We start from the raw sequence: 142,917 nt of genomic DNA, 5'->3' as shown, positions 1-142,917 counted from the left end.
GATCTGTATCTCAGTTGGGATATTCATAGCATTGGCTTTGTCTATTTTGGCTATGTGGTTGGCCTCTCAAAAGAAAGCCACAAGAACACTGGATAAATTCCCACTATCTCAAATCCCCAGTGTATCCAAGGAGATAAAAGTTGACAGAGTGGCTGCTCATAATCTGAATACAGCTTTCCGAAATCATGATGGTGTTGCCTTCAATTTGCATGATCAGTCTAGCACAAATGACTCAGAGAAGATGTCAGTGCATTTGGGCAGGGGCAGATCAAGTGATGCCGATAATCTCAGTCAGTGCAGTTCAGTTTATCAGCGGGAGAGAGCTGGCAGTTCACAGTCAGGTGATGATGGAAGCTCGGGGCATGTCCATAACCCATCTTCATCACTTGGTTACAGGACAGCTTCTCCAATGACAGGTTTACCCGAAGTATCAGATCTTCATCATATGGTTACAGGACAGCTTCTCCATTGACATGTTAGAAAATGATTTTAACCAGAGTTTTATAAACATAGTACTGCGTCAAAATTTCATCTCATTTAAAGCTAGCTATACATGTAAATGCACCCGACATGAGGTTTCGTAGGCCCTACGATAATGTATCACTAGAAAAAGGGCAAGGCCAAACTGGTGGGATAATACAGTGTATATATATATACTGTCAGGCCCAGACAGTTTGTTGTTTCAAATTAAAGACAAAAATACCCTATTAATAGGTAAAATTTCGATTGAAAGGCCCAAGCTCCTTCACGTCGCTGGTTTTTGAAGGAGCGGGAGAGGAAGAGGGATGCAGGCGGCCTCACGTGTGCAAGCTGTCTGCCCACTGACTCAGTTCGACAACCGAGTCTGGCATGTCGAACCGAATCTGCTCAAAAAAACTCGCCTGGTTTTTAGTAGACCTGGTTTAATCGACCGATACACAAAAAATGGATCCGGGTTCTGCCCCAGATCGCCCAAAGATGATCCAATACCCAACCTGTGCGTTCTCACCCCGGGTTGGGTTTTCAATATTGGAGGGGCCATCCCACATTCACAAATTCGGATCCGCGTCCAGCCACCTCATGTCACCCCGTTGTTGGACGTGTCCCGCTCGGTAATCTCCTCGTCGTGTCCCAAGCGTGTATCGCCAAGATCAAACACAACCTAAAGGGAAAAAACAAGACGAGTGGCATGAAAGAACCACAGAAAAAGTATTCATATAAAAGAAGAATAAGAGAAATGATAGAAAACGGTATGAGGTATCTCTCTCTCTCTCTCCCAATGTCCTTGGATTGGTCAAAGCAATTACTTGAGCCTCTATATATCCTTGCGATCTCTGTCACTGCACCTTGGGGTGAAGATGCCTTTCCTTTTTAGGTTGTATTTTTCAATAAATTATATTATGCCAAAGAGAAAATATTGCCTCTATTGCTGTATTATTTCTAAGAAAATGTGAGATTTTGAAACATAATTATATCCATAAAAGATGCCACTTGATGATATTTTAGGATATTGTGGATGTGACAGTTCATTTTAAATAATAATAATAATAATGTACATAGAAACACATGATCAGCATTGGGACGTGGGCTTGAGTCATGCCCATGTCATCATCATGGAGTAGGCTTCCTCTAATCCATGATGATGTTAAAAGGGTTCATTCATCCTTTATAATAGCTGTTGGAAAGATCTCCTGTCAATACTTAGAAATTAGAATAGACGATAGAAGATTAAAATGTCACTAAATTTAAAAAGAAAAAAACTTTTGGAAAAGTGAAAGGAAATTACTTTTAGCTGTTGTAGTGGTAGTCATAACCCTAGATTAGTGACTAGACTACCTAAACAAGTAGTTTCTCAAATAACTATCTAGTGAAAAACCTAGCTAACATACAGATAACCAGAAGGAGTAACCAAAGAGTTGGAAATGAATACAATATATAATTTGTGATAACTATTCTTTAGACATTAGACTAAAGCCTCCTTTACATCATATTCAAACTTGAGCTTATATTGTTAACATGACGTCATTGACAGTCTTATCTGTATTATCCCCAAAAGTTTTACTTGCATCCAGATATCGACTCCATCATAGATTGCGGATGTCTATTTTATAGATTTTCCAAACCTTTTCCTTTTTTTTTTTTGGTCTGACGACCTGGCACTAGGTATAACATCATATTGAGCCCAAAAGGTACACTCCAAATATTGGACTCTAAACCTCCTTCAACCAGCTAGACCTTATGCTCAATCTCTAGCTCATTAGATGGAACCAATATATCATCCCTCACCCGTGGAGTTCCCTTTGTGATCGAAGAAGAGAGGAGAACTCGAGAAGAAGAAACCTGCAATCGAGAGCTGTGAACAATAGAAGAGAAGAGAAGAAGCGTGAAAATGAAGTCTGTGAACTCCTTGGTTCAAGCAAAGCCCTCCCTCTGTCCCTCTCTTTCTCTCGATCAATGATGGATTGATTCTCTTTCTCTCTCTATGGGCTCAAATATGCGCGTGGGTGAATATCTATTGAAAAACTTTGCTCCCTTTTATCTCTCAAATGGTGGGGGCCACTCGCTTGTTCGCCACGGAAATGAACCGTGGCTGATTTTGCGGCATTCAAATGTCTTTTATTTTTTTTAGTAAATGCAGAGAACTTCTAATATAAAGAAATAGAATCATTGGACGTCAACTAATTAGATTTGGATCGGATATAACATCAGCATAATTGAGTAATCTGGTGTTGTTTATTAGTATCAGAGTTCAGATTCAGATTTGGGATTACAAATATATCCAATTTTTTCCAGGTAGTCTGATTCAGTTGTCCACTGAAATTGGGTATGAAATACGATAACAAACTTGCATCCAGTTTTCCTAATTAGATCTGAATTTTCTTATGGAATCCAACCAGTCAAATCTGCATATGAATCAAACGTTAGATTATATCTCCGGGTGGACATCGCTAGCGATACCTAAAGATAGGGATTTGTGTCACTAGTTGGAAAAAAATCCAATCCACTAGCACCTTAGGCAGATTATGCAGGACGTTATGAATGTACTATGAGAGAGCTACCCGAGCCCAACCCGACACACAAAACCCGAACACAGACCGATTAAATTAAAATATATACTTTTTTTAATATAAAATATCATATAAAATATAATTAATTGTAATAAAATATTATAAGTGAAAATCAATATAATTAATATTAAAAAAATTTATTGAGTCAAACTAGGCTTAGTAGGGCCGACCCGATGCCTTTTTTTCGAGCCCGAGTCAGGCCGGGTACCGGGTACCCTACCCAATGCCTAGGCTTCGCTCCACCCTGGGTCTAATGGGACTATTGGTTGGGGCCCTGATATTGATATTGGCCCAAGCATGTTGAGGGGTCTGCTGTCCTACAAATGATTTAGCCACGATCTAGTTCTTCTTTCGATGCCGTTGACTTAAACTAAACAAACCCTTGTTTCTTGAATTTGAACATGAAAATATGTTTGAAAGACTGTTTCTCAGCTTCAATTCTAGATGCATTTTTAATGATATTTTCATAAGAAAATATCATGGAAAATGTTTTATTATGAACCTTAACCAACTAACTAAATTATAATGTGGAACTAATTAGCTTAAGACAAAATGGATTTGACATTTCATACCACCATAGGGGAAATTAAATGAAATAAGATGATTGCAATCTCTTAAATGTGTCACAGGGGCCAAATTAAAGTTTTTAAATTTTGATAGAGGCTGAAATATCATTTTTTAAAATTTTTATGTAAGACAAAATAAATTTTCTAAAATTTACATGTAAATTAAAAAAAATTAAGGTGGTCTCAGGGCCCATGTGGGCATAGCATGTAATTTTTGAGTCATGACAATGTGATCTTGAGATGCTATAATAAAAGTTTTGTTCGGCTGATGTAGGCAATTGCCCACACCAGCTAGCAAGTGGCTCCACCACTGCTTGCTACCTCAAATCCCATTGAGAAGTTCTTACTTTGGCACAATCAAGATGGCGTATCCTTGTGCGCCACTAAACTGTCGATTGAACATGACAACCGGCAACGTAGACGGGTATAGAGTAGGTTGGAAAGTGCATCTGAAGGCAGAAGCAACCGAAGGATCGAAGCTCCCCCCCTTCTCCTCGCCTACTATTTCAGGACAAGAGTGGACTTAGAAGAGCAGTTCCTACGTGAAATGTACAGAGACAGGCTCTCACCAGACTAGCTATGCTACACCATTGAGACTGAAAATTGCTCGCCTTGACTTGCTATTCATAAAAAGGGGATACTTCTTTTACTTTAATTTTTAGAACATAAGTTCAAAAAGGAAGTCTATCTGGAATGGGGATGTGAATCAATCAAATTTGGACAACCGTTTTCAAATAACCTTGATATAGTGAAAAAGAATTAACATATGATTAATGAATCATATCAAATTCAGATGTAAGAAAAAAATTGATTGGATGTGGATACAACTTTAAAAAATATCCAATCAGGCTTAGATCTGGATCTGGATTCAGTTTCAAACAAATATCTTATATCCATTATCCATACATTTTGAAAGTTAATTTTTAATTTGCAAATTTAAAAGTCGGATTTGGATTTGGATGGGAAAAATAAAAGTGGGTTTTGAATCGGACTCGGATTATGAATTTAAAAATTGGATTATGATATAGTAGAATATTCGTCTTAAAATTTGAACAGGTCAATACCCAATAAATCAAATATGGAAAAATATACATCCAATTCAAATTCGATATATTGACATCCCTGGGCTTGACCTTCTTAATAGGAATGTTAAATCCCTTTGTATCAGTCAATTTCAGACAAATTTCCCAAACTTGATCACTTAACAAGTCTTGTTTGAGCTGAGTCCATTGAGCTTAGATGACCTGGAGTAGGCTCCTTGACCACCACAATGTCTGGTCTTTGGCAGATGATTATGTGCTTTTCAATACAAGCTGGTTTCCAATCACATGTTACTTAATTTTGACTTAATTAATTAAATCTTCTCCTATTGTTCTCTCCCCTCGATCGCTACTCTTTTTTCTAGCATTGAGATCAAGCATATAATGTGGTACCTACCAGACCACTTGGGTAAGGGATGTTTTGCTTTCAAAATTTGATGCTTATCTTTGCCATTAAGCACGACATAGACCTACTTCGTAGCAAAGAAGGGCAGCTGTTGTTACTTCAAATTTTTCCAAAAAATTACACTCCATCTTTTTAAACACTATTTCAGTGATTTCAATGATTTTTATGGCAATTCGGTTCAAATTGTAGACTTTGGACCCAATTTTGCCCCAAAACGGACCTCTAGACCCATATTTGAATCCAAAAGCACTTTTAAATCCAAAATCCAACTTCAAACACAAATTTAGATCAAAAACCAAGTCCTTGATTCAATATTGACACTTCAAGCTGAAATACATATCCAAGATCCATAATCGAGCCCGGCCAGTCAAAATTGAGTCCATATTAAGAAATGGATCCACAACAATTTTTGATACTTTTTAACGTCGCATGTGTCCTTGCAAACCTCCATTTTGTTTTTTGTCCCAACCTTATGCCAAAAGCTTTTAAGTATATGTTCTGAGCTCAAAACACACATCTAACCCTTGATCTGAGCCTTGGGCATCGATTAGAACGCATTTGCGATCGAGCGAACCAGATCCGAGTCTAAAACGTACCCAAAACCTCCCAAATTGAAACTGGACCCATTTTAACAAAAGGACCATTTTGCCTTTTCAAATGTGCATTTAAAATAAAAATTAAATTTTTTTAGTGAACCCTACCCGAGGGGGCCAAGGAGCTTTAAACTCCCCTCGTTGGCCCAAAAAATGAGCCGATATGGGAAAACCGCACCTTAGCCTCGCGTCTGGCCAATCCTGGCCATGTGCACCCTGGCATGGTCAAGGTAGGGCCCGCACCCAATGCAAGCCCTGTTTTGGGCTAAAATTTTGGGTCTGTTGGGTGGGCACTAGCCCTGCTAACACCCCCAAGTGAGTGTTTGCAGGACTAAGGGTCAATTCCCTTTAGTGGCCCATTAAAAAAAATGGCTAAATCCACTCATTTGAGGGTGATTTTGGGTTTGTTGGGTGGGCACTAGCCCTGCCAACACCCTCAAATGGATGTTTACAGGACTAAGGGCCTATCTCCTTTGGTCAAGACCTATTAAAATGATTAAAAATAATTAAAAGAATACTTGTAATTGGCATAAAAATCTTGTTAAATTAAAAAAAAATTAAATATTGAATTCTGGCTATTAAATTATGTATAAATACCCTTCAAATGTTTTCTCTTGGGTATGATCTAACCCTAAGAGAATTTATAGAGTTTTTCCATACGAGATTTTGAAGTTATTCCCTTGGCTCTCCCCAACTCTCTTCTTCTCATTCCTCTTCTTCTTAAACCTTGGGAACAAGTTTTTTCTTCAACTTTCATTCTTCAAGAGAGCACAAAAAGACCTCTTGGGGAGATATTCTCAACACTTTCAAAATTCACTTGGGAAGGCTTTGGAATCATCTAGATAAGAAGCTTAGTTCTCTAACCAGTTACTTAGAGGTATGTAGTCAATACCTCAATCATTTTTTCTTTTTTTTTTCTCTTATTTTCGTCTCCCCTTGGCCATATAAGGTAGCTCTAAAATCCTCTATCCAGAGTCATGAAATGTTCTTGAGTGCACAGAAAGTATGAGCAAGGTGAAATAGAACATCATTTTTCTTTCTAAGATTGACATGAGTTCTTTTCTTTGCTCATTAAATGTGTGCATTGTTTAATCTTAAAATGATCTCCATGCATAGTTTACTGATTTTTCAAATTAATATGTGAAAGAATGAGTGATTGGGTTGAGATTTCTTTGTTATTATGTTGATTTTTGAAATTGAGACTTGTTCACCACAAGAAAACCCTTACAAATGTGAGCCCTAATGAATGTGAACATGTTAAATTGTGTTTTCATGCGATTCTTACATTTATCATTTTTTTTAGTCATCTGACTAGGGATCCCAATGACAACTTTTGTATATTATTAACTTTCTATTTTATGTATGCTTGTTTTTCTCCAATACCCAATGTCGGAGATATAATTTTCCTTACAATAGATGAAATATTTGTTCTTAAAAATATTCATGACAATTATAAAACAAAAATCTTAGAGGTATGTAATAGAAGAACTGATCTTAATTGAATGTTATGGTCGGAATGAATGATTCCATTTTAGTCATGTAGGATCAATGCATTCATACATTCACATTCACTTAACATCACAAACGATCGCAAACACATTTCTAAAACAACTTAAGCAAGATGTGATAAAGCTCTAATTAGGTAGTAACCAAATTCGAAGAAAACATCAAACCTACTTGAAGTCTTAAGAGAATACCAAAGTGATTTTCAAATGATGATCTTCAAATGTTTCCAAACAATATTTGTAAAGATCTTTCAATTCAAGTTTTTCCAAATGATACAACCTCAAATGATTCTTTTTAACATCCTCAAAATTTTGAAATATCAAATCTTAAATATTTTCTCAAAACACTGCACGATATTTAGAATGAAAAAAATGTTTAAGCAAAAGTGAAATGCATAACAAATAAGCATAGCTCTTGGATTGATTATCCCCGGCAAAGGCTCTCAAAAAACAAAAAATTTATGGAGTTGTAAATAGATGACGACCGTGATGGGACTCGTCATTGTTGGGCTATAATTATCATTGATGCATTTTGACAAACTTGAACATCTCATATATTGCCGATGATAAAGCATATTTCTTTCTTTGGCCTTGACTGCATCAGTATTTCATTACATTCCTTACTGTTTGCTCAATTGCATTTAGGTCTAATTGAGGAAGATTAATCATATTTACATAGATGTAAGATGAATTATAATCCTCCTCAATTTAAGACTTGATTGAAAATAATCTTTGCTCTTCTATTTATTTTAATCATTATCATAGAAAACATTATATTAGGGACAACCGGTTTTGCACGCTTGCTCATATTTCAAAAACTTCCAATACCTATTTCTCTCAGTTATCATGTTGCCAAGATTGGTCTTAGGTGGTAGCACAAGACTAAACCTTACAACTGGACCATACATTGGGCGGGGAAGTTCCCTCGTTCATACTATGAGTGGTAACTTATAGTATATTGATGAGTGACCAAGGAGACATAAGAAACCCAGATCTTAGTTGGTTAATGGTAGAGTCTATGCTCGTACTAGGCCCACTGTTGAAGGTATATTGGCATATTTTATATGGAATATTCATAATTGATCAAACTAAGCTGCATGATGGATGGTAAATGTGACTTTAGAAAATATTGGTTGTTAATCATTATATGATGAGTGCATGTGTGTCTTCCAAGCACTCCTTGATCAATTCAACAATTTTACATTTCATCTTCATCATTTGAATTAATGTCTTGTCTTCTTTGATAATCTCTATAGTCTTCAACAAGACCACGTTATAAAATCGTGCTTCAACCCTACTACCTAAGTGACATTGATTATCCAAATACTACCATTCAAAAAGTCCATTTTTTTCTAAATTGCTTCAAAATCTATATTTTATCATACCTTGGGAATCCCCCACTTATTCATCTGTCTAACATTCTATTAGTGAACATGAGAGTTATCTATTGGTTCAATTACCAACTTTGCTTGACCGAAGTCATTCATTTTTTCCCCTCATTTATACTTAGCCAAATATTTTTTAGCTTCAATACGTATAGTGTGACTTCCCTCCAATTTTACTACTTTCATAATTTTAGTAGGTCATCAATTATTCCTTGGCAAGTCCCTTTTCTAGAATGACTTCAAAATCTACATTTTATCATATCTTGTCAATCTCTCATTTATTTATTTGTTAAACCTTCTATTCTTGAACATGATACCCATCTATTGGCTCAATTACCAACTTTGCTTGACTCAGGTCACACATTTTTCTTCATTTAATTTTAGCCAAATAATTTTCTAGGTTCAATACCCATAATATGTCTTTCCTCCTATTTTATTACTTCTGTTATTGATTGGGTCATCATTTATTTCAAGTTGAATGCCAATCTTTGCTTTACTCCAGTATATTCTATTTTCAATTGTCGAACACTTGAGGTTGACTTATTCATTCACACCTATTGAGTCAATATCTTCATGAATCAAACCTCATATATTTACACTCTGCTTAAAATTTAATCCTTTCAAAATTAAAATTCTTCACAAGTAATAAATCACTCGTATTTTTTTCTGTTTTTCTATATTATTTTGAAATATTATCAACTTGATATCTCGCTATGAAAATCACTATTTACCAATCATATTCTTACAACAAATTCCTTTTCTACAGGCTTTATCCCAATTGCTTGTCATTAAATAGAAATCGAAAATTCTTTCATATCTGAGTTTGTACACATGTTATTACCTTTCATTCTCATTTCCTTATTAGCAAGAAATATATAAAGTTTCTTTATATAGCTGTGTCCACACCTTCTTTGAAAGGGGCATTTTTCTTTTTTTTTTGTCTCAGTCTCAATCCAAGATATCAACCATTTATCTTTTACCTAGTACTTATCACATTCTGTTTTGAATCTGTTGAAGCTGATGGAAGGTGTCAGCCTTCCGTTGCAATTGCAGAAAGGGTAAAAGGAAGGGGCGGCTGGTTTCAGGCCGTCTAGGCGTGCGTCTACCGGCCGTTAGGCAACGGCCGACCTCCGGCCGTCCTGGCGCGACCCGCTGGGGGCCACCCACGTTGTTGGGTGGCGTCCCGGTGGCTCTCTTGCCACCATTGTAGCCACCCAAAGGATTGAAGGAGCAGGCAGATGAGCAGTAGAAAAGAGCTTCCACCGCCTCCATCCGGCCACGCCAGCGAGTCCCCCGTCGCCGGACGGCGCCCACCCAAGGTCTCTGCTGCCTGCGAACCGTCGAGCACGGCAAGAGGGTCGGACTTGGGTCGGGTCATGGCAGACCCGACCCGGATCCATAAGGATTTCAAAAAAAAATTCCTTTTTGCCGCCCGCATGCGCTTAAGTTATTTTGGATCCGGATCAGGTCATGTTGGCCCGATCCATATCCATACAGTTCCTTCGGATCCGGGTCAGGTCATGTCAAACCCGACCCAGATCCATTTGGTTTACATTTTTGGATTTCGGGTTCGGATCGGGTCGTGCTGACCTAACCCGAATCCATACAATTATTTCGGATCCAGGTCAGGTCATGTCAAACCCGACGCGTATCCATTCAGTTTACATTTTGGATTTCGGGTTCGAGTCGGGTTGCATTGGCCAGACCCGTATTCATAAGGTTTAAATTTTGAAAATATGGTTTCTCGAATCCGGGTCAGTCATTTTGTACCCGACCCGTATCCATTCCGTTTAAACTTTGTAAAACGGTTCCTTTTCTTTTAAACCGGTTCTGAAGAGATTTGAACTCGTTCATTCGGTTTCAGACCGATTCAACTCGATTCAGAACTGGTTCGTACTTTTTGGAACTGATTCGGACCCTTTTCAAACCGGTTATTTGATTTTCAGACCGGTTCAGTTGCTTTTTTAAAACGATTCAGTTGTTTTTAGACCGATTTAGTTGATTTTTTGAACAGTTCAGTTGATTTTTTGACCGGTTCAGTTGATTTTTCAGACCAGTTCAAGGCTTTTTAGTCTAGTTCATTCAGTTTTGGAACCGATTTTAGCCATTTTTCAACATGTTGAGTGGGTTTTGGAGCCGATTTGGCATATTTTTGACTGATCGTGCAATTTTTAAATCATTTCAGCCCTATTTAGGGCCATGTGGGTGTTTTAGTTGCGGTTTAAGAATGATACGGGCTATTTTAAGGCTGATTTAGTGGTTCTAGATCTACTTAAGTGCAATTATGGTACCGGTTTATAAAATTTTTGACTCTTTTGGGCTTATTTCATTAAATCATTTCGTTTTGGATTCAATGTAGGGCAAAAATTTGTATGTAAAATTTACTTCATGTATCATGTTTTGCATGTTATTAAGATTGTGGATGTACTTTAGATGAATGTTTGGACCATGAATTTGATCTTTTGTCATGTCTATTGTTTGAAATGAGTAGGTTTGTACTTCATGTCGCAAAAGTGACATTTGTTGTATGAATTCGCCAGTTTTGAACCTTAGATGATGGTATACTAAATCCATGCGGGTAATGATCAACCCAAAGGAAGATTGTTGCTTGGTCAGGTTTAAGCATACAGGGCAATGAATATGTGATAATTTTTAGGTTTTCATGTGAATAGTGAGTCAATCCAAAGATGAGCTCGTAATTTGACAGAACTAATTATCTATATTCATTGATGACCAAGAATACCACTTGCAGTTAATATTTCAATCCAAAGATTTGATATTAACGTTGCACTGGTACCTTGTGATGGGATTTAGGCCATTGTATTTAAATTTGTTTATATTTGTTATTTCATCTTTGTACATGTATTGATTATGAGTATATTTTGGTAATTTTGTTCTTTGTACAATGCATTTTGCTTCTATGATATCTGCAAATTTGAGTACTATTCATAAGTTAAATGATCAAATCTAAGGAAATGGAAATGATTCCTTATTCGTCTGTTGTGGGAAGCTTTATGTATGCTCAGGTTTATACTCATCTAGATATTGCATTTATCGAGGGAATGTTAGGCATGTACTTAGGTATTCCTAGTATGGATCATTGAAAAACAGCCAAAAGAGTATTGCGGTACTTACAAAGAACAAAAGATTTTATGCTCACATACGGGAAGTCAGACTAGTTGGAGATCATTGGGTATTCAGATTCTAACTTTGTCGGGTGTCAAAACAGTCGCGAGTCGGATTCAGGCGATGTATTTCTATTGGCTGGAGGAGCTATACCCTAGAAAAGTGTCAAACAGACACTTGTAGCCATTGGGGATTCCTGATTTTTGCTGAACTCACCATAGCGCAAAGTCGTATTTCTTTGGTTAATAAGATCCCCTTCAACCATGGCAGCGGAATTCATAGCATGTTATGAGGCATCCAATCATGTTTTGTGGTTACGAAATTTTGTGACGGGGTTGCGCATTGTGAATGGTGTAGAAAGACCACTAAGGTTATTGTGTGACAATAATTCAGTAGCCATGTATTCCAATAACAGCTGCAGTTCGTCAAAGTCGAAGCACATGTCTATGATGGGCCGGCATATGTCTATGAGAAATTTCAGACATTGTGGCTGTCTTAATATAAATATCTGCTTAAATGATTGCGTTTTGGGATATTACGTCATTTTATATGATATGGGGTAATTTTGTAATGTATAAATACCTATACGCAATTACAGACTTTTTGATGGGTTGAATCCATAATTGCCCATAATATAAAATCGAAGTCCCTGTGATCGTGTGAATGGTTGCCAGAAACAATGGTTTCTAGCGTTGTCTTTTTCCCATCTGAGAGTGACTGCACGTGCGCAGCACAAACCCTGGAAGATCCTACTGTGATCTACCGTTTGTGCGCTTCAAATGGATTCAGGTACACTTCCTCTACAATTATGGTTTGGATTCAATAATTTAGCATGAACATGATCCTGTTTAGGGCATATTCGTTTTGTGTATGCATGAGGGAAATCTCCCATCAGTCCTTTGGTTTTCTTTTGTCCTTCATTTTTTACTGTTTCTCTTGAATTACATTTGCTTGGCTTTGTCTCTTTGTTTAGCCTGCTTTTGCCATGAGATTGGTTCGTTGCAAGTAGTCTATTTTATTCATAAAGTCACTAGACTTGGCCTCTGCTTCACTTTAATTTTTTGTTTCCAAGCTCGCATGTTCTGCGACCTTGGTAGGAATTCCTTCATGGTATTTGTTTCCTTGGGAAGAAGCCCATTCGATGATTCTTTGTATCATGGCTCTTTTCTTGTTACATTTTAGGAAAACCATGGTAAAAGGGCTAGTGTTTTTTGGCTTTCGCTGGCAAACACATTTGCAAGGGGGGTGCTCTCTTTTTTTCTGCATGCTTCTAATTTTGTATATTACTTGAATTATTATGACTACTAGACTGATCATTTTCACACTATCTATTCGGTTTAAATTTTGAAAAACGGTTCCTTTTCTTTTAAACCGGTTCTGAAGAGATTTGAACCGGTTCATTCAGTTTCAGACCACTCAACTCGATTCAGAACTTTTTGGAACTGGTTCGTACTTTTTGGATCTGATTCGGACCCTTTTCAAACCGGTCATTTGATTTTCAGACCGGTTCAGTTGATTTTTAGACCGGTTCAGTTGCTTTTCAAACCAATTCAGTTGTTTTCAAACCGATTCAGTTGAATTTTTGACCGGTTCAGTTGATTTTTCTAACCAGTTCAGAGCTTTTTAGGTTGGTTCATTCAGTTTTGAAACCGATTTTAGCCATTTTTCAACATGTTAAGTGGGTTTTGGGGCCGATTCGGTCTATTTTTTACTGGTTCATGCAATTTTTAAACTAGTTCAGCCCTATTTAGGGCCATGTGGGTGTTTTAGTTGTGGTTTAAGAACAATATGGGCTATTTTAAGGCTGATTTAGTGGTTCTTGACCTACTTAAGGACAATTATGGTACCGTTTTATAAAATTTTGGACTATTTTGGGCTTATTTCATTAAATCATTTGGTTTTGGATTCAATGTAGGGCAAAATTTTGTATGTGAATTTTAATTCATGTATCATGTTTTGCATGTTATTAAGATTGTGGATATACTTTAGATGAATGTTTGGACCATGAATTTGATCTTTCGTCATGTCTATTGTTTGAAATGAGTAGGTTTGTACTTCATATCGCAAAACGGACCTCTATGGTACGAATTTGCCAGTTTTGAACCATAGATGATGGTGTACTAAATCCAAGCAGGTAATGATCAACTCAAAGGAGGATTGTTGTTTGGTCAGGTTCAAGCATATAGGGCAATAAATTTGTGATAGTTTTCAGGTTTCCATGTGAATAGTGAGTCAATCCAAAGATGGGCTCGTTATTTGACAGAGCTAATTATCTATATTCATTGTTGACCAAGAATACCACTTTCAGTTAATATTTCAATCCAAAGATTTGATATTAACGTTGCACCGGTACCTTGTGATGGGATTTAGGCCATTGTATTTAAATTCATTTATATTTGTTATTTCATCTTTGTACATGTATTGATTATGAGCATGTTTTGGTAATTTTGTTCTTTGTACGATGCATTTTGCTTCCATGATATATGCAAATTTGAGTACTATTCCTAAGTTAAATGATCGAATCTAAGGAAATAGAAATGATTCCTTATTCGTCTGTTGTGGGAAGCTTTATGTATGCTCAGGTTTGTACTCGTTTGAATATTGCAGTTATCGAGGAAATGTTAGGCAGATACTTACGTAATCCTGATATGGATCATTGGAAAGCAGCCAAAAGAGTATTGCGGTACTTACAAAGAACAAAAGATTTTATGCTCACATACAGGAAGTCAAACCAGTTGGAGATCATTGGGTATTCAGATTCTGACTTTGCAGGGTGCCAAAACAGTTGCAAGTCTGCTCCAGGCTATGTATTTCTATTGGATGGAGGAGCTATATCCTAGAGGAGTGTCAAACAGACACTTGTAGCTATTGGGGATTCCTGATTGGTGCTGAACTCACCATAGCGCAAAGTCGTATTTCTTTGGTTAATAAGATCCCCTTCAACCATGACATCGAAATTCATAGCATGTTACGAGATATCCAATCATGCTTTGTGGTTACGGAATTTTGTGACGGGGCTGCGTATTGTAAATGATGTAGAAAGACCACTAAAGTTATTGTGTGACAATAATTCAGTAGTCATATACTCTAATAACAGCCGCAGTTTGTCAAAGTCGAAGCACATCGACATTAAGTTTTTGGCTATTAAAGAGATGATACAGAATGATCAAGTGTCTTTAGAGCATATTAGGACAAACTCTATGATTGCGGTTCCATTTACTAAGGGTTTAACACCTAAAGTCTTTTACGAACATGTTGTTCATATGGTGGTGTTATCCTTGGATAATGTGCTGGTTTAGTGAGAGTTTGTTTTTTGTTTGCATGAATACATATTAAGTTTTCTGCACAATACAGTTTAAAGTTCTTTGGTTCCATTCTGTGTTTATGTTTTTGATCTCCATAAGATTTTTTATTGTGCTAACATTTGTGATCATTGAACGTTTAACTAATTTTTATATAGCTAAAGTCGCTTTGGTTCTGTGTTGATATGATCATGCACGAGATTGGTGAAAATGATGTTTAATAAGATAGCAGTTATGAGCTCCTAAGGTTTTATGTAATGTCTGAATGTATAAAGACATATTTGGCCAATGTGGGAGATTGTAAGGACCATTTGGTGGGCCGGCATATGTCTATGAGAAATTTCAGACATTGTGGCTGTTTTAATGTAAATATTTGCTTAAGTGATTGCGTTTTGGGATATGACGTCATTTTATATGGTATGGGGTAATTTTGTAATGTATAAATACCTATACGCAATTACGGACTCTTTGATGGGTTGAATCCATAATTGCCCATAATATAAAATGGTAGTCCCTGTGATCGTGCAAATGGTTACCAGAAACATTGGTTTCTAGGGTTGTCTTCCCCATCTGAGAGCGACTGCACGTGCGCCGCACAAACCCTGGAAGATCCTATTGCGATCTACCGTTTGTGCCCTTCAAATGGATTCAGGTACGCTTCCGTTACAATTAAGGTTTGGATTCAATAATTTAGCATGAACATGATCCTGTTTGGGGCATATTCGTTTGTGTATGCATGAGGGAAATTTTCCATCTGTCCTTTGCTTTCCTTTTGTCTTTCATTTTTTATTGTTTTTCTTTAATTACATTTGCTTGGCTTTGTCTCTTTGTTTAGGCTGCTTTTGCCATGAGATTGGTTCTTTGCAAGTGGTCTATTTTATTCATAAAGTCACTAGACTTGGCCTCTGCTTCACTTTACTTTTTTGTTTCCAAGCTCGCATGTTCTGCTAAATTGGTAGGAATTCCTTCCTGGTCTTTGTTTCCTTGGGAAGAAGCCCATTCGATGATTCTTTGTATCCTGGCTCTTTTCTTGTTACATTTTAGGAAAATCATGGTAAAAGGTATGGGGTTTTTTGGCTTTCGCTGACAAATACATTTGCAGGGGGGTGCTCTCTCTTTTTCTGCGTGCTTCTAATTTTGTATATTACTTGAATTATTATGACTACTAGACTTATAATTTTCACGCTTTCTTTCAAGTGGTAAATTTTTAGTGTCTAATAGTATTATAACTAGGCATGTTCCTGGTGGGTTATCTGATCCTTGCTTCTTCTTTGTGTTGTTTTCCCCTCAGATTTTATTGATCAAGGTCGGTTGCTGCAAAATCAAGGTACATCTTTTTTATAGTTGTAGAGGCTTTTCTTAGGCTACAAGAATTTCGGTTCTGTACTGTTTCTGGAATCTGCTGCGTTATGATCTCCGTTGACTGCATAATATTTTCCGTGGTATGAGTTCTCTGTTTTGTTGTTCTGCAAACAAAGCAAGTAGAATTGACCTTCGCTTTCCGTTTGGTTTCTTTTGTTTCTAATACCTGCATTCTGTAGCTAAAAACCGTGGCCAATACTAATTCATGACTGCTTAGATGTGATTAAAAACATCATCTAATCATGCAATGGGCATTTCGCCGGACGGAAAAAAAAAAAAGAGAAAAGGATTAAACCATGTATTCTCCCCCACTCCTCTCTTCTCTCTCTAATGAAACCAAGCCAATCTTCATCTCTCTTTTGATCTTGATCACTCTCTCTCCTTCTCTGTTAGCTCAGATGGAGAAGGATGGATGTCGCAGGAATCTGGCAAAAAACAACAAGAAAAGCCACGAACAGTTTTTTTGCACGGCAACCATTCTTCAACCTAAAAAATCAGACATGTTAACTTTAAAATCATGATTTCTCATTGTGATAAATTGCCAAAGGTGCCTAAAATGGGAACGAAGTGTTTGACAGGACAAGAATCACACAGGGACATGGCCTTTATCTCTGCAGGTAACTTGTTAGAATGCAGACATATAATTAAGGCATCACTTGTGGTGCTTATCTCACCGTGGGAAACATGCCTCTTACTGCTTCAACCATATCCCAGTCTTGACTGACCCAGAACCTGGTTATATGGGTCATACTAGTGCACTATTTTTCGTGTGCCCGTGTTGTTAATGACTAAAATATCCTGAGTTCAAACTGAAAAAACTGAAAAAGAAAACTTTTTGTAAAAGTCAAAATTGAAAATGAACAAAGTAAAAGGACTATGGAGGACTTTTTAATAAATTACCAAAATGTCCTCCCCTCCTTTACTGTGCATGGTGCACCCAGGCTCACATAACTTTCTTTCTGCACAACGAGCCAAACTTGAACATGCATGAAAAAACACAACTTGATAACTTGAAATTTTAACTGAGTTGAGTTCAAGTTGTAAGAACTTGACCTATTTGAACTCAACTCAGTTTGACTACAGAAAACCGCTTCAGCATAGCTTGAATTAGTTAAATGAGTGAACAAGTTAAACAAGAAATGTCACAGGTGACATGAATACGTACAAGATCCAGCCTGATCTGAACACCATGTATGCGAACGAGCTAACTGAACCAAGTCAATTGCTGAGCTGCTCGATACCAGTCTGTTTCCGGCCACGGCATACCTTTCTCTAGTGGCGGAGCCAGAAAAGTTGGGTGGAAATGCCCATTTAAAAATAAACAAATTTTAAAGAGACTAGTGTGGGCAACTGCCCAAACCAATCATCATATAGCTCCGCCACTGGCATTATCCAAAATATTCTCACAAAAAAAAGCCTTCTTATGTTCATTGGTCAAGACATCAACTTCTCATACATAATTAATCACTTTTAGGTCTCACAGAAGTTAAGACCAGCAATCCACCAACCAAATGGTGTTCATTCATGATAAAAGGACAGACCTAGTGGTTATCATATATTCCATTCAACGGGAACGGCTGGACGTGCACCGCATGAACCGGTCGTCCGGTCTAAAGCTGATCCAGTACAATAAAAAATGACAAAGCCCTTCTTACCAATTCTTATCATTTACAATTCCCAATTGCCAGACCTCTATATGGGGATATGTTATATACAAAAGTTTGAATCCGGTGGATGAATACCCAATTCCACACGCTTTCAGATACGTTAAAAAAATCTCAAAAGCCGCTGGTAGAATAATACTTTTTTCTCTTTTCTTTTTGAAATATTTTTATTTGAACAAACTTCCTCTTTCTTGGTCTAAGAAAATTTTAGATCAATATTGACAAAATGTCCTAAAAAAACTTAATTTAGACTTCTTGGATCTATTCTTGGTGGCATATCAACATTGACATTCTTAATTTAATTTTATTTTTTCGGTTGGAGTTAGGCAGATCCGTACCAGTTTATTTGCTAGAAAAAGGTTGAAACTTTGTCGCGAACAATGAATATGATATCACAAACTAAGATTGTTTGACGGCTTATGTTTTTGGTGTGGATAACCTTTGTGAACTTTGAAGATCAAATATGTTGCAGTCAGCAGCAGAGCCAGAATTTTTTCGCTAAGGGACACTTGAGTTGGCAACACAAGTTTGGTGTCCGCATAACATGTAATTTGTGAGTCATGACAATGTGATCTTGATACGCTATAATAAGATTTTTGTTTGGCTGATGCGGGCAATTGCCCACACCAGCCTACAAGTAGCACCGCCACTGGTAGTAGTGTAGTTAGTCGGGCTGGCGGTTGGCAAGAGTTGGATCATCAATTTTATTTCTATGGTTGTTACGTAGCTCAACAGCAAACAATGACAATACGATCCTCTAATTGATGGGTATACCATGGGTTCACACAAACTTTAAAGCGGCCTTAAACCATATAAAGTGGCAGAGCAGAAAAATTTTATTAAATGGGCACTAACTTTAGAAGGTTTGGTGCTTATGGGGCATTGACGTGAGTCTAGAGTGGACATTACATCCAACTACCTCGTAGTAAACTTTTTCAAGAACTTGTGTTGGTTGGCGTTGGCAATTAGTTACACCAGCCTGCACCCAGCTCCGCTACTGACCATATGTGTTGGTTGGCGTTGGCAATTACTTACACCAGCCTGCACCCAGCTCTGCTACTGACCATATGTGTTGGTTGGCGTTGGCAATTACTTACACCAGCCTGCACCCATCTCCGCTACTGACCATATTGACAAGGGAAAGGGGATCAGGGCTTCAGAACTTTTTCGTAAATGAGTTGTAGCATTGCTAGCAAAAAAAATTATTACTTCTTGACTAGGATCTTAATGGGTGGATAAGATCCTATTTCAGTCCAAAACCACATCCATTTAGTAGCATCCCGTAAGAGAAACTGATTTGGATCCTAATTCGATTCATTAATTGTAGAGTTTGTATGACCGATGTGATCAATAACTCAGTGAATGCGGATCTGAACCTGTTGTCTTATCATTGACAGATTCGGGTTCGGCTTCAAAAATTCAACTCCAGTTCTGAGCCCAAGCACGGATTCAATTAAGAAATATCTGATTAATTCAAAAATTGTGATCAGTAGATTAAATCCCAACCCTAACCACTTACTTCCCTTTCAATGACACATTCAGTGGCCTATTTCATGTGGGTTGCGTTTAGTCTCAGATCTTAAACCTAAGGCTATATAAAAATGAGTACGTTTTCAGAGATCTTCAGTTCATTAGCTTGGCTTTCAAAATTCATGCTGCATGTTAAACAATTATGGATCAAGTTCTGATCTTAAATCCATGGAGCGTTACGGATCTCAGATCCCTGTTGAAACAAACACAACCTTGATCACTTTTTAAAATTCATGCTATGTGTTAAAAAACCATGGATTTATGGTCGGATTGCAGGGTGGGGTCTGACCTTAAATCCATGAAAAGCTGCAGATCTCAGATCCGTTCTTGAGATCCGTCAATAGCCTTAGATTCGGAGTCGTCTCCATCCTGATCTTCTTCGCCAGCCTCTGGTTCTAGACTCAAATCCGTCTTTGGAATTTCATTTCTGTTCAAACAAACAGGATTTTAAGCACTTTAAAAACCCATTGATCCATCGATTTTTTTTTTTGGTTCAACTGGTTTTTACTTTGTACCGTTATTTGGCAGTGTTTTATGAAGTGTGATTGCAATTATAAGAAAAACATAAGCTCGAAAAACAAAATTCCCATAGTTTTTAGGGTGATTGGAAATTTGAAAGCAACATTTACCGCCAAATACGAATATATATAGACTATTAGGAATTGATTCAGATATCAAATACAAATTTATGTTTGGATATTTCAGAAATCCAGGGTCTGATTAATAATCAGCCTTGATTAATAATCAGCCTTTCACGTACGTATGAGTAACCTGGTTTAGTTTTTAAGCATTTTTCTATGTGAATCTTAGCCGGGTTTTGGATTTGTTTCACCAATGTCCAATTAGTCAGATGCCATAATGGCTAGTAGAACACAGATTCAAACAAATCCATGCATAATATCGTAATAACCGTTTGATGAATTGACCATAGGTTAGTCCGATTCTTTTGATGATATAAAGGTGAAACCAGGTGTGGAGTCGGTTTAAATGGCGTTCTTTAGTTAGAGATCCAATATGTTAAAATGCATGCCCAGATCCAAAACAACATTCCATGAGATCATCAGGGATCTTTAGTTGGTGTATTTTAAAAGGTTCATTTCCCAATCATGGAATTATTATAGAATAACCACCAAAAAACAAAATATGTAAGAAAAATTTAAACCATGTGATGTGATACTTCGGGTAAGCCTGTCAATGGAGAAGCTGTCCTGTAACCATGTGATGAAGATGGACTATGGACATGCCCCGAGCTTCCATCATCACCTGACTGTGAACTGCCAGCTCTCTCCAGCTGATGAACTGCACTGACTGAGATTATCGGCATCACTTGATCTGCTCCTGCCCAAATGCACTGACATCTTCTCTGAGTCTTTTGTGCTAGACTGATCATGCAAATTGAAGGCAACACCATCATGATTTCGGAAAGCTGTATTCAGATTATGAGCAGCCACTCTGTCAACTTTTATCTCCTTGGAAACACTGGGGATTTGAGAGAGAGGGAATTTATCCAGTGTTCTTTTGGATTTCTTTTGAGAGGCCAACCACAATGCCAAAATAGACAAAGCCGATACTATGAATATCCCAACAGAGATACAGCTTTCAGAGACTAACAGACTAACAGAGACAGACTTAAGAGTCGCATCTCGGATTGTCTTGTAAGAGACAGCTCTCTTTGGTCTCAAATTATGGGTCGTGATCTGTATCTCAGTTGGGATATTCATAGCATTGGCTTTGTCTATTTTGGCTATGTGGTTGGCCTCTCAAAAGAAAGCCACAAGAACACTGGATAAATTCCCACTATCTCAAATCCCCAGTGTATCCAAGGAGATAAAAGTTGACAGAGTGGCTGCTCATAATCTGAATACAGCTTTCCGAAATCATGATGGTGTTGCCTTCAATTTGCATGATCAGTCTAGCACAAATGACTCAGAGAAGATGTCAGTGCATTTGGGCAGGGGCAGATCAAGTGATGCCGATAATATCAGTCAGTGCAGTTCAGTTTATCAGCGGGAGAGAGCTGGCAGTTCACAGTCAGGTGATGATGGAAGCTCGGGGCATGTCCATAACCCATCTTCATCACTTGGTTACAGGACAGCTTCTCCAATGACAGGTTTACCCGATGTATCAGATCTTCATCATATGGTTACAGGACAGCTTCTCCATTGACATGTTAGAAAATGATTTTAACCAGAGTTTTATAAACATAGTACTGCGTCAAAATTTCATCTCATTTAAAGCTAGCTATACATGTAAATGCACCCGACATGAGGTTTCGTAGGCCCTACGATAATGTATCACTAGAAAAAGGGCAAGGCCAAACTGGTGGGATAATACAGTGTATATATATATACTGTCAGGCCCAGACAGTTTGTTGTTTCAAATTAAAGACAAAAATACCCTATTAATAGGTAAAATTTCGATTGAAAGGCCCAAGCTCCTTCACGTCGCTGGTTTTTGAAGGAGCGGGAGAGGAAGAGGGATGCAGGCGGCCTCACGTGTGCAAGCTGTCTGCCCACTGACTCAGTTCGACAACCGAGTCTGGCATGTCGAACCGAATCTGCTCAAAAAAACTCGCCTGGTTTTTAGTAGACCTGGTTTAATCGACCGATACACAAAAAATGGATCCGGGTTCTGCCCCAGATCGCCCAAAGATGATCCAATACCCAACCTGTGCGTTCTCACCCCGGGTTGGGTTTTCAATATTGGAGGGGCCATCCCACATTCACAAATTCGGATCCGCGTCCAGCCACCTCATGTCACCCCGTTGTTGGACGTGTCCCGCTCGGTAATCTCCTCGTCGTGTCCCAAGCGTGTATCGCCAAGATCAAACACAACCTAAAGGGAAAAAACAAGACGAGTGGCATGAAAGAACCACAGAAAAAGTATTCATATAAAAGAAGAATAAGAGAAATGATAGAAAACGGTATGAGGTATCTCTCTCTCTCTCTCCCAATGTCCTTGGATTGGTCAAAGCAATTACTTGAGCCTCTATATATCCTTGCGATCTCTGTCACTGCACCTTGGGGTGAAGATGCCTTTCCTTTTTAGGTTGTATTTTTCAATAAATTATATTATGCCAAAGAGAAAATATTGCCTCTATTGCTGTATTATTTCTAAGAAAATGTGAGATTTTGAAACATAATTATATCCATAAAAGATGCCACTTGATGATATTTTAGGATATTGTGGATGTGACAGTTCATTTTAAATAATAATAATAATAATGTACATAGAAACACATGATCAGCATTGGGACGTGGGCTTGAGTCATGCCCATGTCATCATCATGGAGTAGGCTTCCTCTAATCCATGATGATGTTAAAAGGGTTCATTCATCCTTTATAATAGCTGTTGGAAAGATCTCCTGTCAATACTTAGAAATTAGAATAGACGATAGAAGATTAAAATGTCACTAAATTTAAAAAGAAAAAAACTTTTGGAAAAGTGAAAGGAAATTACTTTTAGCTGTTGTAGTGGTAGTCATAACCCTAGATTAGTGACTAGACTACCTAAACAAGTAGTTTCTCAAATAACTATCTAGTGAAAAACCTAGCTAACATACAGATAACCAGAAGGAGTAACCAAAGAGTTGGAAATGAATACAATATATAATTTGTGATAACTATTCTTTAGACATTAGACTAAAGCCTCCTTTACATCATATTCAAACTTGAGCTTATATTGTTAACATGACGTCATTGACAGTCTTATCTGTATTATCCCCAAAAGTTTTACTTGCATCCAGATATCGACTCCATCATAGATTGCGGATGTCTATTTTATAGATTTTCCAAACCTTTTCCTTTTTTTTTTTGGTCTGACGACCTGGCACTAGGTATAACATCATATTGAGCCCAAAAGGTACACTCCAAATATTGGACTCTAAACCTCCTTCAACCAGCTAGACCTTATGCTCAATCTCTAGCTCATTAGATGGAACCAATATATCATCCCTCACCCGTGGAGTTCCCTTTGTGATCGAAGAAGAGAGGAGAACTCGAGAAGAAGAAACCTGCAATCGAGAGCTGTGAACAATAGAAGAGAAGAGAAGAAGCGTGAAAATGAAGTCTGTGAACTCCTTGGTTCAAGCAAAGCCCTCCCTCTGTCCCTCTCTTTCTCTCGATCAATGATGGATTGATTCTCTTTCTCTCTCTATGGGCTCAAATATGCGCGTGGGTGAATATCTATTGAAAAACTTTGCTCCCTTTTATCTCTCAAATGGTGGGGGCCACTCGCTTGTTCGCCACGGAAATGAACCGTGGCTGATTTTGCGGCATTCAAATGTCTTTTATTTTTTTTAGTAAATGCAGAGAACTTCTAATATAAAGAAATAGAATCATTGGACGTCAACTAATTAGATTTGGATCGGATATAACATCAGCATAATTGAGTAATCTGGTGTTGTTTATTAGTATCAGAGTTCAGATTCAGATTTGGGATTACAAATATATCCAATTTTTTCCAGGTAGTCTGATTCAGTTGTCCACTGAAATTGGGTATGAAATACGATAACAAACTTGCATCCAGTTTTCCTAATTAGATCTGAATTTTCTTATGGAATCCAACCAGTCAAATCTGCATATGAATCAAACGTTAGATTATATCTCCAGGTGGACATCGCTAGCGATACCTAAAGATAGGGATTTGTGTCACTAGTTGGAAAAAAATCCAATCCACTAGCACCTTAGGCAGATTATGCAGGACGTTACTATGAGAAAGCTACCCGAACCCAACCCGACACCCAAAACCCGAACACAGACCGATTAAATTAAAATATATACATTTTTAATATAAAATATCATATAAAATATAATTAATTGTAATAAAATATTATAAGTGAAAATCAATATAATTAATATTAAAAAATTTTATTGAGTCAAACTGGGCTTAGTAGGGCCGACCCGATTTCTTTTTCTCGAGCCCGAGTTAGGCCGGGTACCCGACCCAATGACTATGCTTCGCTCCACCCTGGGTCTAATGGGACTATTGGTTGGGGCCCTGATATTGATATTGGCCCATGCATGTCGAGGGGTCTGCTGTCCTACAAATGATTTAGCCACCATCTAGTTCTTCTTTTGATGCCGTTGACTTAAACTGAACAAACTCTTGTTTCTTGAATTTGAACATGAAAATATGTTTGAAAGACTGTTTCTCAGCTTCAATTCTAGATGCATTTTTAATGATATTTTCATAAGAAAATATCATGGAAAATGTTTTATTATGGACCTTAACCAACTAACTAAATTATAATGTGGAACTAATTAGCTTAAGACAAAATGGATTTGACATTTCATACTACCATAGGGGAAATTAAATGAAATAAGATGATTGCAATCTCTTAAATGTGTCACAGGGGCCAAATTAAAGTTTTTAAATTTTGATAGAGGCTGAAATATCATTTTTCAAAAATTTTATATAAGACAAAATAAATTTTCTAAAATTTACATGTAAATTAAAAAAAATTAAGGTGGTCTCAGGGCCCATGCAGACCCCCCTTTTGGCTTTGCCCTTGCATGTGGGCATAGCATGTAATTTTTGAGTCATGACAATGTGATCTTGAGATGCTATAATAAAAGTTTTGTTCGGCTGACGTAGGCAATTGCCGACACCAGCTAGCAAGTGGCTCCACCACTGCTTGCTACCTCAAATCCCATTGAGAAGTTCTTACTTTGGCACGATCAAGATGGCGTATCCTTGTGTGCCACTAAACTATCGATTGAACATCACAACCGGCAACATAGACGGGTATAGAGTAGGTTGGAAAGTGTATCTGAAGGCAGAAGCAACCGAAGGATCGAAGCTCCCCCCTTCTCCTCGCCTACTACTTCAGGACATGAGTGGACCTAGAAGAGTAGTTCCTACGTGAAATGAACAGAAACAGGCTCTCACCAGACTAGTTATGCTACACCATTGAGACTGAAAATTGCTCGCCTTGACTTGCTATTCATAAAAGGGGGATACTTCTTTTACTTTAATTTTTAGAACATAAGTTCAAAAAGGAAGTCTATCTTGAATGGGGATGTAAATCAATAGAATTTGGACAACCGTTTTCAAATAACCTTGATGTAGAGAAAAAGAATTAACATATGATTAATGAATCATATCAAATTCAGATGTAAGAAAAAATTTTATTGGATGTGGATACAATTTTAAAAAATATCGAATCAGGCTTAGATCTGGATCTGGATTCAGTTTCAAACAAATATCTTATATCCATTATCCATACATTTTGAAAGTTAATTTTTAACATATACAATATGGTTGGGATTCAATTTGCAAATTTAAAAGTCAGATTTGGATTTGGATTTGGATGCAAAAAATAAATGTGGGTTTCGAATCGGACTCGGGTTATGAATTTAAAAATTGAATTATGATATAGTAGACTTTTATATATTCGTCTTAAAATTTGAACAGGTCAATACACAATAAATCAAATATGGAAAAATATACATCCAATTCAAATTCGATATATTGACATCCCTGGGCTTGACCTTCTTAATAGGAATGTTAAATCCCTTTGTATGAGTCAATTTCAGACAAATTTCCCAAACTTGATCACTTAACAATTCTTGTTTGAGCTGAGTCCATTGAGCTTAGATGACCTGGAGTAGGCTCCTTGACCACCACAATGTCTAGTCTTTGGGAGATGATTATGTGCTTTTCAATACAAGCTGGTTTCCAATCACATCTGATGATTCCCTTTGTGATAGCATGTTACCTAATTTCGACTTAATTAATTAAATCTTCTCCTATTGTTCACTCCCCTCGATCGCTACTCTTTTTTCTAGCATTGAGATCAAGCATATAATGTGGTACCTTCCAGACCACTTGGGTAAGGGATGTTTTGTTTTCAAAATCTGATGCTTATCTTTGCCATTAAGCACGACATACACCTACTTAATAGCAAAGAAGGGCAGCTGTTGTCACTCCAATTTTTTCCAAAAGATTACACTCCATCTTTTTAAACACTATTTCAGTCATTTCAATCATGTTTATGGCAATTTTTTTTCAAATTGTAGAGTTTGGACCCAATTTTGCCCCAAAACGGACCTCTAGACCCATATTTAAATCCAAAAGCACTTTTAAATCCAAAATCCAACTTCAAACACAAATTTAGATCAAAATCCAAGTCAGAGATCCAATATTTGCACTTCAAGCTGAAATACATATCCAAGATCCATAATCAAGCCCGGCCAGTCAAAATTGAGTCCATATTAAGAAACAGATCCACAACAATTTTCGATACTTTTTAACGTCGCATGTGTCCTTGCAAACCTCCATTTTGTTTTTCGTCACAACCTTATGCCAAAAACTTTTAAGAATATGTTCTGAGCTCAAAACACACATCTAACCCTTGAGTCAAGCCTTGGGCATCGATTAGAACGCATTTGCGATCGAGCGAACCAGATCCCAGTCTAAAACGTACCCAAAACCTCCCAAATTGAAACTGGACCCATTTTAACAAAAGGACCATTTTGCCTTTTCAAATGTGCATTTAAAATAAAAATTAAATTTTTTTAGTGAACCCTACCCGAGGGGGCCAAGGAGCTTTAAACCCCCCTCGTTGGCCCAAAAAATGAGCCAATATGGGGAAACCACACCTTAGCCTCGCGTCTGGCCAATCCTGGCCATGCGCACCCTGGCATGGCCTGCACCCAATGCAAGCCCTGTTTTGGGCTAAAATTTTGGGTCTGTTGGGTGGGCACTAGCCCTGCTAACACCCCCAAGTGAGACTTGTTCATCACAAGAAAACCCTTACGAATGTGAACCCTAATGAATGTGAACATGTTAAATTGTGTTTTCATGCGATTCTTACATTTATCGTTTCTTTTAGTCATCTGACTAGGGATCCCAATGACAAATTTTGTATATTATTAACTTTCTATTTTATGTATGCTTGTTTTTCTCCAATACCCAATGTGGGAGATATAACTTTCCTTACAATAAATGAAATATTTGTTCTTAAAAATATTCATGACAATTATAAAACAAAAATCTTAGAGGTATGTAATAGAAGAACTGCTCTTAATTGAATGTTATGGTCGGAATGAATGATTCCATTTTAGTCATGTAAGATCAATGCATTCATACATTCACATTCACTTAACATCACAAACGATCGCAAACACATTTCTAAAACAACTTAAGCAAGATGAGATAAAGCTCTAATTAGGTAGTAACCAAATTCGAAGAAAACATCAAACCTACTTGAAGTCTTAAGAGAATGCCAAAGTGATTTCCAAATGATGATCTTCAAATGTTTCCAAACAATATTTGTAAAGATCTTTCAATTCAAGATTTTCCAAATCATACAACCTCAAATGATTCTTTTTAACATGCTCAAAATTTTGAAATATCAAATCTTAAATATTTTCTCAAAACACTGCACGATATTTAGAATGAAAAAGATGTTTAAGCAAAAGTGAAATGCATAAAAAATAAGCATAGCTCTTGGATTGATTATCCCCGACAAAGGCTCTAAGAATGGTCGATCCTTGTACCGACGAGTGAGTCCCTTTCTCTTTCATTTCAAAACAAAACCTCATTTTCTTGGAGCACTCAAAAAACAAAAAATTTTTGGAGTTGCAAATAGATGACGACCGTGATGGGACTCGTCATTGTGGGGCTATGATTATCATTGATGCATTTTGACAAACTTGAACATCTCATATATTGCTGATGATAAAGCATATTCCTTTCTTTGACCTTGACTGCATCAGAATTTCATTACATTCCTTATTGTTTGCTGTCTTGCATTTAGTCTAATTGAGGAAGATTAATCATATTTACATAGATCTAAGATGAAATATAATCCTCTTCAATTTAAGACTTGATTGAAAATAATCTTTGATCTTCTATTTATTTTAATCATTGTCAATAGAAAACATTGTATTAGAGACAACCGGTTTTGCATGCTTGCTCATATTTCAAAAACTTCCAATACCTATTTCTCTCAGTTATCATGTTGTCTTGGTCTTAGGTGGTAGCAAAAGACTAAGCCTTACAACTGGACCATACATTGGGCGGGAAAACTCTCTCGTTCATACTATGAGTGATAACTTATGGTATATTGACGGGTGACCAAGGAGACATGAGAAACCCAGATCTTATTTGGTTAATGGTAGAGTCTATGCTCGTACTAGGGCCACTGTTGAAGGTATATTGGCATATTTTATATGGAATATTCATAATTGATCAAACTAAGCTACATGATGGATGGTAAATGTGACTTTAGAAAATATTGGTTGTTTATCATTATATGATGAGTGCATGTGTGCCTTCCAAGCACTCCTTGATCAATTCAACAATTTTACATTTCATCTTCATCATTTGAATTAATGTCTTGTCTTCTTTGATAATTTCTATAGTCTTCAACATGACCACGTCATAAAATCGTGCTTCAACCCTACTACCTAAGTGACATTGATTATCCAAATACTACCATTCAAAAAGTCCATTTTTTTCTAAATTGCTTCAAAATCTATATTTTATCATACCTTGGCAATCCCTCACTTATTCATCTATCTAACATTCTATTAGTGAACATGAGAGTCATCTATTGGTTCAATTACCAACTTTGCTTGACCCAAGTCATTCATTTTTTCCCCTCATTTATACTTAGCCAAAAATTTTTTAGCTTCAATACCTATAGTGTGACTTCCCTCCAATTTTACTACTTTCATAATTTTGGTAGGTCATCAATTATTCCTTGGCAAGTCCCTTTTCTAGAATTACTTCAAAATCTACATTTTATCATATCTTGTCAATCTCTCATTTATTTATTTGTTAAACCTTCTATTCTTGAACATGATACCCATCTATTGGCTCAATTACCAACTTTGCTTGACTCAGGTCATGCATTTTTCTTCATTTAAATTTAGCCAAATAATTTTCTAGGTTCAATACCCATAATATGTCTTTCCTCCTATTTTATTACTTCTGTGATTTGATTGGGTCATCATTTATTTCAAGTTGAATGCCAATCTTTGCTTTACTCCAGTATATTCTATTTTCAATTGTCCAACACTTGAGTTTGACTTATTCATTCACACCTATTGAGTCAATATCTTCATGAATCAAACCTCATATATTTACACTCTGCTTAAAATTTAATCCTTTCAAAATTAAAATTCTTCACAAGTAATAAATCACTCGTATTTTTTTTGTTTTTCTATATTAATTTGAAATATTATCAACTTGATATCTCGCTATGAAAATCACTATTTACCAATCATATTCTTACAACAAATTCCTTTTCTGTAGGCTTTGTCCCAATTGCCTTTTCTGCAGGCTTTGTCCCAATTGCTTGTCATTAAATACAAATCGAAAATTCTTTCATATCTGAGTTTGTACACATGTTATTACCTTTCATTCTCATTTCCTTATTAGCAAGAAATATATAAAGTTTCTTTATATAGTTGTGTCCACACCTTCTTTGAAAGGGGCATTTTCCTTCTTTTTTTTGGCTCAGTCTCAATCCAAGATATCAACCATTTATCTTTTACCTAGTACTTATCACATTCTGTTTTGAATCATATCCTATCACTTTTCAGTCATGACAATTGTTAACACCAAGGCATTTTCCATTATTTTCTTCTCCTCAGTCCCAATCTAAGATTCAACCACCTTCTTTTACCGAGTACATTAGCACATTCTGTTTTAAATCATATCCTATCACTTATCAATCATGACAATTGCTAACACTGGGGTATTTTTTAAATTATGAATATTTTGAGGCACTTCTAAATTGCTTTTGTGACATATATTTTGAAACTACCCTCTTTCTTTGTGTAGGTCATATCTCAATCAAACCAATTCAGCTACTAAGCTAAAGATCTGATCAAGCGCAATCCCACCTCTAGATTTAGAGCATTCCGAAGTTAGCTCAACTATGTCATTGGACAAGGGAAACTTATGGAACAAGCACAACTTGGTCATTTGGTCAATGGCTTTTCAAAGCAAGCTCAGCCCAAGCGCTGGTTTGGGGAATTTTCCTAAGCAAGTTCAAAATCGAGCTTTTCGTGAAAACAAAAATTTCCCCCAAAAGCACTCGAGGTGACAGGAAGTTTTCTTGTCACAACCATTGGAAGAGCAATAGGGTTTCATTCTCAGCTTCAACAAAGGTATTCAAGGTGATGAAGATTCTTTCCTAGCATTGACACTTGTTATCGAGCAACCCATTGAAGAAAGAGGTTAAGCCTGAAATTATGGACAAAAGAGCAACCCATACAAGTAAAGGTTTAAACCTGCAATGCAAAGCTAAAACAACCTACGCAGGTAAGGGGTTAAACCTGTAATGCAAGCCAGAGCAACCCACGTAGGTAAGGAGTTAATATTGCAATACAAGCCAAGGCAATCAATTCAAGGGAGTTAAATTAAATTCAATTTCGGCAAACCTCAGGCAAGGGTTTACATAAGGTCAAACAACCCATTCAGGGCAAAGGGTTAAACTTGAAATGTAGTTCCGACATTTTAAGCTTTTTAGCCAAAATTTTCATTATTCAAATTTTGTGGTGCTTATCTTTGCCACTAAGCGCAGCAAATGCCAGCTTAGTAACAAAGTGAGACATCTATTATCACCCCAATTTTTCAAAAAAGGTGTGTACTTCATTTTCTCTCAAATCTCAATTATTTCATCTGGATTTAATTTCTGGGCCTTAAGCCCTATCCTAGACCCAAAACAAATTCCGACTATTCAATCCATAATGAATTTCTAAACCCTTGTCTAAACCCAAACACAAAATTCAAATTCAAAACCCAACTCTAGATGCGAGATTCAAACTTCTTATATGTTTCCATGCCCTTTTGGTTTTGAGACCTCGACCAAAAATCCAACTATCGAATCCAAATTAGACCCAAAATCCATGTTTAGTTCCAAATCAAGAATTTCAAACTCAAGATCTAAAATCAATATCAAAACAACGAAATTTGATGCTATTGAGCACCGCACATGCACACCCAAACCTTTCCTTTGTTTTATATCTCGTCCTTGTGCTAAAAATATGTTTTTGAGCTTAAATCACTGAGTAGAATGCATCTACGACAATTTGAACCCAGTCTAGATTGAAAACCAGCCCGAAGTGACTCAAAATAGAGTTGGCCACACATTTATAAGAAAAACCAATTTTATACACCTTTTAAATAAAGAAATAATAGTTTATGTCTTTTATATGAACATAATTTTTTATTTATTTACTTATTTTATCTTCTTTTATTTCATTTTATCTCATTTTATACCATTTTTATTTCATGCTATTTCTTTTTTTTTAAATTAAATAATGGCGTGTCACAAGACGTGCAGTCACCCGACCGTGTGTCGTGCGACGAGCGCTGCCACATGCCCCTCGACACAGTGCTGGGCGCTGTTGTGCACTGGCGCACAACAGTGTCCAAACCGACTACGCAGGGGTGGTTTTGGTCTCTTGGGGTAGGCAATAGACTTGCCCTCATCCCAAAGGGTATTGGCAGGGCTAATGGTCAATCTCACTTGGTTAAACCAATTTTCAATTAAAAAAATTAAAATCATTCAAAAATACTTGAAATTCGCATGAAAATCTTGTTAAATTCAAAAAAAAATTGAATTTTGAATTTTGGATCCAAAACGCTCCATAGATACCCCCACAATCCTTCCACTTGTGCATAAACCAAGCATAGAGGAATCTCTAATGCTTCCTCACTTGAAATTTTTGATTTTCCGTTGCCTATCTCTTTCCATTTTTTTTTCTTCTCCAACCTTGGTAGCAAAGTTCTTCAAGTTCAAACTCTTCAAAAGAGTGCAAGGAGACCTCTTGAAGGGATATTTTCATGATTTTGGAGATTCATTCGAGGTGATCATAAAATCATTCAAAGGATGAGGCTCATCTATATTCGAGGTATGTAATCCTCCATCTTTATTTTCATTGCCTCTTGCCACCTCCTCATGGTTGTGCAAGAAAGCTCAAATGATTTCCTTTCTGGAGTCAAGAGCTATTCTTCAGTGAACTGGGAGTATGATCAAGGTGGAATAAATTCTAATTTTTAATTTCTTTCCAAAAATATGCTTGTTATATGTATGAGATAATGTTCATGCGTGATATACTAATTTTGTTGAGTAATGAGCAAATGCACGGCAAGAATGAGTGTGAGTTGGAGTTACTTTATCTTATGTTAATTTTTTAGGTTGGGATTTGTCCAACTCAAGAAAACCCTTCACATATATGTACATGTTAATATGCATTCTTCTTGTCATTCTCATGATTAGTTTCTTTTTTAATAATCCAATTAGGGATCTTAATGAGTGTTTTGTCATGTTGCTCTTCTTTTCATGTATATTTGATTTTCTTCCATGCCTAATGGTGGAAGAGATATGTTCTTTTCTGACAAACAATCATGATTTTATGTTAATATATAAAATATTTGAAATCATATTTTTTAAAAGATTTTCAAAAGCAAATACCATTTTTAATGCGGCATTGGAGAGTTTGCTTAGGCTCTTGCATAAGTCCAAGTTCCTTTTTGACCTACATAAAAATTGAAGTTGGATATTTTTAAATCATTTCTCGATTTCAATGCTTTATATATATATATATATATATGTGTGTGTGTGTGTGTGTGTGTGTGTTATATGTATACATGCACATGACTGTCTATCCTTTGTCTTTCTTTTTTTATGATTCAACATATTCTTTTACAAAATCTCATACACATATATATAAATATATATACGTGTATCTTTCTCTCTATCTCTTTAGAATCTCCCTCTCTCTCTAGAGTCTCTTTTCCTCTACAAATCTCTTTTATATAAAATCTCTCTCTCTCTCTCTCTCTCTTTTTAAATTCTTCTTCTCTGTCTCCATTAGATTTGATACTTTCTTTTTATAAAGCTTTGATATACATATATATAAATATGTATATGTATATGTATTTCTCTTCCTTTTAAAAAATATTTTATTTTGTGATTTTCAAAATCTCATTCTCTCTCTTTTTCTCCACATTCTCTTACATTCAAGTCTTTCATCTTTTTCATTCTCTAGAATATTTTTCTCTCAAGATCTTTTTATTTACCAACTTCACAAAGACCAAAACTCAAGTAATGATTCAATATTGGATTCATGCTTGATGATTTACAACCTCATTCTATTTTCAAAAAATTTTCTTTTTTCATAAAAATATTTATGACAATTATGAAACAAAAATCTTAGATGTATGTGGTGGTAGAAATGCTCTTATATAAATGTCATGGTAGGAATGAATGATTCCATTTTAATAATATAGGATCAAGACATTCGTACATTCACATTCACTTAGCATCATAAATGATTACAAACATATCTTTAAAAGAACTTAAGCAATATGAGATAAAGCTCTAATTAGGTAGTAACCAAATTAGAGCAAAACCTCAAACCTGTTTAAAGTCTAAAGAGAACACCAAAGTGATTTCTAAAAGATGATCTTCAAATGTTTTCAAACAATATTTGTAATGATTTATCAATTCAGGATTTTCCAAATCAAAAATGTTTTAGACCCTCAAATGATTCTTCAAAATATTCTCAAAAATTTGAAATATCAAGTCTTCAATATTTTTTCAAATACTGCACCACACTTAGAATGAAAAAGATGTTTAAGCAAAAATGAATTACAATAAAAAATAAACATAGCCATTGGATTGATTAACCCTCGTAAAAGGGCCAAGAAGAGTCGATCCTCGTACCAACGGGCGAGTCCCTTACTTTTTCATTTCAAAACAAAACCTCATTTCCTAGAGCACTCCAAAAACCAAAAATATTTGTGGATGCGAACATCTAGCTACTTCAAGCAGCTGCTGGTTTATTCGTTTGGCAACTCCATTTTGCTGTGGAGTTCCAACAGTAGTGAGCTGAGGTTGAGTGCCTTTCCTTTTAATAAAGTCATGTAGAATATTATTAATATATTCTCATCTCTTATCCAATTAGAGTTTATCTTTGCATCATAATGAGTGTGTAAAAGTACATAAAATTCCTCACAAACTTTAGCAACTTCAATTTTAAATTTTGGGAAAGTATAAGCATGTCATGCGACTCGTGCCACCAATAAAGAAAACATAATACTTGTATCCAAAATGAAAATTCATGGGGACAAGGCCGAAATATCAGAATGAGCTAAACAAAACAACCCAATAAATCTTTAGCGAGTACTTTGAAAATGGAGTCTAATGGACATAGGGAATTCACAAGCATCACGGGCGTGACCATAAAAAATGATGCTTGGAACAAGCGAGTTTAATGTTTACCTAAGCGTGAATGCCACAGATCATACTCTGAAGCTCTTTAACTACTGGTGACTTTCATAGAACGAATTGGCTTGAAGCTGTCCATGACATACAGCCCATTATGCTCTCAACGTCTACCAATTTCCCTCTTTGTCTCCGATCTTGGAAAATCACATTCTCGTGGGAAAAAATGGCTAATCAGTTATGATAAGCTTCAATAATCTTGCTCACAGATACAAGACTAGCAGAGGGTTTAGGTGTGTGTTTGCATCCCAAGAATTTTGGTTGCTTTTTGGAGTGCTCCAGAAAAATGAGTTTTTTTTTTTAATGAGAGAGAAAGGTATTTGCCCGTCGATACGAGGATCGACCGTTCTTGGTGCCTTTGCAGGGGGTAATCAATCCAAGGCCTATGTTTATCCTTGATGCACTTCATTTTGGCTTAAACATATTTTTCATTTTATATGCGGTGTAGTGTTTGAGAGAAATGTTGAAAGTTTGATTGTTCAAACTTTAAAAAGATTCTTGAAGAATTACTTGAGAATGTGAAACATTTTAGAGAAAACTAGAGTTGGGAAATCTTTGCAATTATCGTTTGAAAAGCTTGTGAAATCATTGTAAAGTCATTTTAGTGTTCTCTGAAGATTTTAAGTTGGTTTGAGATTTTGCTCTAATTTGATTATTACCTAGTTAAAGCTCTATCTCATCTGACTTAAGTTCTTTAGAGAGGTGCTTATGATCATAAGTGATATTGAGTAAGTGAGAATGCATGAATGCATTGATCCTATATGATTAAAAGGAAATAATTCATTCCTACCACAACATTCATTTAGAAACATTCCTAACATAACATACATCTAAGATTTTTATAATAAACATTTTGATGAAAAAAGAAAAGTTTTTGAAAATGGAATGGGGTTGTAGACCCTTAAGCATGATTCCAATATTGGGTCATTGTTTGAGTTTTGGTCTTGATGAATTCGGTAAACGAAAAGATCATAAGAGAAAAATATTCAAAAGAATTGAAAATATGAAAAATTTTATAACAAGAGAAATATAGAGAAGGAGAGAGAGAAAGAGATCTTGAAAATCAAAAAATCAAAGATTTAAAAGAAAGAAAGATTTTAAAATGTAATACACGTATATATATTCATATATACGTATATAAGAGTTTATAAAATCATGTTAAATCATAAAGAGAGAAAGACGAAAAAAGATATTCATGTGCACATGTACATATATAACATGTATATACACATATGTCTTCATGAGTATTAAAATCAAGAAATGAATTGAAAATAACCGACTTCAATTTTTAATATAAGCCGGAGAGAAACTTGGGCTCATGCAAGAACCAAAGTTAAGTCTCCAAAGCCGTATTAAATAGGGTATTTGGTTTTGAAAATCTTTTGGAAAACATGATTCCAAATATTTTTGTGTGTAAATAAAAACCACAAGCATTACAAGAAAATTGATTTCTCCCACGATTGGGTACGAAAGAAAATAAAAAATACATGAAATGGGGAATGACGAAGCACTCATTAGGGTTCCTAATCGGGTGATTAACAAATAAACTAAGCGTGAAAATAACATGAAGATGCACTTTAACATGTACAAATTTGTAAAGGGCTTTCCCAGGTTGGACTAGTCCCAACCTCAAAAATCAACCCAAGAATGAACAAATCTCAATCCCAAGCACTCATTCTCATTGTGCATTTGCTCATTAATTAAGGAAAAACTAGAATATCATGCATGAACATCGTCTCAAGCATATATACGGAGTAAGACAATGTAGCAAGCATATTTTTGGAGATAAATGGAGAAATAGAATTTATTTTGTCTTGTTCATAATCCCAATGCACTCAAGATATAACTCTCGATTCCAGATAAGATGAGCTTTCTTGCATGGCCATGGGAAGGTGGTAAGAGAAAAAGAGGAAGATTACACACCTCGAATGTGAATATTATTACAAATAAGCTCTCTCTTTTGAATGATCTTGGAGTCACCTAAGATGAAGCTCTAAGATGATGAATCACAAAGAGATTTCTTTGTGCTCTTTTGAAGAATTTGAACTTGGAGAATATTTGCTCCCAAGGTTGGAGAAGAAGAGAGAAATGGAAAGAAAGAGCTAAGGAAAATTTAGAATTTCAAGTGAGGAAGCACAAGAGGTTCCTCTATGGTTGGCTCATGTTGAAGAGGGAGGATTGTGGGAGTATTTATAGGGAGTTTTGGAGCCAAAACTCAAAATTTAAATTCTTTTGAATTTTACAAGATTTTCATGTGAATTTCAAATGATTTTTAATTATTTTGAAAAAAAAGGGTTTGAAATGGGTATGATTGGCCACTAGGCCTGAAAATCCATGGCTGATGTGTAGGTAGAGCTAATGCCCACTTAAAAAGTTCAAAAATGCCCTCCAAAGATCAGTTTTCGAAGAAAAATGGGGCCTGCGCACTAAGTAGGTCCCAGAGGACGCCTCGGCAGCGCGTGTGTGCGATCGGACGCGAGCCTCGCAGGACGCACAAATTCATTTAAAAAAATAAAATCTAATAAAACAAAATTAAAAAAATGTGGTCTATATAAGAAACGTAAAACATTTTTTTTAATTTAAAATGTGTAAAGAAAGTTTTTTGTTAGAAGTGGGCGGCCGACTCTGTTTTAAGCTACTCCGAGATCGTTTTGAGTGCGGATTCAGTTGAAGCATAAGACAAGAGGATGGTCTCTGCATGTGAGCGGTACTCATAGCACCAGACTTTGTCATTTTCAACTCAATTTGGGATTTTGAGTTTGAAATGTTTGATTTGGATCGAGACTTAGGTTTAAAAATTTGTTTTAGATCGAATAGTTGCAAATTTGTTTTGGGTGTAGGATTAAATGCGAATACAGTATTTTTGGAAAAATTTGGGGTGATAACAGTGTGTAAACAACACTAGATCTTTTGTTCCTCCCAAGAAAACTCACCTCTCCAACTTAGTCAACCAATATTGGAGAGCCATCAGCTGTATAAGCATGCTTACCAATGTTTTTAATAAAATTAGTTAGCCTAGAAGAATCAAATGTCAAGTGTTCCATAGCACCGGAGTCGATAATCCAATCAGAATTTTTTTCTTGAGTAAAAAGAGGTTGGGATTTACTTTCTGCCATATTTCCAAAGGGCTGTGTTGACATCAGATTTGTCTTTGAAAAGTTCTGCAAAAAATTTTCTATTTCTTCCTTAGTAACAAAGTATGCTGTGATGAAGGACATTGGCTTCTCCCTTGTGGAATGTCCAATCAGATCCCAACATTTTTCCTTGAGATGTCCTTTTTTTATAATATGTGCACCACATCTTGTTTTGGTTGTGCTGAAAATTATTTCCACCACTATTTTTTAAATCAGTTTTTGATGTTGTCGCTTGTACATGACATGCTAGCTTCTCATTTGAGTCACTAACGGCGAGCATGTTCACATTGTATGGTTTGGCAAACATTATTGAATGTTGGCAATGGAGACGTGATGAGAATTTGGCTCCTAACTTAAATTTCAAAATTTTATATATGACAAGTAAAATTTTTTAAAATTTACATGTAATTTTTTTTTTTAAATTGAGGTGTGGCTAGGGCTCATGCAGGGCCCCTTTGGCTTCGACCATGGATCAATGTGATATGCTTTTACTGTTATAACAACATAGATGGTTCTTTGAAGTAAGGATTTCAGGGTAAACCTAATATCTACTCGTGACATCCTTATTTTATTTAAGACTAGTGAGAGAAAGCTCTGATCATGAATCCATGGATCTGAAATCGTGAGAATCTTAATTGAGAATCGATCGATCCAGGGCAATCCATCAACCCCCATCCAATCATACATCAAATCAATGTCCTTTTTTTCTTTTTAATACGTGGTGCAGATCTTAGATTAGTCTTCGATTTCTAAAGAAAACTCCTTGTCAAGTGGGAAGGGCTACATTGGCTGGACTTTTGAGTACTAATCCTGCCTCTTTCCCATTGTACACATGTATTATTGGAGTAAAACTTTAGAAACATAGAGGTAAAAATTTTTGTAATAGTAAGAAAACATGTTTAACTTACTAAGGGCAGTTTCCTGTTTCACCAATGTCCAATTAGTCAGATGCCATAATGGCTAGTATAACACAGATCCAAACAAATCCATGCACAATATCGTAATAACCATTTGATGAATTGACCATAGGTTAGTCCGGAAAAGTTAATTCTTTTGATGATATAAAGGTGAAACCAGGTGTGTAGTCGGCTTGAAAGGCGTTCTTTAGTTAGAGATCCAGTACGTTAAAATGCATGCCCAGATCCAAAACAACATTTCATGAGATCATTAGGGATCCAATAAAGCAATTTAGTTGTTTGACAGAAATTTGATTAATGTGATCACACTCTCATCATTCATCAATATTCTTGATAGTACACCATTCAACTCAAGCGTCACACATATGCCACTGTTTTTAAGTCCAAATAAGTAGCACCTGCTCAAGGTGTGTCTTTTGTGTGTCTCTTATTAGAACCAGCTAATGCTACGCTTCTACAAGCTAAAAAGGGGGGAAAAGGGATTCTAAGTTCAACAACTTCAGGAGAAATGAGCTTAATGAGGCTCTATTATGCACTACAGCCCTTGATGCGCTTGAGCGCAGTTAAGCTCCACTAAGGAAGCCAAGCTTGAGCACATCAAGCCCAGTTTGGTTGAGCCTTCTTTACCACCCCAAATTTTTCCACATCAACATTGAAACAATGTGAAAATTTTACAAAAGAATTGTGAAAAATTGCAATTTCAAAGCTAATTTCGGATCTAAAGAATAATTTAAGTTCAATTTAACCTACGACACAAATCCCAATGCAGGATTACATGTCCAATCCAATTGCAAATGTCATTTGAAATCCAATCTAATTGCAAATGTCATTTGAAATATAAATCTAATTGCGAATGTTATTTGACATCCAAATCCAATTGCAAATATCATTTGACATCCAAATCGAATTGCAAATGTCATTTAAAATCCAAATCCAATTGCAAAATTCAAATTTTAACCTAAATCCAAAAATTAGATCTAATTCAGTCTAGAATGCTACGTGGGACCCACGTGTGGGTCCCACCTAGCCTGTGTGGTCAAGAGCCCCCTAGGGGTCACACCCTCCCCCCCCCCCCCCCCCCCCAATTTAAAAAAATAAATAAATAAATGTTTTCTCCCAATTAAATGAAAAAATCATTTTTATGAAAAAATGAATGATATCATAACAAAAAACCTAGGAAAAAAGAAACATTTATGCATCTCTCTCTTCTTTAACTAGGTCCTCTTTAAATAAGGGTCAATTTTCAAACCCACTTAATTCAAATAACCTAGTGCACCCAAATATGGCACCAATCTTAGCTAGGCTCAATCAACATAAGCTCACTTGGCCAAAAAGGTAGGTCTGTCTCACGATCCAATTAATGGACAAAAATAGACTTTTACCAAATCAAGTATCTTTTGATTAAATTCAGTCGAAGTACAATTCAGCTCAATTATGAGCTTTCTTAGCTCAAATTTGTCAAATTACCTCAAACAAAGACAAACTACTTGCAAATGAACTTTGACTTTTGTCAATTGGTTGAAATTGACAAATCTGGACAATTTTGTCTTTTTATGGTCAAATTGAAATTACAGAGCCTAAATTGGTTTATAAAAGACAAATTTATGGTCCAAGCCTTTTAACCAATTTCTCATCTATTTTTGCTTCTTGTTTGTTCATTTTAATTTCAGCAATTCGGAAAAGGAGTTTATTTTTATTTGTTTTATAGCTGAGAATGATGTACAGCTAGGGAAACCTAGATTGAATATACATGTTAATGTATAATGCATGTATACGTCGGTTTTTCTAAAAGACTAACCCATGTACCGAAATTTAAAAAGAGCTCCAAGGTCATGTCGCTTTCAAAACAACATGCTTAAAACCATTTTAAAATCCTTACCATGAGAGAATCCCACGTTGAGAGAGAGTGATTTTGCCGCAACATATGTAATGAAAACGCCTCTTAGGGATGGATACATTCTTATGAATGTGATCTGCCCTTGCATGGCAATATTATGGATGAATTAGCTTGAGCATTGTTTTGTTTTTCCTTCTCATTTGAAGTAATTTGGATTCATGTTTTTCAATTTAATTGATCAAGGGTGGTAGAGGAGATCAGAAACAAGTTTTTAATCTTCCTACGTAAAAAAAAAACACAGCCATGAATCATCATGATTCATGAGTCATGCAGTCCCTTCATAAAATTCCGTTTCGAAGAGTAGGGTACGTATATATATATATATATATATATATATATATATATATATATATATATATATATACACGTGCAATCTCTTGTTAAAAATCATTTTTTCATTTTAAAATCAGGTTTGAATACGTTTCCAAACTAAACTGGTTTTTAAGAAGGATGATCATTTTGTTGATTTTCATAGTGCAAAGCTATGAAATCATTTTTATTTCATTTTTACTTAATTTCAACAATCCATGCGTAAAATGTATGTAAGTTGTTTGAATTAAACCATACTTCATGGGAATTAGCTTAAGAATGTCAAATTTTATATATTTGCGATGCCAATTTTCAGCCATAAAGTGGTTATATTTTGAAGGACAATAAAAATGTTCTACTCCTACCTAATCAGCTGTGTAAAAGCCTTTTAGAAATTTCTGATTTTCTCTACCAATTTTCAGACTTACATGTGATTGATTGAGTCTCAAAAACAATGCAAGATCACATTTCAGAAACCATAATCTTTGTGTCCTTTAAAGAAAAGATCAAAAGTATTTTCATAGTCCAAGAAATGAATGAATCTTCTATGACAAGAATATAAAATTTTGTTTGATTTCGAGAAGAAAGAAAAGTTCTTCGAACCCCGTGATATAAATGAGAACATGTGGCACATGATTTTTGCCAACTTGATGCTTAGTTCATATGGAGTAAAACTTAATTTCATCATTTTCCAAACAGTCGAACACTCTTAGAATCAATATTTTAATTTTTATCCATTAAATCAGAATAAAATCTGATTTTATGTCAATTTTGAGGAAAATGATGATATCCACATTTCTTCTACATTTTGAAGTTTGATTTCATCCTCATTTGCCTAATTCTTAACTGTTTTGAATTTCTCATCTACGACTCAAGCTTATGGACTACACCTCTAATTTATGTGTTTAATAATATAATAAGCACATTTGGAGAAAGTCCTATATTTTAATAAAAATCAATCTTCATGCATAGATTGTATGACTTGTGATTGCAATGAATGAATCTTGAGAGATTATAAGAGAGAGAAGAATGAATGTTTAATATAGTTTCTCTTCTCCTTTCATGCATTAACTTTCACTTAAAATCAATAGCACCATATGCACGTTCTCAAAAAATTAAGTGATTCAAATTTGAGTTGTAAAAAAGTGACCAAGTCATATTGCAACAAGAATTTGTAAACTTCACTTAATTTCAAAAGAAAACACAAGCAATGTGTTCACAATCTTGACCAAAATATGTTTAGAAAACAATATGTTTTCTAACAATGTGGAACCTATGTTCTATCGAAAGAAGAACTCATAATCAATTTTGTTTCCTAAGAAAACTTAGCTATTTTCCCAAAAGTTGATCATCATTTCAACTCTTGAATCGTATTGAGTTCACAGCAAAGAACTCAATCTCAAATCTTCAAAATTCTCAAGAATTGCGGATTTCAAAAGTTTTTAAATTAACTTGAAAACGCTCCAATCTTCAAATTCATTTTCAAAACAAGTTCAAATCACTTATTCAAAATGAATTTTTGTTTTTGAAACCAAAATCTCAATGCACAAGCATATAGGATTTGCATCAATAACTCGTACATGATGCAAGTGGTCATTAGTCCTTAGTCCAATTACCCCTATTAAAGGCGGCAGGAACGGTTGGACCTCGTACCGACGGGCAGATTCCTTTCTCTTGAAAATTTTCTTCAAAATCTCAATTTTAAAAAAAAATTTCTGATTCGTATTTCGACCCCCCCTTTGAGAAAGGGGTGGGGTGCAAACAAAGAGACAAAGAGGAACATGGTTTTCATGTGAAGAAAGACACAAAGTCCCAATTAAATGTAAATATATTGGAGATATAGGGTCTGATTAACATGTTGTATCTGTTGGCTTCCAAAGCCGATCCAGGTTCAAAGGAAGCTTTGATTCGAAAGCCATACAAAATTGGCACAGGGATTATTTGGATTATAGCTTCTTTAACCAGACCTGATTTTTTTTTCCAAGTAAAGAAAGTCACGCCCATGTGTGGTTAAGCACATATATGCATCATTTGCTTAGTCAGAGCAGTTTGGAGGAAATTCTGCTCTTAAAGAATAATGAATTCTAATTCTGGGTCAAAAAAATTCCATGATGCTTGTACTGATTCTTTCTACTTGTAAAAATCTTATAGTTGCAAAGAGTACTGGAAAATTGTATATATTTATATATAGTGACTCTAACTATCTAAAGTCACCCAGTCATCTAATCAAAACCATCCACACATATGGATGGTTGAAATAAAAATAATGAGAAAAGGGTGTAAACTAGTACATATATCTGAATCTGAATCTGAATTTTGAAACAAATTTTGCCAATTTTCAAAATGTAAGAGCATTATATATAGGATATTTGTCTAAAATAAACCTGATCCAAACCTAAATCCGAATCTGAATCCGATCGGATGCCATTTTTTAAATTTAAATCTAATCTGACTTCTTAATTCAAATACTTTTTTTTTTTTGATTGGAAAATTGAATAAATGGATGGCAAATTGAAGGGAAACAAATGCATGAAAATGAAACTTTGTCATCCAGCATTTTTTGAAAAGCCCATAAGAAGTTTTTTTCTCCTATACATCCATAAAATTGAACAATTATTCTTCTTATCCATAATTGCAAGAAGTTCAATGCAATTAAGCCAAGTTGCAAGGGCTGATTCTAAACCGTTTTCAAAAATACGTCACACATAATAAATAATAAGGCATGGATATATATATTTTAAAAAAAAAGTAATGAAAAATTGCCCAATAAAATAAAATAAGGATGGGCCTTGCCACTAATGCAGACCTAAACCCTCTTGATAAGGCACAACAAAAGCCTTAAGTTGCACCCAGTGTCAAAATAAACCAGAAATTAAATTGAACCAAAATCAGGATGTTGATTCAGTGAATCGGCTCGTTCAGTGGATCGGCTGATTCCAACTATGAATCAACGAAATTAAATGTTATTATATTCAGCTTACAAAGACAATTAACAAGTACATAATTTTAAAAAAAAATAGTTTTAAGAATAATTTAAAAAATGGACAGTGTATGACATGTAACACTCATATCCGATTTGAAAGATTCACGAGGTTGTTTGCGGGGTCATTCAGTAGTTAACTTTAAATGTTTCTCGTCCTTTCTGTTTAATTTTTTTTTTTTTTTTCCTTTCTCTATCTTCTTCCTGTCACTTACCGCATTCTCGCAAGAAAGAAAATCTATGCACCAGTCTTAATCGATTTCAATCATTTCATTTCATTTCACCTCCTGAATAATATTTTTGTCAAATTTTCTTTCTCTTCAAGTCATTTGTATAATCCATATATCCTATATAACAAAACTTTTGTTCAAGATCATATAAAAATACATAAACGGATATAACAAGCGCAAAAGAAAAAAAAAAAAAAAAATTAGTTCCAACATTGAAATAGAGAGGACAATATCATCGTGATAGATTAAAAAGAGCGTAAGATCTACTTCATATTCCGATTATATGACGACATTTTTTACCTTTTTTTTTGTTTTCTCTTATTTTTCTGTTGTACTCGATGCATTAAGAAAAAGAGGAGATTCTTATGCATACGTTTCTACCACATCTTTGGGCCTTCTTCAATGTTTCTGCTCATTTGTATGTAAAATGGAAAAAAGAAATCAATATTTTTCCTTGTTCCTGTAACAAATTATTTCTTTAGTTTTTGATGCTGTAAATTTGAACAAACAAGGTGTGTTTGGAAACATTTTGGCAGGACATCCATCTCATTTGGAAAGGAAGAGAAAAGAGAAAAGCGATAGGACAAATCAGGGGATGTAGCTCAAATGGTAGAGCGCTCGCTTTGCATGCGAGAGGCACGGGGTTCGATCCCCCGCATCTCCAATTCTCTTCCTTGCTCAATTTTGTTCCTCCCTCTTATCTTCCATGTTTCTATTGTGGATAATTTCATTAATTTTTTTCCTCCCTATGGTTTTTAACTTTTGCATTAAATAAGTCCGGAGCATAATTTCATTCATTTTTTTCCTCCCTATAGTTTTAAACTTTTGCATTAAATAAGTCCGGAGCTTCGAGTGGGTCGGATATCCATGCGATTTCCTAATGTGTTAATCAGATCTGGCCGGACGTTCCATAACCGAATCCAAATCTAAGTCAAATATCAGACTAGGATCCTCTAAACGTTCCAATCAGTCTCAGATAAATATTAGATTTGGATCACATATCAGTCGATTTCAAACTTCAGTTTTAAAAAATAAGTTCCGGATCCGAAACCAAACTTTGATGCATCGGGGCATAGCGATGCACTAGTCGACATGCAACGCCCAAGACACCCGCACAACCCTGGCTTCGACTCTCTTTTAAGCGGTAGCAATATTTAAAATGTGTCTGTGTTGATATTTCAGAATCAGTCCGAATTGGCGCTTCTGATTCTGTGACCGGTTCAAGAGTGCCACGTGTCAATTTTTAAATATTTTCTGATTTTATATATTCTTTTATTTTTTTTCATTTATGATTTTCAAAAATAATTTTTTATATTTTTTTGCCAATTTACCACTGATTAAGTTAAATTGGCAAATGGGCTTATTCAGTAGAGATTCTTTAGTTGAGAATGCCAACGGATTCAAGTGAAATCGGGTGTATCCTTTATTGTATCCAATCTATCCGGTGTTTGTACATTCAAATCCAAATATGGATGAAGAAAAGTCTAATACCACATCTGAGTTCGATTTTTAAATTTACAATCTAAAAATCCGATACGAATCTGACTTTTAGATTTACATCTAATCCGAAGTCAACTCTAATAATACACAATAGATTAGAACCTGAATTCGATTATGGTATGCTTAAAAACTGATTTATTTAGAGCATATTTATTTAAAATTGAATTTGAATCCGATTATCTAGTTTTTTTTTATTAAGATGTCATTTCTTAAATTTCGATCCCATCTAATTTCTTAATAAGATATTAAACTTATTTCATGTTTAATTTTTTTTAAGCAGTTCGATTGGATATTTGTGAATCCGAACCAATAAAGTTGTCGGCTTGTTTACGTATGCACAAACATATTCTCTCTCTCTCTCTCTCTAGATATATATATATATATATATATATATATATATATATATATATATTTCTCGTAGCCCACAGTTTTAGAAATTAAAGCACAATTCGCACCCATACGTACACACACACGTCACATACGCAAACATTCACACTTGGTCTAGACAAAGTTTCTTTCTGACTTTGTTACAAATACGGTCCTCAAATATTTCTTGGCCGGGCTTTTTTTGTAATCTTTGTTTCTAAATTTATTATTTCTCTAAGCATGTCAGCAAATTTTAAGAAACATAAAAAGCATGTAAAAGATAATAGAAAACGAAATTATGTTTATTTTTTCAAAAATATATTGACACCATCTCAAGATTGTCTTAAATATTTTTTAACGCAAGACAGCTACTTATTTTTCTAAAATAAGTGTTTTTTTTTTTTAAATTTACATGGAGTTGGAGGGCAATGCCGGCCCTCTCTTGATTCTGCCGTGCTTTGAAAGTATAAAGTTATGACTTTGTGATTTTGTATCCAACTAGTTTCTCCTTAAATGAGCATTAATAAAAAAAAACCGAAATATGTGTACTTAAATGTTTTACTTTTAAAAGTGAATTTTTATGATTTTTCAAATTCATTAATACTATATATATATATAACGAAATATGAAGCTTAGCGAAAGAAATAAGTAGAAATGTGGGATAAGGATGGAATTGGCGGCGGGGAGAAAGGAAACGAAATTACCAAATAAGTACATATTTTGAATGTTATTTAGTGAAAGGCCGTCAACATTCTTAAAACGGCACGAGATTGCATAGTTTTAGCTGCCAGGGCATCTTTCACTAAAAACCAAATCCCACTGAGCGATCCACCACAGCCGGGTCGATCCAAATCCAAAACACAAGAGGTAGTCTATTGCTAGATCGGGTATGGTAAAACGGATTCGGATCCAAGCTGTACTAAGTCCAACTTCAGTGCTAAAATCCATATATGGAAGTCGGGATTTTATGTCACCATAAATACCAAACCATTTACTAATTATAAGACTACAAATCCACCATGCAGTTTTCAAGAACCGAATTTAATTCTGAAGAACCATATTTCTATCATGATATTTGTTTGCTTATTGTAAAAACAGAAACCAAACCACGGATTAAGAGACATTCCGTCATCCCGAGATTTGTTCTGCGAACAAGTATTCCGCAACGGCCAATATGTAAATATTTTTGTATGTGACACTTTTTTGCCAATATGCTTTTTTTAGTGAACACCCAATGTAATTTTCTTCCTTGAGAAAACAACGGGACTCCCTTCTTCCCACCGTTTCAAGTTTCCCAATTCAAGTTAGTCTCTCTCTCTCTCTCTCTCTCTCTACCAACTCAAATCTCTCTCTCTCCCCTCTCTCTCTCTCTGTATATATACACAACTCAGGAGAAAGTTGGAGCCATCGATGAACCAGTACTTGTTATTCAACTGTTTGCTGTTTTGGGCATCCATGGCGTCAGCTACCACCGCAATCCCCACCTTCCCTGCAACTTGGAAGAAGGCAAAGCCCAAGCTCCTCAGACCTCGCCGGCTGCAGGTCTCCGCGCACGTCGGCACGGTCGACCGGCGCCGGAGGCAACGGTTTCCGGGCATCGATACCAGGATTCACTGGGATAATCCAGAGGAAGGATGGATAGGAGGGAAGACGGAGGCAAAGGACGAGGGCGAGAAGAAGGAAGACGTGAGGCAGATGCTCAATAATCTGCTCAAGAACACCCACTCTTATTATGAGTAAGCTTCTCGTTCCACCGTCTCTCACCTTCTTTTTCTCGTGCAGACACACAAAAACATTACATTTCTGTGCATTAGTCGCCATTGAGAAGCCTCTTCTTTGTAGCTTGCAGTCTTAAAGACGTGAATGAGAACATAGATATATATATATATATAAGAGAGGGAGCACCATTGAGTTTTTGCGTGTCAGTTGTTGAACACAGAGAAAGAGAGAGGGAGAGTGAGAGAGAGAGAACCATTTAGTTTTTGCATGTCAATAGTTGAATTTGAATGATGTGCCCCAAGATTTTTCTTTTTTTTGGCCTGTGAAGTCCTTTTTCTAAAACCATTTGATTCAGTGATTAGATGACCAACATAATTTGTTATTTTGTTTAATAGATAAGTTAAGCCTTTGTAGTTAGACATCATTTTAATGTACAAAAATGAAAAAAGCAAGAGCTTAAACAAAAATCAATGGTTCATAATGCATCAAAATGTGAATATTGATCAAAAATTATGAATTCTCTTTTGAAAAACATAATGGGGATCATTATCTATAACTAGAAAATTATGTTGACTCTATCATATCATTAGATCAAGGTATTATCCTCAGCAATTTTGAAACAAGGCTTCATTAAGTTAGGCACTAGCTAGGCTCGACCGATAGTCGATTGTTGTTTGATTCATATATGGGTGGTCACTGCTACAGGCTTCTGGGCGTATCGGCTCAAGCCGACTCAGATGAGATCAGCTCGGCTTACCGGCGATTGTCCAAGGAGTGTCACCCGGACACGACGACGCTTCCGGTGGCGGCGGCGTACGACAAGTTCGTGCATCTACAGGAGGCTTTTAATGTCTTGAGCGACGAAGCGAGTCGCCGGACATACGACGACGGCCTGGCCAAGGAAGTCGCGAGTCGGCAAGCCGAAGCCATGAAGCTGAGACTAGAGGACCCATTTGAGCAAGATGTGAGGGATTGGCAGTCCATACCTGACATGGTTGATAGGCTTGGAGGCAGGAACATGAAGCTCAGTGATCAAACTCTTTCTGCTATCTCCATTGATCTTGTAGCCATCCTGGTCTCAATCTGCTGTATGATCTATGCTCTCCTGTTTAAGGAGACCATTTAGATCTTGGGATTTTGATTATTTCATTAGGATCATGATCACTATCGTGATCATATAATGGTTGTAAATAAATAAGTTTTTTTGAGAAAAATATGTAACCTTTTTGTGTAAACTTGTATCAGAGCTGATCATGATAACAGATCCGGTCTACTCCTCTCTGAGTTCTGTGATGTTTGATTTTCCGATGGATCCAGGCTCAAAAAAATTAGTAAAATAAAAGAAGACCAGAAGCACCATCCGGATCATGATTTAGATCTGGATCTGAGTTTAGGTGACGGCATGGATGTGGAAGATCTAGTGCATCCAATTGTATCATAATATTATATATCCGATCCATTGATGGTCCAGTGGTTGGGTTGTTCATCACCTGAAAAACAAAGAGAAAAAAGAAAAGGATTTTTCAAATCCACAAATATTGCGGATTTGGCCAATACTTTTTTGTGGACGAAGAACTTGATATTTCAGTTGCCTCTGCTTACCTCGCTCTGCCTCTTTGTTCTCAGGCAGCCATGGCTTCCACTGCACTATCTCCTATCACCACCATCTTCCGAAGCCGGAAAGCCGTAAATCCGGCGGCTGCACGGAGCCGGCCGGCGGTGGTGTTTGCATTGGACGGCGCGGCGGGTGAAAACCCACGTCGGAGAAACCGGAACCCAGAAGTCGACACCAGAATTCATTGGGATAGCCCGGAGGAAGGGTGGGTAGGAGGAGGCAAGTCCAGTGCAGCCGGTGCTGAGAAAGAAGAAAACTTTGGGGAGAAATTTTCTGAACTTCTCAAGGACACTGCAGGCTCCCATTATGAGTAAGTTTTGCTTCTCCTTGGTTCTTTTGACATTCAAATCAGTGTTGCCATTGTGAATGGTTTTATGAATCGACACAGAGAGCTGTGAGGGCATATCAGCCGGGTTCCTGGTCAATCAGATTATTTTCTCCCTTTGAATTGAAAATGAAAGAAAAACTCAGATAAATTGTTTAAAAATTTTTGAAAAACAAGAAAAATTCTTGAGCAAATTAAGGGCATCTGCAGGATTGGCACCTGTCGGTGGACACAGGCCAAATATAACTTGTGAATTGATCTAAAGCAGCAGTTTGAGCTTGATTTTATCACTGGAGTACCAATGGGCCACGAGTCGCTAGAAGAATATGTGGCTTGGCTGCTTGTAAATCTGCTGGACTTGTGTTTCTTTTCTGCAATTTGATTCAGTCCGTGATAGGAACTTAGAGCATTTGCTTCGAGATCACAATTCACAGGTTGAGAAAGGTCAGCTACCGTTTTCTCCGACTTTGATTTACTCCATATGTCCAAAATCATAAGTATTCAACCAAGCTTCCAAGAGAGAAAATTGGCAACTACGAATGTCTTCAGAAACAGAAGCTGCAAAGAGTATTTTCTTTTTGAGTTCATATTAAATGGAGATTAGGAGAATTTAAGTCAAATAGATTCAACAAATAAGGTACCATATTATCACCTTATCAACTTCTAAAAATTTTAGGAACGACAGCCATTTTACTACACTAACTGAAGTTCTCAAATAAAATTGTACTTCAATTTGATCAACAGATACTGTGAACTCCAGAAATAATGGAGAATGGGTTTTGGAAACACAAGCTCCTGGTCTTCAAATCTTTCAGGGAAACAAGACACCTGTATGTAGATAGAGGCTTTTGCAGTAGCAATTAAGCCAATGAGTAACAGGAAGAAAAAAGTTCAAAAATTACAGAAAAACAAGGATGGCTCTTTGTAGGCGCAGTAGATCTCTTACCCAAGGTTAATGACGTACTCCTGCACATAGTTTGGCCATGTGCTGCTCCCGCACAGAAACTGTATGTAACTGTGTTTGCACAAGTGCAGAAATCCCCACCCATTTATCAAATATCAATCTTTGGAAAAGATATAGAATCAGTAGCCTCCCAGAGGCAGATATTTCGTTGTTCAAAAAAAAAAGAGAGAGAGAGAGAGAGAGAAACTGAATTCATGCAATTCACAAAGTTCAGGTTTTTAGGGGTGCCCGCTCAAGCAGATTTGGAAGAGATCAAGGCAGCTTATAGGAGATTGACAAAGGAATACCATCCTGACACCACAACAATGCCATTAAAGGCAGCCTCAGACAAGTTCATGCGCTTGAGAGAAGCTTATGATGTCTTGAGTAATGAAGAGAGACGACGGTTCTATGACTGGAGCTTGGCTCAGGAAGCTGCAAGCCGCCAAGCTGAAAGGATGAAGCTGAGACTAGAGGACCCTTACGAACAAGACGTGAAGAACTGGGAGTCTGTTCCTGACATGGTTGACAGGCTTGGCGGGAAGAACATGAAGCTCAGCGACCAGGCTCTTACTGCCATCACGATTGATGTGGCGATAATCATATTCACCATCTGCTGCGCAATGTATGTTGTCTTCTTCAAGGAACCCAGCTAGAAAATTCCCCCCTGTTTATTTATAAGAAATATTGGGATTATAATTGACTAAAGAAAAAGGATTACAGTTCAGAACATACGTCTCCTCCCCTCCTGTGTCTCTCTTAAAGAGTGATGAGTTACAGATGTGGAGCTTTTCAATCAAGAGAATATATAACTTTGATTAGCACAAAAATTATGAATGTCGGTCAAAAAATGTACTAAATGCTTTAGCACCAACTTCCCATGGGAATGGAGCAACAAAAAGAATTGAGAGACTCTATAAGCTTGCAAGGCCGCCAAAAAGGGGCTTCTAGATCTCCTCATTTATAAACATAAGCTATTGAGGAGGTAAAGAAAAAATTGGAGCCAAAATTTAGGAGGCATCGACAATCGCCATAGCTATTTGTTACAAAAATATATAGTTCGTCTTAGTTGTCAACTTCAACAATCTTGACGACAGATGAATCGCCAATTTTCTCAAAGACAACGATCCGGTCGTGTGGCTTGACTAGTCCAACCCTTTTGCCATGTTCAATTGCAAGAGCGAGCCCAGACTCTTCAGTGGAGATGGCAGGACCATCCTACAACAGGAAACCAATTGGAATAAGGAAAACCCCAAAATCATGTATGCAGTGTGTCTTGTGTGATCCTCAGCTAGCAGCACAGTAATACATAACATAAACTATCCTTGGACCTCACCTCCATGACTTAAAATCTCATCCAGACCTTGACAAATAAGATTGTGATGAAACATTTGACAATAGCAACACAAGCTGTTTAACAGAAATAAATTGTCCTTAACAAACATAAAACCTCCACACGCCCCCACCCCAAAAAAAAAAAAAAAACCTTCCTTTCCTCTGGGAAAAAAAGGTACTTCAAAAGTAGCAATGAGAATGACAAGTCAACAGATGTTCGCTAATTCTGATTCCAGAGAATGAGAAATTCATGCCTACAAGATAATTTTCATTTCAACATGAAATAAAAGGGCTTAAGTATAATTCACATGATGTGAGCATTAATCTTATAGAGCTTATCAGATGGCGACATAAGATGTCCACAATGTGATAGCCACATAAAGCTTCTAGAAAAGGCATCAGGAAGAAACGGAAAGAACCCTGAAGTAACACTTGTCTATGTGATCCTTTCTTTTTTGAGTTAAAATAGAGTAAATCTCGAAATGAATAGTACAAAAAAGGCCAAGTAAAACTTCCTTGCTCAGAGCATTACCAGACGGGCAGGAGTGGCCAGAATGGGGTAGACACCTCGAACTGCAAGACACTGCCTTGCCTGCATTATCAAAGTAGACTTAAAGCATGAAACAGCCATTAAGGTGCACTTGAATTCGAAATTATACCTGAGTTGAACCAGAAAAGGTCCATTTCAGTGAATTGGTCATGAGAGTTGGAATCACAACAGCTAATACAGGCATGCTAGGCCTATACTTTGCAATCAACCTGCAACAACAAATGTTTCAAGGGTTAGACCAAAAGCATTTGTCATTTCCCCCATGTCACATTTTCAGGGAGAAGGATTAAAACATGACCTTGCTGCTCTCCCAGTAGATGTGAATACAACAATCACAGCGGCTTTAACTTTGGTTGCAGCACGGACCTGTTCCACAACAAAAGAAATCAGTTACCAAATATGGAACACGTAGCACAGGAATTATTAACTAGTGCTTTACCGCTGATGAAGCAACTGACTCCTCATGCGACATTGGCTCACCAACATGTTTGATTATTTTCTTGAAATGAAATGACTGATTGCAAACAACTTCAGCCTGTAAAAAAGATTCTCTCCATCACATATGCATACATATATCAAGGTCTTCTAACACAAAACCCATTCTTCTCGAAGAGGTGAAAAAAGAAGATCATGCTAGATTTGTTTTTTAAATGGTACATCTGTAGAGGCAATGAACCAATATGCATTGCGACAATGAATCATAATAATCAAGTTTATTTGCCGAAAGATGTCCCAAGATGTAGCTTATTTATCCAGTAACAAATGAAAATCACACTGTACAGAATGTAAAAGTCTGATAACATACTTCAGCACATATTCTACCCACGGTTCTAATTGTCTCGACTGGATAGATGCCTCTGAGGGTCTCTGCACCCAACAAAATGCCATCCGTCCCTGCAGAAAAGAAAGACAGCTAATCTTTACAGATGCAGGAGTAAAAGGGAGACATAAAATATCTGAACAAGCGTGCTTGATATAAACCATCAAGAACAGCATTTGCAACATCAGTGGCTTCAGCACGGGTTGGACGCAGGTTTCCAGTCATGCTATCCACAACTCGAGTAATGATTGCAGGTTTTCCAGCAATATTGCACTTGTGAACAGCAGACTTCTGGAACAAGAAAACCTGCAAGACCAATGTCAACCTTCAGATGAAGTTAGATGAAAAAGCTTGAAATGATACAGTAGTATCAGATGCTAGGGCTATTCAGTAGATGTTCACTGATATGAAGTTCCATCTGCATGGCACACTAATCATGGCTAAAAATGGCAAGTTCATTTCAGAACAATTGAAATGATTTAGATGATAAAATGGGTGGTGCTGGCATATAATGCCTCCACACGTTTATGCAGGACAAGTGGACAACCAACCTTCTCAGGTGGAAGGTCAATTCCTAGATTCCCACGTGAAAGGATGATACCATCTGCTTCTTCAAGGATTTCATCAAAGTGAGTTAAACCCTGGAAAATTTTAAGCAATAAAAAATCGTAAGAAATCAAACATAGCCAAAAAAAAAAAAAACTCAACTTCCATTAGGAAGAGATTACCTCAACACTTTCGACTTTTGCATATATCAGGGGATGACACAAATTTTGGTTTTGCAGGAAATCTCTGAGCTGCAAAATGCGAGATAGAACTTGCACTGTCAAGTTGTCAACTTAGTACTAACGAAGATCTTATCACTTCAATAGCATGACATGCTAGCTCAATCCTAGAGAACAAAAACTAGAAGAAATAGAGAAAGCAAAGAAAACTCTCTTTTATCCCCTACTGTCCAACATGAACTCAAGAATAGCTGTTTGAGTTATTGAAACTTTGAAACATTTTGAAAATATGCAGAAATTCACAAAACACAAGCTTCTATAGGACAGCTCAGTATTTTTGGGAATGCGATTGAAGTGCTATAAACCAGTCTCCACTATAACACACTTCTATCCGGCCTAATATGATAGATTTCATAAATCTTCAATACTTTGATTCCATTGAAAGTTACATAATCAAATATTCATACAAATAGAACAAACACCAGCAATATAATCTTTTATGCATGCAGCACCCATCAATTGATGTATACACATCAATGCAGATGTTGCCAACCTATGAAGCCAAACTCAAACTTATCCTTGAGGATCTCCGTAAAAGTAAAACGTACCTCTCTCACATCCTCTGCATGACGTGTATATGAAAGAGAAATGATATCAACATTATTGTGCAACCCCCACGTTGAAATAACCTGAAACCAATGATATTAAAAGAAAAACACACACACAGAGAGAGAGAGAGAGAAGCAAGAGTTAATTGCAGGAGACAACACGAGCATGCTAAGATTGTTAAAAAGAAGTCACTAACTATTGCCGTTCACCCATTTAAAAAGAAAAGGATTAAATCTGTAAAGCATAGACAACTAGAAAAAGAAAGCCAGATTTGATATCGGATGGTTTGGAAGATGCCACTGCCACATGAAATGATACTTTTTCAAAGTCAAAATACAATGTGCTATTCACTTTTATGAAAACATAATTTCACACATCGAATGATTCTTCACAATCAGTCCAAATAGTTCTACTACCTATTTCAGTCCATATATACATATATATACTTGATTGATGGCTTCAAATGTTTTCATTGATGGTTTATAAGGTTTCACATCTAAAGTTTTTTTTTTTTTTTTTGAGAGAAAGAAAAAGTTGTCAGTCACCTATCTGAAAAAAAAAAAATTACACGCGGCACATTGTAAACTATTGATTAAGATTAGATGGGTTATAATCAGTCCATATAGTCTGCGACTCTGTGTACTTTATATATATATATATATATATATATATATATATATAAAGAGAGAGAGAGAGAGAGAGAGAGGAATTGAAACCAGCCAGCTACCAGTATGCCCGGATGGGTTTTTTTTATTTTGTGTAGCTAAAAAACATTGCGAAAAGTGCATTAGTTACAGCCAATTGCTTGGTCATGACCTTAGCAATGGAATGCATTTTCAGCAAGACAGCAACAGTTTTTACTTTTTAGTGATACAAAATGAAAACCATCCAATCAGAGAGGTAGCCAGCTGATTTCTATATCTATATATATATATATATATATATATATATATATAGTGTGAGTGAGAGAAAGAGAGAAAGAAAGAGACATCCAATCATAGAGGTAGCCGGTTGATTTATATATATATATATATCGAGAGAGAGAGAGAGTGCAAATCTCATGTTGCTATCTGCCGGATGTTTCAGGATTGCTAAAAAATTTAAAAACCATTGCTAAAAGCATTGATAAAAAAAAACCATAAACCATTCCTGCATCATAAACATAAACTGTTGTTAATGCTCAAGCAACGGCTGTTCTTTATCAACAGATAGCCATCCAACAACATCCAGCATACTGTAGCATAGAACCCCTATATATATATATATATATATATATATATATATATATATATATAAAAGAGAGGAGGTGAAGGAACCATAAACTAGATATACAAAAGAAAAGCCAGAATCGATATACCTGCTTATCAAAATCAGAGAGGGTGGGCAAATTAATGTGAACTTGAGAGACCTGCATTGTGAAAATAAAACCTGCAAGTGCAGCACTGTTCTTTACAAGACAGACAACATCTGCACCATTTGTCTCCAGGACCTGCATCACCGATGCATTTTGCTAAGAAGATAGCTTCCTTAACGTAATACAATTTAAAAAGGCAACACTGCAGGATTCACCTCAAGCCACACGGAGGTTGTTTCACTTCCTGTGAAAAGATACTGTCCTATGAATATAGTATCACCCTTCTTTACAACCTGCATCTCATATAGAAGGACAAAAATTGCTTACAGATATAAGCACGAACTTACAGATTCTGCAGACGCACAGAAGAAACACCTATGCAGAGAGAGAGAGAGAGAGAGAGAAAGGGGGGTCTTGGAACAAGATCATTTCAGTTCTTTCCATAAGAATTGTAACATCTTACATACCTCTGCAAGCCCAGCATAACTGACAGGTAATACCATGGCAGAGGGTTCTTTTGAGAGATCTGGGGTGAGGATGACATGGTCATCAGCTTTCAAGTCAATTGGGTTGCCGGTCTTGTTGTGCACCTGTATCTCTGGACCCAAGGTGTCCAACATAACCTAATAAAATAGAAAGATACTACAATTAAAACTTCATTAGAAAGGGTAAGGAATAAGATCTTTATGGACACATATGGATGGTTTTTGTATTGAAAACTTTCTTTCGCTTCGTATATGGAAATCATGACAAAATGGATAAAGGGAAACAGACAGGATACAGAACGTATTTCCCAAAGCAAAGACAATAGAAAACCCGTCCTCGGCAAACTCCAAAACGCAATACTTCTTTTTTAAAAATAGTGCACGGAAAAAAAAACTCACAATCCAATGAAGAAATAGTGAAATACATGAATTGAGAAAACATATTCACGTTTACTCCCTCACCGGTGCACTAACAAAAGTAAAAGTTTGACAACAAATGAAACTATTTGCCCACGAAATCCTGTGATCTTCAAAAATAAATATAGTAACTTCCAGAAACAGATAAGTTCTGCGCCAATATGTGAAGGTTTTAAAGAACTCTGAAACGTTGAAAATATAAGCTTATAATAAATCCACGTGCTTTAATATACGCAAATAACAGTATAATATGCTTCCCGCAATTCAAAGTCAGAACTCAAAGGAACTTGATGCATATGTTATCTTAAAGCTTTGAAGAGTTATCTCGAACACCCACATCAATTATTTATCTACCCATAACACAAGCAAAAAATCACCAACTTACCGAATACAGCTTCTTAACATTTTTTGCGGCCACCTTTAGATTGTCAAGAGTTTCTTGATGATAGTTGCTGTCTAACCATGAGAAATCAAAACGTGCAACTGTCAAAAGGCCCAAAATCGATATCAATTTTTTGTTGACACTAAATTATCACTTAATAGCCATAGTGAGTAGGAATTTACCTGACATTCCTGCTTTAAGGCATTCTTCAATGACTTCAATCGAGCGTGTCTTTGGACCAAGTGTGCCAACGATTTTGGTCAATGATGGGAAAAAGCACTGTGGTTCCACAAACAGATTAAAAAGTATTGGGTGAAATTGTCAAGCACGATCATTTGCCACTTTAAATGTCATAATAGCGGAACAACAGGAATCGATATATCTTAATAAAGACTATGAATTTTGAATTTCATGCACATGAACTTTATCCAAGCTTAGCTTTCAAAAGGGGGAAAGAAGGAAAAGGGAAGGTCTGACCGTAAAAACGAGACCTGCAGCGTGGAAATGAATGTGAAATCTGACAGGAGTTACTTTTTGATAGGGAAACAACATTAGAAGTAACAGTGAAAGACTCGTACAGAAGTCAGAATAACTTCGTGAAAAATGTCGAGGAACAAGAATAAGTGTCAAGGCCACCCGCCTCCAGTGTTCCACTGATTCAACTGAAAAAAGAAACTGTTCAACTTGTCCGCGTTGAAGCCACAAGCGTATGAAACTCTCAAGCGTAATTCGATAACCATAAAAAATTGGACCGACAGACAACGAAGTCAACAATGTGGACAAACAGACACCGCCAACCCATAAGGCTATATCATAGGGACACCGTTTCACCCACATGTTTGACATGAGCAGACACGCTTAACAATGGATCCGAACACGGACACGTACACATTAAATTGTCGCTAGTTTTTTTATGAAGGCTTCACCCTTATCCTATCCAAAACAAAATATATAAAACAAACAGGTTTTCGTCCTATCTTACAAAACAATGAAATCGACTTATGATGTATGCTTTACCCAAGAATTATCGTCACAAACTTAAGGCTCAACCTCAAAAGTAACTTAAAACCTTCACGATGAGACAAAACAGAAACGAGTCGTTGCGCCGTATCTTGACAAAAAATACGACTCCAAACTCAAATTCAGTTAAACAAACCACGCTGGAAAGTCAAAAGGGCTACTCAGAGAGCGTAAACACGACCGTGCAAAAGCTAAAAATCAAAAGCAGCACCCTGCCCATTTGCTCAATCTGACCTTACAGTGGTATTCAGCTCTGTTTCTTTGCTTAGTCTTTGGGTCACGTTGGCTGGATCTAAAACTGCATCTTTCCAAGTCCCTAAGTTTTGGTATGTTTCGGATCGTTTTTTTTTTAATCCTTTAAAAAAATGCACCACGTTATAATCCAAAAAAATATTAGAAGGAAAAGAGTTCCCTCTAGGCATATTTACATAGATCATATCCCTTTTTACTTGATAATAAAAAAAAAGAGATAATATGAAATTCCGCCGTTGACAATAAAATTGAGAAAAAACACATATATGAGGTAAAACCAATCCCCTAGAGATTAGAAGGGGAAAAAAACAAAAAGAACTCAATAAGAAAATAAAAATCAGATGAGGATTTCACGTTTCACATTAAATGAAATAGGTGTGTGTTGGTGGGGACCAAACATTTCACCCCGAAAGGACAAACAAAAGTGTCAGTCACCTGGTTACGTGGGTCCTATTAAAATCCTCAACAGAAGCCCAGAGTTTCACACTCAGGGCCCTCCTCTTAACCTAACAAGGTGCTACATCCCCATGTTTTCAATAAAAAACGAGAACAGAAAGAAGACAAAAGAAAAACCGAGATAAGAAATTGAAGAACAGTAGCAAAGCACTCATCCAAACCGGTCACCCTATTGGGAAAAAGAAAATATTGGCCGCTTGCAGAAAACAGAGAAAGGCAAAACAAAAACAAAGACGGAATACAAACAACACGTTTTATAAAACAGCAATTTCGTGTACTACCTACGTTTCATAAAGGCTAAAGCGCAATGAAAGTACCAAGATCATGGAAATACAGAGAGAAACAAAAGGACCAACGGAGCACCCCATGAATTTCGAAAATCAAATAAGAGACAATAGAAGACTGAAAAGCAAAAACCTTACTTGCTTCGAAGGAGTCAGAACGGAGGCGAGCCGGAGCGACTCCTCCATCAACAATTGCCCTCCTTGCATCTTGCGACCTACTGCAGACAGATCGAGCGATCGACCAGTCTGTGATACAAACTCTCGGCGAAGACGACGGAACAGAAAATCTAGGGTTTTCAGACGCGCTTACGAAGAGAGAAGATCGACGGACGAGATGGAGAGAGAGGAAGCGAGGAATTTATAGGAAAGAGGAAGGGCGGGCAGAGTTGTTCGTTACGTTAACGCGACGACGCGCAGCAGTCGTTAGCTTTCCTTGTCCAAACTTAAAAAGACAATGTTGCCCTTAATAAAACTACAAATGACTCGACTGCTTTGGTCAAGCCTTTGGTTCTCTCCACATTGACTTAGTAGGCAGTGAATTGAATTGAGAAAATTTGAAGGCCTTTCTTGGGATAATATAAATAGAGAGTTAGTTAATTTCAAATCCTTTTTAAGTAAAAGTAAAATTAATAGTTAAGTAGATTTAATAAGACTTCAAAAAAATTATGTATAATTAAAGAATTGTAGAGAGAACATCCAAAAGATAAAAAGACATTTTCATGAAATATACATGGCACGCGCACATCGGACCTATGTTGGTGACTCGAGTATTTCTCATCCAAAAACTCATAGCTCCACCACTAATACTTTTTTTATGAAGAACTCATGCATGTCAGCTAGTACATTGGTTCTCCTCTGTTGGCACAAGAGGGATGACTTTCACGTTCGCCCACCTACCTGAGTCAACTAAGGGTGAACAACAAGTCTAAGTTACTCGAGCTTGACTCGTTAAAGTTTGGCTTATGAACAAGTTCAAGTTGATTCATTTGCTTAACTAGTCGAGTTCAAGTTCATGAGTCGACTCATTCAAATAATCGAATTGAGTTTGATCTCAACATGTAACTGCCGAGTCATTTCTAGCAAACGCAACTTTTGGTTATGAGTGGAACTCCTCTCAAGGTTGTTTAAGGTGAAGCATTTGTTTTTTTAGGTAAATGATGAACTATGATGGCTAAAATAAGCCAAATGAATCTACTTTTTCCTTTTCTTGCCTTAGACATGCCATACTGACAAATATTGAGGATACTTTTGAACTTATTTGTTACTTTTGATTAAAAAATTCAAGATTTCCAGTGACAACACAAGATTTTAGATATTTATAAACTTTGAACATATCCCAATGCTATCAATAATAGTGTCATAAATATCAAAACACAATATTTAATATGTTTGAACTTATTTACTTTTTTTTATTATTACATTTGTGGGGAGATATCTGTCTATGTGTTTAGGTGCATATTACCACTTCAAGTCCAAAGGGATCAAGAATTTGACACTAAGAGCATGATTCGAAAGCAAAGAAACTCACTCAAATGTGCCATAATACAAGATTCGATGATGTCTCTATGAAATAATGATGTTGTAGGCGATTGTTGTTAACAAAATTGGTTTTAAATGGTAAATTTTAATTGAATTGGTGGGAAATCAATTTAGTTTACTTGTTGGTATATACAACAAGGATATTACAAAGTTGTATACTAATTTTATTATATTATCTAAATATTTTGAAGTTATTTGTTATTCATAATTTCATTATATATGTATAAGCAATTCAACTTAATAAAAAACAACAAGAGAGGATGGACTCCTTGTGAAAGAAAAACTGAGAGGGGCTTTGATTATTTTCAAAACGCAATTAAAGGTTTTTATTTTTCTAATTAGCTGCATAAATCACATTTGTTTTGTATAAGTTTGATTAAAAGCAGCTCCCTGTGCATTAATATTTTTGTTTCGAGGATTCAAGGCTACGTTGGTACCATATGGACGAGATCTCTATGTGCTTCAACTTGCACGTATAACTCATCTCTTCCACTATAAAGGAGCATAGCTCATAATGTACTCCTAAATCCACCCATTTGAGTTATGCCTCCGCAGCTAGGGGTGAATAACTAGTCGAGCTAGACTCGTTAAAGCTCGGCTCTTGAACGAGTTCGAGACGAGTTATTTGCTTAATGAGTCGAACTCGAGTTCATGAGTCGACTTGTTCAACTAATCGAGTTGGGTTCGAGCTCAACACGTAACTACCAAATGGAGCTCCAGCCTTAATCGAGTTTGTCGAGTTTTAATCAAGTCGACATATCCAAGTGAGTGTACGAGTTTGTCGAACCTTAACCAAGTCGAGCTCAAACTAAAGACGTAACTGCTGAGTCCAGCTCGAGCTATTCTCCAACTCAAATTGACTGAACTTGGCGGCGCTTGCAATTCCATATTGTGGTGCTAAAAAAACGGTTTCGGTCATTTTTGAAGTTATTGAGGGCGTTTCCGGAAACATGGCTTTCTCAACGGCGTCCAGTCCCCGCACTATTGCATCGGAAAGCTAAAACCTATGACCTGAGAAAAGTCCACCAAAGGAAAAGAATAATTTTTTTTAAAAAATAGGGGCAGTTATTTAATATTCTTTGTACTTGCGGACAAATTTAAGCTTTCTAGAAAATGGAATGTTTCCGTTGACTTTGACTTTTTTATAAGGGAATAAAATAAAAGGTCGCAGCTCCGTTGCGATTGCCGTGACGTCGTTGCGCAATGATAACGCACGCCTGCAAACGGGTCGGGTTCGTACACTCGGTTTGTAGACCCGTACCCGGATTTGTTAATCCTCCTTTTTTCCCTATTATTATCAGGGAAATTTTCACTTGTTTAGTCTTTTTTTTCTTGTAATTTCAGAAGAAATCACTTTTTTTTTTACGAAAAAGACAAGGGTTTTATGAAAAATTTGTATTTTATACGAATTAATCTTTTGATGTATATGCAAAAGGTAAATCTAAATTCAAAAAAGATCCTTATTATGAGATCTAAATTCCAATACAAAATGGAGCTATGTTCCTAGTGTTGGATTGGACCCAAACAGAGACACAACCCATGCTTTTATTTTTAAAGCGTTATTGACTTTAATGTGAATTAAATTCAATGCCTTTATTTTTAAAGTGTGATTAACTGTAATGTGAATTAAATTCAACCTAAAATGTCAAATTTCGATGAAAGTTAATGTGTGTGTATATATATATATACTGCTTGATGACTATAAAAAATTTGTCATTAAAAACACTATTACGTGAATATTAATGATTCATGATTAGGCAATCGTACATAGTGTTTTAAGCAATGACTCGTTGTGTTTTAAGCATCAAATTTTAAATTTTAATCACCTAAGAACATTGTAAACACGTTAACATAATATATATATGAATTAAATATGAAATAAATTCAATGCCTTTATTTTTAAAGTGTGATTGACTTTAATATGAATTAAATTCAACCTAAAATGTTAAATTTCATCTTCATCAAAATTAATGTGTTTATATATATATATATATATATATTGCTTGATGACTGCAGATTAAAAATTTGTGATTAAAAAACACTGTTACGTGAATATTAGTGGTGGTTCATGATGAGGCAATTTGTTCATGGTGTTTTAAAACAATGACTCTTTGAGTTTTTAGCATCAAATCTTAAATCTTAGCCACCTAACATTTAACAACATCCGTATACGTAAACATAACACACACACATATATATATATATATATATATATATATATATATATATATACATATATATATATATACATATATATATATATATATATATATATATATATATATATATATATATATATATATATATATATATATATATATATATATATATATATAGGTAGGACCCTAGCTAAGATTCACCTGAATTAGAAACACTAAGTACTTTGATATATATTTTGTGCATAACAAAGCGTTTAAATCATGTGAAGCACGTCTTTGATTGATGGCAAACACGGTTGTATATTAAAGTTTATTATGATTGTTGGTGTAGTCGTCATCTCCAAGGTTGTCAATGGACCCAGTTCGGATCAAGTACAAGATTGAACATGAGACATATAATCATATTTTGTAGAGCAAGCTGTATCTGATTAATGGACAGATTCAGATCCGCAAAGTGTTCCCCCATCTGGATTCAAATCCATACTTTGAGTTTGTATTCAGTATTACTTTTATTCAGCTAGATCTACTTATATCAGATCCATTAATACGAGTTTGCTATAGATGGTGCTGTCAAATGCCAGACTTAATCACATTGTCACATTATAATTCTTATAATAAGAACATAATATTTTTTTAAGCAGTCTTCTAAAAACATATGTTATAAGAGCACAATGTTCCTTTAATCAAACATCCTTATATAATTATATTCTTAGCTCTTGCAAGAAAAACAAGTGATTCATATGCAGAAGTTTACTGTGGTGCTACTAAGGATATCAACTGATCGGATATATAACTTTGATCATATCTGCTTCATATGTTCATATTCGAATTCTAATTCTAATTCGACTTCTAATTCAAATTCGAATAACGAAAAGTCATATCCGAATCCAAATCTAAAATCCAATTTTACAATCCAAATATGATTTTTATATTTATATCTGAATCCAAATTTTGAACCGGATTTTGCCAATTTTCAAAATTTAATAGCATTAGATACTGGATATTTATCTAAAAATAAATCCGATCCAAATCCAATCAGATATTTATGTATATCCGAATCCAAATCCAATCGGATGCCATTTATTAAATCGGAATCTAATCTGATTCCTTAATTGGGTATTAAAATTTTTTCCATATCCGATTTTTTTCGTATCAGATCAGTCGGATACCCGATTCAAATCAGATATATTGACATCCCTAGGTCCTATCAACCATTTGGGCTTAATCAACAAATAATTAAAATAATTAAATGGGGTTAAACTTTAGTAAAATGCTTGCTTATGCATGTTAAATGCACACATACACAACCATGCAAATAATAGAAAAAGGACAACTCTGTTATACATTATGGACTTGTTTAATTAGATAATTAAGGAAAAAATACTTTTGGTGTGATGCCTAGTTGGTGAAACTTGCTTTACTTACCTTGAGGTCACCTCACCAATTGTATAAAACTTTGAACCTGCCTTGAATGGCATTGCATAGCAGGTCGAGTTGATGGCAGGGGTGAAGTCACTTGTCGGCATGTGTGGGCAACTGCCCACACAGTCCAACTAAATGTTATTATTTACTTATTGGTTGACCCTGAAAGGCTCTGGGATCAGCATGTGTGGGCAACTGCCCATACAGTCCAACTAAATGTTATTATTTACTTATTGATTGACCCTAAAAGGCTCTGGGGTCGGCATGTGTGGGCAACTGCCCATACAGTCCAACTAAATGTTATTATTTACTTATTGGTTGACCCTGAAAGGCTCTGTGGTCCGCATGTGTGGGCAACTGCCCATACAGTCCAACAAAATGTTATTATTTACTTATTGGTTGACCTGAAAGGCTCTCCGGTTGCCTTCCCATCACCTACAAAGACTTTTGGACCCCAAAAATTCATTATATGAGTGAGCATGTTGGGTTTTAATTAGAGCCACACATGAGCTAAGTCGAGCTCAACTTGACTCGAAAAGATCGAGCTTGAGCTTGAACTCGAGAGTCAAACTTCATATAGCAAACTCAATGTCGACTCGACTATATTGTGTCGAGCTCGAACTCAACTCATTTAACTCGTTTTAGTTAGCCTGTCTAGTTTTTTTAACTCCATTTCGAGTATATATTTAAATTCGAACTCAACTCATTAACTATGTGCTACATGACATTGATGGTCCCAAATTATACGTTGGTGATTTTAATGGCAATTGTTTGATTGAAGTTAAAGGATCTCATGCATGAGTTTATTGGACCAACAATTGTCCTGAATTTGATAATGTAATCTTTTGCTTCAGAGGTGGCGCCACAAATTTTTCATTGCAAGAACAAAACAATAGTTTCGTCATGGGATCGCAAGCCCATCTTTTTCAATTTCTTGTTTGAGCTCATTCTCTTGCAGGTAAACATGTATTTAGATTTCAAAACAGTTGATTCACTAGCACTGCCAATAATGGAGGCCCAGAATTCATGGTTGTTCGATGATCAAGGTAGTGAAAAGGCTGGAGGCGAGTGTAGTCGAACGAAGACCAGAGACCTTCCGGTATTCAAGAGGTCAGGATGAGGATTGGCCAAAGGGAGGAATCTATGGGCGACTCTTCAAGAGGTAGATTTGAAGGAGAACCTGAAGCTGCTGTTGCATGAGGAGGATCAATACTGGTTTCACAGCGCTCACTTGAGCTGGAGTCCAGCATAATCAGACGAACGAGGGAAGACAGCTCAACGAGGACGAAGCTCCATATTACTGATTGGAATAAATCCGATAACTTGTGAGATCACCGAGCCGTCAATGATTTCTAGCTCTATATCACTGATTGGAATAAATCCGAGAGGAACTTTGATTTGAATGAGAGCAAAGACGATTCTCTCCATTGGCCTGGTAAACTGATCCACTCCAACCAAACGGGCACTTCTCTCAGCAGCAAGCAATATAAGAAAAAACACGCGCATTCCGGAGGCCGACGAAGAATCCTCGATCTTAAGTTCCTGCGTCGTTATTTGCGAGACGCAAAGCGGATTCTCCCCAACGTTTCGACCACGCACTCTCCCGCCTCTTCGACTGTGCAATGAGCCCTCATCGATAACCGGCTTCTCCCTCGCCTGCAAGGAGGCCAGAGGATCCTGGGTCGTCAGGACTGATGACAAGCTGATGCCTGGAACAATCCTCCGTGTTGAAGTTGTTTCGTGAAGGGATCCCACATCCCCCTTTTGCGCTTGCTGACTGAACCCCACTGGAACCTCCTTATCTACCGCCTGTAGCTTGAAGACAACCGGACGGTGGCCCTTTACGCTCTCGACCCCCTCAGGCGGCCGGGCTGCTGGAGAAACCACGGACATCAGACCGGAGAAGCGCCCAAGACCCCCAATGGTGAAACCCTAAAACTCTTTCTATCTCCTCCCTCCCTCCAACCAAGTCACCCTCACGTAATTCTGAAGTTCACTTCAGATCATGTATGAGGCTATTGAGCCATTAGTAGTTAGCATCTCCTTGCGTAATCCCATACGCTATTTTTTTTTCAAAACCATTTTGATAGTCTTCGACAAAATTTAAGGTGCCAAGTTGCAGACATTTGTTTTTTCCCCTTTTGCTTGCACCCAAATGCATTTCTTGCTTCTCTTGCTAAGGTGTATATAAGCAAAATAGCTGTTGAAAACTCCTTTTCTGTTTCATCACACACCTTTTCCCCTCCCAAAAAGAGTATGTGCTGACTGCTGAGATTGTTTAAGTATCGATCCTATTTGTTCATTGTCCTCATAATGATATTCCAAACCAGATTAGATAGACTTTCATTTGTTATGCTTGTCTGCATGCTACTTAATGCTTTCTAGATTTCTTGCAAAGATATCTGATCGATCTATCATCATTCTTATGGTCAAGGCACGGACTGTAAGTCTATGTTTCTCTGTCTCGGCTAGGGTTTCTTTCAATTTTCAAATATATGTATAGGAATAGTGGCAACCTCTTGCCCCCTGAGTACTGCCACCTTGTCTTTCACTCTTTCTATAATTTCCTTATCCCAGGTTTACCATGACATTGTTCTAAATCTGATCTTTAAATACTCATTGTACATTAAGCATGAGTTTAGAATCCCATTGTGGTTTGGAGATTTAGTATAAAAACTAGGAGTTGCACTCGGTATGAATATTGGAAGTTGTACAAACAGAAAAACTTTTTATTCCCTTGGAAGTGTTTAGATTGATGTTTTATAATCTTATTTTTTATTGTTAAATTGCAATCTGTCATGTCCATCATCACCTGTACTGGAGCTACAGTGAGAAAGGAATTAATTAGCTCCCAGCAAGAATCCTGTGTGGCAGAGATTCTCTGGCGGTCTCTCTTCCAAACAGGAGATCCCATTGCCGTCCTTGATGCTCAGTTTTCTGAAACTTTGATGTGTTCATATTGTTACAGGTAGGAGAGGTGCTATGGATGATCACTTGTACTTAGTGAAGGTTCTAACCTGCCAAAATTGGCTTCATTTTGGATTTCTGCTCTTTCAGCAGGCCTAGAATATGGAGGGGAGTTGGCATGATATTATATTTGTTCAGCCTGGCGAAAAAGGGGCCTTTCTTTTTCCCTGCCAGCCTTTGTGGTAGACATTTATGGCAGGGGAAATTTTCATCCTCCTTGTCTTCAGCAACATCTTATCAGTGTTTATGTTCTGTGGAGGAGAATGTAAGTCACAATGTGCACGAAGACGGAAAAAGCATAGAAGACATGATATCCCTCTTGAAGAACTGCATCAGAAGCAAGTGTCTGTCTCATGGGAGGCGGGTTCATCAACAAATAGTGGACCTAGGGATACAGGCCCATTATGCTATCCAAAGCTGTCTGGTGGACATGTACTTGAAATGCGGCAGTCTATCAGAAGCTCGCTCTATTGTGTCCAATTGCCAGGTCTCCTCCCAGCCCTTGTCTGTTTTCTGGTGGAATACCACTATCAAGGAACATGTCAAGCATGGCTTATTTGCAGATGCAGTCAGCCTTTACAAGCGCATGCTCAAGGTTGGGGTGAAGCCAGATAATTTTACTTTTCCTTTTGTCCTAAAAGCATGTGGTGAGCTGTCTGCCTTAGATGATGGAAAAGAAATCCACCGCTACATTTCTACTGATGGTTTTGTGGCAAATGTATTTGTCTATAATGCCCTCATTTCTATGTATGCAAGGTGTGGATGCATCAAGAATGCGCATGACATATTTAATGCAATGCCAGCCGACCAAAGAGATGTTGTTTCCTGGAACTCAATAGTAGCAGCTTATGTCCAAGGTGGCAATCCAGAAACTGGTTTACAGATGTTCTCCAGGATGCAAGAGTATGATGAGGCAAGGTTGATAAAAAAAAGACTTATCCCAGATAGGATAAGCCTTGTCAATGTTCTTCCCGCCTGTGCGTCACTGCGATATGCCCTAGGCGGCAAGCAGATACATGGTTATGCCATACGAAAGGGGCTCTCTTGTGATCTTTTTGTAAATAATGCAATTATTGACATGTATTGCAAATGTAGCCTGATGCTACAAGCTGTCAAGGTTTTCAATAGAATGGCAACTAGGGATGTGGTTTCTTGGAATGCTATGGTTACTGGCTACTCCCAGAGTGGTGATTGTGAGAGTGCAGTTCAGCTATTTAATGAGATGCAGGCAGATGATATATCACTCGATGTTGTAACTTGGAGTGCAGTAATTGCTGGTTATGCACAGAGAGGACAAGGGAATGAGGCCTTGACAATTTTTAGGAAAATGCAACTTTCAGGTGCAAAGCCCAATGCTATCACCCTCATATCACTCCTATCAGCATGTGCCTCTGTTGGAGCATTGGTTCAAGGAAAGGAAGTGCATGGTCATATTTTAAAATATTATCCTGCTAGTAACATTTGTGAAGAAAATGCCATGCTGAACAATGCTCTTATTGACATGTATGCCAAGTGCAAGCTTATGGAATCTGCAGAAGTTTTATTCAATTCAACAGGCATGTCTGCCTCTTCATTAGACAGAAATGTGGTTACATGGACCGTCATGATTGGAGGTCACGTTCAAAATGGCAATGCCAACAATGCTCTACGACTCTTCTCTGATATGCTGCATTCTCAAGCCAAGCCCAATTCATTTACCATATCATGTGCTTTGATGGCCTGTGCTGATTTGTCTGCACTGCGTGAGGGTAAACAGATCCATGCATTTGTTTATAGAAACAGCAAGTATCCTGTTCCTTTTGTCTCTAACTGCCTCATAGATATGTATTCCAAGTGTGGCACCATAGAAACAGCAAGGAAAGTTTTTGATAGGATGCCTCAAAGAAATGAAGTATCTTGGACCTCAATGATGACTGGTTATGGAGTGCATGGGCGTGGCAATGATGCCATTGGCATGTTTCATCAGATGCAAAGAGATGGCTTTGTGCCTGATGATGTAACCTTCCTTGTGCTGCTTTATGCATGTAGTCATTCTGGACTACTGGATGAAGGGCGCAAGTATTTTGAAAGGATGACTCCAGATTATGGAGTAGTTGCTGGAGCTGAACACTATGCTTGCATGGTTGACCTTCTTGGCCGAGCAGGCCATTTGGATGAGGTGCAAGAACTTATAGCAAGCATGCCAACGGAACCTAGCTATGTTGTATGGGTGGCACTCCTTAGTGCATGCAGGATTCACAAAAATGTGGAGCTTGGCGAATACGCAGCAAAGAGGCTATTAGAATTGGACTCAGATGGAACTGATGGATCATTTACACTACTCTCCAACATATATGCCAATGCTGGCCGCTGGAAGGATGTTGCAAGAATTCGGGGCTTGATGAGGTCATCTGGAATAAAAAAGAGACCTGGGTGCAGCTGGGTCCAGGGCAGGGGTGGTACTACTGTCTTCTTTGCTGGAGACTACGCACACCCTCGATCAGTTGAAATATATGTGATGCTTAAGACCTTGTTGAAAAGGATCCGAGAGATTGGTTACGTTCCAGAAACCAGCTTTGCCCTTCATGATGTGGATGAAGAAGAGAAGGATTCACTTCTCTCTGAACACAGTGAGAAGCTGGCACTCGCCTTTGCACTCCTTGAGGCAGTACCCGGGACTCCAATTAGGATTACCAAGAACCTTCGAGTGTGTGGTGATTGTCATTCTGCGATCAAGTTTATTTCACAAATTGTTGATCATGAGATTATTGTTCGAGATTCAAGTCGGTTTCATCATTTCTGCAAGGGTTCCTGCTCATGCAAAGGGTTTTGGTGAGCAGTTGTATGCCCTTTATTTACAGATGAAATAGGAAAATGGGTTAAATAGTCGAAGAAGAAGAGAAGTTTGTTGTATCAACATATCCCAGGAAAGTTCAACACAAGCCCTTTTCGTCCTAACGTTCCTACTCCTATGGCAGTCAACCGCCTTCCTTCTCTGTACTAGCATTCTTACAATCGCCTTCTTTCTCTGTACTAGCATTCTTACAACCGCCTTCTTGCTCTGTACTAACATTCTTACAACATTCTTCTTTCTCTATACTAGCATTCTTACTGCTGGAAAGCAGAAGGAGACGAGAAAAATGCATTTATCTTGACAATGTTCCTGTCATCAGGTCGATGGTTATGGTACAAAAGGCTGATATATATTCCTAGTACTCCGTGCGTGCTCATAGCGTTTTTCTTATGAGCTTCCCTTTATTTTTCTTTTACCTTTTTGTGTTATAGGCCCCTAAATTAGCATAAGAGCTTTTGCTTGAAGAAATCTCATTAATCACCAATCTGGTGGTTTCAGGTTATGTCTCAAATGAATTGTGTTTCAAATAAAAGAGCACCAATGTTTAAAAGAGGCCACGAGATTCATATGGCATTCCTTACGAACAAAACCCGAGGACTTGTTCAAATATTTATTAAATAATTGACAAACAAGATAGAAACAAATTCCATGCCTTGCAGGAGTTTACAGCGACACTTTGTTCTTGTTTATCGCAAATATGGATAATAAGAAAAAGAATAACGGTTATTTATTGTTCTTCACACAAATAAGTGGTTCATCAGGCCTTGTGCTTAATATGAAGCAGATCAGAGCTGTGGGAATGAGAGGGCTCTCCATGGATGGTAACGGCCCCTTCATCTGCTTCACTGAGCTTTTCATCCTTCTTCACCTTCTCTTCAAACTTGATGTCCTCTTCTATGGACAACACAACAGTTTCCTGGCCATGAGGCCCGGGCACTATAGCCTCCTGGACTTTGAAGTGCTCCTCCACGTTGATTATCTCCGACTTCTCCACCTGCTTCTTCCTCTTCTTGATAAAGCAACAAAGAGCAAGAGAAAGGAATGCAAGGAAAAAGAGACCTCCCAAGGAGGCGAAAACAACTATTATGACTGTTGAATGGTGAGCAGGAGCTGGTGGAGGGATGTTGGGATGGAAAGGTGGCGGTTGGGGGTAGACATGAGGTGGTGGTTGGGGGTAGACATGAGGTGATGGAGGTGGGAATGTGTGATGTGGCGGTGGTGGGAAGGCATGAGGTGATGGAGGTGGGAAGATATGAGATGGAGGGGGTGCAGCAGAATGAGGTGCAGGTGGTGGAGTTGGCGGTGACTTTGAGCTGGGTGACGATGGAGGTGGGTGAACATAGCTATGAGGCGGTGGCAGATGCGGAGGTGGTGGTGCAATGAACCCAGGGAAATAGTCAGGCTGGAAGTATGCCATGGAAAACAAGAATATTTTTTCTGAAGATAGCAAATCTGTACAGGGAATCTGGGTTCTGCTGTGAACATGGAGACCTGTAACCAATTAGGGTATTTGTAATTCAGCAGCAGCTTGACTCCAACTCTGATTACTTGTTTGAGATTTGAATCTTGCCTCCAGTGGCAAGATTTGCTAGGTTGTCATTTTTGGAATTCTAATGCACTTCTAGGGCCACAATTGCTTGCCTTTGGGGCCTCGTCAAGAATACCATCAACCATTAAAAGGAATGGCAGAACATAGCAGTGTCTTGCACAAATGAATTCAAAACATGCTTCCTGCTATTAGTATTGATCGTGAAGACAAAGGCATCGGAAACCATAAAACGTTCCCTCCACTTTTGAGATTACTTGTAAGGCACATCAGTCAGTAATTTAACTTGTTGGTGACAAAAATAACGATCTAATGAAAAAAACTGATTTGTATTAGACTCATTTACAACAAACAACAAATGAAACGATCTTAGCTGCTATAATGTGTACCCTGTAGAAGAATTGACACGGATATGCTTCCCAAGCAATACTGGAAAAATTACTTGAGAAGCAAGAATGATGAAGCTATATGTGCTTCTTGCAAGAGAAACCCCCAGACACCAGTCTGAGGTACTGCCCACCACAGCAGGGAAGGGTGCATCCATCCAAAAGAATAGAAAAGAATTTCCCATCACCACAAGCCAATTCATCTCGGAGGAACTCCTTTCTTCTTTGGCAGGTAAGAAAGGAGAATCTCATTCCAGGCATCAGGCACTCCAGGAAGGCACCAATGACTGCAGTCTTCGACCGATGGTACATCACTCCAATTGCCAATATGTGCATCACTTCGGAAGGCAGACATGAAAGTTACATTCAGAACCACAACAGGAGCTCTCTTCACTGACACCACCTCCGCCACAATCTCTGAGAATGGGCTCTCAGCAAAATTTCCTGCCTTAAGCATAGGACGTTGAGTAACTATGCAGGCTCTCTCGGTTGGGAATTCACTGTCAAACAACAACAGCTTTTGCGCTTACTACAAATAGGGGAAAAAGGACATATAAGCTTTAGCAACAGCAAAACAATGTGGCATGATGAGGGACCCTTGTTTCATAATGAATTACATCAACAAAATCACTGTATGTGAATCAGTTCAAGTTGTTCCCTGCAATGTTCTGCAACCCAGTGATCCAGGAAATAGAGAATTGATGACTCACTTGGTCAACTTCGTGACACGGTTAGTCATGACATCAATATTCTTTGTATGAAAATAGGGATATATGTATATATTTTGTTTTGTAATATATTTTATTATTAATATACAACATATAATGTTGCATAATGCATATCAGCATACAAATAGCAACTTTTAATAATATATTACTACGATGACATAAATAGCATATGAATGTGTACCATTTTATATATAATACTAAATTTTATAAAATATAGGTCTCTCATATTTTCTATCCAACATACATCTTAATTGTCAAGACAGCTGGTGCCAGCATGCCTAGCCTAAAAAGGCGTCCAAAAGTGTTACAATTTTGCTTAGTTATTTTTAATTCTAAAATGTTAGCTTTATGTTTTATGTCTTAAGTTAGCATGTTAGCAAGTTAGGATTAGTCCAAATCAACTTATAAAACAGCCCAAGTCGCTTTGATCCACTGAGTCACGAGTCACAGTTGACCACCGAGTCACGACTCAAAAAAGAAACGAGTCGAGTCCCGAGTCACTGGGTTTTAGAACATTGGATGAGAACACTGAAAATAAAGCCATTGTGACACCCATAGGAGGTGTAGTTCCCATCCAGAGGTTACTTTACCTTATCATATTCTGAATTCAATGGCTTTAATAAATTAACTATAATAGTCCGTCCTGGCCCAGATCTGGAACCACCCTCAATGGTTTGTAGCCATAAATCCTAATTTATGCATTGTTTGAGATCTGTTGACTTTGTCGTAAATAAACTATCTTATTGCAGATCCATTATGGGAAATTACTTAATAATGGAAATTACAACTCTAGGTGGTTCTGTAATGAAAACCATTAACATCTCTATCTATATCTCCATTCGCTGGGATTCTGTTAACCTCATCCCAGCAAGGCAGCAACTAGTTTTTTTTTTTTCCCACAAGGAACCATAATGTGTTTATATGGTTAGCTCCTATTTGTCGTGCACAATTTTATGAGTAACTACACCCGTTTTCAAGACTGGAGCTATCAACCACTCAGCCATCTCTCCAAAGATGATCCACATTTTATTCCCTGAAATAGGATATCTCAGGTGCTATATGTACCTATTCTATATTTGGATCTGTATATCTATAGCTGCATTGTGCCTGTTCTGCATGTATATATAGATAGAGATAGGGGATGATAGTTCATGCCTGTTGTTTCTGAGTTTGGTTGGAGATTGGCTGCAGTTATTAATTCATGATTTAGCACGTCCAGAATGAAAACTTCATTCTTAGAATTTTATGAAAGTGTTTCATTTGCTCTCTTTAATGGAAGTTCTATTTTCCCATTATGTATCCTATTTTTTTGCCTAATTTGTCTCCTGATGATTGATTTAATCGTTGATCTGAACAAGGTTCTAGCACCTCGCCTAATGTGACCATAAAAGGAAAAAAAAGCAAATAAGGCATGTCCAAAAGCGAACCAACCACTTGTACTACTATGGAAAACACCATCAAGTTAATGTAGAATGATCCAATTTAAAATTTATTCAACATATTGCAGATGACATCAGCTGATTTACAAGTAATATTGGAATATTTAGCCCCAGACCCTAGAATTTTATACTGCTCTCTCTCTCTTTTCTCCATGATCATAATACGATGTCTGCATCCATAGAGACACAAAAATATTTTTATGTCAGTGTATTATCTTCACTCTCAAAGAATTACTTGGCAGAACATTATGCCAGTGTATTATCTTCACTCTCAAAGAATTACTTAGCAGAACATTCACATAAAAGCAGCACAAATCACTGTCACTGCATCCCCCCTTAACATGGACAAATATAAACTAAACTTTTGTTCTCAATCGTTTAAGTTGATGTATAAAAAAAATCAGTCTCCCTGTTACTCGAGAGTCTGAGACATGCCAGCAGTCACAAGTGCAATGATAAAGCAATAGGAGAAAAGCTTTTTACAAGCTTAGCTTGTGCCAGGCATAGAAGAGTACCTCCAGTGAGAAGGTTCAAAAGTTCGAAAGAAGACATGAGTCCTATTTGTGTTGACCATTGACTTAACCCATGAAGCCCATGTGTTCAATGCTGTCCTGTAGGCACTGGTGATTTGCATTCCGAGCTTCACTGAATTTCCCACCTGGAAGTAGCAGCCACTGTATGAAAATGTGGTTCAGAATCTCTGTTGCAGAACCAGGTGTCCAGATTAAAAACTAAAATTACATTTTCACAGCAACATATTGCACACCAAAATTTTCAAATAAAATCATAACTATCTTCCTTTTCATTAAATGAGTAACTGTTAATGTATTACTAATTTACTACAACTGACCAGTTGATGTATTTGCACTCAGGCCTTCCCATCCAATCATGAAAGTGTTTCTCACTTTTGAAGTATTTTTTCTCATGGATAAATAGACCAAGTAGTTCCCACATAGGGAAGGAATAACTATGTCCGCCTTTTAAGGAGTGAATTGGATCCCAACAAGGTATCCCCTTTTTTAACTATTAAGCACATAAGAACAGGGACATAGTGTTGGAAACATGATAAAGAGAACATAATTTTAGCTTCATGAGAAAGTCAACTCCTCAATGTGCGCTGCAAGATGTGGCCAATTAAGGAGTATAACAACTAACAAGTTAAGCATATCAAATGCTAACTGCTAATAGAAAGCATTTAGCAGACTGCTAAACCCAACATCTATGTTCTATTAAGAGAAAAACAATAAAAACTGTATTAGTACTCGCAAAATGCTAAATGCAAGGTAGAAACAAAGGCTAAAGGAAGACACTTTAATGCTACTTGATCTATGTACCATCTTCCCAATGTGAACAATTAGGGCTTTGCATGGACATATTGAGTTTTGAGATAATGAGGTAATTGTGGAAGCTAAGCCATTTTTCCCTAAGATAACTTGTTGGAACCAGAAGTTGGACACAGGTCGACCAAGGCCTAAAAAGTAGTGAGGGACTAGTCAATCCAAGTGGTTGGTTGAAAGAAAATCAATAACGATCTCCAATAATGGAATATTTAAAGTCATAAAATAATAAATGACATAAAATATCATAACGAGTCAAGTAAAACACAGAGAGGGATAGAGAGGGAGGGGTGGGGGACAATCAAAATACAAAAGAACCAAAGAAACCAATGTCCCACTCTTGTTACACTTTTTCAACTCCCTGAACATTATCCAACTTCAAGAAAAGGTTGAAAAAACAAATCTCACCCAATGTTAATTGCAACGGTGCAAGCTACCAACTATTTGGCCAACAGCTAGCCGCAACTAGTCCACCTAACAGGTAGATTAATTTCCCAACTAGGCCCTGGCAACTTTCAGGCCAGGACCTAGTAGCCAAACCACCAACTAGGCTGACTAATCGACTAGTAGATGGTTCAAGTTTCTAAGAAAACTTTCCTTGTTTTCACGGGAAGTCAGTACATGGTCCCCAGAACAAAGCATCGTGAAGATGAATGGATAAAGGCCATTATGCATGAAACTCACATGTATGTCCATAATATGTAAATAAAGCTACTTCTTTCTAAAGAAACCATTAGAGTTTCAGGACTTATTTGTGCAAGTACAGAACCACTGTTTTGGGAGAAATAATTACATTATGTACCAAGAATCAGGCACAACGAATAGTTGAAGAAGGACACTCAAACACAGAACTTACACGTCAAATATCTTCACCGAGTTCCACCAATGGCCAGAGTTGAAGATCAAAAAATCTGAATTGATCCATCTTTTACTAATATTGTCCAACCTGTCCAGCCTAAGAGTAGATCGGACCCTCTTAGGGGAATGTCTCGGAGGGACACCCTGCTGAACAAGGAAAGGTGAGCGGTAGAACTCCACTGTAAAGTTAAACGAACTAAATTTCACACCAAGAAATCTGATCTGTTTCGTGATTTTGTTCCCATTTATTTCATAAACTGATTTTTTGTCCGACACGCCGGTCATAAGAAGACAAATCAGACTCTCCCACTGTGTCCTTCCCATTGAATCTCCCACAAAAACAATTCTGAGTCCTCGCAAACTTTGTAAAATCTCATGCACATCAAACCTGGAACAGTTAGGAGTGAAGAAAATTAAAATACAAATAATGCAAATTATATACAAGCAAATACTGGACACAAGGTTCCGTCAGTAATATGAAAATACAATTTATGAAGGCAGAAGATGAAAAACAAAAGGAGACAGATCTAGATAGAAGTATAAGTAGCTGAGGTAACGGATATACTACGACGGACGAAGAGGTAAATCAAATATTCAGACCTTAAAGGAGATAGCCGAAAGGCAAACAGTCACGTAGATTACGTTGGCATCCAAATCAAGAAAATAAAATAAAAAAGAGCGCATGCGTTTGGCAAACAAGAAAGGAAGGAGGGCAGGAGCATCGAATATCTGATGCATTCATTTCACTTCATAGTCCTCGTCAACCAACATTCTATTAAATATTAGAAAAAGAAACAGTAGTAGAACAAATGAACGAAGAGGTCAGGGAACAAAAAGTCGACTAATTACCTCGGAATTTCACAACGGTGGGGTTTCCACCTCCATTTCAAGTAATTGTCATCTCTACGCCCATTGCCTTGACAATTAAAGCCGTTCTCCGTAAATGGACAAAGAGAGCCGTCATATAATGGATAAGAGTCGTCGTTGACCCATTTCCCTTCAAAAAAATTACAGCCCTCCACCGACTCAACCCCATTAACAAATGCATCTTTGTAGCTTTGCGCTTGTTCATGAATGGGGACGAAGAAAACGTATCCACGTCCCACAAGTAGACAGGCAACGATTGCTGCACTTATTCCAATCAATGTCTTGAAGTTGTAACTAGCCAGGACCCAATTCTTCCGATGGCCAGCAACTCTGGGGCTCTGAACTTTCCGGCCAAAACTGCCAGAGCTACCCAAGTTCGCCATACCAGTCACTCGGTCAATAGACCCACAAAGGTTACCGTCTCTTTCATAACTAGGAATTCAACAATTACACCTCCTAGTTTCCAATTAGCAAGCACCAATAAAGCAAATCGGTTGCAAGACATTGCTCCTTAAAGCCCATAAGAAACGGCTCAAAAGTCCGCAACAGCCACAAAATGGATTCTCCATCAGTTAACAGCCAATATTCACTAAAGATAGCTAGCAATCCACCCACTACACCACCAAATGCGCAGTAAGGAAAAAGGGAACAAGTTCCCAAAATTGGAAGGTCACTCATCCAGCAGAATCCCTAATCCAAAGCAAAATGAACACCAACTTTCGATTTCTTACTAGTCAAGGAACCGAACCACAGGCGGTAAGGTAACTGAAATGCCAAACGATGGGAGGAATATTCACTCGGCATTGCTCTTCCAATTACTTGATTCAGCAATGCGATGGAATGGAAAATAAAAATGGGGCTCCACAGCCACCTGCTAGACGCGGTCCTTCCTCCCCAAAATCGAAGAGATACGAGGCAGGAGACGGCCAAAATGATCAAAGAAAACGAGCAAAACGGGAAGATGGGCAATGGCAGGGGAGGGATTAGCGAGGAGTCGTAGGGTTCTGGATTCCTTTAAGAGGAAAACAAGCGAATCGGGAAACCTAGATCGGAGAGAAGCGGTCGACAGAGGAATGCTGAAGAGACAGAAGGAGAGGGGGCTGGTGTAGGGCGTTATATGGGGATCACAAAGGACGATCATGTCCTTTTTCGCTTTCCAGAATTTAACGCGATGTTGTAAACCTCGAGCCTAGTCTCGTACCTGGAACCCTGAAAATCCGTAGGTATCGCCGATACGCATCGGCCTGTTAAAGAATTGCAAAAAACCTGCATATTTTTTTCTATTATTTTTCCATATGAGTCGAGGCATGGGTGTTCACACGGGCATGAGTTCTTAGCGAATTTAAAAACCATGACATAAAAACATGATTAGAAAATTGAACATGATTGTGAGAGAAAAAATAATAAAAAAAAATGATGGACATTTTTATCTTTTAGTATTAATTCACATTATATATATATATATATAGTTTGTGTCTTATACGATTAGGTTAGGGACACAAATGAAAATGACTAAATTTGATAATTAAAATATCTTTCTTGCAATCTAACCCTGTTGATAAGATCTTAAGAATGATTTGATGGAAAACATTTATTAATTTGATCAATTTTTTTGGAGTTGAATGATGTTTTGATAATAAGCAAAAATGATATGTTACCATAACATCAACATTTTGATAGTAAAAAAAACCCATATGTTTCACAAAAACACTTACAATCAAAACATGTTTTATATTAAAATAATTTTTATAAATATATTAGGTTGTTTCTATTTTGTTTTAAATATTTTTTAATAAAAATTAAAGAGTCTGGTTTTTATCTCTAACATTAGGTCAAGCAAAAAAAAAATAAAACCATTAAAAATCAATTGTTAAAGTAAAGTGTTTTTTTTTACATATAATCTAATCATATGATTTTAATAATATTTTAATGAAAACCATAGACTAAGTTGGTCATTTTTTTAGTTAAACATGTTTTTCTAGTGATAAAAAATGAATGGCTCCTATAACATCAAAATTTGATGGTAGAAACTTAAATTAAAACATGTTATACGTTGAATTATTATTTGCAAAAAACAGTAGTTGTCCATACTTTGTGTAAAATATGTTTGAAAAGAATTAGAAGGACACCAAAAGCTGCCGTTTAACTTTTATGCATCCATCCACTTGATAAATTTTCTAGTTGACTTAATTCTGTAATCCAATATAAAATGGCAAAGAGACAAATTCACTCAGAAACCAGCCAATGATGCATAATATATATATTGGTTTGTTCCTTTAATAATTTAATATGATTTTGACGTAGATTGATTATTATTATAGCATTGATGTCCATTGTATCAAAGTGGATGTGAAAGACTTCCATTAAGTACTCATATAATAATTAACTAGAGATTGTCATATTTTGGTTCTTAAAAAAATGGGAACAAGTGTGACTGGTTCGCTCATTCGAGCACACTTAAAGAAGAGGCCGGCACAAGTTGGTCCGCCCAACAGCAACCGTTCCCAAAGTGAAAATGTCATCAATGGAAGACATGGAACGCACAGCCTCTACGTTCCGCCTTTTTGCAAGATGGCGAAGGCCATGGTATCAAACACCATTTTGATGCAGATCTGTGATTCTGAATGTAAGGATGATGGCTGGAGTGGAACGCTTAACAATTTCAAGCGAACCAAATCTGAATCCAAATCCAAATCTTTTTTGGATCCAGTTAAAGAGGTTGTGCCATGGTTGGATTTTCATTTCAGGGTTTAACTATTTGCCGAGAACTGGTATATGCAGGGGCGAAGCCAAGGTATGGGCGGCTTGGGCCCTTACCTTACCTCTTTTTTTAAAAAAATATTACATATAAATTTTAAAAAATATCACTTGTTCTATATAAAAATTTTGAAAAATGATATTAAAGTCCTAGTCAAAATTTAGAAGCTTTAATTCGACCTGCCTCTGGAATTCAAGTCCTTCTAGAAGTTGTAGGGTTGGAAGTGGATAATGCTTACATTTCATTTTATTACACTCAATAATTTGAAGTTACATTTGAACAAAGTAAGAGCTTGGTTGAACCCAAAACACCAAACAACAAATGTTTTGTCCCCAAGAGGGTTGGCACCCCAAGGTAAAGCACGTAAAAGCCTTGGCCCTACCTCAAAAAAGAAAGTAAATTTTAAAAAATTTCACTTGTCCTATATAAAAATTTTGAAAAATGATATTTCGGCCCACATCAAAATTTAAAAACTTTAATCCGGCCTCTCTTATGAAAAATTTCTGGCTCTGCCCCTAGTTTGTGCAATGACTTGAGGTGGAGGTTGGCAGACAACTTGTTTTAATTTCAAATGTAGATGCATCAATCTCTTGTGTTGCAAAAGAGGGGTCACTAATACAAAAGTTTAAACATAGTGGGGGCAACACTTCAAGACACTGAAAGCAGGTCAGAATTATCATAAGTTTTTCATTGAATTTGAAAAAACTTTCCATGCAAAAAAGTAGAACCTCTCTAGGTCCGACTTTTTTCCACGAAAAATTCTTCCTTCCGCACATTGAGGATTTTACCATGCAAAAAACTTCCTATGCATCAAACGAGCCTAAAGGACAAAAGGTTAAATGGGAGAATTGGTCTTTTTACCAGGTGATGGGTCTCCCTAGCTCGAACAACAAGTGCTTCATATTATCCAGGACCATCCTTATTGCTTTAAAATCCCTAGGGCATTGTGACATATTGTTCCAAGAATGAACACCCTGTTCCGCTTGTTCCAAAGACAGGAACAAACATGCTCTAAGGATCAAAGCATGGGCCCATGTCCACAAAAATTGAGGGCCCCAGAGATCAGATCCTCCTTCTGTCCTTAAATGGGTCCAACCGAAGATCCTCCAGGCCCTTGTCCTTAATCTCTCTAATGTGATATCATAGTTAGATTTTAGGAATTAAGTATGATTTAAGATCCTTGATTTGATAAATCTTTGATGTTGACGTCGAGTTCTTTGTCACATTCACAGATCTGTGACATGTTGGATTATCAGATTTATTTAGTTCAAATGTTGGAGCAAACAGACATAATTTTTGTCTTATTGCACAATATAAAGTGTTCATTTAGATAAACAGTTGTTTTTCAGACTCAAGAAGGGGTAATATCAAAAAGGCCAAATTTTCATACTTCCAAAACGATATACTTTAATACAAGGCCTCTATTTTTTAGCAGTTGCTAGGGAAATCGCAGTTTGTATAAAGAAAATTCAGAAATATGAGGCGCCATTTTGAGATAAAAGCACAAATCTAGGCACCTAAATGAAAAAATTCCTTTCTAAATGTACCAAGGTGAAAATTTTCCTTTAGGTGTACCAAAGCCAGTATTCCATCACCAGTCATTTTCAAAAAACTAAAAATATCATCTGCTTCCCTTGCATTCAAAGCAATGGAGAACAAACTTTCAAAGAGAGAGAGAGAGAGAGAGAGAGAGAGAGAGAGATGCCATTGTCCTTGATGCATTATGGTTAGGTAAAGGAAATTGAAGGCTCACTTAATTAGATGACTTAACATGTTGATTTTGCAACAAAACACTTGAGCATCACACAAACTCAAATTAGACCCATTTGATTTCATTTCAGTTTCATGCATCCATCATCTGGATTTGAAATGTATCTGGTCACCAGATTTAGATAACAGATCCATAGTCAGTTGGCAATCATTTTCCTTTAGGGATTTACATTTTTGCCCAAAATGAGGAAAGATGGTTCAAATTAAAAGCTCATGAATTAAAAGTGATCCATAGAAAGTCTTGTGGGCCTTGGCATAACAAGTTCTTTTTCTGGATCTACAGAATAAGAGTATCCCCTCAATTATGGGTTGCAGTCGAAAGTCTGCATCCTGTCTGTCTTAAAAAGGACTACATTCAGCTTCAACCTTTGGCAAGGGATGCTTCCTATAGATTCCAAATTCATAGCCCCACACATAAACATGCGTGCATGCACACACACACACACATATATATATATGAAATTACGAAAATGTGCTGATAGAAAACACTAAGTTTTGTATCATTTTTCTGTCCAAACCTGGACAAAGAAATCCAGGAATCCTGTATACATGTTTCATTTCATGAAATGAGTACAACAGACAACCTAGTCTCGACCCCTTGTGACAGCAAGGATAAAACTTCTTCATGCAGTTTTCTTGTTTAAACAAAGAAAAGTAGAACTGTTTTAGGGTGACCTCACAGTTCTTGGTATGTGAAAAATGAAAATGTGTTGATATGTGCTCCAATTTTTCATTGAGGCTGAAACTAAATCTTTGCTCTAGAGGCAGCTGTCCAACATTTGACATTTTCTTTTGTCACCAGTGAAGTAATTCCTATCATTAATTTTTGAACAGTTTTTCAGAAAATATATTGAATACTCTGCAACCCTCGACCTGCCACTGACATAGCATATAAATGAGAGAGAAAGAGTGGGTTCTTTTAAGTGATATTTATCATTTGGAGTCAGGTGCAAAGTTAATGATTTTTGTGGAGCTGTGACACTTTTCTTCAAAACCCACAGTTTTTTCCCAGCCAATAATAAGCCAAGAGGGGTTGTGGGAGCTGCCATGATTTTTCTGGTGTAGAAGCATCTCATCTACAACTTTAGGAATGATTCTCATCATCTAAATAATAAATAAAATTTTGGGATCTTTCACATACTAACTACATCAAATGCTGCACAAATTTGTATATCACCAACAAAAAACTAGCTGAACAATGATTTATTAGCACAAGTTCAGAAACGAATTGCCAACCGTTTTTATCTTAAATAGGCCTTTATTTTGAGAAAGTAAGACAAGAAAAGACATCCCTAGTTGACAGAATCTATTTTTAACTTTTTATCTATAACATACATAAAACACTAAGGATAATAGAAGGTGCTCATATGTATTAACTGTTAACCATGTCCTGTTCCATACTTTTAGTTTGGCCTTTATTCAAAGCCACATCCATGTGGTGCTATTGACTGTTGATTTTTCAGAATATGATGCAGTGAGCAATCATAATTAAGTCAAAGACGAACGATCTCACATTCATTTCACATCCAGGGTCTAAATCATTTGTTGCTTGATGTTGATCGAGACACCTTTACTGACACCTAGCTTTATCCAAAACCATAGAAATGAGACTAGTGGAGAAGACCACTCTCAGATTTTTTGTTGAGAGATATTGCCAACAGAGGCATGTGGCCCCTTAGTTTACATAATTTCCATTAGTTTACATAGTTTCCATTCAATGGCTGCAATGCCAAGCCATAGTAATGAAGAATCTTCCTTGGAGGCACCGACTCCTTTGAGAAGTGCACATGCTTCACTTATTAATGCCATTATCAGGTCCAAACGGTGACTTCATGAAGAAAGGTTCCATCCCTATATTTCTAATCAATGGATGGAGATGTAGTATTTGGCAGTCTTTTATTTGACACAAATGCCTTGAAGAGAGCAAGTGCCCTTGCTGGTTGAGCAAATGGCACCATGTGAGCTGCACCTCTAACAGTTGCAAAGGTCAACAAGTTCCCATACTCGGTTGCAAATCCCCCAACCTGGTTTGAGAGAGAGAGAGAGAGAGGGAGATTAGATATTAGCAGAATCAAGCCTATAGATATTGGTAGGTTGAATTCATAAATTAGTACTCGATAAGGGTAAATTTTCAATTAATTGATGCATAAATTGTAGTTAAGGGCATAGATATTGAACTCGGTTGACAATTGATATATTATTGCAATAAAAATGCAACAGCATTCCAAGCTTTTCTGTTAATTTCTTTTAATTTTTTTCCTTCCATAAAGGATCATGATATCAAAACTTTAGCTATACTCAGTGGGGACAAAATATAAACATATAAATGATTTAGTAGAAAGGGAAAATGAAGGAAGAAGCATACCTGACCCTTGTAAAACCAGGCACCATATGGGACTGTTATTTTGAAGCCTAAGTCAGCAGCGAGCTGACGAGTGACTGTTCTTGATCCCAACAGAGGCACAACAGAGTCTTGGTCACCGCTGTCATCCAATATGGCTGGCATGAGAAAGCTGTTTCCTTGATGAGCCAATTATACAAGGATCATGATAGTTAAATTTTGCATACCTGAATATCCACACAGGTATACCATGCTTGATGATTCTTTTGAGCACAGGAAGAATGTTAATACTTGAATCTTCATCTCTGTAATTGAGGAGTCTAAAAAAGAAAAAAAAAAACCCCACTGAGTATGAGTTTTACCGTTCCAGTCTAACTGTTCACAAAACCAATGGAACTAAAATTCATCTCAAAAAGAGATAAAAATGAATAAAAAATGGCTCCTCAAGCAGGTTTGTGGTGTATTTGGCACTTGAATTGCAGTGATCAGAGCACAGTAGGATTATCAGCAGTATGAGGACTCCTTACCCAGTGCACATGCTCCAGCTATAAGGCAATTTAGTTCGGTTTGCATGAAGGGCATGCTGAACTTCCGGAAGATTGAAATAGAAGCGTCTTTCATATGTCATGCACACATCAACCCCTACACTTATCTTAGATGCCTGTTACACAAATGTACCATTTAAAATTCGAACGGGAATTGCTATCATATTGCCAAAAGTTCATCTGTGACATATAGATTAGAGAACATAAAATCAAAGCAAGAATTAGAATACTGAACAGAATGTATTCAATATTTATACCCATTTTCTCAGCTGGAGCTCCTGCTGGACTAGGGATGGATAGCAAACATCTAGGATAATGTCGTAATTATTGATATAGTCACCAACCTCATCATCTGCATCAGAAACTGCATTCTTGCAAGAAGGTGAAAGTTTACTACTATCTGTATAGTTATGGAAATCACATTCCTTTTTTATCATTAAACCAGTCTCATCAGAAATCAACCCATGGGACCAAAAGTATTCATATGTAGCAGGAGTGTCCACTTCTAGATTGAGCAGTGGATTGCCAATCTGCAGATAAAACATTTAAGGCTTGAAATTAAAATTCAGCAAACTCTCTCGAGAAGAAATTTGGAATTGCCAACTTGAGTGAAAAGAAATACGAAGGGACTCATGCCAGGTGAAATAAAGTGTTGACTATTTATTCACTCAGCCTGGTTACTCATCATGTGGTATACATATATAAATGAAAATATAATCGGCAATGCTGGTGAGAAAGGTTAATTTACAGCTAAGCCCTTGATGTTGAATGTGAACCCAGATGAATGTCTGTTGTGATCTAGAAGAACACTTGCCAACTGAGGTATGTAGTGCCCTGAAAGCAGTAGTTAAAAGCGAGGCATTGATCAACCACCATATAAAGTAACACAATCTAGAGTCTAGATCATATGATGCAGTTTCCAGACCTGCATAGCTTTCCCCAGTCAGAAACAGGGCTCTTGACTTGTACTCTGGAAATTTCTCATACCATCCCAACAAGAATTTGTACATGTCCAAAGCTGACAAAAACAAGTAACAGATGCTACTCAGGTCCAAATCAAAATCTTGGCAAGGAGAAGAATGGGGCATATAGGCTTCAAAATCAGGAAAAAGTCCACACAGACTAAATAAAAGAATTCCAGTTCATGATTTTGAACTTGGAGATTTTTTACCTGTAGATGCATCTCCAGTGTTATAGTCAGAGCTTGTATTTGAGTATGACCATCCCACTCCAGCGGGTGATTCAACAAAGAGCAGGTTAGAGGCTGAAAAAATTGCAATATCTTCAAGATATGATAAAAGCTAGGAGAACAACCTCAAAAATTAAGAGATCTATTATTAGATATGACAATTCTTGTCACATTGAAGTCTCTTCAAGTAGAGGTGTTAGGCTAAAAATTTATCTGGAAAAGGTTTTAATGTGGTCACATGTGAGTTTCCAATCTAATTTGATGTGATAGCTTGAGGTTCATACTAGATCCCATGTAAACATAAACACACACACACACACATACACATATATATGTTATACTTAAAATGTATTGAAAAAGTTTCATAATAATATCATGATAACAAATGCTGTGACAACATTTTCAAGACGTAATGACATTTCCAGAAAAATGTTAACATCAATATTTATTGAAAATATTGGCAAAGAAAACAAAAAAAAAAACTTTGTCTGTGGCTTTTGCTGGGTGTGTAACCACATACAGTCTAACAGAGGTTATAACCTTTGTTCCATGATTGATGATTTTTCTGGAGACTACGACCGTCTCCTCTGGGAAAGAATGGACCCAGTTCTGTGAAACCACCACCTCCAATAGAGGAACAACCAGGGCCTGATCACAAAAAAACAAGTCATTTTGACATTATGCTTTTATAAGAGCAGAATATACACAAGATACACTTTTAGATTGAAGATTCAAGACCATGTCATTACAGCTAATGTTTTTTTTTTTTTATTTGTTTGCATCTGACATGATTCTTAACAGGAGAAAACTTTTTAACGTAATCACTTCTAATTCTTTGATGCCAGGTAATCATAAATAATGGAGAGTAAAATGTGAACTTACTGAAATCTAATGAAGCTCCACGGAGTTGATAAAGATAGGAATTTTGTGCATCATCCAAGATAATTCAGGTTTTACAGCCATGCAAGTAGATAGTACACATATATCTATAACAAAAAGGTGATTGAAGCTGCTAGAATGATGCTTAAAACAGACAATTCTGTCAGGTACACTATACATCTCCAGTAAAACAGAGCCTTTTCTAGACTAAACCAAACAATGACTAAAACGGTTAGATAAAGGCAAGTGAGTCTTAAGTTCACTGCTGCAAGACCCGGCAAAACAAATCCAAATTTCAGGTCTTACTAAGTAACAATAAGAGATCAATGGGCACAATCTGCAACTATCTGATACGTGCACAATACAAGGCTCAAACATTTATGACCATGAGAAATTACATATCCAAGACGCTTTTCTGAAAAGGAAGAAAACTAAAAGTGTTCACAATTCGCCGTAGAGTCACAAATCTGGGTGAACAAGCATACCACAAAGGTTACAGTAAATTGCGGAGAAGTCAAGAAGTTGCATCTAGAAAATCCATAATATAACAAATATATTAATAAATATAAGGCTGATAAGAAGACAAGAAGATGAGCGACAGCACAGGCAAAAGAAGTCATTAACAAGACAACACTATTACCAAGAAAGACAACAACCGAGACAACAGTAAAGTATTCATATAAAACTCCTTCTTTTGGGTTTAACTAGGTAGGATTTATCTAGTGGTCAAAGTCCGCAGTCCACAGTGGAGGAACAGAGAGCAAAAGAGAGCAAATATCTAAGCAGATGAAAAAGGTGACTTAACAAAATCTTTATTCCCTAATTTTTATGACTCACCTGATTTTGCATTACAACATAATTTATATTGAAAAAGAAAGCAAACTTCTAAAATTCAGTACGAAGCTGAAAATTCAAGAACGAGGAAATGGCATTATACTAATTCATAGACCCAAAAGTGGACAATTCAGAGAACCAGCAATTGCCTCTAGCCATTGAACAAAAAGAGAAAGACGAGGAACCTTGCCAACCATTAGACCCAAAAATTAACTGTTCTCCTCAACCAACAGACACCAATGACTATAAAAACATAGTCCCCGCATCACCACAAGACAGAAACACGACCTACTAGCCGATTCACTTTAAACAAGGAAACTCACAAGTTCACAAGTCCTCGGCGAGCAAAAAGGACACAAACCTCCATTCAACCAAAGAGTTAAAGGGCTGTGGTCTGCATGCTCCTCTGCCTCGACGAAGTAATAAAACAGACTCCTCCCCGCCTTCTTATCTACTGTCACGTACCCACCAAACTGCCTAAAGCCAACTTTTGGCTGTCCTGGCAGCCTGTGGATCAAGTCCTCAACTGGGTAGCCATGAACACCCACCAAAACCAAAACACTAATCAGAAACAGAGGTCCCTTCACTGCAAAAGCCTTTCCCAAGGCAAAAACAAGAGTACCCATGATGACAGATCAAAGCAAAATGGTTGCAGTTTCACAGAACAGTCGTTCCCGATGCTTATATAGAAACACAGGGACCCCTGATGGGGATAAAATAGGGTGACGGACGCGCCTGAAATCGAGGGAATTGCAGGAAAAGCTTGCTTGCCCACGAGAAAGCTACAGATCACAGTAAATTTTCGGGCCAACAGGGTGGGTCCCATCTAACCTAAGGAAGGGTCCCCGTCCTTGTTACCGTTGGTCTTCTTTCTGTCATAAAATTTGGAAAATACTGTCTAGTTCGTGTCCAGTCTAGGTTCATTTGGGAGTTTGGATATGGATCAACGGCTTCACGATACGATCGGGTCGAGTCCAGGAGGAATGACATTCAACCTAGGATGGTGATCCATCCACAACAAAATTTTCTTAAGGTTGTGTTTGTTTTACGGTGAATTTCATATCTATGATAATATGATATCTTAGATCCATGGATTTAAGAACAGACCACTCACTTTCCAGCACACTTTGAATATTCATGTTAACAAAATTGAAGATCTCCCAAAACACACTTTTTTTTTATGTAGCATCCGGTCTTAAATTTGAGACAATCAAATACAACTTAAGTTCATCAAGTGTTAGATGAACGACATCTAAAGCATATGAGACAGATAGACGGTCGAGAGGATATGAGGGACTAAGGAATCATTTTAAGGAAAATTACTTTGATTCATCTAATTCCATATGATAAAATCGTTGTGCATCAAACAGGACCTAAAGGAATTATATGTCCATAATTTGTATCTTAAATCCACCAATTGCTAAGAGTGACAATAACCAAATGAAAAGAATTAGAGATGTCTTAGCTTTCTGATTGGCAGGCTTATGAGAGCTTGGTTGTCAATTCGATTTTCATGGGTGATAGATACTCTTTTCTCTGTAACTGATGTACCTGATGGCAGTACCACATTCTCATTGACACTTGTATCATGGGTTCACCCAAGTCTCAAAACAGCGAGAGAGTGCTTCGACCTTCTTCGGGTGAGCCGAAAACATGAATCAAAAGCACTAATACAAGAAAGAGCAAACCAAGAAAATTCTTTTGTCATTGGGATCAGGCACACCTTTTTCTAATGATTTTGCAACAAGATCTTGTCATTTTCCGTGGTGCCGGACCCAGTGTTGGGTTTATGCAATGCCTTAGCTGTCTAAAATTGAAGTGCTTGTGTTCATAATTTTAATTGATGAACTCTTTTGACTTTTTCAATTTGGAGGCCTTTAAAGTATCTCGTCTTCAATATTTAAAGAAACACCGGCTTTGTTTGTATTGCATCAACTTACCATCGAAATCCTGGATTCTTGGTCCCACTTGGAATAAAGAAAAGTAATGAATGAAAACACATAAAAAATTAACCTCTTTCCTCCCTTTAAAATTTTAATAAAAAATAATTGGTTCTATTATATATATATATTTTGTTAGATGTGCCACTAAAAATAAGAACAACATGAATAAACAACTCTTTAACTCATCACAGCCCCAGTTTGCCTTGGTGATGAATACAATAACAAACTATAAAAATTGAGATAGATTCATAAAACACCGTAATAATATAACACTGTTTACTATGTTATGGTATTATATGAATCTGCCTCTAGCTTCCTCTGTCAAACGATCCATTGAAATGTTTGGCAACATTAGCACTAAATAACAAATCAATTTCAAGTTTTGAGATAGGTTCATGAAACATTGTATTATTATTTTTGTTGTCAAATGCCCACATTGAATTACTTGGCCGAGGCCGAATCCATTGAGTTGCTTGGTAAGATACGAGTAAAATGCGAGTAAAGAAGAAAAAGTCCCCACATGAAAAGGAAAGAGAGAGAGAGAGAAGGTTGTAATAAGTTGTTCCTTTCAAATCAGAATCAAAGTGAATGGGCCAAACACTTGGTTCACTTTAGAAAAAGAAAGAATTCCTATTCATTTTATCGAAAACTCTAAAAGGGTTGTTTCCGAAGCAAGAAGTTTGAAAAGAAGGAACACACATTTCAAGGTTTTTCTTGGATCTACAGCCACAAGACTGAGTCGTTACTTAGCTTTTCAACAAACCGTACACGTGGGATGTTTCCAAGCCAGGGATCTAAGACCCAAAGCCCATGAAGATCTAGATCTGATGTCCACATATCTTAGATCTGAAGAGCTTCTATTCTCTTTCTCTCCATCCAAATTAGTTTTATCAGCTTATTTTCTTACTTTTTCTTTTTCATGCACCATTGCATGCATATCACTCTCTCTCTCTATATATATATATAAACTCATATTATGTTATTTTTTTAATTTTTAATTTCAAAATATGTATTTTGAAAAATCTTTGATAAACCAATAAATGTTTAATATTGTATGAGCCGGATCCACTAAAACCACTTCAGTTTGGTAGGATGAAAAACTCATGGTCACCCAAAATCACCTCGTTTGTAGAAAAAAAAAGTTGACATAAAGATCGTTATTGACAACAATGGTAGTGCTCCACTAGGGTCGGCCTTTGTCTCTCACTGGCAGCTGGAAAGGTTGAAAAAGAGCCAGATTCGGTTTAAGGGTTTTGTCATTTTCTTTTTTTGTTTTTTTTTTAATATTCAACCCCAGCCTGACCTCTACTGTATTTAGCTGCCTCCCAATGACTTTTACTGTCTCTATCTGTCTCAATAAATATAAGATGATAGAAGTTGATCTTGTACAATTCTACACTACTTAAAAAAAAAAAAATCTTTTTTGATAATCTATGAACAGGTCAGGTGGCAGGAGAATCTCTCTCTCTCTCTCTCTCTCTCTCTCTCTCTCTATATATATATATATATATATATATATATATATATATATATATATATATATATATATATATATATAAAAGTTGATAAAAAATTTAAGGAGAAAAATGAGATAGGATATTTTAGTCATCTAACATTAATTAACAGTTTTTCTTCTTATCTAAGCTTTTCATCTTAAAAAGATGAACGACCAAGATGATTCATTATAAGTCATGTATCTAAGGATCATTTACCTACTAATTTCTCATACATGTAAGTTGGTCACTTGGGCAAGAGACAAAAGCCAGACCCATTAAAATTAATTATTAAAATATTTTTCTACAATCTAACCTTATGGATACAATCTTAAGACGGTTTGATGATAAACATATATTAAGGTAGTAATTTTTTACTTTAATATTATTTTTAATAATTAAAAAATAAACGCTCTTCTAACATCAAAATCGTGGTTGAAGAAAAGATCATTTTTTTAATAAAAATAACTTGAGGTAAAACATAATTTTTAAATTAATGTTTATCAACACATTAAAAGGTTCACATTTTGTTTATGGTACTTTTTAATACCAATTTAAGAAATCTGGTTTTTATCCTTTACTCAAGTGGTCGCCTCTGGTTCTTACCAGACGTCCCCCCTAAATGAGCAATTAAACATCTCATGTATGATAAATTGAAAGGTAAGCTTCTAGCAGCCTTGAGGGGTTTGGCGCATTAGGTCAGGTCAGTGACTGGTAAACACGAGCCCGAGTTCAGTCAGCTCGAACTCGGCTTGACTAATGAAACCTTGAGCTTGACTCGAGCTCGAGAATAGCTCGACTAAAGCAGCTCGAGCTTGACTTGATTAAGGCTCGACAAGGTCGTTTGAATAGAATTGATATTCATCTTTACATGTTGAGCTCGAGCTCGACTTGATTAAGGTTCGACAAACTTGTAAACTCGTTTGAATATATTGACTTGATTAAGGTTCGACAAACTCAATTAAGGCTTGAGCTCGACTCGGCAATTACGTGTTGAGCTCGAACTCAACTCGATTATTTGAACAAATTGACTCATGAACTTGAGTTCTACTCGTTAAGTAAATGACTCGGCTCAAATTCATTCACTCCAACTCATGCACGAGCAGAGCTTTAATGAGTCGAGTTCACCCCTACTGGTAGGCGGCCAATTGCTCATTTCTATTCCAAGGGTGATTGCTAGTACGGACACATGCTATGCACCTAGAAGTGTGGGAGTAATGTTGGAGTTCTACATAGCTAGGCGAATTGAATTAAGTTCTCAACTCATCAGGGTAATTTTCTCAAATATTTTTCTAAAAAAGAAAGATAATCTTTTAGTGGACAACTTTTTTTTGGTTGCCATGAAATGTCTGGAAGTGCATAATTGCAGCACAGCTCAAATGGAGGAGGACCAGTTTTTGATGCATGGTCCTCAAAAGGAGTAAGAAATCAACCTTTTGTTGATTTAATGATTATGAATGGGCACTGGTATACATACAGCCAAGATCATTACATTCTTGCTTCTTTTCTAGGTCTTCTTCCTTTGTCATATTATACTTTTCTTAGTCAGAGAGTCAATGGGAATCTTTCTCTCTCTCTCTCTCTCTTCTGGATAAGATTGAATGAGCCAAGAAAGTTAAACTATTAGTTAATATTTACATATAGAAAAACTGGAAATCTGGATGGATCTGTAATTTTTTTAACATGGACAGCAATTCAAACAGTCATTTATGAAAAAAAAAAATTTGCAACTGTAGTACTTTAATAGTCAATTGCATGTCTTCGATATTATTCTTTGTCTGTAGATTACAATCTTATTGTTTTAGGCAGTACTTGTTGTTTTTTGAGTTAATGAAAAATTTGCTGATAACCCTTTATTTAACTTTTCATTAAAAGTATTTTCGTTTTAAGAAAATTGCATAAAATGGTAGTTTTTAAATTTACGAATATAAGATAAACGAAAAAAAAATCTTATTTTTTTTTATTGAAGATGACTAGTGGATGTGCATTCTTGAATGTCTAGAATGGAGTTCAACTTTTTTTTTTTTTTTTTTTTGCTGCGAGCCGTTATCCTCTATTTCTTACGGATAAGATTGGTCAATTTTTTGGCCTGAAAAGAAACAAAAAAAGGGAGCAAATACCTTTTATCCCTTGGGAGTTGCACAAACACACATTACTAGCTGATCTCGCACCAATTTTGAAAAGAAAAAAAGTAGAAATTGTAATTTTGATCCACAAAAATGAACAAAGATCTTAACCCCACCTTTGAAAAAAAAACTGAAAATGAATATTTTATGAGTTTTTCCATTTTTAAATTCTTTTTTGTCATTTCATGTTGAAAAAAATGTCCAAAATGAAAAAAAACAAGTTGGGTGGATTGAATTGGGGCTTTGCTTGAAAATGTGGATATGATGAAATTTATGTTTTTCCATAATTTGGAGATCCAATAGTTGTTTAGACACTGAAAAGTTGAAGATGAAGCTCTCCGTTTCAAACAAGGCGAATTTTTTTTTCGGAAAAATTTCTCCCTTTTACAAGTTAGTAGTTCAAAATTTTGAGAAAGAAAAACACTCCGGAACGAAAGTACGGACTATGTTTCTTTTGTGAAATATTCTTCTGAAAACATTTTTCATGCCACCAAATATCCCTTATTTATAGGGATGTCAATATGTCCTATTTGGATTGAACACCTGATTGAACCATTCCCAAAAAATTGGATATGATAAAAAAAATTAATATCCAATTAAGTAATCAGATCGGATTTAGATTTGAATAAATATTCTATATCGAATGACCCTACATTTTGAAAATAGACTAGATTAGATTCAAAATTCTGATTCAGATTCATATATGAATGTAAAAATTAAATTCAAATCAGATTCAGATTGTGAAATCAAATTTCGCATTCAGATATGTCTTCTCTTTGTTTATATTCAAATTCAAATCCAAATCCAAATCCAAACATGTGAATATACAAAAAGAAAAAGAAAAAAAAAAAGGAAACATATATGGTTAAGAGTATAACCTATTTGAATCAGGTTCAATTGACTCTCAAAAGCCCTTCACATGGCTCTAATAGGGTTTTTTATTTTTGTCGGCTCACCCTTATCACTTTTTCAATTGTGATTGTCATAATTTTTGCTTTGGGATTTCTCCATCCCCTGGACACAATCTGATATTCGACTGGAATCGACATCTAAGTAGTTGGATACAGTAAGAAATTTCTCATCTGATTAAGTAATCAACCGGACTCGAATATTGTATACATAAACTTTTAAACTGAACCCAATTAGTTCTTCAAATGCAAAAAAATATTGAAAAACGCATAATCTTCATGGCAGCCAGAAGTTCAGACTTCAGAGCATTAACATGCATTGGTTGAACATGAAGCCACTCCTCATTACTGAACACTGCGAAAGAATGGCTACCCATCTACAGAATACAGCATAAACTTATTCTTTTGGTGTACGTACGTGATTTGGTTCCTAGATTCCTAAGGGGTTGTTTAGCAATGGAAACAGTAAGAAACTGTTTCATAAATCTGCCCCCAACTATTTACTGTTTCCTTTGCCAAAGGACCCCTAGTGTGTGACTAAAATTGAAGGTCGTGCTCCTATTTCATTGTAGCCTAGAGCAGCAGTGCTTATACATTTCTCCTGCCGACGAGATACCGGAATATTAACTACTCATGGGCAAGTCCAGGAATGGGCACATACGTTTACTGCTGAGCTCTCTGACCAGTAAAGGTGAAACAATTCTTGCAGAAGATTAATCAAAACGGGCTTTGGTACACAGCATCAGAATCAAAATTGAGTTTCTATTCATGGTTAAGCAAAGAATAGGCTTGGCGAAATTCAAGTCTAAGATAGCGCAGCTCCATGAGATCCCTGTCAATTTTGGGATACAGTATAATGCTCACCTTCAGTTAGAACAGTACTTTAGTACTTCATCTATTTTAATGGCTTCCCGTCTTTTCAACTCCGTACTTTAGTTAGGAGAATGAAATGGTCTCAAACTGGATTCTTATTTATTAATTTTGCGCCCTTCTCTTGAAGTTAAACATGCCAATTTTTCAAATGGGAAGTAATCATTCACAGAAAAGTGACAAATTTAAATGGCTGTCACTGTAATCATGTGCAAAATTTTGCATATATTAACATCTAGTGAAACCGAACACCAATCAATTAGTGAAATTAAATTCATTACTGAATAGCCCCCATCAGAGGAAATCAGTTATCTTTTTCTGGTATAACACCTGATCATTGGGATCAGTCGCATCTATAAGAGGCGAAAGAGAATTATTCATGCGAACCTGGCGACTACTACCATCTTTACCGTGATTTACTTGGAGTGACTGCGTGATCGCTCCTAGTACTGCATATCTTCACCACGGTTTCCGGCATCACTAAATGTTCCAAAAAGGGGTGGCCTCTCACTGCCTGCATAAGAACAAATTTATACACCATATAATTACCTTCAAAGAGTTCATGATAATAACTCACAGAAACACACACTAGTGAAACCATGGATTGAAGTATGGTTACAGGGATGTCATTAGATCAATATCAGCCAAAACGCTACCATTCAGGTTTCTCATCTCCTGACGCTACCATGGATTGAAGTATGGTTTCAAAGAGGCACTGACAACGAAATCTCCTGCTTCTCATCTCCAACAAGTATGTTCGGAACCAAATGGATGGTCTGCTATTTGGACAATGAGTCTAATATTGTATTAATATTTGATAGCTCCTCGCTCATGATTAAACAAAATAATTTGCACATTATGAATTGGAATTTGCAAAGTCAAAGAAGCTAAAAACATATGCCTTACCATTCAACAGTCAGAATGCAGTCTGACAAGCCGTAGGGTCTCAAAAGGTATTGTTAGCCGCCACTCCTTCTGCTTTTTGCTTAATGACCTACCCTTCCCCAACTTCTCTCTATTTTTCCTTACATTTGCCATGCGCCAAGTACAAGCTCTTGCTTCATAGTCAACAGAATCAAGGTTGAATACACCATCCTGCTCTATTGCTGAGCTGGTTCCAGATGCCTCAGTCACATATCTGACGTACATTGGCCTTTCCTTGAACCGATCCAACTCTTCTGGAACCCTGACCAGCCTCTCAACACCCGGTGAGGATACCTGAAGATTAATCGCTATTCCAGTAAAAATTTACATGTAACTACTAGATTCTATCTACATCTGCCTCTAGGAACAAGAAGAAAAAGGATAGCTTAGCAACCATAAAGAACATGCTTTCATTGCACTGACATGGACAGTATAAAACTATACAGAAAAATTGCCCAATGTTCCTTGTACGTTTACTTTTCTTTTTTCAGAAGATGAGGAAAACCACCAAAAAGAAATTATGCAAGACCATAAGAATCCAGAACATGGTCAAAGTAGTTCAGCCTAACACAGTGCAATGAAAACCAAAATAACTGGTAAATAAAGTACCTCTAGAAATATATTTTCTGGAACACCTCCAGTACGCTCAGCATCATCAAGCCGTGCTCTATAGGCAGTTGAAAAAGCTTCGATGTCATCCATACTAGGAGAACCAGACCTAGATTAAGGAGTGAATGAAATCAGCAAAATCTTCCAGTTTCTCTACAGAAGTTCTGAAGACCTCCATGATAAAAATGGGATACTGGCTTGCATATGAGAAAGCTCCACAAGATGTATCTTGGCTTGGATAAAGTGGGAAATAGAGAAAAGGGCAAGTTATGGTTGTATACTATTTCTTTAAAAAAATCAAACAATTGCTTCTTCTATTTGTTTGCATGTACTAGTAAACATAGAAATTGATGGAAACTCCTATATGACTATATCATTCTTAACATGAATGCAAATGCTAACTGCAATTGTTTCAAAAATTAATGCATTTTCAGGTTCTGATATATCAGGAAGACGGGTTATCTATTTGTTATCATAGAGAGATCAATTCACACTTTGGCAACACAATTAACCCAGCCAGGCCCATGAATCAGATATCCTGGAAGTGTTAAAAAGAATCCAGGATACAATGAGTTAAAGAAAAAAAAAAAATTCCAGTGATACAATCATCTAAAGATTTTTCCTACTTAATCAGTCCCCCGTGCTTAGCTGATTGGAGTTATACTAGTTATTAACCCAAATATTTCACCGGAAGGAACTCATCAAGTATTAACTCCTTTAGACGATTGTTCCCTACAAAACTACATCCTTAAAGAAACAAACCACCAAAATTTGATGAAATTTCTACCACTGCAAAAATGTTACAGGAGGATCCACTTGCTTTTCAATACAATTGCTAGGTGGAAGTAAGACAACTGGAAAGGAAATGAAAATGAGATGCCTTCAACAAGTAAAGAATATGAGAGAAAAGACATTGAACAGATGATGAGATATATAGAAGGAACAGATGATGAGAAGGATACTTACTTATTACTGAGTCTCTCAATCCTAACTTGAATTAAGAAGTTGGGAGATGTCTTAAAAGCATATATTTGCAGCTCCCCATCGAATGAACTCACAACCTCTTTTGCAATAGACAGCGCTTCCTTTTCCCACTGTGCATCACCATGAACGATCCCACCACCTCCAACTCCATCCCCCACCTTAAAAGCGAAGAAAGTTCTTGAAGTTTCATCAAAGACTAAAGTTATCTATATTTGCAAAAGGAATAAAGATTAAATAGCTTACAGATGGTTCAGGTTCTTCCTCAAAGTCAAAAGCATCATCATCTTCCAAAAAAATCTCTACATCAAAGGGGCATCTTGGGTCATGTCGTGATAGTACTAATATTACCCGCCATGTATTGAAGAAAGCAGAACAGTCCAAGTAACTAATAAAATCCCTTTCAAATTGGGTTTTAACTTTTTAAGATTGACATGCAGCAAATTATCATACTGTACAAAACAAAAGGGAATGCTACACAAATATTCCGCCTGATACTGCAAGATACATGACCAAAGTGCATAAGAACATCTACACAATTATTACAAAATTTATCACAGAGAATGCCTGCACTAGCATGTAGCATGTCCCAGTAAACTTCATCAGTTCACGAAAAGCTTATCAACATGTGAACATGGAGGGCTTCCTCCATCACTGTTGTACTGCTGATATTGATTGGAGTGACGGACCAACTTTTTCACTACCTGCCCGAACTTCAACCTGTTTATCTTAGAGGGCATATCTCCATCATGACTTCCATATCAATCTCACATTTTTACAACTTTCACAAATAGACCATCTTTTCCCAAAATCCTATACTTCTGCAGATGCTTTACAATTCCTACCTTTCTAGTTGGCTTTACTTCCTTAGATGGTGGTTCTCAATGTATTCTCCCATTTATCATTTCCCTTTGCTTTCCAGCGTCGGCTTCTTCATTAACCGGTACTTTGACCATTATCCGATAAGTTAAGACAACTCCCTGACTTGGACCCTTCTGATACGACCCTTCTGATACATGTTAAGGTACAATTTGCAAGATTAGCTGCCAGTACACAAGGATGCTACTCCCTCATAATAGAAGCATAATCTAATAACCAATTCCAGAAGAGGACCCATCGTGAAAGATCATGTTCACGACCACAAGTTACCAGTCCAAGGTTCTCCAAGTTCATACTTTTCCTGACCTACAGCAGAACCATGATATTGCTGCTACTCACTTATCAAGATTGCATTTGAAGGCCAAGGTGGGCAGCATTCATAAGAAAGTCACGCACGGAAATTTACCAAGCTACTAGTTAAAGTACCAACTTCAACATTTCCGATATTATCGAATTGACATCAAGAGTTCAAGGAAGAGGGGTCGCAGCAAACCAAAGTTCTTGCAGCTGAGCCAGGGACCAATGACCAGTAATACCTTCTAAGACCGCAACAAATACAAAACCTAGCTTCTAATGTACAACTCCATGAACGAATTGGTCAGATGCCGTTTAGCAAGACTGAATCAATAGTAATGAATTTTATTTGCAATATTAGTAGACCAACAACGGGAAAAATAGGCGCACACCCACCAATTATAAACAAAAGCTCCAAGAACAATGAGCTTTCCACTATCCAGCTCCTCCTCCATCTCTTCCTCTAGTTCTTCATAAACCAAAAACGGAAAAAATGGGTTCACACCCACCAATTATAAACAAAAGCTCCAAGAACAATGAGCTTACCACTATCGAGCTCCTCCTCCACCTCCTCCTCTATTTCTTCATATTCATCTTCTACCACAGTGGGTTGTTCGGGTTGGCTGGTCTTTTTCTTGGCACATAGAGAAAATCTATTGGAAGAAAAGGCCAAAAATGGAGATGGGTTCTCCTGAATTGGAAGGAAGAGGGGGTTCTTGCAGGCCACAAGCTTGGGAACTGTGAAGGAAGTGAAGATGGGAGAAGCCATAAGAGCACCCATCGACTCCATTGAGAGAGAGAGAGAGAGAGAGAGAGAGAGAGAGAGAGACAGAGAGAGACTTGGGATATTCGCCGTGGGGGAGAGACACTGCTACCGTGAGAAATGGAACTATTCGACCGTTCCCGTCGCTGGGCAAAGATCCGACTGTTTCGTCTCGTGATCTTTCTCGTTTCTTCGAATCGGATTTCTGACTGTGTCGCGCCGGACCCCCACTGGGTTCGGGTGACTTCCACCCCACACAGAATTTCCTTTCGGACAAGGAAAAATGAAGACTAATACCACTACCAGACTACCAGTGGATGATTCAATATATTGTTTTTATCGTTGAACTTGCAACTTTTAAAAGATATGAGAGCTCAACTTGATCTTTACACACAGAAAGTATTATTTTTTATGATCAAAAGGAGAAGTGTTAGGAGTGTGGCCATGAATCAGCATCTATGCATTTTCATAAGAGATGAGAGAGCGGCTTATCTGTCATGGAAACCTATCTCCAACGTTTTAAATGAAAATAATATTCTAAAATTAATACTTTTTATTGTGCAAAACTCCCTACTAAAATTATGTTAATACATGAAAGTGTTGTTGGAATATATATAAAAAATATTAGTAAAATATAACTGGTCTCTTAAATCTTCATTTGCCATCATCCTTCCTTTTATCTCTCCTTTTTTTTTCTTTTCATCACCAGCAAATGTTGGCCTCACATAGAGAGCAATCACTAAGTGCTGCTATTGTTTTGGTAATCCGAACAGTAACAAACTATTTTATAAAACTACTCTAAAGATAATTGGTGTAGATTCATGAAATACCTATGTTACAATATTTATGAATTTGTTCCATTCTTTAGGAAGAAGTCATGGAATAATTTGTTACTGTTCTCATTGTCAAACGATTTTTAAGGTAAAGTATTTGTTGTGCCTATTATGTAATATTGACTTCCTCAAATCTTCTAGTAATTTTTACAGGCGCCAAATTAATATTTTTATAAATGTCAAACATTAAATTTTCCTTTTTTAAAAACTCAGGAGCGCTATGGTATCTGCCACACCCTTTGGCTCTCCTTGCTTATTTGCCTTTCATCATCTCATAGAAAATTACTATGTTACAATATTTTCACAAAATATCTGCCCCCCACACCCCACCCCTCAGATTTCGAGGAGAAAAAGTAACTTACACTTGTAATCTTGAAAACTTTTAATTTGGCCCTTGTTGAATTTTTGAAAAATATTATTTGACCCTTGTATAAATTTAAAAAATCCTATTCACCACTCCCAAATAAAAAGATTGAAGCGGCGGAGGGAGGGAGGGAGTGGTTGCCTAGGCCATGGCCCCACCCCAGCTAATTGAAAAAAAAAATATTATATTAAAAAAATTAAAAAATTTTATTTGTATAATGTATTTTTTATATTCGAGTTTAGTTCGGCTCCACCCCAATAAGTTTATGAGACGGTTTAGCTCCCCTTGTTCCGCTCCTGTCTGACTCCACCATTGGATGTAGACCATCTTCATGATATCATGCAGGCTTAAAGCTACGAGCTAGAGGCAGCTTTTTCCATGTAAAGGATAGACATAAGCGTAGGAAATGATGTAGAGAAGCCTCTAGAAATAAAATTAAAGGCATTTAGATCTCCTTTGCACATGCATGTGCCAAAAGGAACAAAGAAAATGTTGCCCTGACAATAAGACAACCCATAATACCCATGGATTCTTTCAAAAGAGTCGAGAGATGCATCTCAATAAATTTGGAAAAGAGAAAAAAAAAAAAACTTAATCTTACACTTGTTACATATTAGCTTTGATGAGGAGAGAGTTGGCACAATGGTCTGGGTAAGGGGGGCAGGGGTTGGTAGGGGTGAACAATGAGTCCAGCTCGACTTGTGAACGAGTTCGAACAGAGTCATTTACCTAACGAGTCGCTTGAGTTCATGAGTCGACTCGTTCAAATAATCGAGTTGAGTTCGAACTCAACACGTAACTGCCGCGTCGAGCTTGAGCGTCAATGAAGTTTGTCGAGCCTTAATCAAGTCGATATATTCAAACAAGTTAATGAGTTTGTCGAGCTTTAATCGAGTCGAGCTCGAGCTCAACACGTAACGATGAATATCAATTTTATTCAGAAGAGTTTGTCGAGCTCGAGCTTGAGCTCAACACGTAACGATGAATATCAATTCTATTCAAACTAGTTTGTTGAGCCTTAATTGAGTTGAGCTCGAGTTCAAGCTCAATACGTAACTGTCGAGTCGAGCTCGAGCTACTTCTGTCATGCAATTCTCGAGCTCGAGGTTTCACTAGTCAAGCCGAGCTCGAGCTGACTGAACTCGGGCTCAACTCGACTCGTGTTCACCCCTAAAGGTTGGTAGGCTATCCATTTTTGTTTCAAATTATTAAAGCATCAACTTTCTTGTGTTGCAAAAAGAGGTTACCGACACACAAGTTGAAGTGTGGAGGGTAACATGAATACTCCTCCTACTCACCCAAAGCACATAAAGCAGTGGTTTAGTCATGTATATCAATATTAATGCAAAGGCATGGATGGGCATAGGGTAGCTAGTTGAGCAAACATACAACAAAATATTGCTGTAGCCATATGCGATGGGCCGCGGTGGGCGCGCCGTGGCATCAAGTTGACGATGCACAAGTGCCATCTGATAGTAATAGTAGAGATATTTATGAACATTTTATGAACAAGAAAAGGCATGACAGGAGAGAGAGAGAGAGAGAGAGAGAGAGAGAGAGAGAGAGAGAGAGAGAGAGAGAGAGGAACTAATAGTTCAAAGAAGAACCTAGAACCAAAACGTAATCAAATTATGTGAATGGCCATGACATGACAAGATTGAAAAGCAGGAAGCTCGTACATTAGAAAGAAAAAAAAAGGCGCTCAGAGATTGCAGCAGTCTTGTCTCAGAACGTTGTAAAGCCTTACAATGAGCTGGGATTCAATCAAATCATCCTTGCAGCCAACTATAGGACAAAAACACTATAAGTGCTCTTATTGAATCACTCATTTTGCAGCTAACTATACAGCTAACTATAGACAAAAACTCTCTCTCTCTCTCTCTCTCTCTCTCTCTCTCTCTATATATATATATATATATATATATATATATATATATCAGCTTTAGTTCAAATTAACTTCAAACAACTCTATCTGCCTCCATTACATGAAAATTTAAATTCAAATGGATGAAGTTTTCAATTAACATCCCACCACAAGTAAATGCATCGAAAAGCTCCTGCAAATTTTAATTTGATTCTTGTCTCTTCTTTTGTTTACATGAACATTAACTGAGGTGAAGCCTGTCACAAAACAAGAAGAACCAGATTCAAATGCAGAAAACAAAGGAAAAGAAGCACCTTGATCGTTAGTTCCAATCAAGTATCATGATCAGTAGTCATGCCACAGAAGACTACATCAGCCATTTACAGTACAGATTTACGGGAGAAAACAGGCAAGGAGATCACACCAGAAAATTCTGCAGCACAATCTCCAATGGACCTCCGGCAAGAAAAAGGAAGCATCTACAGCAGGGCAATCCTCAATCACTACGAGAAGGACAGAGTTTCATGAGAAGGATTGCATCATAGTTTCAAAATTTTGATAAATGTTCAAATATCATTTTTCAAAATTTATATGAGACAAGAGAAATTTTTTAACTAAAAGGCCACAGAATCGAAAACTTGGTCTGTGACTGTATTATACGCTCATAGCAAACAAGGCGATGTAAGAAATACGAGAACTTAAGAAATAACAAGAAGAGTAGGGAAGAACACTACCGAAGGTGTACGCCATGGTTCTTATCCAACTGAAACGCAGTTTTCCTGCAGTTTTTTTCTTTCAGGGCCTCCAAAGAAATGGAAAAGGAGCTCAGATTGAAAGATCCGCCATTTCCGAGCCATCGGATTGCTGATAGGTCTAGGGGGAAAAAAAAGAGAGAGAAAGGAGGAGGTAGAGATTTTGAGGAGGTCGAAACCCCCCATTTTCAAACACTTATCAATTAAAGTGTTGCGCATTTACCGTTTGCAATTGAAAAGAATAGTATTCATAGCACTATAAAAAAAACGTGTCTTATTGAAAAAAAATGCATATAATATGCCAAAACACACTCAACTGTATAACACTCTTTTTATTCTCGTTTTTTTTTAAAAGGTAAAAAAAAAATTACTAATAAAACACATATTATACACGTTTTTTGAGTTTGTTTCATATTTTTTATGATTTTTATTTTTTTATAATTTTTAAGGTTTATTAAATTTTTTAAAAATTTATCAAGATTTTCTCATTTTATTTCCGAGATATACAACTTTGATGTATTATACCCATCTTTTTTCTTGTAAGATATACAACTTTGATGTATTATACCCATCTTTTTTCTTGTAGTATAATGCCCATATATGTTTTTTTTTATGACAATGGTTCTTAGGAATTGAACTGACTACCGGGTTTTCACCGACTCACGAGTCAGACCATAGATAGATGGATAAAAAAAAAGAGCAACTGTATAAGTTTAATAATGCAAGTCGCATCATGCATTGTCAAAAGAAAAGGTTTGGACTAAAGGGCACGCATGCTTTCAGGGGTAGCCAACGCGCCAAGGGGTCATTGCAGTGCCTTTCTTTGTCTTTGGGGGTTTAAACTCACTACACAAAAACTTGTTATTATAAATACAATCAATGTCAATTACTTTTCAAAAGGCACTAACACCCAAGTTTTCCAAATGGATCTGACATTTGCATGATTCTGGGGCGGAGCCCAGAGCTCGAATGGGCCTTGGCCCCACTTCATTTTTTTTTAATTTACATTTAAATTTTAAAAAATTTAACTTGTTTTATATAAAAATTTTGAAAAATGATATTTCGACTCTAATCAAAATTTAAAAACTTTAATTTGACTCATGTCATTGAAAAAACCCTTGACCCTTAAGACAAGAGAAAACACGAAGAATGAATCTAAACTCTGATACAAATGAGAAAAAAACAAACCCTTAAGATAAGAGAAAACAAAAAGAATGAATCTAAACCTTGATCGATACAACCCTTGATTCTAAAGACAAGAGAAAGCACTATGGGACCCCGAAGGCAAGAGAAAGCAAGAATAGTGAGTATGAAGAGACCATGAGAAGGGAGACAGGGTTCACCCTTTTGCACCATATGATTTTTTTTTTTGTTATTTATTCTTTTAATGTGTTGGACATGAAGATTTGCTCGTGGAATCTTGGAGGACTTAATAGTCCCAATAAAAGATTGGTGCTTACTACTTAATTGAATTAAATCCAAAGAACTGGATAATATCTTTGGTACTTGCGAGACAAAAAATAAAAAAAAAATTAAAGTATTGGCCTCATTAGAAGCACATTTATTTGGCGTGGAGCAATTTTTTGCTGCAGATAAATGATGCGATTTGCTAGTTTAATATTTTGTATTGTGGAAACAAGAAATTACGTGTTGATCCACTGCACATTGGTAGACTTATCTCCGGTCTGTCTCCAAGACGTATAATTGTTGCTGGCAGCTTCATCCAATATTATATTTCTTTATTATATATATATATATATATATATATATATAATTGTTGCTAGCGGCTTTTTCCAACATTATTCTTCTTTTATATATATATAAAGAGAGAGAGAGCCCGACTCTATTGTTTATACAAAATGGGGTGAGGGTATGTAGGCCTGAGCATCCGGCCGGCCCGGCCTGATAAGAGTCGGGCTCAGTCTGGTATATATATATATATATATATATATATATATATAATTGTTGCTAGGAGCTTTTTCCAACATTATTCTTCTTTTATATATATATATAAAGAGAGAGAAAGAAAGAGCTCGATTAAAAAATATTTTTTATTTTAATCAAACTTAACCGGACTGAGCCCGACTCTTATCAGGCCGGGCCGGCCCGATGCTCAGGCCTACATACCCTCACCCCATTTTGTATAAACAGTAGAGGAAAGACAACAAATCCAAATGATTATATAAGTAGTTGAAAACAATGACTTTAGATAATGAATCTTACTCAACTATCTATTATGATAGGCAGTTGAGAAAAAAATGACATGCTTTTTTTTTTAATGGAGATTTGGTGTTTCTTGGTGTCTATTAACTTAAAAACCTTATATATCTATATATTAAAATAAACAATTGAAAGAAAAATAACATGTTTTTTTTTAATCGAGATTTGGTGTCTTCTGGTGTGTATATATATATATATAGAGGAGGGTTGGTTTTGACTCTACGAAAGGGTCAAAAAGCGCGCTCACCGGATAAGGATATGGACGCAGAGTGGGAACAGAGTGATGGAAGGGGGAAAAGGCGATTTCGTGAAGGCGTCTCCGTTTAGGAAAACAAACAGCAGAGCCCACAGGACGCAAGAGCATACGTGGATTTTAAACTTATCCGCAAGGCGTGATGAGTGACACGTCACATCCTCATCCCTTCCGCGGCCGCCTGGCCGTTCGCCGCACTATATATCGACGCCAAATCCCCTTCGTTTTACCTTCACAACCCGTGAATCGATCTCACTCTCAGAAGTTTTTCAATTGTTTCTGTTGTTGAAAGGAAGAAGAAGAAGAAGGATGTTGGCCATCTTCCGTCAGGAGTATGCTCACCCGCCGGAGGAACTGAACAGCCCGGCCTCCAAGGACCGCCGGCCGAAGCAGCCGGACCAGATAGTGGCGGAGTTCCTCTCCTCCGACCCGCACAATGCCTTCACCATGTACGGCGACGGCGCCGTCCTTGCCTACATCCGGTCATCGTCGAGGCTGCCTTACAGCAGGTGCCGGAAACCACATCTGATCTGACATCCCTCCTCGTTTTCCTGGCAAATCGTCGCTGCCCAATAGTGCTTTCCTCGGTTTATGTTTATTCGTGTGGCATGGCATCTCTCTCAGTTTCTTTTCCTCGGCCCTATGCAGGTTGTTCTGCGGACTGGACGATGTGTACTGCGTGTTTCTGGGGACTCTGGACAACTTGAGCGCCCTTATAAGGCAGTACGGACTGTCCAAGAACACGGACGAGGCGCTGCTGGTGATCGAAGCGTACCGCACATTGAGGGACCGCGGGCCTTATCCGGCGGACCAGGTGGTGAAGGACCTCGTCGGCCACTTCGCCTTCGTCATCTTCGACCGCAAGTCCGGCACCGTCTTCGCCGCCCTGGTAAGCCCCCTGGTAAAACTTGGGTCATGATCATAAACAAGAAAGAAAAGAAGAAAAGAGCCATGATTTCTTTCGTTGGGATTGTAAGAATGCTTCGAATCGAGATTTTCCGGTGGATATGGATTAAGGGAGCCGATCGATTAAAATGGTGTTTGGGTTTTGCTATTTGCAGGGTTCGGATGGTGTAGTGCAGCTCTACTGGGGCATCGCTGCAGATGGTTCTGTGGTGATATCGGACAACGTCGACGTCGTGAGGAGAAGCTGCGGCAAATCCTTCGCTCCTTTTCCTGCTGGTATCATCTCTATCTCTCTCTCTCTCTTACTATCTCGGTGCCATCTCCGTGCCTGGTCAGTTGCAGAAAGCCCATACCAGCACGTCTCGCACTGTTCTTCTGTTGAGAGTTAATGGCGTGTTGAGAGTTGAGAGTTTGGTTGAGTCGTACTATTGTTTGGTTTGAGGAGGAGGTTGTTGGTTTCTTGTCTCTCTTTCTCTCTAGAAGATCAAGATCTAGAAATGAGATCAAGATCTAGAAATGAGATCAAAGATCAAGTTCTACAAAAGAGACTAAAGGGTTAGGGTTAACAAAAGATTAGGTTCTACAATACAGATGAAACTAATGGGTTAGGACGTGATGAAAGGCATGACCTTTCTACCTTGCAAATGTTGGCCTTGTTCTATACCTGTTGGTGATAAGGGTATTTTGGTCATTCAAAAAGATAGATATTTGAAGTATTTTTAATATATTATTTTTACCATGATAAGGTAGATCTTTCTTTCTACAAACAAATGACAGATCAAAAGGAAAATGTTTTATCTAATGCATCAAAGTTATGGAGAGATCAAATTCTACAAATATTGACACTAATTAATGTGTTCATAAGTCATGCGTTTCATGGGTAGGCGCCTTTGTACCTTGCAAATGTCAAGCGTTTGTAAAGAGTGTTTTGGTCATTCAAAAAGATAGATATTTGAAGTATTTTTAATACATTCTTTTTACCATGATAAGGTAGATCTTTCTTTTGACAGACAAATGACAGATCAAAAGATAAATGTTTTATCATCAAATTCTAGGAATGAGACCTAATGGATCAAAGTTATCAAGAGATCAAGTTCTACAAATGAGAATTACCTAAAATTGACAGTAATTAATGGGTTCATAAGTCATGCGTTTGATGGGTATTTTGGTCACCTTTTTGTAACGGGTATTTTGGTCATTTACAACAAATAGATATTTCATACACTTCTATCAACTCTTTTCCCTTTTTTTGGCCTTGTTTGCTTCTTTTGGCAGACCAAAGACCTTTTAATTTTGTCAGTTCACGTGTTTGAGGGGCCCAAAGATATATAACCCTCTTCAGCTTTCTTTTGCTTTTTATATATATATATATATATATATATATATATATATATATATATATATATATATATATATATAGTAGGTCTCTTTATGTATATATATCTACCCTCTTCAGCTTTCTTTTGCTTTAGCCAAAACTCAACATTACATCCACTCTCTCTCTCTCTCTTATATGTATATATATATATATATAATTAGAAGTTAATTATGTGGGTCTCTTTATATATATATATATATATATATATATATATATATATATATATATATATATATATATATATATATATATATAGAAGTAGGATATATAGAAATTGAATGTAAAGTTGTGGGTGTCGATGAGTTGGCTTTGGTTTGTGTTTAGGCTGCATGTTCCACAGCGGGACCGGCGGATTGCAGAGCTTCGAGCACCCAATGAACAAGCTGAAAGCCATGCCGAGGGTTGACAGCGAAGGCGTCCTGTGCGGCGCCAACTTCAAGGTCGACACCTACACCAAGGTCAATAGCATGCCTCGTGTCGGCAGCTCCGCCAATTGGGCTCCATTGTCCCAGTGACGCAGCTGAAGCTGTCTTCAATTTCTTCCTGCAAGAAAAGATCAGAGCCGTTTAATAAAAAGGAGAAGGAAAGAAGAAAAAAAAAAAAGAATGTGCTGTCCTCCGGTGTATATAGGAGCTTAATTTGGTTGAATGAATGAAGAAGATGTGTTTCCCTTTGTAAATTTTTCGCAGTTTTGTTCTTTCGAGCGTTCGAAGACGGAATCGTAACGTGGAAGGCATTTAAAAAATGCGTCCTGTAATGGCGGAATAGTGCCAGCATCGACAGTCGAAGTTAATGCTGAACCGATAAACCTGGTCGCATCTGAAATGTCATCGTGGGACCCGGTTCAGATGTGCCGGAAATGTCGCCGGCAAACAGGTTTTGGCCATTTCCGGCGGCGTCCGCCAGCTTTTTCTTGTTTTCTGGTGGGCGCTGCCGTCTGCAGTGAGAGGGGATGATGGCGTGGAGGGCTCACACTGAATCTCTTTTTCCAAAGAAATAGTTACAAAAGGACCCTTTAACTTTCGGAACAATAGCAGAAACGGGCCCGATTTTCCTATTATTTCGTCTTAACTGCCGATTGTTTAGGTGTTGACAATCATTGCGTGTAAAACTACCGGCATCTGAAAAATTTCACACCTGCTTGAGACAGTAATTAAATTTTTTAGAGTTAGAAATTAATTTTTTAATGAGGGAGTAGAAATATTATTTTTTAAACTTTTTATATAAAATAAGTTTCTTTTTTAATCCCCCAACTAAAACTTATCTTATTTACTATCTGCAACTTACCTAGGTAAAAAAAAAATCTAATTAAACTTACTCCAAGGTAAATTCTAGAACTTACGGTCACCGTATTCCTAAATTCTATAAACTCTAACCTAAAATGTAAGGGAGTCAACAAGTTCAAATGTAGACTCAAAATGTTAAACTAGTAGAGTTTGAATTGTAAGAACTCGACTCAAATATAATAAAAAAACAGTCTATCCTTGTAGTGTAACAACTAAACGAGTTTTAAAAAAAACGAACATGCTATCATAAATAAGTTGAGTTTGAGCTCGACCTTGTATTGCCGACAAGTCAAGCTCGAACTGGTCCAACTCGAGTTAGTTCAAGACATTTTCTTATGGTAAAATGAGAGGGATCGAGTTTTGTACACCACCCCATGTAACGAGCGTATGTCTGACTTCTTTTAATATACACATTCACTTTGATGCCCAAACATTGCATATGCATGTGCTAAGAATAAAATAACAAATAAGTACAAAATAACAAAAGATTTATAAGATAATAATAAACAGACAAATGTATAAGACAACACTAAACATAATTATAAAGCAATATTTATGAGATAACAAAAGATTTATAAGATAACAAACCAATGTTTGAATTAGCGCTAAACATAAATATGAGATAACCCTAAACATAAACGAGAGATCACGTTTATGAGATAATAAAATATTTATGAAATAATAGATAACGTTATAAGCGAAAAAAAATAAAAACGTTTTTTTACTTCTTAAAGAGATATATTGATCACGACGATATGTATACAGAGATTGATAAATTTAATTTTACTTTTATCAAATTTTCAATTTTTTTTTGTTTCTTTTTTTGTATTAATCATAAACATTTCTTATTATTATTAAATAACACATGAAATTACATACATAAAAACGACATATATAACCAACCAGCTTCTTATTTGAAGAAGAAGTGCTTCGATCGATGGGAGATCATTGAAGGCAGCATGCATTTAAAAATGCGTCATTTACAAGGCGGGGTACTGCCACGGTTATGAGCATTAACAGTAGTTTATTTTAATGCTGCACCGATATATTTGATCGCACCAACAACTTCTAGTTTGAAATTTGACATTCAAACAGCTGTCCCCCCTTTTCCGGTGGCTTCCGCACAGCTTTTACTAATTTCTTGGTCGGCGTTGCATGCACGTCACGGTGCACTCAACAACAAGTATGCATCGGAAATAGGGGCATTTTTAAATTTTTTATAAAATAGAAAACATTTTAGACTTTTTTTACAATCTTTTTTTCAAAACTCTTATAAAAAGATTTAATTTGTATTTTAATAAAAGCATTTTGGTCATTTTGTATCTTTATCTATGTCACCTGAATTGGTTCATCTCAAAAAATTTAGGTGCGACAGTATAACAAGAGTATTTTTATTATTATTATTATTATTTTATATATATAACAAAATAAACATATTATTATTATTATTTTATATATATAACAAAATAAACATGTATACATTATTATTATTATAATTTAGTTATTAATGTATATAACAACATATATTATATAAATAATTTATTAATATGTCATTTTACCTAAGTTGGAGAGTCGAAGTTACGCTGGTGCGGCAGTCCAAGGGCGTCCAATGAGGCCTTATTCCAAAGAAAATTCTAATTAATGCACATTTCTATAAGCACTAAAAAAAAAATCGTGCACAGTTATGCACGTAATCAGTTCCCAAGGTAATGACCTGAAAGGCATCCGAGGAGGCCTTTTTCTAAAGGAAAATTTACAGAAGCGGGCTTGACTTTTAGAGCAATAACAAAGAGAGACTATATCTTTCGTCTTTTCATTTTAGTTCCTCTAGAAATGCCATTGGATTGAATTTGAGTCCAATGGTCGAATTGCTTTGCAAAAGTCTGATATTTAGAAAAATTAACATCTGATTCGATTTAGATTTAAGAAATGACTTAGAATCCAGTTTTGATTCAGTTCTAAATAAATATACGGTCAGATAATAAGGAACAATTTTGCAACCGGTTAAAGTTTCCTAAATCAAACAGTAAAAGACGGTCCTTAACATATCATAACTTTTGAAGTCAGACTTTGATCATGTTGCGATTCTTAAAGACAGGTTGAAATTGGAGTCAGATTGTGAATGTAGAAACATGATTCGAATATGGCAAAAAAAAAAAATCTTCATTATCATTCCAATCAGAAATTGAATGTAAATATGTGAACAAAGTTGGATTCAGATATGATTTAATCTTTTTCCTTAGGATTCCAATCAGAATTTGAATCTAAACATTAGATAAATCAAATATGTTAAAGATTACATCTTATTTAAATCTGATCCCTTAAGACTAGTTTGATGGTTTGAAATTTTATTTAAGAATGAAACTTTTAAAATCATAATTCCTCCTCAAACTAAAATGCAATCAAAATTCCAGTTTCAGATTCTTAATTAAAAGACAAAATACTCCATTCGTTTAATAATTCTAATTTATTTAAAAATAACCAGTTTGATTCTAAAATTCCATGACTCTAGATATGTCAAACGCTTCCTTCATGGCATCCTTAATGAGATGAAGAGAATTCTAGTCACAATTTATAAAGTGTGAGGTTTCAATTGGACAACATTGTTGATGCAAAGGAACAGGTAGGGATGTCAATATATCAGATTTAAATCGAATATCTAACCGAATCGATCCGAAAAACCAGATACTGAAAAAAAAATATCCGATTAAGAAATCTGATCGGATTCAGATTTAATAAATAGCATTCGATCGGATTCGGATTCAGATATACATAATTATCCGACCGGATTTAGATAAGATTCATTTTTAGACAAATATCATGTATCTAATGCTATTAAATTTTGAAAATTGGCAAAGCCCCGTTCAAAATTTCGATTTGGATATAAATATAAAAATCGGATTCAGATCAGATTCAAATTGTAAATCAAATTTCGGATTCTGATATGACTTTTCTTTATTCGAATTCGAATTCGAATCCGAATATGTGAATATCCGAAAAAATGGATATAATTAAGGATATATATGATCCAAATCTGACCCGTTGACATCCCTAGGAACATGTTATCTCGATTCTGCAGGCTTAATTGCTTCATATGATGCAGAGCCTGATATACCAAGCCGAATGAATTGTCTTTCTCAATCCAAAATTTTGTTATTGGATTTCGTACCTAGGACTCCATAAAAAAAATTCATCATATATGTTAACTTCACATTGTTATGTCTCTAAAACTTTATACAAGTGCTCCATGGATGAAAAATCTTGGCCTCGCCACTACTGTGGTGCTGAAAGCTTGAATGGTTCTTTTCTTTATACGCGCATAAACTCATACAAGATTCTCAAATTCAAAGATATACACAGTGTTATTTGATGTGTATGCATCACGCACGAGAAGCTTCAGCGTCGCCGTGACTGTGCTCCTCTGTTCTGGTTGCTCACTCAACAATAGGAGGTGAAGCTTCTTGAGACTTGTTGAGTTCATCTAATTTTGCATATGCAGACTTATGCTTAGTAGCTGAGCTATTTGTTGGTTAGGGTGGACCACTGCCCACAGCAGCTCATTAAGAATCACATTATAATGTCTCAACATTACGTGTTGTGATTCTGAAAGTTATCTGCAGCACCTACACCAAATTTGTGTCACCAATGCAAGTGTCACGGGCTGACAACTTCGGTCCGTGCGGCGCGGCAAGAACTTGATTGCCGCAAGCCTTCAAATTGTTGAACGGGGCGTAAAGGTAGTTTGAGAAAACAAGTGTATAAAGAATGCTTGTGAATAAAGAAATCTCGCAATGTATTCGCTTGAAAAATTAGTACTATCACTAATGACTAAATTTTCTAATTGCCTCGTAGGAATTTTAACTTGCTCGTAGAATATATTGTTTAGAACAGGTGGATTTGGGAATTATTCTCCGTTAGTTCTTTACTTGCATGTTATTTTCATAGTTGTTTTTCACTTTTGACATAAATTTATCGTTTTTGTCATGAACCTCGCTTACTCATCAATCGCTATGCTACGCATCGCATCACATGCTTTGTGTGTCACATCACATCAATGCACTTCTTAACAACAATGGGTATGCACAAAACGTGACTCAACTAGAATCTTGAACTATATATTAGATATATATGTGATTGTCCATTTTCTGAAAGTGTTCGTTTCTTTAGGGTACAACGCATGATTGTATTGGAGTTCAGTCAGATCGAGTTAGGCTCGACTAATGAAACTTTGAGTGTCACTCGGCTCGAGAATAGCTCGGCAAAAATAACTCGAGCTCGACTCAGCAGTTACGCGTTGAGGTCGAGTTCGACTCAATTAAGGCTCGACAAACTCGTTTGAATATAATTGATATTCATCGTTACATGTTGAGTTCGAGTTCAACTAGATTAAAGCTCGACAAACTCATAAACTCGTTTAAATATATCAACTTGATTAAGGCTCGACAAACTCGATTAAGGCTCGAGCTCAACTCAGCAGTTATGTGTTGAGCTCGAACTCAACTTGATTATTTAAACAAGTTGACTCATGAACTCGAGTTTGACTCGTTAAGCAAATGACTCAGCTCGAACTTGTTCACGAGTCGAGCTTTAACAACTCATTGTTCACCCTTCCTGGGGGTGCCACCCCCGCCATGTTTTAACTACTACTTAAAGAATGCGATAAGAGAGAGAGAGAGAGAGAGAAAGAGAGTAATTCCTCAAAATGAAATTAAAATTCAACCAACGTGAAAATCGATTCTTTTAGATGAACTTAAAAGCATACAAATAAAGAAAAAAATTATAATCCTTGCAATGAACATTTTGGTAGCAGTGTTGTACAATCTCAAAGCCTAACAGTTAAATGAAAGAACTCAAAACTGGAGCATGTCTTTGTTGTTTCTCCAAATCTTTGGTGGCCTTTTGTAAAATATTCCTTTTTCAAATCATCATAAAATGTTAGACAAATTAAATGAGTACACAAATCTCGAGCCGTGGGAAGGGAGGAAAGTCTCGGCCTTATGAAAGTAGGTTAAAAATAACTTCAATTTAAAGCTAAGAGAATTAATGTAAGAGGGAGAGAGAGTGTTACTGGTCGACTCCTTCTCCTTCGAACCGTGCGGCGCAACAAACTCTCGTCAGTAAGCCGCAAGCCTTCGCTTTTGTTCAAGTGATCTCGAAGGCTTGCGACTTACTGGCGAGAGTTTGCCGCGCCGCACGGTCCAAAGAAGTCGGCCCGTGACAAAGAGAGAGGCTAGGGTTAGGTGTCACTTAAATAATCTTGCTCTCAGAAGGAGTTCCCCTATGAAAGACCCACAATGCCACTCTAGTTATCCTAAGCGAGAGATGAAATAAAATCCAAATGTAACTTAATTTATCTAAATCCCATGAAATTATCTTGGTGAAATGGAAATTCTATTTAAATTATGATTAGTCTGCTTTTTAAAGGGCATTTGACAAAAAAAAAAAACCTAAAACAATGTTTCATTAATGTGTCTCATAAATTGAGGCAAATTGAAGGAGCACTGTGTTAGTGTTCATATTGTCAAACACCTCTTACTTCTAAACCTAGACCCTAATCTCTAATGAGAAATTAAGCCAACCTAATTACCAATGGTAAACCTAGTCAACTCCTTTTTAAGATAAAATAAAATTTACTTAAGTCAACTAATGCGTATCCAATAACTAATACTTATGATGCAGCCCCGGACCCAAAAGGCATGGCGAAAGAGAGAAGCGGCTTTGCTCAATCTATATATATAAAAAAAAAATCCAACTAAAAATTATTCTATTTACTATAATTACTCTATTAATCAACATATATTTTCTGAAATCTTTACTTCAAACTTGTTCTAAAAGGCATCCATAGTGATTAATTAATTAATTACCTAAAAAGTAGGGAAACTGTGTCGGAAATAGTAAACAAATGAATAATCTAACTATATATAATTCTAAATCACTCAAAATAAACTAATGGCTGGTGTCTTCTCCAATAACACAACAACCCCTAATCAAGAAAAAATTAAACACTATATTAATCCTAACACTATGTCATTAACTATCTAAAACACTAGCCTAAATGACTTCTAGTTTAATGGTTACTTACTAAAATGCCAGATAATGCCAACAAAACCCGAAAATTGCTACACTATATTCTTATTACCTCAACCATGTTTGGAAACAATTTATTCTTGCTCCACCACTCAAAGGGACTTGTGTTCAAATCCTAGAGTGGTCACTATCACGTCTCAGTAATAAACCATTTATCCTTTACAAGTAAGGAAAAAAAAAAACCTAACTAATTTAAATCCGAGTGAAACTAATGTGGCGCATTGGAGGAAACTAATCTTCTATAACTGAAAATAGCAACACTTCTCTAGTTATATATACTACACGCATGACAATGAAGTCAAAATTTAAATGTTTAGCAGGTGTTTGATTACCGTGGATATGAGATCTATGGTTCTGAAGTCGAACCCACCCCCAAGTCAGATCTCAAATCCATGTTTTTTTACACTACAACATGGATGTAAGCAGAGGTGGAGCCAGAAATTTTTCATGAAGGGGGCCGAATTAAAGTTTCTAAATTTTGATATGGGTCGAAATATCAATTTTCAAAATTTTTATATGAGACAAGTAATTTTTTTTACAATTTACAGGTAATTTGTTTTTTGAAAAATTTTTGAGGCGGGTTCAGGGCCCATGCTGGCCCCCTTAGGGGTGGATACTGAAATTTTCAGCTACCATGTATTTGAAATCCCCTCGGAAATGGGATCCATGGGAAATCAACCAGAACCTTAATTGATGTTCAAAACTAATCTAAGTTGATTACTTAGAAATAGGATAAATAGTCCAACACAAACACTTCAATGTACCCTAATATGCTGCTGCAATGGAACCAAAACAAACCATGAAAAATGGATCTAGCCGGCGACAACTAAAAACTAGCTCCTATTCTGAATCCAAATTGTTTAAGTAATCATATTTGTATAGCAAAGCAAGTCCCCAATCTAATGATAACATTGAATCAAATCTAATTAAACCTATCATAAATGGTGCCGTGAGAAGTAGAGATATTCCTCAGTTCTTCGTTTTTTTTTTTTTTTTTTTTTTTTTGTTTCACGACATGCCGCACCCAACCACCGGTGTGAAAGGGTACTATTCTAGAACTTCAATGTCCGTAGGAGGCGAATACACACATATATATATCTATATATATATATATATATATATATATATATATATATATATACTTGTTTATGATTACCTGCAATATATAGACCAATTTATCGACAAGCTGATTATGAATGGGGATATATAACAGGTCGAGCGAACTCGGGCGGGACTCGAGCTCGATCAACTCATTTAATAAGTGAGATGATCTCAAGGTTAAATTTAAAACTCGAGTTACATGAGTTTTGACTTGTTTAAAACTCAACTGGATGTGTGCCTTCCAATGTTGGTATCTTCTAATGAATTTTAACACTTTTTTTTAATTTTAATTTTCATTTAATTCTGGTTTTAATTTTCATTTAAAGAAAAAAAAAAGAATGAAACGACAACACGAGTCGAGTTCAAACTCGAACCGAGTCTACCGAGCGGAGCTTGCATCATAGAAAAGCTTGAGCCAAGCTCAAGTGAGATCCAAATCGAGCATCGTCTCTGCTTGGTGCGGTTCTGTCCCGCCCTGACATGCCAATGATTTGACGCCATTAAGATTGTGGTAGTCCAGATCCAGGCCCACTTAAGATCACCAGAGACCCAAATTTCAAATGCTGTCAGAACATGATAGTTGGATCTGATTTCCTCTATTTGATCCGATATCTTCAAGCCTGACGCGGTTTTCTCTTTTCCTTTTCCAGACAATAAGAACTAAAATCACTCACATGACTTGAACACCTTCCTAGTAAGCAATGGTTGTATCTGAACAATTTAAATATGTCACAACATACATACATATATATATATATATATATATATATATATATATATATATATATATATATATACCGTGTAGGCAACTGCCCACACTTACCTCAGCCCTGCTTGGTGGCCTTGAACGTGTCGGTCTCTAATTACTTTGTGTCATAAAGAAAAAGGCAAAAAAAGAAAGTAAGATCTTTCAATTAGTTATGTTTGTTTCCGCGCAATTGCATCATCATAGGGCTTAGTATTGCAACCATTGTTGACGAACGCCTTGAATCTCTTTACCAACTTCTCATTTGACTTGATATTTTTCGTTGGTTTTATGTTTAGAAATTAAAGAAAAAACTTAAATGAAATGAGCTTATTCGAGTTTAATCAAATCGAGTTCGTGTAACTCTAACTCTATCATTTACATGAGCCGAGCTTAGTCGAGTGAGTTCTGAGTTAAAACTAAAGTTAGCTCCAACTTGTTATACAGCAGAAGGTGGGGAAGCTGAGACTCACCAAATCCACGGCGATATAATATTACCATGCAATTTAGATCTTCCACAAGGAAAGCATTCCGCTTACATTATAGGTTGGCCACTATAAGATGTGTCCCGTCAAATTAACAACAGCAGAACAAGCCGTGGGTTAGCAATTTCCCCTTCAAAACATGGATATTCGTTCCATATGATGCACATATAAAGGGGGGAGGGGGAGAGAGAAAGCCTCAGCACCAATTACCAATTTATGCTTTTATATATATATATATATATATATATATATATATATTCATTTGATATACGTGACGCTCCTCGGGAGGAGAGAGAAACTTGGCATAGCAATTTCTGCTTATATTCATTTGATATGATGCACCACAGGATATTAGAAACCTTTGTTGGTGCCTTGAAATTCACGCTAGACAGAGTCAAACTAATATTTCCTAAAAGCTATATATATATATATATATATATATATATATATATATATATATATATATATATATATATATATATATATATATATATATATATATATATATATATATATATATATATATATATATATATATATATGTAGAGAGAGAGAGAAAGAGACCAACGCCCTACAGATCATCCAGCTGCAACTTAATAATTCATCCTACATGTGACATTCAAACGCATGAAAGCTCGAAGATGGGGGCATGTCATGCTTGTGAACACGCGTGCATATATTTTGCATGGCATTCTCTCTCTCTCTCTCTCTCTCTGTGTACATATATATATATATATATATATATATATATATATAGCCATCATTTCGAGAATCCGTCGAGTCATGGAAATCTTAACTACCAAGCATCATAATTAGGAATAGCTGTACCATACAACATTATATCACTGGCCGATCGAACAATCACTAGTTTGATTGCTCTTCTCATTGTCACCTGTAGGTGCGCTCCTGTATATGTATGTAACCTTCGACAATAACTCAAATCGAGCTCATCAACCATTCACGAGTACTATCAGTAACTAATATATATATGTATATATAAAAGACTACCTTCCTAAGTGATGGAGATACTGAGGAGAGGAAGCAGCGGGGAAGGAAAGAGGGGTCGACGCAAGAGATCCAGAGGAAGAAGATGCAGAACTCGAGGAAGAAGGGATGAAGCTCATATGGCTTGTCATATGGCCAAACGACCAATCAGGTGATGCCACGTAGGCTGCCTTGCCACCTTGCTGCGGAGTACTGGACTGCAGCTCCCCCACCAGCTTCTTCAAGAACTTGACATAAAGTATGGCCTCGTCCAGCATGGATGCAGTGTCCATCTTAGATCCCCCCGGCACCAGCCGCCTCAGCACCCGGATCCTGTCGCTGATCCGCTCGCGCCGGAGCCGGGCGGCGACCGTCTGGGGGTCGCTGGAGATCCGGACGTTCCTCCGCCGCGGCTTCTCGATCGACGCCGGGTCGACGTCCACCGGCTGCATCACTGCAATCTTGAACATCATCTCCTTCATGGCCCCGATGTCACAGTCTTCCTGCAGTCCCTGGCCTGATTCCAGAGGCTCGCTGCTTGAACTTGGGAGGTGTGACTGCTCGGGGAGCACTGTTTGGAAGGGTGGGATCTTGCTTGTTTGGATGAATTGGTTCATGGGGAGGGTGGGCTCGGTGGGGGGCTGAGACCAGGAGAAGATTTGGTGCTTCATTCTGATGAAATGGGGAGGACCCAAGAAGAAAGAAGGTGGAGAGGGAAGATGGGTAGCAGGTAGTTTCAAATGTATGTGAAGAGGGAGGATGCCTGAATTGAAGGGAGAAATATTAATGGGGCAGAGGGGAGGAGCCATGGGGAAATGAGTGGTGAGTGGACAAAAGGAGCCATGATTGCAGGAAGAGAATTTTGGGTGATATGGGTACCATCTTTCCATTATTTGCTATATATGTGGTGATGTATGCAGAAAAGGTGAAGTAATAAAGGGAGATGATGGAGACCTTGGGGGAGAAGAGATGGGGCCGCGGTTGCACTCTTGTGAAGGAGGCATGGCAGCCTTTTTTCCATCTTCAACTTCTCATCACAGCCCGTGTCACTGTCTTGGGATGACGATTGCAGGCAACAGAAATTCAATGCCCTCTCTCTCTCTTGGTCTCTCTGTTGAGTTGGGCTGACGATTGCAGGCAAGAGAAGTTCAATGTTTTCTCCTGAAATGCTCTCTCTCTCTCTCTCTGCAACTGCATCGAGAAGTAATTAGAGCCCCACACTTGGGTGTGGGTCCTTGTGATGTCATGTTCCCGTGCTTTTGCTAGTATAGGAAGTTTGATCTCGTTTCAGAGGGGAGTTCGGTTTAGACTGTTTTAGCCAAAGTGTTATCATGATATATATAAGCCAGCAGGTTCAATCGCTAAGATGTTCAATGATGACACTTCAGTGTGTTTTTCCCTCTCTCTCTCTCTCTCTCTCTCTCTCTCCCCCCTCTATATATATATATATATATATATATATATATATAATGACACAGTTCACTCTTGAAAATCATGAGTTGCCTGCCATGAGAGGTAGTTGAGAAAAAATATGACACAAAAATGTTTTAATGAATTCATGGTAAATGATAAAAATGTTTATCACTTTTTTCTTTAAGTTTTTTTCTCAATCATTCATCACAATGGGATAAAAGACCCTTTATATATATATATATATAATTATCAGAAGCCATGCACTGAAATGGTGTTGTTCTTTGCACCAAAAGCCATTTGAGTTTAAATTCTATAACATTTTCGCCCTCTTTACTGACGTGTTGCTTTTGCACCACCGATGATTAGAATTCCTGCAGTTTGTGGCGGAGCCACGGTATGGGCAGTTCCCCACTCCAGCCACCTAATATTCCTTTAGTTTCTCATTGACAGCTTCAAATATTTCTTTTTTTATTCATATAAATGTCCATTAAGATATAGAAACTTCTGAAAGAGTGCCCCTACAGCAAATTTTCTTGCTTCTCCACTGTTTCCAGTGTATTCTCTCTCTCTCCATCTCTCTCTCTTATAGAAGGAACCATGGTTGAAACTAGCTGCTCCAGCTAGGTGCTGAGTATCAATTCTCTTATGTATAATTTGGCTTTAAAAAACTACAAGGGAATAAACTAAAAGATGAAAGATGTTGCACTAGCAGCACTAGCAGCAAGCATATGTGTAAATTAATGTCGTGATACATTTCCACAGTGAGGTGCATTCATGTATGAAAGGCATCATTGACTTGGCATTTTAAATGCCATTCATGAAACCGAGGCTTTCACAAGGCCCCTACCATGCATGTCAGCGTCTACACGTGCTTCTTCTCCTTTCCCTATCAGTGGATTTTCTTAATAATTATTCCTTTTAGGAGATATCAGGTTAGGCAGAATCATATATATATATATATATATATATATAGTCTATTTCTCTTCTTACCAAATATTCAACAATAACATTCAATTATAAGAAATATAGACTCGACAATTAGACCATAAGTATTTAGGTTTTAAGATGATAGAGAAATGGGTAGAAACCAGACTGTTAGATCAGGGATAAAAAAAACATACCTTTTAATTCTTTGCTAAAAAGCTATTTTAAATAAAATATAAACATCTTAATATGTCCATAAAATCTATTTGGATATAAAACATCTTTTGGCTCAAGTTGTTTTTGTAAAAAATGTGGATTTCTCTATTTTCAAATTAAACATTGATGCTTTGAGAGCCATTCGTTCTTCCTTTTGCAACATGAGCGAGAGATGAGAAAAGGCATCAACAGTTCGGGCGTACTACAAATTCAAAGGTTCTTACATTGTTTTATCGTTTATTCCTCAATTCATATATTCTATGGACTATATACGCTTCTATGTGTGTCACTTTGCATAATAATAAATATTACATTGTATCTGCATATGCCAAAAAGAGGGAGTGCATGCATGAGGTTCCTTTTAAGCTGACAAAAGTTTTAATCTAGAAGAGCTCCTAGCTTATGTAAGAGCATCTTTGTGTGGAGTAAGCATAATCTTTAGACCGCATGATGCTTATTTTGTTTCACTAATTTATATCCTATAAACATAAACAATGCAAATATAAAAATTCAATATATTTGTCACACAAACATGGTACCAAGTTTTTTTAAAATGCTTCGCTTTGACATTCGAGTGCCTGCACCCATGTGACATAGGTTTTGCGCCACGACCATGTTTATATAAATCATCTGCGCTCATATGCAGATCTGGATTTCCTCACAAGATGAAATGAGATACATATCCATCTCTCTTTCCAAACTGATGTTCCCTGCTTGTCCCTTTTTAACCAGATCTCGAAAAAATGACTCCATTTTTTTGGCAAATTAGAACAACTTTGATGACCTTAAACTTTTTGTCTTTCCCTTGCAGATATCACAGTACAGTTTCTCTACTATTTTCACTAAGAGGTCATTAATATTCATGGCGGAGTACAAGTGGGCAGTCCTTTTCTCTCAAAAAATGTAGAGTCATGTAGTAAGCAGGCAGGCTAAATGCATTAAAAATTATAGGTTGCTTAGTGTATTAAGAAAAAGTTATAATGGAGGCTTTTAACAGAAGAAATAATGAACCAAGTTGGGCTGCTATTGCCCTTTCTCCCATACATCTTTCCAATTTTGGGGGAATCTGCTTACATAAGGAACAGGGTTTTCTTTCTTATCCAAATAGAGGTGCCCCAAAAAAATTGGTATACATAAAAAAAAGGGGATTCACAAGAATGATAGTTGTTATATGTGCTTGTCCTTAGCATCATGAAATTCAGTTTGTTTGAAATTCCCAACAAATAAAATAATGAAAAGAATAAGAGGAAAAAAAATCTTCTTGGGAATGACATAAACACTGTCAACTATTGCTGAAAAATAGAAGAGAAGAATTTTTCCAGTAAAGAAAGGAAAGATATGGGCAACACTTAAAGAACAAGAAAAGACAGAGAAGATATATATATATATATATATATATATATATATATATATATTGTCATCATGCCTTATCTATCTTTTCCTATATCAAGAAAGCAGTGTGATGCAATCAAATCTTGAGTGTCTCATCCTTTCTGTAATCAAACAAAGCATCCATGCCTTTAGAATCATAGAGAAAAGGACAAGAGGAATATTGCTCAAAAGTTGCTCGAACCTTTACATGTTCTTTTTCTTTCTTCTAATTTATTCAATTTGTCTGAAGCTGTTGGAGATTAAATGATGGTAGTTGCTTTCGATTCTCCAGAATATCAAATGCGTTTGCTGCTAAATCACTATGGAGGTTAAACTTTAGGGGGAATTTTAGCTGTCAGCAATAGTACATCAATAAAATTTCCTTTGAGATTGCGATCATATTCCTAATTCCACTGTGTTGCTGGTCTGGCAAGCTGGCACTACCAAGCAACGGGTCCCTTCGTAGAACTCAAAGATTATATAAAGGAGAGGGAGAAACTGGTAGGAGCTAGATATTTAGATGTAAGATAGATAAGGAACAGCTTTAGCCCTTGTTATTTTTCAGTTCGGTGGTTGAAAGAAAAAAAAAAGAAAAATAGAGAGGTGAAAGGACATTTTCATCTTCTGCTTTTAGTTCATACATTTTTTTACTTGTTTTTCTCTCATCTACCGATTTGAAAAAGATCAAGAGCCGAAATTGTTTTATCAGTTTAGCATCTAAATAAACACCTACCAATCTCTCTCTCTCTCTCTCTGTGTGTGTGTGTGTGTAAGTACAGTTCTTATGTTGAGGTTTTTCTTAGGTATCAATGAACAAGTTCGTTTTTCTCAAGAAAAACTTAAGAGTTCAAAAAGTTAAAAATATAAGAATCATTACAAAATTACGAAAATTTGAGTTTTCTAGTAATTCTCTTATAAAGAGATTAGTTATTAAAATGTTTAAGTAAGCTGTCAAAATTTGAGATATGTTAAAAGAAAATTTCTGAAATTATGAGAAAATGTGATATTTTCATTTTGGCTTTTTTTTTTGGTATATATACATATATATAGCGGATTGGAAAGGCCAAAATTTTCCGATTAATCTCATTGGCAAGAAAAGTATGATACATATAGTATGTACAAGTTTAAATTGAACTAGGAACATTAGGAGCGATGAGGCTAATTAATTAGGTGATAAATTGTTCAACAGAATATCTCTCGTTTCCCACCCGAAAAAATTCTTTGTTAGCAAAGGTGGAGGCTTCAATTTTGGATGCATCTAAACAACTTAGCTTTTTTTATTCTGATTTCGATTAAAGATCTTGGGACCTGAAACAGCAGGATTTGGCTCCAGGGACGCTTCGCCGGTCATCTTACCTGTACTTTATGAGGTTAAACAAGATCAGTTTAATATTAATAGTTGGATTATCCTACTTTTGAAAGTGCTTCTCTCCTGTGCTTCCCCCACTACTGGTTGCCAATTTGTATAAAGCAACAAACCAGAGAAAGGTAAGAAAGAATATATATGAGAAATTCTCTATCTAAGATTTGCATAATGCAAATTATTCAAGAATCCGAGCATTGGCATTTGGTGGAGGGGATCCTCCCATTAAGGTTTGGGACATGACTTTGCTCAACCAGGAATTGAACCTACTTGGCTAATCCCTGACTCTATAGTGTCAAGAAATATGCTGAGTAACTCTCAAACCATGTGAGAGTTAGTGATTCATTTTCTGAATCTCACATAATTTGAAGAGGATAACCAAGAACTAGCTAAATCTTTTGTGTGGACAAGCAAGAAAGACCCTTTATCCAGCACGCAGCCAACATGAATAATCCTAAGGCTAATGGAACATGTCCATCTCCTTAGCCAATTGCATAATTGGCTGACTGGCCGAGTTGGCTCCGGAATCACCTGAGTCAACTCGGATCGCTAGAAAATCTGGCCATGACTCAATAAGCTTTTGGAAAAGAAAGGAGGAGAAGTGAGTGTAACTGTGTAAGCCGCTAGCAGTTATGACACTAACCGTTATCGGGCAGTCTGGAACCTGAGGATGCCTAAGGAGGCGATGGAGCGCCGGGGCGAGCCAAGAGGAGAACCACTCCTTAAGAAAGCCGAAGCACGAAGTTGCAGGAACCTCGAGGTAGCGGGCAGAGAACCTCAACCAGAGCTGCTGGAGAAGGTTTCAGTCGGAGTTGCTCGGAGAGACAGCCATCGGCTGGAGGTATGCCCATGAGTCAAGGTTGGCCCGGCTTGTTCCTGACACGGCTGACTCACCCGATTCAAGTTATTTTAAAACTTGACCAAGTCAATGAGTTAATTCACTGAGTCGACAAGTCAACTCACTGACTCAGTGACCCGATCATCAGTCGATCCAAGTCCAAATCACGAGTTTGCCAACTATGGCCGAGTGCGCTTGTAGAACAAGGTTGCCATTCAACCAAATAAGCACCATTGTTATCATCATCATCATAATCATTGAAAAATTAGACAAAATCTAGAATCTAAGGAACACAGCCTTAATGCATTTAAAGGACAAAATCAATCAATGTGGTTAACAAGATGTGCTCGACATGGATTTGGAAAGCACAGGTAAGATCATAAAGACACATACGGACACACCTGAACCATGAACTGCTTAACATGGTTGTGATCTGCTACACAAGGAAATTTACTTTATTCTTTTTTTAGAGGCTTCCTTACTTAAAACTCCACATTTTGCCTAAAACATGTTGAAGGAGATATGGTTACTAGAGTGGAGGGCAGCAAAGCCTTACATCATCAATATAACAGAGTGAGAGGAACCATCGATTGTCGGAGAGTGGATAGGCCCTTGCATTCATACATTTAAGATTTTGTTTGCCCAAGACAAAATCAGAGACTTTATTATCTGAGATCAGCAAGGGTCCAAATGGGATTTTCACCGAGAGATTTGAGTCTCCCTTTCTGTATGTTGAGCATACTGATGTATAGTGGTGTTGCTTTTCTTGGAATAAAGGTAACCAGCCTTTGGCCAGCACACCCTTTTATGGAACCAAGAGCAACCAAGTACCAGTGGGTTGTGGGTGTGCCTGTGCGCGTTTGTGAATGTTGTGTCTGTGCGTTCAAATCTATAAGACATTAAAACAGATTTGAAAAAACTATGAAGATAAAAGAGAAGGTAAACAAGCTAAGAGAGGGATTATGGCACATTATCCAATGAAAGACTAGTGCAGAGTTTTCTCATTCATAATTTGAAAAGGAGTTACAGAGAATACAAAAAAAAATATGTAATGTGCCCCTAAGACAAACATTAGCGGTTGTGCTCAAGTTTCAGAGGACCTGCTGGGGGAGCCATCATGCTCAAGACCTCAAGTTGCTCATTTTCAGCCAAGACTGTAAAGGAGTTCAATGCTTTGTGTGGCATCAAGTAGAGTATGTTGAGTTTGTGCATGTGAGACATGTAGATGTGCAACAAAAAAAAGCAAGAATAGGATCCAAATTATCATACATCTGAAATAATAGGTTTTGTAGGCTACGCAAATCTAAATGTCAAACAGTAATATAAGATGTATGCAACAGCACTGCTTTTGAAGGTAGGAAAGCCAAATGTTCAACAATATTATATAGGAACTCGTTGCCTTCAGTCTTGCAGGGGGGCAAAAAGCCTTATCATATTTCGTCTGACATTAAATCCATCTCCTGCCCATGATGTTCATGTGATTTGCAAGCCTCTGGTGTTTAACATACTCCTGTACAGGAAACAAAAGCCAAATAGCATTAAATTCATCTAACAGCTTGATCAACTAAGAATAACGTAGTCACCAGGGTCACTATCATGTGACTGATTCAATAAAGGCCATCGTAGTTCACCAGTAAATTTGGATGTTCCATGTGTTCGGCTGCTCAGTGTACTCATGTGCGCTCCTCCACACATGGATACCATAAAGAAAATGCAATAGAAACTTGTTTTTGAGGCCTCAAAAACCGAACAGCTATTCAGTGTCATTGTGGAACCCCCAACCAGTTCACTTGGCATCTAGAGTCCAGAATCCAGAAACACCTAGGTATTGGAAAGTCCCGTTCATAAAAATAGAAGAAAGAAAGAGGTTTACCTCTATAAGTTTAGCAATTTTTGGCTTTGAAACTGCAAGGTATTGTTCAATTCGTTTTTCAGTGGTAGGAATACAAGTTCTCTGCAAGGCCCTCATCACCTTATCATCTATTCTCTTTGCTAGACCCTTGTGCTCTTCCCTGCTCATGTGACCTTCCTCCCATGTAGGCTTCAGCGGTCCCACCATCATTTCTGCTAGTGCAACCTTGAACATCATTACCGTTGGGTCTTTACCTTGCTTCTCCTCATGCACTATCACCCTAACGGTTTGATGATTTCTGAGCTTCTTTTCCTGTTCCACCATGTTCTTGAGATCTTTTGTGTCCCTTGACCTCGAGTCCAGCAAAATAATTGGGAAGCTGCCAGACTGGCAGAATTCAATAAATTCTGGAGGTGTATATTTTGCTTAGAAGCTTCAAATGTCTTATCCAGTAAAGTTGACAGCTTAACAGATTGATCACCGGATACAAGATTTGGTGCATTCATCACAATGGTTTTTGTTTGAAATGATGCAGGTATTACATGATTGAATGAGGAAGCACTATTATCTCTCTTGGGTGAAGTGTAATTCTGAGGTTCCTTCTGGGCCAATGCAAGCTTAAGGCGAGGATCAGAAGGACCTCGACAACATGATGGCTGGTTAGTGCTATAGCCCTTCTGAGGACAACAAAATGCAGAAGCATCACTAGAAAGGGCCGCTTGATTCCATATGTTGGCATCACCAGCATGCATATTAGAAGTACATGCACACAACAATGTAGCACCGGCATGTAGTTGAATAAAGGAATCCTGTAGCATATGATGTTCCTTGTCCAAACTGTTTCTTTCTAGCAGTTGTTCCTTATGAGGAAAATCATCATGTCCATCATATATATCACCAAAAGGGACGTACATACAACCTGAAAAATTAGTGAACTTGCCAACAGTAAAATCATGGCAGAAAGAAGCAGAACGTTTTTCCGCGTCTGCAAGTTTCCTCTTAAGATTGTCATCCTCAGGTGATCTTCCCTCAGGTTGTCTTCCATGTAGATTGGTATATACTTTACAACCAAAGCATCCTGAAGATCTTCTTTCCATTGGGTCATTACTGGCATGTCTGGCAGTAACAGTTCTCATGTAAAGATCCCTTCGATGATAACTACGGAATGGAGGGACAATGCCTTGGGATTCATTCCTCACCATGCACTCTCTGTAATTAACAACATACATAAAAAAATAATTAGTGTTTCTGCATGAACTCCAGAATTCAGATTTGCAGGAAAGAAGAAATTAATCCTTAAGATTTGTTTGATTGCCGGACAGATTTAGAATATGCAGCAAAGGAAAGTGGTTCTCAAGGATCTCTTTGATTGCTGGACAGATTTAGAAGTTTCATAGCTTTTGTCAAAAAATAATGAGCCCATGCCTTTCTCCCACACTATACAACAAAAATGAAAAGATTTTGGTGAAAAACATTCCTGCAGGGTCTAATTTTTACTGGGAAAGTTATTTCCTTTCTAATGGATAAATAGTATCAAAGCTTTATGTACTGCTTATCTTTAGAAGCAAGGTTCGGTTTTGTTCTCAAAATTTTTTAGTTGGCATCAGCCTGGAAAATTTTCAGCCAACAATTAAATAACTAGAATTTTCCCATCCCGAATTTTCTTCTTCAGAGAGTGAAACATGCACTTAAAAAGACCTAGAAATAAGAGAAACAAATTTCCAAATCAGTAGTCAAAAGAAAGTCCAAAAAGGTAGAGAACTAGATTTATGGGGTTGGAAATTAAAGCTACAACCTACACAATGAAGTGCAGCCAGTTATTGCAGAACTATTGCCAACTTCACGCCTCCACGCATCTAGACCTGGAGACATTCTCGTACAATAAATTTTATCCCTTGAAGTGTCAACTCCATCTCCATTTCTCTTGACCCTTCGTGTCCCAGTGAACTCTGGTTGCATGTTCGATGTTTCCCTTTCCTAAAGCAAGGGTTCTTGAATTTACTGACATATCCTGAGAAACCTCACAGGTTGAAGCACTAACTAGTACACACCTGATAAATCAAATATTGTGGCACAAAAACAGATACATGAAAAGGAAGGCCAATGAATGTGAAATATTTTTAACATGCTCCCATGAGTGTAGACGATAAAAAAAAAATCATCTACAAAAACAGAACTCTAAGAAGATAATGCACACTAACTCAAAAAGAAAAACATACACAACTCAGCAAGGAACTAAGTTAATTAGTTTTGACATTTCATGAGTAATGGAGTAAATAATAAATATAATCCCACACTGCAGAAAAGGAAAAAAGACAAGTTAACCACATGTAGATGTTATGAACTGAGACGGCCTCCTTGATCATTTTTGAAAAGGTAAGCCCTCTAGAAACATGTTCCATTAGATTCATAGTTACAAATATCGTTTTTGTGTTTAAAACAGAAAATTTTTTCTTGGATATAATACGGCAAGCTTGAAAAAAATGGGAAAAAATCGGTAAATTTTTTAAAAAAATTAAAAATTTTAAAAAATTAGGAAGAATAAAATAAATGAGAAATTAATAAGACAATATAAAAAAATAAGTAGATAAGCAACAATAAAAATTTAAAAATGGAAACAAGTAGTTTGGCATTAAAAAAACGTGAAAAACATTTAAAATGAAAAAAAATAGAGAAAAAAGGGAAACACATATTTTATTCACGTTTTTTTTTCTGTTTTGGCATTTTATTAAAAAAAAACAGTGTTTTTTGCCAATTTATTCGTCTGACTTTTTTTTGTCTGTTTCAACGTGTTTTAAAAAAACACACATTTTTTGTGACTACGATTAGATCTTTATTTATTTCGGTGAAGGCAAGTGATAAGAAAACAAACGTGATTCTGCAATTTGTAGACGAACAATGGATTGGTCAATGACATCAATTTTTTGATATTATATTATAAAAAATTTCTGAGACAATCAGCTCAATCTTTTCAATTGAATCATGTCCCCATTGACATCAATCTTCTAAGGGAAAAGATTAGGTGCCATGATGAGGACAAGACCCTTTATCGATGATCCAGGAGGATCCCTTACTGACATCTCTAACTTTCTACCAAACCTGGCAACTTTCAGCTTTTGACTACTTTAGCTTGTTTGAGAAAATGGGAGGTTGAGACTTGAGAGCCTTTCAGTAAAGCTTGGGTGGCTGAACCACAGAATGACAGAATCTTAGTTCAAGCACTTTTGACTTCAAGAAGGCTAATCAATGGGATTAACAATCCACAGCCATGAGCCAACAGCCACTTCACTACCAATGTGGTGGTACAAGTCCTAGAAAACATCAGGAGTAGCATAACTCACCATGTCAAGTACTTGGGAGCACCAGGGATCCAGAAAATCTGTAGAAATAATTTCTTCCATCCGTGATATTAAGCTCTTGAATGTTTGATTTAAGATTATTTTATTGTATTTAAAGATATGAGGATCAGTTATTGTGCCACATTTGGTCTAAATACAACCCTTGTTTTAAAAATTACAGTTTAGAAAAATCCTTTTCCTTTTAAGTGTAACATGAAAGTATCTTCAATCTGTTGCAATATTAATTCTGCAAAGTTATTGATTCATCCTCAACATATGCTTCTGGTGGACGCACATAATCATATACCAACCAGAAAACAAGACCCTAACTACTAATGGCAGTCTGTTAAAGAACACTTAATAAGGGTAGTGTAAGTAATAAAAAATATTAACTTCCCACTAAGTAGGAAAACCATGTGGTTCTTTTCCCCCAACATGGCACTATATGAAAATCATTGTCCAAGAATAATAAGACATTCAGATAAAAGAACACTATCATGAAAGGACAAAAATCACCTACCAGTTTTTTCAGGCAGTTTATGGAAGAGAACCTTTCCCACATAAAAAAGGGTGCAGCTTCTTCCACTGCGACAGCAAGCACCAATAAAACCAAACCCTCCTTTTTCTTGTTCATGTAACAAGAAGTCAAGAAACAATCTAGCAGTAAGTTGAACAAATTGCCAATGTTAAGCTTACAGGGAAAAAAAAGAAAAGAAGAAGATCAAAGATCAATCTACACTCCCCACTTACCAGTTAGAAGTAAAAGATGAAAATACTTGTTCATGAGGATTCAACAGCAAGAAGAAATACAATCACAAAGAAGACCTTGTTATCACATGAAAGAAACATGGCAATGTATAACCAACACAGTGACACTTAAACATTTGGCAAAGAGGAAACAAATTGTTGACACTCCAAAAGTGCGATTTATAGATATGGATATGTTAAGGAAATACAAGTTTAAAATTTTGATGAAATGTTAGAAACAGACTATTATACAACACAAAATAAAAAATGGAGACGAGATATATGCCTGACCTTGCTACTATCATGTGTAACATACCAAAAGGAATAGAATGTAACCTCATATATGGTGATAATGATATCCACAACGACATCTATAGTTATAATCTAAACCTACACAAATCCTCTTTTCTCAATATCTGACTAGATGTCTAAAAGAACTAATTCACCAAATTGAAGAAACTAACCCAACTTATTTACATTCTAAGTTATGGTCCTCTAAAAAATATTTTCTTTCTCAGAAATCCCAATTCTTATATTTGTGGAAGCCTTACGCCAATTCCTAAATGATTTCACATATTGCTTTCTGTCACTAAGTCACATGGGTGCAGGTACGGGTTGGGGTATGGGTATGCAGTTGAAGGTACACAAAGGAAACTTTAGAAAATGTGGGTATGGGAGCATGGCAGGCTATATACATGATGCCAAAAAAAATTCAAATAAAAGCAACATTTACATAAACAAGTAATATAAATAAAAACATCACACATAGACCAATAACTCTCAAAAACAGAATGAAAACTAAGTTAGGAACAAGCTAAATCAAGTAAAAGAAAGTAGCTTGCATCCGTTTTGATCCAAAAATACCCAAGTTTGTCCAAGTACCTGCTGTGCCATGTTGGTACGGCACACACTACCTTTCACCAACTTTTCTGGGTTTTGGCAACTATTACCTGAATTAAGTGGATATAGAACCATTTAAGTGCTAACAAATTACAGATTGTTGCAAAACAATTTATTTGTATATATAGTTAGACAGTACAGCACACTAGCACAGTCAACCCAGTCAGTTTCCCACTTAAATGTTTTTACATGCTAAGAGAATACATGAGTGGGTTTTTTGCCCTTTTTGACTTACTTGTGATTCTTAGTTGGCTGTTTATATATGAGACACTGTTTACAAACTTTATTCAACATTCACAGGGACTCTATGAGATGGTACACTGTAAATCAGTTAAACATGAACCAGCTCTAGGTTATACTATCACTAGTATTGTGTATTTCAACATAATTTTTGTATAGTCACTTGATTCAAGTACCAAATTAAGAGCATACATAAGCTAGATAAAGAGACCTAGGATGTAAAATATAAGAGGATTAACTGACTTAGCATAGTGGGATTATTTTATGAATTCGAAACTGCTCAAAAGGCATATGGTTAGATATGTAGTTTATTCGGATTATTTTATGAATTAAAGATACTCATATGACGTGGCCGGGTACGTGTCCTTATCTAGATAACAATGAACTTTTGGCAATTTTTGTTACAAAATTATACCATTTCTTTCTGGGGCCAAAGTTGGTTTCATGACATGTTCAAGCAAATTTTCTCAAAGAGCACACCAGTATATTTGTGGGAAATATATTGTGGTTATGAACCATGATATAATGATTGTGTAGACCTGCTTTGCCTAGGTCTGGTTGCCAATATGGAAACAAAGATATGCTTATGGCTTCATCCGAGTCTTAATCAGTATTCCTTTTTTTCCTACTCCAACAATTTTAGAAATATTAAAACTACTGCTGTGCTGCATCAATAGGTTGTTATTACCAATTGATAAATTTGTAAAAGGAAAAGACTAAAGAAATGTTCTGAGTGCTGAAAATATGTTTTATAAATGTCTCTTTGTATCACCCTTAGTTTGGGCTGGGTCATCACAGTCCCAAGTTGGTACACTTAAATCCGGCTTAATAGCCCTTCCTTCTTAGTCAGTTTTGTGGTTGGACCTACAGTTTATAAAAGCACATATTGTAACTTTCCTCTTTGTGTCAAGATCGTATAAACCATGTCCAGCACCAAAGTGCTTTCACATTGGCATCGTCACAAGGCATGATCTTCTGAAAATGCTTATTATTTTGAAGACTTTATGTTTTCAATATCACATCACCTTCTACACTAACGACACATCCCCAAACTGACTGAAGTGTCTGACATGGCAGATCCTAAACCGCCTCACAGCCTATTATGTTTCATGCCTTAAAAAGTCTAGGAACAAAGCCAACTGGTAGTAGCGCATCCGGCTTTATAAAACCTTTAACTTTTTCCCAAGATCATTTATGCATGACTATTCTTAACTCGTAAGTCTTCTTAAAAATGTAATGCACAGGATATTACATTTACAATCAGGATAACATGTCAGTGTTATTTCAGAATACTGTCAACATGTTATAGGTATCATACATTGGTAGATCCAGAATATGGAAAAAAGGGACACCTTTCTATAAGAAAGACTTCCCAAGCCAAACATAGATTTAAGATCAAGGCTCAAGCGTAGTATCCAAAGAAATATAGAGACTGAAGAACAAGAAAAGCCAAAGAAGACCAACATTAGTTTCCTATCTCTGCCATTGCTTTACTTAGAAAACCAAAAAAGAACCAATAAAGAAAAAGGTAAACTAATGATAACACCAATTCACTTATTAAACTTCAATAACAATAAATATCTGTGGACAGGAAAATCGAAGTACTTGATCATGGGACATCTTTTTAACTAGACGGAAAATCCCCATAACTAACTCCACATTGGCAGGTCATTGGTTGATAAGACCAAAGATTTTCCCTGCATATTAGGGATACGCCCAGACATTGACTATTAATCTTTGATACAAGATAAATATTTTTCTCTGCATCTGTAGCAAGAAAAAGAAATCTTACAAACACTTTCTTTCCTCATCGGAGAATGAAAGCCCTCAAAAGTCACTGAATGTGTGGTTGTCTCCTGAGAACTTTCTCACCACAAAATTGAAGCAAATAGGGTCAAATCCACTCGCTTCCTTGTACGAAACTCTCAACAGAATACATGTCAACATTTTTGGACTCAATCTGACTGCTCCAAGGAACCCTACTTGAAACGTTTGCTCCAGGCCCAAAATTTTCATACTCCCCATAGTATAGTGTCTTCAGCGCAAAATCGCCCTTCCATGGCATCCACCCTTCTGGCTGTATGAGAGCCTCCAAGCAACAACTCAAGAACACCGTTCGTGAATACTCCTTCCATGGTCGGCCAAGATAGTTCCGATGAATCAATGGTTTTGAGTAGAAGTAGTCCATGTACTCATGTGTGCCATTTATCACACAATCCTTGAATACGAACCCAGTAGATTGAGATGGATCAGTTCGACCATGGGCAGTGACAGCATTCCTCTCACCCTTCACATGAGACAACCGTCGAGAGGCAATGAGAATCGTACAATTATGGAAGACTGCAGCTGAGTTTCCAAAGATGAAGTCTATGGTGCCTTGAATGCGACATGACCTATAGAACTGACGTAGTGCGTGAGCATATAAAGTGTCTTGGTGGCCAAGGAACTCACAGTTCTCGAGCAGAGAGAAGTCACTATCTGATCGAAATGCCACAGCTTGGTGGCTATCAGATCCAGCAGCATTCACAAATGTGATTCCGTTAGCCATGAAGCCATCCCCATTAACTCCTGTAGGACAAAGGATTTTCATCACCAAGGTATTATATACATATATAGACACTCACTACGTGAAATTGGGCTTTAAATCAAGATGAGACAGTCCATATCCAGGTGACTTCGAAATCATATCCAACAAGGGCCGCAAAGGCCAGACAAGAACCGGTAATCTGCTCCCAATATAGATTAAATCTACACAATGGAATACAGAGAATTCAGACCCCCACTTGTGTACCTTTTCAATAGTTCAGATATGTGTCGAAAGAGGACTTCCTTCTCTATCAAGAACATGAAACCAAACCCACCCGTATAATTCGAAGGACATACAGACTATAAATTTACATGAAGATGCACAATAAAGCCAACCAGGTTGAGTGATCAAGCAACGCAATATCACAAAAACTCTCACCATATAGGTCGGAGAGGATTGTGGTTGAATGAGAACAATGTTGCACTTTGAAATTCTATAGAAAATCTCTTAACGTTCAATGATCTGTCCAATGACTTGAACATAGTCTTACATTCAGAAAAGAAGAAACCAAGAAATGGTGGCTATATATACTTGAACCAATTACTTCATTTGATTCATGGTCTTGTTGGGCACCGTGATGAATTGAGACACTTTAAATTAATTATGAGTTGTTTCTCTAAGATTATTTTCTGAAAATGAAAAAAAATATATTTTGATTTTAAAAACAATTTAAATTAGTTGAACGGCCCATAATCCGTTCATAATTTATATCATTTCCAAATTTACTTAATGTAACATTTTATAGCTGTTTGTCCTGACCCAATCAACCATTTTTTTAAAGTGAAAAATTAACTATATTCTGGAAAAAGGATATAACATGATATTGTATTAGTCATGAATCAAATTTATCGGAGTAATTCTTACTTTCATTAAATTATACGTATTATAAATAACATAAATTAACATGATTTGTCCTTAACCTATTAAATATGGGCATTCCAGTCAATAAGAAGCAAAGAACCGGGACGAGATTGTGAGACGTACCGACCGTGGCGGTGTTGTAGGTGGAGACGCCGACCATCTGGACATTGAGAGAACCGGTAATGACAGTCTTGCCCATGCCATCCCCCAAAAAGACCACGTTCCGCTTCGCCGCCGGCACCTTCACTATCTCCTCGTACACCCCTTCCTTTATTCTAATGACGAAAGGTTTCGAACCGCTCTCTGGGGCCGAGTCGACCGCCTCTTGTACCGAACCGAGACATCCTTCGGCCGGGTCCTTACAGACCACCACGTCGGGCTGCAGCCCGTCGAAACCGCGCCGAAACCGAACCGGACGCACGGAACGCTTCCAGGGGCGGGGCTCGGCGTCCAGCCCGTCTCGCTCGGTCTGCGGCGGCCGCCACGAGCCGGTGTCTCCTCCGAACCGGTCGAGCGCGAAGGCCATGGCGAGGGCGTTGCTGGTGAGGACCATCAGCGAGTCCAGGAAGGTCATGGCGGCGCCAATCCGATCCGTGGTGTTGACGTACTTCAGAGCTGACCAGCAGTCATACTGATAGGTCAAGCCCGCGCTAAGCCAGGCCCGGGCGTCCTTCACCCTCGTCCCGATCGTTTCCGAGTCGGAAGACATCTCGAGGCGGTAAGCGGAGAGGCCGAGGAACTCGACGCAGTTGCGGGCGGCGTTGGTCAATTTTGGGTCCCCGCCGGCGGAGGCGAGGATCGAATCCGCCGTCGATCGGGCGGTCCGCAGGGAGGCGGCAGCAGCGTCGATGGCCAACCGTATGAGGTCAGCGGGGGTAGGGTGAGGGTCCGGCGGCGCACGACTGAGGGTCCGTTCACAGGCATCGGGGAAACGGGTGGCGGAGCAGGCCTGGCGAATGGAGGAAGAGGGGAGGACAGTGGAGGCGGTGATGGGGACTTCTCGGTGGCCGGTCCGGCGATCGGATGGCAAGGATGGAGGAGATGAGGGCGGGGTAGGGACGGAAGGAGGGAAGGAGAGGGAAGAGCAGGAGAGAAGAAGGAAGAGGACGGCCGGAATGGCGGCAATGGAGAGGCAGAGGGTAGAAGGAAGCGGAGTTCTTGGCCCTCTGAGAGGCCTCCTCAGCATCTTCCTTGATCTCCACCAATGAGTTGCAGAGACGCTCACTCTCCCCTCGTCTCCCTCTCTCCACTGTGACCATTTATGAAACGTCTCGGATTTCAGATCCCAACCGCTTTGTTATTAGATCTTATCAATAATTAGATTTGTGTTGAAAAACGATTATGTTGTTGAGATTTGTACATTTTACGGGCTAAATTTTTGAAGCCTTTTTATAGATTTAGCTCTGAAAATATGCATAAAAATAATTTTAAAAAACATACAATGCTTGTACAAAATTAGTTTATATCAAAAATCATTAATTTGTAAAACTTTCTTGACATGTATGAAGTTAAAAGCAGCTATGTTAACATCAGCATCGGTTAATATAAAGCTTGCATCGGTTTAATTGAAAATTCTTGTGAACAGGCCTTAGTTATGAAATTTTAAAAAGCATCAATATGCAAACAAAAAAATTACCTTAAAATATCAATATGAAAATGAGCTTTTTTTGTTTTTTTTTTTTGTTAACCGTGTAGGCAATTGCCACACAGTTCCCACATCTGCTTTTGCCCCTTGTTCTGGTCAAAACATTGGAGCAATAGTCATTGATGAACAAAATTGTGAAATATATAGCCAATGGGGATAGGTGGATTCAGTTTTGCAATAGCACTAATGGAAGGTTAATTAATTTGAAGCCCCGGTGATAATGTTATATGTTGGACTCATAACTAGTAGGGCTGCACATAAGCCAAGTCTAGCTCAAGTTGGGCCAGCTCAAGCTCGAGTCAAACTCAAGCTTGAACTGGAATCAAGCTTGTTCTATCTTGCTTGACTCGACGATACAACATCAAGCTCGAGTTCAACTCCTTTAACTCATTTATGTCAAACGTCTAGTTTTAACTCATTAAGTTGCTACTCATTTTAACCATTGTTGTTATAATTCAACATTCATTATGTAGTCAAGCAGAGTCGAGTTCTTATAGCTTGAACTCGAATCGTATAACATTTTGAACATATATTTGACCTCGAATTAGATCCTGTTTATAAACGAGTTGAGCGAATTCGAGTCAAACTCGAACTGGCTCGACTTTTTGTGCAGCCCTAAAACTGACCCAATTGAAGAAAGACATCAATAGTGGGAGCACATTTTGGCTAGGGAACTAAGATGAAATGGCCGAAATTGATAAAGAATTTCAAGTCTATACGGCATGCTTGCTAGTTTGTTTACCATACTTCAAAGATTAGGATTTTCCTTAGCCTCTGTAATGCAACATAATACCATCAACATGTCCTGCTTACATGCTCATAGTCTTTGAAGCTTTGGAGATTCATGTCTTCCAAGTTTGGGATCTTTTTTACTGTTAGAAGCAGGGGTGAAGCCAGAAATTTTTATGAGGGAGGTCGAATTAAAGTTTCTAAATTCTGATTATGATCCAAATATCAATTTTCAAAATTTTTATATAAAACAAATGATTTTTTAAAAAATTTACATGTAATTTTTTTTTTTTAAAGTTGTCCTCCTTACAAGCTCATAGTCTTTTGAAGCTTTGGAAATTCATATCTTCCAAGTTTGTATCTTTTTTGCAGCTAGAAGCAGGGGTGAAAGTCAGAAATTTTTTATGAGGGGGTCAAATTAAACTTTTTAAATTTTGACTATGATCGAAATATCATTTTTCAAAATTTTTATATAAAACAAATACATTTTTTTAAAATTTACATTTTTTTTTTGAAAAAAAAAAGTTGAGGTGGGGCGAGAGCCCGTGTGAACCCTACCTTGGCCCGTAGAAGGGATTTAAGATCATCTTGATTTTGTGGTTTAGAAGGAAACTCTGGTGTAAAGAGTTTTTCTGAGACCTATGTTTCGATGTAATTGTGTGGCATATTATGACATAATAATCTTTCATTATCATATTCTAAAGTTGGGGAGTTGACAGAATCGATCATTTGTTAGTCCTTACTATGACATGTTCCTGAAAATCTAAGTTCAAAATATTTTCTATTTTTTTTTCCTTGTCTTCTTGTTTTTTTTAAGCATAGTAACAAAAGTTTAGAAAAATATATATATTAAGCTAAGAAACAATCTAAAATTTACATACATTTATATATATATATATATATATAATAAATATATTATATATATAACACCTGGCTGCACCCTCACATCCAAATTTTTTGAGATACATCACACCGTCACCTGCATCCGCACCCACACGGGTACCTGCACTCATGTGACCTAGCGCAGGAGTTATCACGCGGCTACTCTGGTGGATAGTTAGAGGGCTAGCTCAGCCTTCTGCTCAGCGAGATTTGCTCCAGCAGGTGGGCGAGCACAAGCTGCAAGTTTTGACACTAAGCTTTCTCAGGTGAAACGTGATGAAGTTTTCACTTAAATTTCCTTGGTTTAAGATCATGTCCAACATTCAATGTGATGAGTTATGGGGGAGAATTATCATGATGTGGAATCCTCTGGACATCAGTGTGTTAGCATCCTCTTTGTCTGTATTCTTCATCCAGATTTCTATCTGTTTTATGGAGACTCAAATGATCTGAGTTATGGGAGAGAATTATCATGATATGGAATCCTCTGGACATCAGTGTGTTAGCATCCTCTTTGTCTGTAATCTTCATCTAGATTTCTATCTGTTCTATTGAGACTCAAATGATCTGAGTTATGGGAGAGAATTATCATAAGGTGGAATCCTCTGGACGTCAGTGTGTTAGCATCCTCTTTGTCTATATTCTTCATCCAGATTTCTATCTGTTCTATTGAGACTCAAATAATCTGAGTTATGGGAGAGAATTATCGTGAGGTGGAATCCTCTGGACGTCAATGTGTTAGCATCCTCTCTTTGTCTGTGTTCTTCATTCAGCTTTCTATCTGTTCTATTGAGACTCAAAGGATCTGAGTTATGGGAGAGGTGGAATCCTGTGGACGTCAGTGTGTTAGCATCCGCTTTGTCTGTGTTCTTCATCCAGCTTTCTATCTGTTGTATTGAGACTCAAAGGATCAGTGATGTGGTGGCAGTGTACTTGAATACTGATTATAGAGTGAGAGTTCGACAATTTTTCGAATTGCCTATTGTGATGACTAATATATATAGTTCATCATTTTTCTCTGTGCTGGTGATTTTAATGCTGTGAAAGGCGCCTTTGAAAAGAACAGGTAGATCTCCTGCGCTAGCGGCCTGCCCACGCTTTTGCTATCTAATAATCTTTTGTCTGATAACTTACAATGTCCCACATTTGTAGTTGTCATTTTGTCAACTAATGTCTGCTTGGTCTGCACTTAGTTTAGTCTCGTAAAAAGCATTTCACATTCGCATTTGCTCACTGCATTTTAGTCTTCAAACTTTCTGCATTTGGTTGCTGATCATATTAACCTTCTCCATTGCTGTTGTGCTGCGTTTCTGTAATCGCTTTCACACTGTTGGGGCCTTGATGGGCCATCAAGGTTTCCTAGAATCAGTGCAACTTTCTATGCCTGGATTCGTCCTTGAAATTCACTTATGTCTGAGCAAAAAGGTTTATGATTTCTACAAAACAGAGATGAATGGTAAACAATCTGATCTCTTTTGATTAGTGCAGAAGACTAGGCAAAAGAAGAGATAGGACTACCTAAATATGACCGACTCTTTCATTCTTTAATGGAAGCAGTGGGGTTTTTTCTCACCTTCAGCAGCGTATAGATGAGTTTAGGCAACCCACAGGAGCCATGCAAAAGGCCAATGAACTGAACATGGTAAAGAACTTTGAGGGGGAGAGGAAGGTCCGTCATGAGTTGAATAAACTTCTGGCTTTGGAAGAGGCCTACTGGAGACAAAAGGTCTCACATCAAAGGGCTCAAGGAAGGAGATTTGAACACTGAAATCTTCAACGAGAGAGATCGAAAAACAAAATCCAAAGAATTCAAAGTAGGGGACAGGATGGTGGGGGATCCGGCTCTTGTCCACGAGGAGTGTGCTTGATTCTTCCTTGATTTACATTTAATTTCTTGAGGAAGGTCAAATTAAAGTTTTTAAATTTTGACTAAGACCGAAATATCATTTTTTAAGGCCTATTGTGACGCAAGATTTTCATGAAGAAGGTCAAATTAAAGTTTCTAAATTTTGACTAAGGCCGAAATATCATTTTTCAAGCCTATTGTGACGCAAGGAGAAAACTTGGGGCCGCTTAATAGAATAAAGAACTATTAAGATTGCTTGGGCAATTCTTGAGTCTAACAGGGACTCAGCTCTTGGCCCAGATGGATTCCCTAATGCTTTCTTCCAAGATTATTGGCTGCTGCACAAGGATGATATGAGCATGGCTATTGGTGACTTATTTGAGGGTAGGGCTGCGGTAAAGGAATGGTTTTTTATCAACGGGGATTGGGACTAGGGATGTCAACGGATCAGATATATTTTTAATTACATCTGTTTTTTCGAATATTCATATATTCAGATTCAAATTCGAATAAAGAAAAGTCATATTTGAACCAAATCCAAATCCAAATTTTGAACTGGATTTTGCCAATTTTCAAATTTTAATAACATTAGATACATGATATTTATCTAAAATGAATACGATCCAAATCCGTATCTGAATCCGATCAGATATTTATGTATATCTGAATCTGATCAGATCGGATGTCATTTACTAAATCTGAATCCGATTCGATTTCTTAATAGGATATTAAATTTTTTTTTATATCCGATTTTTTTTTATTGGATCGGTCGAATATCTTATTCAAATTGGATATATTGACATCCCTAATTGGGAACCTTTACAGGAACCAAACAACTTGTAAAGTTGCCTTACGCCCTGTTTGGATGGAGGGAAAGGAAACGAAAGAACAATTAATCGTTTGTTTGGTTGATTAATTAAGAAGATGTAAAAAAAAATAAAAGTAAAAAACTTGTTTTCAGTTAAACCAATTCCTAGTTTTTTTTTTCAGTTTCCCTTATCTATCATGAGAAAAACCACCAGAAAAATAAATCTCTTCGATGACTTTGTATTTACAAGAGGCATGGAAGTCCTAACACTTAGATAAATGATTTAATTACAAAATTTTTTGATTTCAGAGTTTATTTGAATTCTTGATCAAGCTAGATCAACATAGAGATCCAAATGCAAAAAATTAAAAAAAAAAAGAAAGACAGGAGAGGAAGTCGATGTAAGGTTAATAATGGAATAAACAGTGAATCAGGCCAAGTACAAAGAGATTCAGAAAAGCAACAGAAGATCCGAACCAATAATATACTGGATTCCGTGTTTTAAGTTTGTGAAATTTCCTTTTCGGGGCCGACCTTTTGCCTATTTCAAGAAAAGCTGTACTTCCTTCACTGGAAAAACAAATAGTTAGGTTTGCCGAAATGGTGAGGATGCAATCTAACGACGTAATAATAAATTTTAGGCCCTTATTTGCCATTTTCCTTAAAAAATGTAGCCTTTAAGAACATAAGAATTTTTTCTTTAATTAGAGAAAAAAAAATAGGTCAAATTTGAAGATTTATCTTTAACTAACATCACAATCTAGAAAGTAACAATGGATTCCAGGTGTCTCCACCACCAAGTAACTATCACCTTGTGCCAAATTTAGACTAATCTTCAAACATTTTCATAATTTTATAATTTTTTTATGTTTTTTGTCACTTATTTTTTTTAAATTAAAATTTTTTAGTATTTTTGGCTAATTTACATCTAATTCAGCTGAATTAAACGTAGATCGGAAAACTTGATGATGCAATCTTTCTTAACCTTTATTAACAATTTCTTTTTTTTTTTTGTAGTTACATAATCTGAAAAATATCAGCTTCATTACATTTTTTCTGATCATCTAAAATAAATTAATTCAACATTAAATGTGCAATAATAAGAAGGAAGTTTGGGGGTCACTTTTGTTGTATCCATTCCATGCAAGAGTACAAGTAGCCCTTGCTCCATTTGTTGTTTCTCTGCCTCCTGTTTTTGAGCCACTGGTTTTGCTCATACCAACCTGGTTTGGCCTTTTCTTGTACTGCCCAAGATAGAGAATCACTTTCTTCCTCTCTCTCTCTCTCTTAGATTTTTATTTATTTATTATTATTTTTAAAGATTTTATCTTCTTCTTCTTTCCAGAAAAGAAGAAATTAAAATGACTGTCAGACAACTTCAGGAAGAAGAGATTATTTTTTTTTTTTGTTGCAGCAAACTAAGACAAGCATATCAATCTAAAGGTTTAGCAAGTACTAGGGAGAGGTTGGAGTAGAGACAGTGGCAGAGCCATTTTTTTAATAAGAATATTC

General features: G+C 36.8%; 12 protein-coding genes and 1 non-coding gene across 19 annotated transcripts; 5 read left to right on the top strand and 8 right to left on the bottom strand.

The window, feature by feature from the left end:
* Window positions 1-44,834: 44,834 nt before the first annotated feature.
* Window positions 44,835-44,907, top strand: TRNAA-UGC (transfer RNA alanine (anticodon UGC)). Its single transcript has one exon. It is a non-coding gene; the product is annotated as a tRNA-Ala (tRNA).
* Window positions 44,908-47,558: 2,651 nt separating this feature from the next.
* On the top strand, window positions 47,559-48,954 carry LOC116262973 (NAD(P)H-quinone oxidoreductase subunit T, chloroplastic-like). The gene is made up of 2 exons (XM_031642531.1): window positions 47,559-47,845; window positions 48,534-48,954. Exons 1-2 carry the CDS (start codon window positions 47,565-47,567, stop codon window positions 48,952-48,954), a joined length of 702 nt encoding a protein of 233 aa, XP_031498391.1. The 5' UTR covers window positions 47,559-47,564.
* Window positions 48,955-49,390: 436 nt separating this feature from the next.
* LOC116263747 (NAD(P)H-quinone oxidoreductase subunit T, chloroplastic-like) lies at window positions 49,391-51,590 on the top strand. The gene is made up of 2 exons (XM_031643521.2): window positions 49,391-49,753; window positions 50,947-51,590. The coding sequence occupies exons 1-2, from the start codon at window positions 49,461-49,463 to the stop codon at window positions 51,365-51,367; spliced, it is 714 nt and encodes a 237-aa protein (XP_031499381.1). The 5' UTR covers window positions 49,391-49,460; the 3' UTR covers window positions 51,368-51,590.
* On the bottom strand, window positions 51,521-59,726 carry LOC116263740 (pyruvate kinase 2, cytosolic-like). Of its 2 annotated transcripts, none has more exons than XM_031643499.2 (16): window positions 59,539-59,726; window positions 57,571-57,667; window positions 57,392-57,489; window positions 56,572-56,727; window positions 56,320-56,397; window positions 56,108-56,239; window positions 54,750-54,830; window positions 54,145-54,213; window positions 53,968-54,057; window positions 53,578-53,722; window positions 53,402-53,490; window positions 53,036-53,131; window positions 52,895-52,962; window positions 52,706-52,805; window positions 52,579-52,656; window positions 51,521-51,929 (listed from the first exon to the last, which is right to left on the bottom strand). In XM_031643499.2, the coding sequence occupies exons 1-16, from the start codon at window positions 59,605-59,607 to the stop codon at window positions 51,777-51,779; spliced, it is 1,599 nt and encodes a 532-aa protein (XP_031499359.1). In that variant the 5' UTR covers window positions 59,608-59,726; the 3' UTR covers window positions 51,521-51,776. The 2 variants fall into 2 exon arrangements, with proteins under 2 accessions (XP_031499359.1, XP_031499369.1); XM_031643509.2 differs by having other exon boundaries at window positions 52,579-52,638.
* A 6,580-nt stretch (window positions 59,727-66,306) lies between these two features.
* LOC116251593 (pentatricopeptide repeat-containing protein At5g16860) lies at window positions 66,307-70,696 on the top strand. Of its 2 annotated transcripts, none has more exons than XM_031625956.2 (2): window positions 66,307-66,444; window positions 67,489-70,696. In XM_031625956.2, the coding sequence occupies exon 2, from the start codon at window positions 67,606-67,608 to the stop codon at window positions 70,300-70,302; it is 2,697 nt and encodes an 898-aa protein (XP_031481816.1). In that variant the 5' UTR covers window positions 66,307-66,444; window positions 67,489-67,605; the 3' UTR covers window positions 70,303-70,696. The 2 variants fall into 2 exon arrangements, with proteins under 2 accessions (XP_031481816.1, XP_031481823.1); XM_031625963.2 differs by lacking the exon at window positions 66,307-66,444 and having other exon boundaries at window positions 67,954-68,082; window positions 68,244-70,696.
* Window positions 70,697-70,918: 222 nt separating this feature from the next.
* On the bottom strand, window positions 70,919-71,958 carry LOC116251621 (protein TRACHEARY ELEMENT DIFFERENTIATION-RELATED 7A-like). Its single transcript, XM_031625993.2, has one exon. The coding sequence runs from the start codon at window positions 71,735-71,737 to the stop codon at window positions 71,078-71,080; it is 660 nt and encodes a 219-aa protein (XP_031481853.1). The 5' UTR covers window positions 71,738-71,958; the 3' UTR covers window positions 70,919-71,077.
* Window positions 71,959-72,087: 129 nt separating this feature from the next.
* LOC116251612 (protein trichome berefringence-like 7) lies at window positions 72,088-78,578 on the bottom strand. Its single transcript, XM_031625981.2, has 4 exons — window positions 77,464-78,578; window positions 76,613-77,002; window positions 74,935-75,093; window positions 72,088-72,752 (listed from the first exon to the last, which is right to left on the bottom strand). The coding sequence occupies exons 1-4, from the start codon at window positions 77,862-77,864 to the stop codon at window positions 72,452-72,454; spliced, it is 1,251 nt and encodes a 416-aa protein (XP_031481841.1). The 5' UTR covers window positions 77,865-78,578; the 3' UTR covers window positions 72,088-72,451.
* A 5,042-nt stretch (window positions 78,579-83,620) lies between these two features.
* LOC116246279 (serine carboxypeptidase-like 42) lies at window positions 83,621-88,551 on the bottom strand. Its single transcript, XM_031618066.2, has 10 exons — window positions 88,159-88,551; window positions 86,625-86,732; window positions 86,067-86,159; window positions 85,821-85,913; window positions 85,644-85,729; window positions 85,153-85,425; window positions 84,878-85,011; window positions 84,578-84,670; window positions 84,375-84,492; window positions 83,621-84,033 (listed from the first exon to the last, which is right to left on the bottom strand). The coding sequence occupies exons 1-10, from the start codon at window positions 88,421-88,423 to the stop codon at window positions 83,869-83,871; spliced, it is 1,428 nt and encodes a 475-aa protein (XP_031473926.1). The 5' UTR covers window positions 88,424-88,551; the 3' UTR covers window positions 83,621-83,868.
* A 6,844-nt stretch (window positions 88,552-95,395) lies between these two features.
* LOC116249839 (uncharacterized) lies at window positions 95,396-99,837 on the bottom strand. Of its 2 annotated transcripts, XR_004171267.2 has the most exons (7): window positions 99,371-99,837; window positions 97,898-97,953; window positions 97,637-97,812; window positions 96,671-96,779; window positions 96,044-96,355; window positions 95,794-95,913; window positions 95,396-95,651 (listed from the first exon to the last, which is right to left on the bottom strand). XR_004171267.2 is itself a non-coding variant. In XM_031623139.2 (6 exons), exons 1-5 carry the CDS (start codon window positions 99,612-99,614, stop codon window positions 96,047-96,049), a joined length of 894 nt encoding a protein of 297 aa, XP_031478999.1. In that variant the 5' UTR covers window positions 99,615-99,835; the 3' UTR covers window positions 95,396-95,651; window positions 96,044-96,046. The 2 variants fall into 2 exon arrangements, 1 of the variants encoding a protein (XP_031478999.1); XM_031623139.2 differs by lacking the exon at window positions 95,794-95,913 and having other exon boundaries at window positions 99,371-99,835.
* A 6,248-nt stretch (window positions 99,838-106,085) lies between these two features.
* On the top strand, window positions 106,086-108,836 carry LOC116247633 (stem-specific protein TSJT1). Its single transcript, XM_031619893.2, has 4 exons — window positions 106,086-106,382; window positions 106,522-106,762; window positions 106,935-107,055; window positions 108,482-108,836. The coding sequence occupies exons 1-4, from the start codon at window positions 106,183-106,185 to the stop codon at window positions 108,670-108,672; spliced, it is 753 nt and encodes a 250-aa protein (XP_031475753.1). The 5' UTR covers window positions 106,086-106,182; the 3' UTR covers window positions 108,673-108,836.
* A 9,717-nt stretch (window positions 108,837-118,553) lies between these two features.
* Window positions 118,554-119,703, bottom strand: LOC116245686 (transcription factor HEC3-like). The gene has a single exon (XM_031617194.2). It carries the CDS (start codon window positions 119,652-119,654, stop codon window positions 118,866-118,868), a length of 789 nt encoding a protein of 262 aa, XP_031473054.1. The 5' UTR covers window positions 119,655-119,703; the 3' UTR covers window positions 118,554-118,865.
* Window positions 119,704-126,201: 6,498 nt separating this feature from the next.
* Window positions 126,202-133,359, bottom strand: LOC116258170 (uncharacterized). Of its 4 annotated transcripts, XM_031635328.2 has the most exons (5): window positions 131,790-133,351; window positions 130,681-130,817; window positions 128,618-128,799; window positions 126,844-128,031; window positions 126,202-126,480 (listed from the first exon to the last, which is right to left on the bottom strand). In XM_031635328.2, exons 2-4 carry the CDS (start codon window positions 130,792-130,794, stop codon window positions 127,098-127,100), a joined length of 1,230 nt encoding a protein of 409 aa, XP_031491188.1. In that variant the 5' UTR covers window positions 130,795-130,817; window positions 131,790-133,351; the 3' UTR covers window positions 126,202-126,480; window positions 126,844-127,097. The 4 variants fall into 4 exon arrangements, with proteins under 4 accessions (XP_031491188.1, XP_031491194.1, XP_049935219.1 ...); XM_031635334.2 differs by having other exon boundaries at window positions 128,618-128,873; window positions 130,681-133,359; XM_050079262.1 differs by having other exon boundaries at window positions 128,618-128,833; window positions 130,681-133,359.
* Window positions 133,360-133,587: 228 nt separating this feature from the next.
* Window positions 133,588-136,757, bottom strand: LOC116258159 (probable pectinesterase/pectinesterase inhibitor 51). The gene is made up of 2 exons (XM_031635313.2): window positions 135,619-136,757; window positions 133,588-134,615 (listed from the first exon to the last, which is right to left on the bottom strand). The coding sequence occupies exons 1-2, from the start codon at window positions 136,679-136,681 to the stop codon at window positions 133,942-133,944; spliced, it is 1,737 nt and encodes a 578-aa protein (XP_031491173.1). The 5' UTR covers window positions 136,682-136,757; the 3' UTR covers window positions 133,588-133,941.
* Between the last annotated feature and the right edge of the window lie 6,160 nt (window positions 136,758-142,917).

Source organism: Nymphaea colorata, chromosome 1 (genome assembly GCF_008831285.2).
Source record: "Nymphaea colorata isolate Beijing-Zhang1983 chromosome 1, ASM883128v2, whole genome shotgun sequence".
In the NCBI taxonomy this organism is placed as follows: domain Eukaryota; kingdom Viridiplantae; phylum Streptophyta; class Magnoliopsida; order Nymphaeales; family Nymphaeaceae; genus Nymphaea; species Nymphaea colorata.
Note: the sequence above shows the minus strand (reverse complement) of the source record. Positions and strands in the feature narration are given on the sequence as shown.

What these genes read in the sequence shown, in the direction of transcription:
- LOC116262973 (XM_031642531.1), top strand. Translation starts at nt 47,565, where the DNA reads ATGGCGTCAGCTACCACCGCAATCCCCACCTTCCCTGCAACTTGGAAG. An exon ending in AACACCCACTCTTATTATGA is followed by an intron (nt 47,846 to 48,533) that starts GTAAGCTTCTCG and finishes TCACTGCTACAG; the next exon opens with GCTTCTGGGCGTATCGGCTC.
- LOC116263747 (XM_031643521.2), top strand. Translation starts at nt 49,461, where the DNA reads ATGGCTTCCACTGCACTATCTCCTATCACCACCATCTTCCGAAGCCGG. An exon ending in ACTGCAGGCTCCCATTATGA is followed by an intron (nt 49,754 to 50,946) that starts GTAAGTTTTGCT and finishes CACAAAGTTCAG; the next exon opens with GTTTTTAGGGGTGCCCGCTC.
- LOC116263740 (XM_031643499.2), bottom strand. Translation starts at nt 59,607, where the DNA reads ATGCAAGGAGGGCAATTGTTGATGGAGGAGTCGCTCCGGCTCGCCTCC. An exon ending in TTCTGACTCCTTCGAAGCAA is followed by an intron (nt 57,668 to 59,538) that starts GTAAGGTTTTTG and finishes GTGGAACCACAG; the next exon opens with TGCTTTTTCCCATCATTGAC. An exon ending in ATGCAGAGGATGTGAGAGAG is followed by an intron (nt 54,214 to 54,749) that starts GTACGTTTTACT and finishes CGCATTTTGCAG; the next exon opens with CTCAGAGATTTCCTGCAAAA.
- LOC116251593 (XM_031625956.2), top strand. Translation starts at nt 67,606, where the DNA reads ATGATATTATATTTGTTCAGCCTGGCGAAAAAGGGGCCTTTCTTTTTC.
- LOC116251621 (XM_031625993.2), bottom strand. Translation starts at nt 71,737, where the DNA reads ATGGCATACTTCCAGCCTGACTATTTCCCTGGGTTCATTGCACCACCA.
- LOC116251612 (XM_031625981.2), bottom strand. Translation starts at nt 77,864, where the DNA reads ATGGCGAACTTGGGTAGCTCTGGCAGTTTTGGCCGGAAAGTTCAGAGC. An exon ending in CACCGTTGTGAAATTCCGAG is followed by an intron (nt 77,003 to 77,463) that starts GTAATTAGTCGA and finishes TAACTGTTCCAG; the next exon opens with GTTTGATGTGCATGAGATTT. An exon ending in TTTGAACCTTCTCACTGGAG is followed by an intron (nt 72,753 to 74,934) that starts GTACTCTTCTAT and finishes GTTGTTTGACAG; the next exon opens with TGAATTCCCAACCGAGAGAG.
- LOC116246279 (XM_031618066.2), bottom strand. Translation starts at nt 88,423, where the DNA reads ATGGGTACTCTTGTTTTTGCCTTGGGAAAGGCTTTTGCAGTGAAGGGA. An exon ending in TCATCAATCATGGAACAAAG is followed by an intron (nt 86,160 to 86,624) that starts GTTATAACCTCT and finishes CAATTTTTTCAG; the next exon opens with CCTCTAACCTGCTCTTTGTT. An exon ending in TCAACATCAAGGGCTTAGCT is followed by an intron (nt 85,426 to 85,643) that starts GTAAATTAACCT and finishes TTTTATCTGCAG; the next exon opens with ATTGGCAATCCACTGCTCAA.
- LOC116249839 (XM_031623139.2), bottom strand. Translation starts at nt 99,614, where the DNA reads ATGGAGTCGATGGGTGCTCTTATGGCTTCTCCCATCTTCACTTCCTTC. An exon ending in GGAGGAGGAGCTCGATAGTG is followed by an intron (nt 97,954 to 99,370) that starts GTAAGCTCATTG and finishes CCTTTGATGTAG; the next exon opens with AGATTTTTTTGGAAGATGAT. An exon ending in AGGAAGAACCTGAACCATCT is followed by an intron (nt 97,813 to 97,897) that starts GTAAGCTATTTA and finishes TTCGCTTTTAAG; the next exon opens with GTGGGGGATGGAGTTGGAGG.
- LOC116247633 (XM_031619893.2), top strand. Translation starts at nt 106,183, where the DNA reads ATGTTGGCCATCTTCCGTCAGGAGTATGCTCACCCGCCGGAGGAACTG. An exon ending in TCGAGGCTGCCTTACAGCAG is followed by an intron (nt 106,383 to 106,521) that starts GTGCCGGAAACC and finishes GGCCCTATGCAG; the next exon opens with GTTGTTCTGCGGACTGGACG. An exon ending in GCACCGTCTTCGCCGCCCTG is followed by an intron (nt 106,763 to 106,934) that starts GTAAGCCCCCTG and finishes TGCTATTTGCAG; the next exon opens with GGTTCGGATGGTGTAGTGCA.
- LOC116245686 (XM_031617194.2), bottom strand. Translation starts at nt 119,654, where the DNA reads ATGGCTCCTCCCCTCTGCCCCATTAATATTTCTCCCTTCAATTCAGGC.
- LOC116258170 (XM_031635320.2), bottom strand. Translation starts at nt 130,794, where the DNA reads ATGAACAAGAAAAAGGAGGGTTTGGTTTTATTGGTGCTTGCTGTCGCA. An exon ending in TAAACTGCCTGAAAAAACTG is followed by an intron (nt 128,800 to 130,680) that starts GTAGGTGATTTT and finishes CCCTTGCTTTAG; the next exon opens with GAAAGGGAAACATCGAACAT. An exon ending in GGCTGCACTTCATTGTGTAG is followed by an intron (nt 128,032 to 128,617) that starts GTTGTAGCTTTA and finishes TGTTAATTACAG; the next exon opens with AGAGTGCATGGTGAGGAATG.
- LOC116258159 (XM_031635313.2), bottom strand. Translation starts at nt 136,681, where the DNA reads ATGCTGAGGAGGCCTCTCAGAGGGCCAAGAACTCCGCTTCCTTCTACC. An exon ending in CTACAACACCGCCACGGTCG is followed by an intron (nt 134,616 to 135,618) that starts GTACGTCTCACA and finishes TTTGTCCTACAG; the next exon opens with GAGTTAATGGGGATGGCTTC.